The sequence below is a fragment of the Chiloscyllium plagiosum genome, unplaced genomic scaffold (assembly GCF_037043375.1).
Source record: "Chiloscyllium plagiosum isolate Xiang-an unplaced genomic scaffold, Cpla_swu_hap1 HiC_scaffold_39, whole genome shotgun sequence".
Classification (NCBI taxonomy): Eukaryota; Metazoa; Chordata; class Chondrichthyes; order Orectolobiformes; family Hemiscylliidae; genus Chiloscyllium; species Chiloscyllium plagiosum.
The window spans coordinates 99,462,790-99,606,968 of NW_028270177.1; positions in this window are offsets into that span (position 1 = coordinate 99,462,790).

Sequence of the window (144,179 nt, forward strand, 5' to 3'; positions counted from 1 at the left end):
GCAACCACAACTGTAGGCAGCATTTTATACTCAATGCCCCGTCCGGTGAAAGCAAGCTTGCCAAATGACTTCTTGTCCACTCGATCCACCTGTGCAGCACCATCAGGGTACAAAGGACCTGAATTCCCGGATCTCTCTGCTCATCAACTTTGCCCAAGGATCTTCCGTTTCCTTGGCTCGAGAATTAGACTTCCCAAAATGCATCACCGCACATTTACCTGGACCCAACTCCACCTGCCACTTCTCCACTCAACTTTCCTGTCTATCTACATTCTCCTTCATTCTTTGATGGTCCGCTATGCTTTCTGCAACTCCAACAATCTTCGTGTCATCTGCAAATGCAATAGCGATATTTGGGCCAGCAACCCTTGGAGAATGGAGCATGGCAGCTGCAGGTAATTAGATTTGATGAATAAAATCTGGAATATAAACCCGCTCAGAGGAAGAGTGACTAAACGTTCTAATTTGCTGGAAACCCATTAATTCATGTCCCTTCAAAAGGGAAATCTGCCCTCCTCAACGAGACGTGCCAACATATAACTCCAGACCCACAATAGTACGGTTCACCCATAAATTCCCTCTGACTCAGTTCAAGGAAAGTTAAGGATGAACAACAAATGCTGTTCAGACTATGACAGCCACACTCCTTGGGAGAATAAGGAAGGATAAAAAAGATACATGGATGACGGGGAAAAATCGGAGTCGTCTCAGCGTGGAGTCAAATTCAACTGATTATCCAAACTAAATAGACAAAAGGATACCCTCGCTGCCATGCATTAAGGTCAATGGGGGCGGGGTCTGTATGAAGGGATTAAATTACCCGCTGAAATGTAAACTCACTTCTCAGTCACAATGTGGACAGGTCATTCACCACTCCCACATTTGAGAAGGAATCAGTAAGGAGACCAACCTGCAGAGTTGCCATCAGGTTTACAAATGATAGCAAGGGTCCGATTCTGTTGTTATTGCAGGTGTTCAACCCATTCAGCAATGAACCATGTTTGGATGCCTTTTTCCAGTGGAGTACCACTGTTTCCTGATGTAGATCAATAATTCAATCTTAGTTGTCGTAGAAGTTTACAGACGATGCAACAATTGTTCGTGTAGTTGACTGTGATGAATAATATCAGGGATCGCAGGGATGTATCAATGAGGTGGAAGGGAAAAACAGCGAATGGAATTGAATCCAGACCAATAAGTGGTAATGCATTTGGGGAGTTTAAACAATAACAGTGAGGATTCTGAGTGGTATACGGGAACAAAGAGATCTTGGAGTGGACATTCAGAGATCTCTGAAGATTGTTGGACAAGGAGATCAGTTGTTCGAGAGGGTTTTTGGATATTTTCTCTTGTTGACCACAGGCTGAGGATGATATTCGATCTTTAGCAACCGCCAGTTTAGGAAGCAACTAAAGAAATGATCAGAAGTCTGGTAAATGCAATAATCAACATTTTTAAAAATTGTACGATAAAAGATGGAGGGCTGAAGTATAGCTCTTTGCCCAACAACACCGCTTCACCAATCAATGAATTTACCACTGGTTCCTCTCCAAGTCATGCTGCTATGTGCCTTGGAGGGTAATTTGTAAATGGTGACGTTTCAGGCATCTTCACTCTTGTCCTTATTATCAGTATAGTTTTTGAGCTTTGAATGTTCTGTCAACAAAGCCTGGATGACTTACTGCAGTGAATCTTCCAGGTGGTGCACTCTGCTGCAATTGTGCCTTAGCAGCTAAGGGGATACATATTCCGGTGTTGAACAATGTACGTTATGTGAATGCATTGTCGAGGAGGGTGCCCAGTTCCTTCAGTGGTATCGAACCTGCACCCACCTAGGCAAATGGAGAGTTCTGTTAAACATCTAGCTTGTGCGTTGTGGACGGTGAAGGCTTCACTGAGTCAAGAGTTGAGTTAATAATCAAACAAAGTCGACTGACGGATATGTTTTTATCGTCAACTTCTTTATACGGGCGGTCAGATTGCATTTCTCCTAAATACTAGCTCCCAGGACGATTACACAGAGGAATGAAGCCATTGAATGTCAATCGATATGATTAGACTCTCATTTGTCAGCGTAATCATTTCTGCATTTGGTCCTTCTGTGGATCAATCTGATTCCAATCGCTTTCAGATTTTAAGTTCCAATTCCCGTCTGCTCCTGAAATTTCAACCCGTTTCCTCGCCAAAATTTCTCCACCTGTCTTAAAAATATGTAAGGACGCTGTGAAGGGCAGCAGAGATTTACAAACGTGTTGCTAACTCTGTATAAAATGGAGCTTCGTTGCACGATTGGTTAGGCTTGAATTATTCTGCTTCAGACAGGGGAGGTGGAGGGGAGCTCTATAATCACACAATAACCATTATAAACGTTCAATATTCATGGGTCTTGACAGGGGAGATACAGGCAGGTGGCTTGCCTATGCTGTGAGGAGAGCACCAGATGACATAATCTCAGAATTAGATATTGCTTATTTAATTCAGAAATGAGGAGTAATTTCTTTTCTCAGGAGCCAGAGAGTCTGTGGCATTTTTGCCGCAACTACTGTTGAGTTTGAGGTGTTGTGTACTTTCAGGCTGTGTCAGATAGTTAATCAGAAAGATGATGAAACTTTATCGAGGTAAGTGAGCAGAAAGGAGTTGAAAACTATCAGATCAACCATGAGTTCGTTGAATGTTCGGGCGGACTCACATCTTAGACGGTGGGAGGAAACCGGAGCAAACCCACAGGAGGAATGTGCAAACCCCACCTGAGGCTCAAATCGAACCTGGGACGGTGGTGCTGTTAGGCAACAGGGCTAACCACTGAGCCACTGGGACATTTATAATGCTTTTGGTGGAATATTATGACAAATCTTTCAAAATCCAGAGTTTTGGAACCGAATAGAATTCAGGTGCACACGTTCACGAAATGTCTTTACATTTAAAGTCAACCAGCTTGGACATTATTTCCCCGCGGCTTCCAACCAACTAAACCCCACCCATGCTACACACTGTCACTCCTTGTGAAATTTATTCCTTGTGTGTCACCAAATGTGCTTTTCGAAATGCTTTGAAAAACAGATTCTGGGAGTGACAGCGATTCTGCTCTCATCATTTCTTTGTCCTTCAAAGTTTTATCAAAGGTTTTGAATGCCTGATGTTAAGATTTTTACTTACTTGAAAGATTAAATTTTCCACCTATTTACTCTGTCCAAACATTTCATAACGTGAAAAACCCCAATACGTTTTCCTTGGTTCAGGGATAACTGTTCTAAATTTTCCAAGAAAACAAGTGAATAAAATCTCATCCTCAGTAAACCCCGTCAGCATCGTCTGTCATGGCTTTACATCCCAGTAAACACCGTCATTATCCTCTCCGATAGAATCATAGAATCTTACAGTGCAGAAAGAGCTTTTCAGTCAATCGATCCAGTTTCCATTTTCTGAAGAGCATCTCACCCAGACCTATCTCCCCGCCCTATTCCCTTATATTTCACCTGAAGAAGGGGCATCCCTCCCCTATATGATGTCAAATAAACCTGTTGGACGATAAACTGGCGTCCTCTGAATTCTGAACTTGTCCCCGAGTTACCCATGGCTAATTCACTTAACGTACTTATTTCTCTCCCTGGACACGAGAGGGCAATTTAACTTGGCCAATCAACCTAACCCTCAGACCGAACAGCAGTTCGTGCTGCGGGAATTGTTTCTGCAATCATATTTGGATACTTTTACCCTGTTTCTTAGTCAGCTTCCTGTTTCCAGTAGACATTTCAATCCGGAAAAAGACTCTGTCAAATGGTTTTCATTCCAACACAAGATGCAGTTTGCAGAAGTCACGTATTTGCACTTTCACTGAAACTCTGCCTCCCTGAGAGCTGCAACCCTTCCCCACCTTGGTACAGGCAGCACTGTCCTTCCTGTGACATGCCCCATCGAGAATGGAAGGGCAAGTATCAATACTCGCACTTGGGAACGGGGCGACAGTTTTGAAATATTTACACTGTCCCCAGCGTATAATTGAGCCTTGTGACAGGCGGGGACACTACCGAAGACAAGTGTGTCAAAGGAGGCTCTTCAGCCAATTGTGGCCACACTTGTCAAAAGCAACTGCTTAATGAACTGAATCCCATTTCACAATGTTTATCCCACAGCCTAATATATCTTGGCATCACAAGTTCACATCTGAATATTTATTCAGGTCGTAAGGGTTTCTCCCGCTCTGAACAATGCAGATAGTGTATTCCAAATTCCAATCCCCAGCTGGCTGATAAAGCTTTTCCGCACATCTTCTCAAACCGTTCTGCCTTTCTCCTTAAATCGGTGGCCCCTGCTGATCGATCTCTCCATCAGTGGGAAACTCGTTCAGTCATCCCTGTCCATACCCTAACTCAATCATATCTTCTCTCCATCTCCTTTGCACTGCGACAAACAGTCCACTCTGTCCTGTCTTTCTTCACAACTGAAACTCTTCAGCCCAAACAATATCCCGGTAAATATCTCCTGCAATTTTCTCAGTGTGATCACATGCCTGCGATAATGTGACTGGCAAAACTGCACACAACACTTTTGCTTGAACCTAATGAGCATTTGTTTTAAAATTTCTGTATTAGTATGAGGGCGATTCTGGCTAGGCAGAATTTATTACCATTCCGAATTGCCCAGAGGGCAGTTGAGACTCAACCATATTGCTATGAGTCTGAAATCACATGCAGGTCAGATCAAGAAAGGATAGCCGATTCCATCACAAAACGCCATTTTTGAAACAGATTTGTTTTTCACCAATTGTCAATGGATCTATAGAAGTCAATAGATTCTTCATTGCAGATGTTTAATGAATCAAATTTTAAAATCTTAGCACGATGGGATTCAAACCCGAGTACCCAGACTATTACCTCGGTCTCGGGATTATCAGTACTATGAAATTGACACGAGACCATCGCAGAAACCACAAAAGATGATCTTTATGAATAAAATATCTTTTCCCCAAAACTGCCCTGCGTCCTTTTCATGAGCCTGAGCCTCCAATTGTCTCTGGCCTATGTCAGCATAAGCTGCTACATAGGGATTGATTTCACAACCGCGGTATCCAAATGGATCGACTTGTTTGGGCGTCCCGCTGGTGGGATTGGGGCACCTTCACGCAACAACAGTGACCGCAGCAGCAGGACAGACAGAACAGTATGAACGTGAAAGAGAGTGATAGATTGTGCATTGCCTCAGAGAAATGGCGGGAGGGACGGAAAGGAGGTTTAATGATCGTGGGAGGGAGAGGATTCTCTGACAACCGGTCTGTTTGAATCCTGATATATGAAACGCAGAGATGTAAGAGAGCGGAATTTGAAGGTAAAACAATTAATTTCTAATCATGTGTCACAGAAAGGACAACGGAGAGAACACTTAGTGCCATGATTTGGTTTCAAATCGAGGTTGCTGTGGTCACAATGCAAAATACCGACAACCACGATCACAGTAACCACAGAACAGGATGCTTGCAAGCAGCAATAAGTATAGTAGCAGAGACAATGTTGGAAAAACAGCAAATGTACAATATCAGTACTTAGCAAACAGTGACAGACATGTGGGAGCTGAGAATGAGCTGAATCTTTCAGTTCGATGTCCTCAGAGGCTGTGGAGATCCCTTGAATGAGAATGTTGAAAACTGAGATTGATCGATTTCGACAAAACATCAAAGTCTCGGGAGACAGTACAGGATATTGTTGAAATGTATGCTTCAATAGCATTTTAGCTTAACATCGGCACAGCCGCCCAGATCCGACCGGAAATGGGGATGGGAATGAGTGCGCAGAGTTACTCTCTGGCTCCAGTGATGCAACAGGTGAGCGTGCTGTCCTTCTATGATGGTACAGAGGCGCAAGAAATTCCGAGATTGAGTGTACTCCTGCTGAAGGGAATGGTATCCCCCGTTTATACTATCATAGCGATTTCCAGTGCATCTTTCTAAGACAGCTGAGTGGCACAACTGGAGCGTGTTGAGCCCTTAACTTTGCAGTGCTGGGTTTAAAAGATGATTTTTCTATTTGGATCTGTGTTTCCGACACTGGCGGTGGCAGCTACATTTGCTCTCATCAGCTCAGTATCAGTTTCTTCCACACAGTCAAAATTCAACCTGGAGAATGTGGTGTTGGGGTGATATTTTAAACTTGTCATCCTTGGCGACTGGAAAACGGAAAGGGTGATGTTTAAGTTCGACGAATAAAACCTGAAATGCAAGCCTGACCTCAGGAACAGAGATCATGACCATAATTTCCTGCAATCCCATTCATTCATGTCTCTTATGCAGGGGATTCTCCCGTCTTAACCCAGTCCGGCCGACGAGAGACTCCAGGACCAGAAAGAAACATGAGCTGACCCTTAATCCAAGAATCCCCACTGTGTGGGAAGAAGTCTAGTCGGCCCTTCCAGTCCAGACAGATATCCGAAGCGCATCTCACCAGACCCCACGGAATTCCCTATCCCATAAGCCTGCATTTTCCATTTTTGATCCCTGTAACTGGCAAATCCTAGGTCAGAGGGAGAAATAAAAACACAAACACACAGAGAATGTGCAGAGTGCCCACAGACAGACACCCGAGGCTGGGATCACACCCCGGTTTATGGTGTAGCCAGACAGCAACGAACGAGGGGCGAAGAACAAATGTTGTCCTGACCAGTCATGCTCACACCCTGTGGGTGAATGAGAAACAATGAAAACACATTCACAACATGGAAAACGGGATTTGTATCTGTGTGGACACAATTTGAAAGGATCGTTCACCCTGTGTAGAAAAAAAGGGCACTGATACCACAGAGAAAGCAGGGCAATGTGGGAACTGCTGGAAGGGATTCAATTAACCACAGAAATGGAAACTCATTTAATCAGTAACACTGGGGAGAGACCGTTCACCAGTCCCGTGTGTGGGAAGGGGTCACTGAGCAAAACAACCTCCGGACACTCCAGCAGAATGACATATCCCATCAGGTGTTCGGTTATGCTGTCAATGCTGCTGTTAATCCCAACCAGCTATTTATTCCATAGCGTCAATTATAGAGTCATACAGCATGAAAACAGGCCCATCAGTCCAATCAATCCATGCTGAACATACTGCCAAATTAATCTAGTCCCATCTGCCTCCTCCTGTACCCGTTGAGTAGTTATAATGCCCTTGTAGTTTTCTTACTGTGATGTTAATCCAAAAAAACCTGGTAATATTTTGGGGACAAAGGGTTCAGGTCCTGGTATGACAGATAGTGGAGCTTGAATTCAATGCGCACCTGGAATTGAAGAGTCTTGTGATGACCTGAATCAGTTGTGTGGAAAATCCCATCTGATTCACTCATGCCAGAACGGGAAGCAAACTGTCATATTCATCTGCTCTGTCCCACAGGACACTCCACATGGATAATATCGTGGCTGGCTCTTAAATGTCCTCTGGGAAGTAACTGATGTACTAGGCATGAATAAATTTATTTTAAAAATCCCACTTTCCCATTCATGTTTGGAATCAATTGTCCTTTAAATGTTGCAAACGTACCCTCATCCATCACTTCCTCAGCAAGTTAAACGTAAAACACCTTCCCTAAAAAAAGCCTCACATGTCTTTTTTAAAAAAAAATCTCTCTCTTTTCATCTTAAACATATGCCCTCTCGCCTTGAAATCCCCATCCTGGGAAAAGGCAGCTATCGTTAACTCTGACTTGCCTCTCAATAATTCATAAACTTCTGTCAGGTCGCCTCTCAAACCCCTAACCTGGAGTGAAAACACTCTCAACTAGGAGAAAGTGAGAACTGCAAATGAGAGATCAGAGTCGAGAGTGTTGTGCTGGGAAAGCACAGCAGGTCAGGCAGTATCTGAGGAGCAGGAGAATCGACGTTTCGGGGAAGAGCCTGATGAACGACACTTGCACGAAAAAAAATGATTATCCTGCTCCTCGGATTCTGTGTTACCTGATGTGGTTTTCCAGCACCTCAATCTCGAATCTGAAAATAGTCTCAGCCTATCCAGCCTTTCATTATAACTCAAACCTGCAACACACAGCAACATGTGTGTATACCTTTTCGGAACCTGCTCCAGCTGAATAATAACATTCCTACAACTGGGCGACCGGAACTGGACATAATATTCCAGAAGAGGCCTCATCAATGTCCTGGAAAATTTCAACATAACGTCCCAACTAGTATACACAAAGGACTGAGCAATGAAGGGAAGTGTGCCAAATACCTTTGAACCACCTTGTTGCAGGTAATGCAAACTACAAGGAATTATGTACCTGCACACCGAGCTTCCGTGTTCTCCAACATATGCAAAGCCATATTCTTTTTGTTGTACCAAAATGCAATACCTGCCATTTATTCAGATTGAACTCCATGTTAGATTTTTAAGTCCAACGACTCATTGGATTAAGATCCTTTTGAAACTTAGATAATTTTCCTCACTGTCTACAATTCTGGCGTCGCCTGCAAACCTACGAAACATGCCTGCTGTGAGTCCCACTGTTTTCTCATATAGATCAATGATTCATATTTACTTGTAGTGGCCGTGATTTAGCAGTGTGCAGATCATACAACAGTTAATCATGCAATTAACCATGAGGAAGAAAGCCGCAGACTGCAGGGAGATATCAAACAATTGGAAATAAAAATGGTGAAAGCAATTCATCCCAGGGAACTGGGTAATAGTGAGGCAAAATTAAACTTCAAACCAGCTGCCCACGCTCCAGTTGTGGCACTCAGCTGTCTCAGCAAGATGCACTGTAGATTGCTGTTATTATAAACGGGAACACATATTCCCTTCTGCCCCACCTTTGACCAGGAGCACTCCAAACCTCGGAATTGCTTGCGCCTCTAAACCATCGTAGAAATACCGTGCATTCTCCGGTTGTGTCACTTGAGCCCTCGAGTATCTCTGCGACCTCATTCCCATCTCGATTTCAAGTTGGATCTTCGCGACTGCGCCACTCAGTTCCTCTGATTCTGGGGCAAGGAACTGGGACAATGTGGCAGCAGTGGTTACTACCTTGTGTGGGGTAACTCGTGAAGTAGCCGATGTTAAACTGCATTGCTATTGAAGCATACATTTCAACAAAAGCTTGGTAAAAACAATGGCTGCAGATGCTGGAAACCAGATTCTGGATCAGTGGTGTTGGAAGAGCACAGCAGTTCAGACAGCATCCGAGTCGCAGTAAAATCGACTTTTCGGGCAAAAGTTCTTCATCAGGAATAAATGCAGAGAGCCTGAATGGTGGAGAGATAAGTGAGAGGAGGGTGGGGGTGGGGAGAATGTAGCATAGAGTACAATAGTTGAGTGGGGGAGGGGATGAAGGTGATAGGTCGGGGGAGAGGCTGAAGTGGATAAGTGGAAAAGAAGATAAGCAGATCGGACAAGTCAGGGCAAGTCATGGGGGCAGTGCTGAGCTGGAAGTTTGGAACTGGGGTGGGGTGGGGGAAGGGGGGATGAGGAAACTGTTGGAGTCCACATTGATGCCCTGGGGTTGAAGTGTTCCGAGGCGGAAGATGAATCGTTCTTCCTCCAGGCGTCTGGTGGTGAGGGAGCGACGGTGAAGGAGGCCCAGGACCTCCATGTCTTTGGCAGAGTGGGAGGGGGAGTTGAAATGTTGGGCCACAGTGCGGTGTGGTTGATTGGTGCAGGTGTCCCAGAGATGTTCCCTAAAGCGCTCTGCTCGGAGGTGTCCAGTCTCCCCAATGTTGAGGAGACCGCACCGGGAGCAACGGCAACCATAAACGATATTGGTGGTAACAAAAGCTGCACTGTCCCCGGAGTCTTTAATGTTTTGGAGAAATCTATTAATCTCAGCCTTCAGCACATTAACTATGGATTCACCACAGCCTCTGTGGGCAGCGATGTTAAACGGTCAGCCCATTCTGAGTTCCCATATATCTGCCACTGTTCGCTAAGCACTGATATTTTGCATTTGGTGCTCTGCCTAGCATTTCTAATGATACTTTAATTATTGCTAGTGGTTAGTGTGTCCGTCGGTGGGGTGCCGTGATCGTATAGTGGTTAGTACTCTGTGTTGTGGCCCGCAGCAACCTCGGTTTGAATCCGAGTCACGACAGTAATTGCTCTGTGTCCCAGTCTTTCATGAAACACAAAGGAATCAGTTGTTTTAACATGGTGATTTTCTCCAAGGTGATTTTTTTCCTTCAAGCTCTGCTCGGTCACATCTCTGTGCTTCATTTGTCAGAATTCAAATCCACCCGTTCTCAAGATTTCTTTCCTCCTCCGACCACTAACCGAAATTTCCGTCCCATACCCCCATTTCATTAATTTGGAGATACCAACATTGGACTATGGAGTACAAAGTTAAATATCACCCAACACCAGGTTATGGTCTTACAGGTTTAATTGAAGCACTAGCTTTCGGAGCCCTGCTCTTTCATCATGTGTTTGTGGAGTCATTTCCTATTTCTTTAAGGCATTGTAGAATCTAATACAGACTTTCACATTGATCCCGTTAAATTTGTGTGGCTGCGGTCATTGTTGCTGGGTGAACGTGCCCCAGCTCCACCATCGGGACCTGCTGACCATTTGATCCATTTGGTTACCACTGTTGTGAGATCAATACTCATGTAGCAGCTTTTACCGACATGGACCAGAGATTATTGGTGGGGAGTGGGGGGGGGGTGGGGGGGGGTGGGGGGGGGGGGGGGTCAAGCTGAGGAAAATGGCACAGGACAGTATCGGGGAAAAGCGACTTCATTGGATAAGATCAGTTCCACTGCTTTTCTGCAATGGCCAAGCGCTATTACCACTAACCACTGAACTGTTAATTCAGACACCAGGGACTCGGGTTTGACTCCGACCACGCTAGGCGGTAGAATTGGGATTCAATAAATATCTGGAATTACGAATCTAATAACTCCTATATATTCATGTTCAATTGTTGAAAAAAATAAAACCATTTGACGTCCTTTAAGGAATAGAACTGCCATTTGTACATGTTCGGGCCTCCATGTGACTTCAGCCTCACTACAATATGGTTGAGTCTCAACTACCCGCTGTGCAATTAGGGATAACAATAAATACTGCCGAACCAGCGACGCCCTCATACTGTAACAGAATAGAAAAAATGTTAATTCGGCTCTTGCTGGATTACTGTGTGCAGTTCTGCAATTCACAGTACAGCATGGATGTGGTCGCACTGGGAACGTTGCAGTAGAGATTCACTGGGATATTGTCTGGGCTGAAGAGTTTCACTTATGAGGGGAGATTGGACAGACTGGGGTAGTTTGTCACCGAGCCGAGGAGGTTGGAGAAGACATGACTGAGATGTACAAAATAATGAGGGATACGGATAGGACAGACTGAAAGAAGCGTTTCTTATTGATGGAGAGATCGAACACTGGGGCCAAGAGATTTCGGAAAAAGGCAGAAACGTTTGAGTAGATGTGCGGAAAGGGTCAGAGAGGCGGGAATCTTTCTAACTTTAAAGAAATTGAGATGTTAATTTGTGATGCCAAAACATATACGACTATGGGCTAAACGATGGAAAACTTGATTCAGGTCGTTAAGCAGTTGCGTTGGACAAGTGCGGCCACAACAGGCTGAAGGGTCTTCTTCGAGGTTGTTGTCCTCCACAGTATCGTGGTTAGTGTCCCCTCCTGTCACAGGGCTCAATTCTCCGCTGGGGGCATCGTAATGGTTTTAAACCTGTCGCTCTGTTCCCCACAGAGGTTATTCATGCTTGGCCTTCCATTCTCGATGGGACATGTCACAGGAAGGACAGTGCTGTCTGAATCAGCTGGGCAGGGCTGCAGCTCCTGGACAGAGAGTGTCAGTGAAAGTGAAAACACGTAACTTCCACAAACTGCACATTGTGCTTGTGTTGGAATGAAAACCATTGTATAGAGTTTTTCCTGAATGATGTGTGTATTTAAAGCAGGAATCCGAGGAAGGAAACAGAGTAAACCCATTCAGATCTGAGTGCAGAAACATTTCTAGCAGCACTAATGAGGTTGCACAGCGTCGAACCGCGTTTGGATGCATTGAATTCGGGTTGGTGAGCGCAGCTTGCTTTCACTCGGCGGAGTTACCAGTGTGTAAAGCCATTACACATGATACAGATAGTGTTCAATGTGATGGTACACTACAGAGGTTCGCACTGCTCTTAAGTCTGTTGGTTCGGTGGATTGGCCATGTTAAATTGCGCTGATGTGTCCAGGGAGTGACTTCAGTAAGTTAAGTGAATTAGCCATGGGCAACGCAATGATAAGGTCAGCAGTCACACGATGCCAGGTTTTATTGCAGCAGGTTTATTTGAAATTACAAGCCAGAAGCCTGCGGTGATAGAGAGGGGAGCTAGGTCTGGGTTGAGATGCTGTTCAGAGTGTCCCTACAGACTCGATTGGCTGAATTGTACTTTCTGCATTGTAAGGAATCTGTGATTCTATCAGAGAGGACACTGCCAGCGTTGACTGGGGTGCTAAGACATTAGAGATGATGCTGACGGCATTTTAGTTATTTGTGTTTTGGAAAATTTGAAACTGAACCAAGGAAAACCGAATGCAAGTTTTCCAGGGTATGTGAGATTTGGATAGAGTAAATAGGTGATAAATGCACTCTTTCAAGTTCGCAAATTTCTGAACGTCATGCTTTCAAAACCATTGATGAAGGACAAAGAAATAATGGGAGCAGAATTTCTGACACTCAGAGAATCCGTTTCCAAAATATTTGGCAAGGCACATTTAGAGACACACAAGCAGTGGGTTTCACCAGGAGAGAGACAACCTGTGGCTGGGTAAAAGCGTAAAAGTGGGGTGTGGGGTGTGAAAGGTGCGAGGAAACAATGTCTATTTTGGACGACTTCAGATGTAAAGAATTATCGCAAACGTATGCAGCTGAATAGGATTCAGCAAAAGAATAACTGAGAGTTTAGAAAGATTTATATTAATATTCCACATGAATCATATAAATGGAACTGAGCAGATTTTGTATATTGTCAAGGAAAGCTATTCCATAATGAACAGGAAGTGACCCGTCTCTTAGAGATCGATTTCCTGCTTTAATCGCATGGCTTAAAGATGGGAGGACAATCGCCATGATGTTGGGTTCATTTGTTACCCATTGAAATTGCCAAAGTAACTGAGCATCAAAACTGGCATCTTGTTTTGTAGTTTAACCTTCTGTTTTTCTCATCAGTATTTTCTTTAAGCTGAAATAAATTCGGAGCAAAATTGAATACAACATTAAACGTTCCAATCATATAAATCCAATTCACTTCCGATCATTGCAATGAACAGAGTGAAGTTGCAGCAAAATTAATAAAATGAAACGAACATAACTGCATTTCCGGGAATTTTACCCAGTTCAGGTTCAGCCATATGGGAAAGACTATCAAGCTAAAACATCACCTTCACTTCACTCTCCATATATACTTCTTCCCGTGAGAGAGAAACTGTCTGAAGAAATTATGCGTCAAGACTAAATGTGCGTGTGAATGTGACGGGAATTTCATGTTTGCTGGTTCATTCTGAGACAGTTCCGACTCGGAATAAATCAAGGACAAGGTATCCCTTCCAAGGACGAGGTCAATTCCTTGGATTTTGCTGATATCATTATTCCGCTGAAAGCAGAAATATAATGGCGTGGATTCGATTCCGCTCAGGGAATTTCTTATCCCCTAGGTGCACCATATGTAATCTTGATGTGGTCATATGTCCCTTTTCCATGGGACTTAAGTGGCCCAGAGATTAACGCGACTGGTTGCTCTTTCATGGTGCATGTGTGGATTTGAATGCTATTCTGGCTGTTACTTCTATCAAACGCAGCTGTGGTTTCCCTTTGTATATCGCATCTTTAGTATACTTTAGATGGAGAATCTTGCTCTTGTCCTTCATTGCATCGGAGATTGGTGATAAATCGATACCTCATCAAAGTCGAAATAAAGCAATTTGATTCTGTTGTAAGTTAAATTGGGATAATGAAAAGGAGTGCAAACGTTTCTTTCCTCCTTTCATTCCATCTTGACTTTCCATGAATTTACATCGAATGAAAGTGAAACAAATAAGGAGAGATTGGGTGCAATAGTTTATCCAGAAGGATTGTGAATTTTAATGTAATATTCGACACAAATTTCTGATCAGTATTTCAAACAGTCAATTGGACTTGGAACCACAGGAAACCTTTCCAATGAAACGAACCTTTCATTCTTTCACAACCTTTTGCTGTATGAATCATACCGCGATCCATCATCCAGCATGACGCCAAGTTGGCAAAAATATAAGATCCACCAATTTTCTTTAGCAATCACAGCGTCTGCACATACCCATCTGTTGGGTGCCCAGTGCCATTTGTTGTCTCCAGGCCACAGCACATTTCTTGATCATGAGCTTATGAGCCTAGTTCCTGATCTGTCTGATCAGTTTGGAAACATTTTCTATCACTTCATCCCATCCCCTCAGAATTCTAGATTTATCAATAAAGTAAGGCTTGAGATCAAATGATGGAAGATTGGAAGTCGGCCATTCAGCCCATAGAATCTGCTCCACCATTCAATGAACTCATGGCTGATCTGATAATCCTCAACTCCATTCTCCAGCATTGCCTCGACAAAGCTTCATCGTCTTTCTGGTTAAATACCTGTCTGTCACAGTTTGAAAATACACAGCAACTCAGCCTCAACAACAGTTTTGGTAAGGAGTTCCGCCGATTCACTGGCCCCGAGCAAAGAAACTACTCCCCATTTCTGAATTAAATTGGCAATATCTAATTCTGAGTTCATGTCCTCTGGTGCTCTCCTCATACCAGAGGGTTAATCACCTGGCAGTAACTACCCTGTCAAGATCCCATGAATATTGAACGTGCATAAATGTTATTACGTGATTATAGAGCTGCACTCCGTCTCCCTTGTTTCAAGCAGAATAATCCAAGCCGAACCAATCATCCCAAGAAGCTCCATTTTCTCCAGTGTTGACAACATGTTCATTAATCTCTGCTGTCCCCTGCAGAATCCTTACATATTATTACGGCAGGTGGAGACATTTATGTGAAGAAACGGTTGAAATTTCAAGCACAGACGGGAATTGGAACTTGAAATCAGACAACGACTGGAATCAGATTGGTCCACACAAGGACGAAATAGAGTAATGATAACTCTGACAAATGAGGATCTAATCATATCCCACTGACATTCAATAGCTTTACTGTAACCAAATTATCCCGTGTAATTGTCCACTGAGCTAGTATTTAGAAAAATAAACAGATAGAAACTGGCTATATAAACAATTTGACAACAAAAACATGTCCTTTGGTAAACATTTTTTGATAATAAACTCAACTTGTGACTCCGTGTATCCTACATCGTTTGCAAGGCAAAAATGAGACTCTCTCCATTTGCCTCAATGGGTGTAACTTCAGTAAGACTTCAGGACACGGTCCACGACAATGCAGTCACTTGATTGTACCCTCTTCAATACCTGCAATATTCATTCTCTTCACCGCTTAGGCACAATTGCAACAGAGTGCACCAACTACAGGATGCACTGGAGTAAGGCATGTGGGCATATTTGACAGAACCTTCAAAGCTCAACAGCTGCACTGACTATAAGGATAAGGTTGGAAGATGCAACGAAACGCCACCATTTGCAAGTTCCCCTCCAAGGCCCATAGCACTCTGACTTGGAAAGGAATCAGTGATAAACTCATTGGTGAAACAGTTTTGATGGGCAAAGTTGCAGACTTCAGCCTTCCATGTTTTATCTTGCAATTTAAAAAAAATGTTTATGTGGTGACCTGACTTGTGCTCAGCCCTTTAGCTGTTCCCTAAACTGGTAGTTGCTAAAGTGGTCAACACTAGAAAATATCCGAAAACCCTCTCAATCAACTGATTCCCTTCAAGATTAGAGTAGTGTTGGAGAAGCACAGCAGGTCCGGCAGCATCTGAGGAGCACGAAAAATGAACATTTCAGGCAAAAGCCCTTCATCAGGAATGAGACTGGGAGCATATTGGATAGAGAGATAAATGGGAGCGGGGCGGGGCTGGGGAGAAGGTAACTGAGAGTGCAGTCAGTGGATGGAGGTGGGGGGTGAACATGATATTTCAGAGAAGAAGGTGTAGTGGATAGGTGGGAATAAAGATGCACAGGTGTGACAGGTTAGGATGACGGTGATGAGCTGGAAGGTGGGAACTGGGGTAAGGTAGGAGCAGGGGAAATGAGGAAACTGGTGAAGTCCCAATTGATGCCATGGGGTTGAAGGGTCCCGAGGCGGCAGATGAGGCTTTCTTCCTCCTAGCATTGGGTCGTGAGGCAGTGGCGATGGAGGAGGCCCGAGACCTGCATGTCCTCGGGAGAGTGGGAGGGTGAGATGAAATGTTTGACCATGAGGGCACTGGGATTGATTCTTGTGGGTGCCCTGCAGACATTTCTGAAGTGCTCTGTGAGAAGACGTCCGGTCTCCCCAATTTAGAGTAGACCGCATCGCGAGCAACAGACACAAGAAATGACATGTGTGCAAGTGCAGGTGAAACTTTGATGGATGTGTAAGCCTCCATTGGAGCCTTGGACAGAGATGAGAGGGTAGATTTGGGAGCAGGTTTTTCAATTCCTGCGGTGTCAGAGGAAGGTGCTGGGAGGGAAGGGTGGGCCATTGGAGGGCGTGGACTTGACTAGGTAGTCACAGAGCCAATAGTCTTGGCGGAAAGTGGATAGGGCTGGGGAGGAGAACCTAACTCTAGTGTTGGGATCCGTTTCGAGATGGCGAAACTGTCAACAGATGACTTGATTTATGCAGAGGTTGGTGGGATAGAACATGAGGACCTGGGACGTTCTGACCTTGTGGTTGGAGATTTGGGGTTCGTGGGTAGAGGTACGGAACATGGATGAGATGTGTTGGAGGGCATCTTCAACCACATAGATTGGGAAGTTCCGGCCTTTAAAGAAGGAGGCCATCTGGTATGTTATGTGGTGGAACTTGTCCTTTGGGAGCAGAGAGTAAAAACAATGACTGCAGATGCTGGAAACCAGAGTTTAGATTAGAGCGGTGCTGGAGAAACACAACAGTTCAGGCAGAATCCGAGGTGCAGAAAAATCGAAGTTTCGGGCAAAAACCCTTCATCAGGAATACAAGCAGATTGCCTGATGGGTGGAAAGATAAATGAGAGTAGGGTGGGGTGGGGAGAAAGTAGCATAGAGTATGAAACATACCAGATGGCTTCCTTCTTTCGAGACCGCAATTTCCCTTCCCACATGGTTAAAGATGCCCTCCAATGCATCTCGTCCACATACTGAACCTCCACCCTCAGACCCAACCCCTCCAACCGTAACAAGGACAGAACCCCCATGGTGCTCACTTTTCACCCTACCAACCTTCGCATAAACCAAATCATCCGCTGACATTTCCACCACCTCCAAACGGACCCCACCACCAGGGATATATTTCCCTCCCTATCCCATTCCACCTTCCACAAAGACCGTTCCCTCCGTGACTATCTGGTCATTTCCACGCCCCCCAACAACCCATCCTCCCGTCCTGGCACCTTCCCCTGCCACCGCAATAATTGCAAAATCAGCGTCCACACCTCCTCCCTCGCCTCCATCTATAGCCCGAAAGGAGCCTTCCACCGGCATCAAAGTTTTACCTGCACATCCACCAATATAATTTATTGTATCCGTTGCTCCCGATGCGGTCTAGTCTACAGTGGGGAGACAGGACGCCTCCGAACAGAGCGCTTTATGGAACATCTCTGGGCAACACACACCAATCAACCACACTGCCCAGTGGCCCAACATTTCAACTCCCCCTCCAACTGAGCCGAGGGCATGGAGGTCCTGGGCCTCTTATACCGCCACTCCCTCGCAACCGACGCCTGGAGGAAGAACACCTCATCTTCAGCCTCAGATCACTGCAACCCCAGGGCATCAATGTAGACTTCACCAGTTTCCTCATTTACCCTTCCCCCACTTCACGCCAGATCCAAACTTCCAGCTCAGCAATGTCCCCATGACTTGTCTTACCTGCCTATCTTCCTTTCCACCGATCCGCTCCACCTTCCTCCCTGACCCATCACCTTCATCTCCTCTCCCACTCACCTATTGTACTCTATGCGACTTTCTCCCTACCCCAAACCTCCTCTCATTTATCTATCCAACCGTCAGGCCCTCTGACTGTATTCCTGACGAAGGGCTTTAGCCCAAAACGTCGATTTTACTCCTCCTCGGATGCTGCCTGAAACGCTGTGCTTCTCCATTGGGAAAAGATGCGAGAGAGGCGGAGGGATTGGGAATATAGGATCACATTTGTGCAAGTGATGGGGTGGGAGGAGGTATAATCCAGACAGCTGTGGGAGTCAGTGGGTTTGTAAAAAGTGTCAGTAACACTGAACTTGAGGGATATATTTCCCTCGCCACCCCTATCCACTTTTCACATAGACTGTTTCCTGCACGACTACCTAGTCAAGTCCAAGCCCTCCAATGACCCCACCCCCACCCCCTCACCCCGGCACCTTCCCTTGCCACCACCGGAATTGCAAAACCTGCACCCACATCTTCCCCATCACATCCTTTCAAGGCTCCAATAGATCCTTCCACATCCATCAAATGTGCATCTGCATGACACACATGTCATTTATTGCATCTGTGGTCTCCTCTACATTGGGGCCAACAGACACCTTCTCGCAGAGCACTTCAGCGAACATTTCCAGTACACCTACAACATTCAACCCCAACTCCACATGACCAAACACATCAACTCCCTCCCCCGCCGACTCTCCCATTGACATGCAGTTCCTGGGCCTCCTCCACTGACATTCCCTCAACACCCGACGCCTCATCTTCCACCTTGGGACCTTTCAAGCCCAGGTCATCAATGTGGTTTTCACCAGCTTCCTTTTCCCTCCACTACCACCTTATCCAAGTTCCAGGCTTCTAGATTGGCACCATCATATTGACCTGTCCCACCTGTCTATCTTACTTCCCACCTATCCGCTCCACCATATTCTCCGACCTATCACCTTTAACCCCACCTCTATCCACCTATTGCACTCTCAGCTAAATTCTTCGCAGACCCAGTCCTCCCGTTTATCTCTGCACCCTCGAGGCTCGCAGCTTTATTCCTAATGAAGGACTTTTGACCGAAACGTCAGTTTTTCTGCAACTCGGATGCTGCCTGTCCTGTTGTGCTTCTTCAGATCCACTCTAACATTGATTCTGATTACTAAAATCTGCAGTATGTACTTCTGTCCAAATGATTCCCCTGTCCATTGAACTTTAGCGATCGTGAATTCCCACTCCATGATCTCTTTGTCCGTATACACCACACAGAATACTCACTGTTATTGTTTCTTCTCCCCAATTCATTAACTTTCATTGAACTGGATTCAATTCCATTCAGCATTTTACCTTTCCACCTGATTGATACATCCCTGCAGTCCCTAGCATTCTTCACCATAGTCAATTGTTGCATCATCAGCAAAGTTCTAATCCATGGCTCCTACAATTAAGTTTAAATCACTGATATACATCAGAAAATAGTGGAACTACACTGGAAACACGCATGCGAACAGGTGTCATTGCTGGTTGGGATTAACGGCTGCAATAACAGCAGAATCGAACTCCTGCTATAATTTGGAAACTTGCTGGTGGCTCTGCCAGTTGGTCTCCTGAGGGATCACTTCTCACATATGGGAGTGGTGAATGACCTATGCGCACTGTGACTGAGTAAGTGAGTTTACACTTCAGCGCGAAATTGAATCCCTTCCTGCCGTCACCCTATGGCCCTGACTTCTTGGCGCTGTGGGTATCCTTGTGTCTATTTAGTTTGATAATCAGTTGAATTCGTGTCCACACTGACACGATTCCTACTTCGTCTGTTGTCCATGCATTTTTATTCTTCCTTAATCTTCCACGGAATGTGGCTATCATTGGTCTGAAGAGCATTTATTGTTCATTCTAATTCACCTCGAACTAATTCATGGCTGAACCACATTGTTGTGGGTCTAGAGTCACATGTTGACAGGACTCATTACAGTCGGCAGATTTCTCTTTCGAAGGGACATGAATAAATGAGTTTTCAGCAATATAAAGTTACTGTCTCTGTTCCTGAGATTGGGTTTATTTTCCAGATTCTATTCATCGAATTTAACTAACAGCAGCTGCCACGTTCCAGTCTCCAAAGATTACTCGCCCAATAGATCACCGCTGCACTAACAACTCCCTGCTGTATTTCTCCATTCAAAAAATGACATTGTCAATTCAGATTATCCCAGATGAAGCGAGAATAGGACGCGTTTCTGTGTTGGAATAAAAGCAATGCACGCTGGATTGGAGTGTTTCCTGGAGCAAGAGACTGATATGGGGACGATGTGAGCAAAAGCAGTTCTTATTGTCAAAGTAACAAAATACTACTTTGTTAAGGAAAATCTCTTAGAACGCTTTTAACACATCGACCTCTCACTTGAAGCTCCAGCACGCTTCCTCTGAGCCAATTGACCAGAAGCACTCCCAGCCTCAGTATTTCACGCTCTTGGATAAGTAGACAAAGTCTTTTCTCTGGGGTCTGGAGTCCAGGACGCGAGGGCACAGATTTAGATTGAGATGGAAAAGATATAAAAGAGACCTCAGGGGTAACTGTTTCATACACAGGGTGGTGCGTGTATGGACTAAGCTGCCAGAGGAAGTGGTGGAGGCTGGCACAATTGCAACATTTCAATGGCATTTGGATGGGTATATGAATAGGAAGGGCTTGAAGGGAAATGGGCCGGGTGACAGGTGGGACTAGATTGGGTTGGGATATGTGGTCGGCATGCACCAAATAGTCTGCTTCCATACTGTATATCTCTATGACTCTATGACTCCATGAAGGCACCTTTACCAAACATGTCACTGGTGCCACAGAATAGCTTCACATGCTCATTTCCACCCCACTTCCGGTTTGGTATTCGCGGCTGCACCACGAAGTTTGTCTGATTCCGGTTCAAGGGACTAGGGTTATGTGACTGACTGCAGCAATGGCTGCTTCCTTGGTGAAGAAACTGTTATTAACACAATGTTAATAACATATTGTTATTGAAACATACATTACACCAATTTCCCGCCCTATTCCCTGAACCTTTTGTTTTCTAGAAATCTATCAAACTCAGTCTTCAACATGCAGTCCTCGATAGAACCAACACAGCGTCTGGGAATATCGAATTTAAAGATTCAGCTAATTCTGAATTCCCACATACCTGCTATCGCGCGCCTAATATTCCTGTTGTGCATCTGCTACTCTTCCTAACATCTCCTCTGTCACTAATTATTGCTGTTTTTAAACGCGTGTTTCTGCATGACTCAGTGATGGTTTGAATGTTAATATATTCTGCATTGTGGCCTCAGTAAGCTCGTTCGAATCCGAATCACTGCATTTCACTCCTTGTGACTCATGCTGAAGAAACACAGAAAGGAATTAGTTGATTTTACATGAAAGCATTCTCAGAGATTATCATTTTTTTCTCATCAAACCCCTCTCTCTCACATCTCTGCGAGTCATATATCAGCATTGAGACTCACCCCTTCTCGGAGAATTCCCTCCCTCCCGCAATCACTTAACTCCTTTAAGTTCCCCCTCCCATTTCCCTTACAATCACTTTCACATTGATCTCGTTCAGCCTGTGCTGCTGCGCTCACTGTTGCTGGGTGACCATGCCCAAGTCTCACCATCGGGACCTTCAAACCAGTTGATCCATTTTGATGCCGCGGTTGTCAGATCAATCCTCATGTCGCAGCTATTACTGACATGGTTCAGCGATTATTGAAACATCAGGCTCAGGAAAAGTGCACAGGACACCATTGAGGAAAAGAAACTTTATTCTAAAAAACATCAGTTTCTGTGAACTTTTGCATCATTTATTTTACTTGTTCATTCAGCTCTAGCGAGACTGTTGTATGTAGTTATGCAATTCACATTATAGCAGGGATGTGACAGCGCTGGAAACGATGCAGGGGAGATTCGCCAGGAGATTGTCTGGGCTGAAGAAGAGAGAGTGGACAAGTTGGAGTTTTTTTACTTAGAGCAGAGGAGATTGGGTGGGGGGGGGCGTGGCGGCATGATTATGATGTACAAAGTACTGAGGGATATGTATAGCGTAGACTGAAATAAATGTTTTACTTTGATAGAGCTTTCGATCACGGGGTGGGGGGGGGGCACCGATTTAAGGTCAGAGGCGGAAAGATTATAGTGAATGCGTGGAAAAACGTTTTCAAACAGTGGGTGGTTGAAATCTCGAACACAGTGTTTGCAAGACTCGGAGAGGCAGAAATCCACATAACTTTCTGAAGTATTCAGATGTGAATTTGTGATGCCAAGACATACAAGGCTATGGGTCAAGTGACTTTAAAAAGGAGTTAGAATAGTTACGCGATTCTTATTGAGCAATACAGATACTCCGTTCGAAGTACAGGTTATTAATAGCTGTCCTTCCATTCTCGAAGGGATACATCACAGGAAGAACTGTGTTGTCTTAATCAGCGTGGGGGAGTACGACTGCTCCCAGGGAGACAGACTGACAGTGACAGTGTAAGCACGTGACTTCTGTCAGCTGTACCCAGTGTCGGTGTTGGCATGAAAATCATTAAGTAGTTTTGCTCCGTAACTAGGTATTTGCTTATAGCAGGAAGCTCAGGAAGATATGCATTCTACTGCCCTTTCCCCACTAGCCCATACAACTGAATACCAGCACAATGCAGGACAACTTCTCTCTGTACATCCTCGTCCAATCCTCCTTGACCCCCAACACTTTCCTATATGGCACCATTCCACGAAATCTCAGAAGGTGTAATGCTGCACGGTTATGATGTCCCTCCTCATTGTGTAAGGTTCCATTGATTTGTCTGCCCATCACTCAATTTAGCAAACAGCATTTTCTGCTCATAATGTAATCTCGTCTGGACTGGGGAAACACATAGCGGGGGGCAAACGTGTGTACACCTACGTTCTGTCTGCAAGCAAAAAATGACCCTGAGCTTCCAGGTTCCTGTCACTGCAACAGCCCAATGTCTTCCCATGCCTCCATTTCAGTTTGTTCTGCTGTACAGCTCCCGCACAGCACAGCGCGAGTTGGAAGAGCGGCAGGTCATTTCCTGCTGACAGACCGTACAATCTTCAATACCCAACATCGAGTTCAATCATTTTAGACCCTGTCCACCTTCTTTCACATTCCTGCCCCACCTACACATACCATTCATTCCAAAGGCGGATCGTTTGGCTCGAAAATCTCTCCTAGATGCACTAAACCTGCTGATTTTGTTCAGATATTTCTGCTTTTCTTCGGATAATTTTGTTCTGTTCTGATTGGCAGCCTTAAGGAATTCGTGAGTTTACATGGGAGCGTGGTCAGAGTAGATTTACCAAGGTGGTGCCTGAGCTAGACCATTCCCTCTGCGAAGATAAGCGAAAGTGAGGGCTGCAGGTGCTGGAGCTGAGAGTCGAGAGTGTAGTGCTGGAAAAGCACAGCACATCAGACAACATCTGAGGAGAAGAGAATCGATGTTTCGGGCACGAGCCACCGCCATTGCATTACGAGCCGATGCCTGGAGGAAGAACGTCTCATATTCCAACTTAGAATCCTGAAAACACTCGGGATAAATGTGTCTTTCAACAGCTTCCTCATTTCGCCTCCCCCCAAATTATCCCAGTCCCAAATAGGCTCTGCTGTCCGTATCCGTCCATCAATCCTCCTTCTGAACTATCACATTCTCCCTCACCTTCATTCACTTTCCCATCACCTGACCACGAACCCCATTCCTCTCCCTCAACCCCGACTCAAAATCCTCATTCCTGATGAAGGGCTTATGACCGAAACATCGATTCTCCTGCTCCTCGGATGTTGCCTGACCGGCTGTGCTTTTAAAGCACTACACTCACGCCACTGCAAAGATGGCTGAGCTCGTCTGGGCCTCTTTATCTGAGAGCGGAGAAAGCTGAGAGAGAAATTGATTAATGTGCACAGAAAGGGATTAGGTATGTGTGACAGTAATACACTTCTTATGGAAAGGGTTAATAACCAGGGATATAGATGAAAAGCTAGAGAGAGAATGTTCAGAGAAGATTTAGGAAGAATGTTTACATCCTGAGAGTGTTGTTTTTCTGGAACTCACTATTTGAACATGTGGTAAAGCTAAGAGTCATCAAAACACTTCAGGAGTATTTAGCCGAACACTTGAGGAGCTAGAGCATGCACGGACAAGGCCTAGGTACTGGGAAGTGGTGCGAGGATAAACCGAAGTTTGATGAAAGACTTGAACACCGTAACTTTGGGTGCAGTAAAATGGAGGTTAGCGCAGCTCTGTAGCCCAATGAAAGACGTGTTGGACCTCTACTGCATTGTTAAGATTGCGATTCAAAGTTTGTGGGTTTGAGTCCCACCAAAATCGGAGTGTAGTTCAGATTTCAGCTGAATCAATGATTGTTCTGCTGACTCATCATCAGTTCCGATCGCCTGGAGTTCTCGTCCCTGCTACTGACCAGAGAAGACTCCTCACCTTCTTGGTGGTGAGTTTTGATGGAATCGTATCATTTGAAACATGATCAACCAAGAATCCCATTGCATAAGCTCACTGTCTCTAAACACATTTTGCTCCCACAGTTGCGCAGAGTTTTTCGGTTTATTCAGTGTCTTTTTCCCATTGGGCGACAGCTTGATGTGGATGGGCTGGGAAAAGACATTGACGTGTTCGGTCAGCCATAATAATAATAAATGGCGGGGTAGTGTTGGCGGGTGAAATGCCCCCCTCCTATTCCTCTCTGTCTGTGCTGTTTCTGACAGAGGGTATTAAACAATAACATGATGAGGACACTGTGAATCTCCACCGCGGAATACCAAGGTCCTCCACTTTAACCCACTGCTCTCACAGCTGGAATACACAGCTCCTGTTGTAGCTTTAGATCAGACAGTGGAGGATTCTCCCAGGCGCTCTGTCAGACTGCATGCTCCTTCACACAGGTTTCCCACTGGACACATGGAGCAAGCAAGAGTGTGGATATTGGGGATTCAGCGACAGATTTTCCCTTTTCCTGGCTAGGGTTCTGGCCACGGTAATAAACATGAATTTCGGGTATTATCTATCTCACTTTGGATTCTTATTCCTTTATAATTTAAAGTGAAAATCAATTTACTCTTGCATGACATTCTTCTATCTTCAGTATTCATGAAAAGTGTGCAATAAGTCCTTGGATGGAGCCATGGTGAAGATTGATGATGAGTGCAGTATGTTTCATGTTGTCTGTAAGAACTTGCGGAAGGAGGTGAGTGAAGTGTCGTTGAATCACATTCTGTGCCAAATTGAAGCCGACCGAATGAGAAGCCCTGTGACAGCGATAATATAACATTGTCTGTAAACAACGCAGTGACCCACAGAAAGCCAGTTTTCAATCAAGTCTATTTTGCACAATGTTTTTTCTATGTCCCATTTCCTGAACCTGATGCTCGAATAGTCACAGGTCCATATCAGATCCTCCTCCTCTGCCTTAGCTTTAATTTCAAAACCACAGCAAACGTAGAACAGGCGGGTCGAAGGTCCCAGAGGTACGAGTAGGGCACTTTATAGGCTTGCTGCCGGCGGCTCCAGTGGAGCAACTGATCAGCTCTTGGCACTGAACAGTGTGTTAAAATGCCTCAGTTGTAATTTCAATCCTTATCTAAAGCTGGTTTTACTGACGTTGATCAGGAATCATTGGAGCATCAGACTGAAGCATAGTTGAAGAATAATGTCGAGTAAAGCAGCATCTTTTCTAAAACTCCAGTTTCTGATTTGTGGGATTGTTCTGTCTTTGGGAAAGGTATCAATTATTTACCGTAAAACTGCACATATTCCCCTGGTAATTAACCATCTGTGGAGCGAGAAACAGAGGTGATATTTTAGCTTGATGACCTTTTTCAAATCTCTGACACTGCACTGGATTACATTCTTGAAAAGATGGTTAAACTCGTTTCAGACAATCCTGTTCGCTGCAAACTCACAAGATCATAAAATGGTTCGAAAGGAATTAGATTTATCTCTTTCGGTAGACTGAATGTTGTCAGTGAATCTGGTAAAGTCATGACAAATAGTTTTGCTGCCATGCAGAACAGAGAGTTCCAACAGGAATAAGGACGAGTCTTGTCCCTGGATTTTTTCGGGAGGAGATCAGTGAGTATTAAATGGACTCAGTCCCGTTCCTGGTCATTGTGACCAAATGTCCAAGGCAACAGATGGCAAAGATAATTGTGCGTGACATTGACAGGTCCATTCCTACTCACTAGAGTCACAATTGCATTACGGATTGCATGAGCGGTGGAGATGATGATCCTTACGGCAACCTGAGAGAGTGCGGCAATTAGTCCCACGCTGTTCGTCTCACTCTATAGCATAAACCAGTTAGCCAGCAGACTGAGATAACCAGCTTCCATTTAATTTAAAGCTAAAACAAACAGCTCAGTATATTAACAATTTGTAGTAGTTCACTTCGAATCAGCTGCTACACATTTCAACACCACCAGCTATTCTTACACTTAACATGTTCAGTTGCAGATATTATGCAATTCCTTTCCGATGAACGCTAAACAATTCGTGAGTGTGTCACTTTTGCCTCCCCATTCAGGCAGCCCAGAGTCACTGCCCCTGTGAGATTCGCTCCTTGTGTGTCTGCCACTGGCCTTTCAAATATGCTGGAATCATCTTCTAATTTTATTTTTCTGTCTGGAAAGTAATCTCCGATTTCAAAAACTCAGAATAAAAATTACCTGCTGCAAACTTCGTTGTGGTTCCTCCCTGGTTTTGAAGCTCTAACCTTTAGTTATACACTCACCTGAACCAGGTAATTTCCCTCTTATTTACCCTTACCAACCTCACATCCGCTGGAAAACCTCCATTAGGACATAACTTTGTCATTCCTGATTTATGTCGCGTGAATCTTCATCTATTCCACCGTCCCATTAAATCCCTTATTTTCTTTTCTCGTGCCTATTCCTCCCAGTAAATCTCATTTCCATAGTCTCTAACGATTTGGTATCAAGGGAACTCTGACCATATCCTTCGTAACCAAATTGAACCCCCCAACCCCCGTGTATTTCATCAGTAAATTTCGCCCCGTGAAATGATGCTGGGTCTAATTCAACTCATGAAAACTTAACACAATGCTGTACAATCTCATTACTGGTACAGGAAAGATGAAGGCTATTTCACTTCTCGCTGAATCTGTTGGCTCCAGCAACATTGGGTCAAATCGCTGTCACATAGGTGACTGTTGTTCGCATTTTTATTTCTTCTCAACGTGTGCTGAAGTAACAAAGTGCAAAATAAATTAATATTGTTAGACATAAGTAAGGGGGCATGTTAAATCTGAGGTTATGAGAATAGAGAAGTTTTGATTAACATTGACCAGAGATTGTTCAAATCTCAGACACATGAGATTGATAGAGAGCGATGTTGAGAGAAATAACCTGTCTTGGCAAATGCAGGTGTTATGAAGTTGTGGGTGTAACGTACTTTTAATTGTGCTGAAATGCCTGGCGAGCACAAGGAGTCAAGAACAACATAACATTTGATGAAAACAACTAAGGACTGTGTTACATGGATACAAATCAGTTTAAATTATGCCCCAATCAAGTTTGAATTTGATATTTTTAAAATGTTAAAACCAATGAAACGGTCTGAAGCGTTGTGGGATAAATATCGGACATTTTGAAGAGTTACTCGGAGCGGCAAAGTACAGCAAAGAGAGCAGCTAAAAGACCAACAGATGGAGGATGTTAGTAAAATCTCCAAGAGGTGCCTATCTGGAGAAATAGATTGCATAGAAAAAAAGCATCAACACTGACCTGGAGAAAAAAAAAAACATCTACAGAGGAAGATACAAAGAGAACATTCGATAACGATCTAGTTATTAAATTTGAACTTTTTGGTAAAAGTTATTGGGATCGGAGTGAGGGAAGAGATTGCAGAGCAGTAGGTTGAGAGAAAGGAGTTGTAGGTTGATTATTCTCTGTCAATAAAAAGCAATAACGTTGTTATTTTTAACTTTAGGTAGTGATTTTTGGGTTGTTTCTTTGTCTCTGACATTTTAACAGAATACAGCAAGGGGTGAATCTTTTCTGCTTTGCTGGTTCCATTAGCAGAGGGGGTTTACCCCCTCACGTAATACCAGTTTCTGTGGTTGCTTTGTTGTGCATTGCTCATTTGTGCATTTTGCCTCATTAACGATTTTGAAGTTGTCCTGTCTACAGAAAACTTCCGTGCTTTTGTGCCATTGTACAAAAGGTGCAGTGTGTCTAAGCGACAGGGCTCCCGACAATAACATGGCAACAGCACTGCGCACTCTCCTCGAGTCTGGAAAACGATCCCTATACAGGTCATGTTACATCCGCTCTCAAGGGGCTTTTTATTCCATCGCTTTCAATTCCTCACAGAGTTCCATTTCAACAGATTTTGTCACTGAGTCATTTATTTGTTTGTGTTCAAATCCGGTGAGCAGAGGGTCCCAGTTGGAGCGTGCTGAGCCCATAACCCAGAGGTTAGACCATACTCTGTGAACTGTACTCTGCTTTTCACCATTTCACTAACTGCATGTAGATGTATCTATGCTCTGCAAATGTTCACGCCTGTTTTAAGAAGCAAGATAAACAGTTCCTGGTTCCTGCTTTTGTTGTCACACAGACCAAGTTTGTAAATGCTGGAACATGCACTGGTCGTGACTGTTTGCTCTCCCACATCCGTTTTCTCCCCAGCAGGGGGTAAGATGATGGTCTGAATCGCTCTCTTCTGTTCCCTGTCACTCCGGGATGATGTGAGCTGTGAAATCTGTTCTCTGAGCTGGCGGTAACGTGATAAAACTTATGCACATTAGGTGCAACGTGCATGAGCGACGGGACTCGCTGCAGTAACATCCCATGTTGATTCAGACAGCAGAACCCTCGCTATGACTTCGAGAAGGACAAAGACACAGATGACTGGAAGAGATTCTCTCTTTCCCTGCAGTTCTTCACATTTCTATCTGTCTCAGATGGCGTTATTTGCACAAGGTTCCCTAAAGATTATTAAGTCCTGTGCATGCGCGATCTCTCTTTTGTGCAGCTTTCCAGAATTTCCATAACTCCCACTACCTCTAACCCCCTCCCGCGCTCCACAACCCCGTGTTTCATAGTGGGCTGAAAAGCGTGTTCATGTTTCTCTTCCACAACGCTAATAGCCAATTGAAGATGAGTTCGTCCAGCTGCCAATGATGGGAGCCCGCTTGCAAAGGAAGTGGCTAGCACAGCCTCCGGGGAACCGGAAGTCAGAATGGCAGGTAGCTGCTATTAAAACTCAGTGCGGCTTTCCATCCGAAACAACAGAAAAACCCTATTTTTTAAACAAGGAAACTCACCTGATTTATGGATCATGCTTCTGTTGCGGTTCTGGCTTGTTGGTCTTGGGTGTGATATCGCCTCGGGTGGGTGATATTCATGTGAGAAGTCACACTTGAGCAGTGGAGTTTTGCATATGGTTCTATTTTTGACGCAGAATGTACAATTTTGATGAGCTCGAGTTCAGAACAAGGTACCGAAACTTAAAGACACACAACAGCAACTTCTTGGAGGTCGTTCCAAGACTGAGAAATGGATTCCCTAACTTCAAATGATGCTGATCCTGTTAATGTGGATTTTGCCGAGTGCACGTCCTGTGCGGAGTAACCTGAAGGCCTTAATCTGTCCAAATTTTTGTTTTACTTTACTGTGATATGCATGTCCTTGATTAGTATGATCTGCCTTTACCAATCGCAGACAAATGTTTTCACTGTACTGAGGTTCATGTGATAATCAATCAGTCAAATAAAGTCAATCAATCGACCGCCATAGACATGTCCTTATTGTTTGGGGGCTGCATAGCCTCACTTTGCACTGTGACATATTTTGTGATTCTGAGTGAAATAACAGTTAAACCAACAGAATATGGCAAATTAGTCACCGGTTATATTGACACAGCCGGGACACATCTGCGCCACAGTGTGTCACACAATAATAGTGAAGACCTTTTGAAATCATCCTCTGAGGTACAAGCCACACGCCAGACGAAAAGCTGAAGACTGTGTGTGACTGCTGTGGTCAGCGCTAACAGAGCGGCCCAGTGGGGCGTATTGGGCTCATAACCATGAAATTAATGGATTGAAAACATCCTCTACTCGTTGACAATTCCATGTTTCAGTGTGTGTACTGCCCCCTCCAGTGTTTCTCCATAATAGATCTCCATTCTACGCATTGTGTGTTGTTTCACTTTCCGCTTCCTTTCATACAATGTATCAGAAATGAATATTTCATACTGAGACACACGGGAAATTTACACAAATGAGGAAACACACTTGTGAAGTTCTGGAAGCTCTTTACCTGTTCTCTGTCGGTGTGCTCTGATCTGATTCGCAAAATCTCTTGCCAGAGCTGGGAATAAACTGGTGAAGGTAAGATACATCAGTTGTAGAGTGCTCTATGCGCATGACGCCCTGCAGTTATTCCCTACGCCGTTTCACACAGCAATGTTTTTCCTGTGAAATGAAAAGCTGTGAATTACAATTGGATCAATTTGCTGGAGAATTGCGATACAGGGACATCTCCGCATTATTAGGACATACATCACCAACTATGAATAACCACAGGGATATATAAGCGTCAGAGAGTCGCGATGGGCTCGATGGGCTGAATAGCTTCTATCGGCGCGTGAGTGACGCCACGGATTGATGCTGTCCCTCTTCCTGTCTGTGGGACAGAGTGGCTGATGGTGAAACAAAGTCTCATTGTTAACCCTATCTTCTGCGTGAAACTGTCTGCAGGCCCGCAGCTCAGGGACGTGGGGATGGCTCTCAGTGAGTGAGACTTTCAATCGGATTGTCTTTATCTAGGAAAGTTAGGGTTCAGATGTTCACTGCTGCCCGATTGCAGCAAAGAAGCCGATGTTAGTGTTACAAAAGCCTTTCTGCAGGATTGCTGTGTGAAGATGGATTTTGAACAGCAATCAGGCTGCACAAAAATGCCCTCACATGACTTTACCTGAGGGTGGAGAGTCCGGAGTACATTTGTGTCTTACCCACCAGCTCAACATCTTTATCGTTGGCTCAGATAAATGATATTTGCAGGAAGCTCCCAATCAAACTTGCTGATTCTCAGCACTTGGTGGAACTGGCCGTGCCGATGACAGCGAGCTTTAGAGTGTAACCACACTTGCCTCTCCTCACACTGCTTGCCGGTGGAGGGAAATAGCTGAATACTCTGCCGATGGAGACAACTTAGTCCAAGCAGAAGGGATAAACAGTACTTTTCTGTGAACAAGGAGACAAAATGACAAGGCAATATTCTGAAAACACTTTGATGCTTAAAAATCTGAGAACAAATTGGGATGTAGTTGGACCTGACCGAATCTCAGCTGGTTTGGTGTTGGCAATGTAAGAGTGTCCAGGGCATGATCTTCGCTCAGCAGCTTGTGTTAATACTGGCATGGGAGAATGTCTTACTTCAAGTTGCCATCGAGCCTTGGTTGTTTGACTTCACTTTTGCTCGGTCGTCCTATCAACTGTCTGATAAAAAGATGTAAATCATTAAGTTGTACCCTTTGAAATAACTTTGAGTTTTGGGGTCAGAAGTGTCATTGTAGTGGGCATGGCACAGTACCACATGTGGTGAAAGTGAAACATGTGTTAGAGGATGTTCACCCACAGAATCCCACTCTGAATAAATCCACCATCTGGATATTCGCACAGATCTGGGTGTGAAACTTTAGGAAGTGGGGACGTGAAATGATTGAAAACAGCACTGAACAGGTTGATGAGAATGGTGTGGTATATGAGGAATATCAACAATAAAGGTCATTTGGAAAGTTGGGGCAGGACTCCTTGGAGAGCAGAAGGCCAAAAGCTGGTCTTGTTCAACCTTTCCAAGACATGAGTAGGTTAGACAGAGGGAATAAGGAAGGGGGAATGCTCCCTACGCCTGAAAGGATCGAGAACGATTCGGCAGAGTTTTAAAGATATTAGTAAAAGAAGAAAAATGTACATGAGGAGAAATGTTTTCACATAGGGAATGGTTAGGGTCTGACATTGACAAAGACGCAGTTTCAATCGAGTTGTTGAAAAACTAATTCAATGTTCATGTTGAAAGCAAAAATGTGTAGAGTTACAGGGAGAAGGCAAGAGAATGATACGAAAAGAGAAGCACTTTATCTCTGTAGAGAGCCAGCACAGCTAAGGTGTTTTGTTACACATTTGTGATTCGGACTGGAATCACAGTTCGACCAACAGGATGTAGGGAGTTAAACAACGGTGATAGTGGCAAAGCCGGGACACATGACACAATAGAAGGTTATCCAGCACGTACATGTCACAGGGAGGATGGCGCTGTCTGAAAATCCTGCAGGATGTTCTGCGGATCAGACACAGGAAATTTCACTATTCAAACAGAATAAGCCCGATGAAGGGGTGCCAAGGAGCCGGAGGCGCCTGCTTCAGAACTCAATTACGAAAGAATCTTAGGCTCGAGTCCCCACTCTGCAATTTCTATGGCTGCGGCGTGTTGAAATAATAAGCAGGATCGGGAGTTTGCTTTATGGATACGGGGGTCAGTGTCCATCTTATCATGATCGTGTTCGCCTCTCACATGGTAAATCGCGAGCTCAAGCTGCATTACGTTCCTGGCAAGTTGAGCTTGTACTGGAACCGAATGCAGACTGGTATTTCATCGCTGTTGTGAAACAAAGTCCTGAGGTGACTCGACTCGCCCTAATTTGGTTTTCTGGCGAATGGAAAAATCGTTCCGATGAATTTCGGTGTCATATGTTATTGAATTTCCCCCATTTCCTTCATTTCCGTCCTGGAAGGGACAGTCAAGACTGTGATCTAATCGAGACTGTGAGTGGTGAAAATCACTTTTTATGGCCCATTCTTATGAGGTTCTTTCTTTCTCTCTTTTCAGCATTGACTGGAAAATGGTGGTGGATGCCACCGAGCCTCCGCAGTGGCAACTGCGGCTTGTTTCTGTAGTGTAGTAGTCATCACATTCGCCTTACGCACGAAAGGTCCCCAGTTCGAAACTGGGCAGAAACTGCTTTGTTCTTCAACTGCAGCATTTAACATGGACAAGAACGGAGCTTTCTTGCTTGCTCTCCCATCTGCAAACTGCCTTCGAATTTGCTTGAACAAATCTGCTCTCGTAGTGAAATGTAATGTAACTCCATTTAATTACTGTGCAAAGTATTGTAATTTTTTCTCCAAATTAGTTATGATCATATGCCATTCTGTTTGAGAGTGTAGTTACCGCCTTCTGATCCTTCCACGAAAAGCAGGACCGCATTTGAATTCCTTGCGCAGGCGGCCCGTTTCCAAGACAGGGAAGAAGCTGATGCGCTGGTGTCACAGCGCACCACGGATTCCTGAACTAGTCGGTCTGTCAAATGTACCCCCAAAGTCGTCTATGAAAGACATCATTTGGAAGCTGTCTGTCGTTATTCAACGTGCGAGAGTTGTCACCAGAAGTCCTGAATCATGTTTTGGAGCAGTTCGCACGTTAGTGGCTCATTCAATCAGCAACAGCAATGAAAGAAATTGCACTCTCAGGGGAACCTCTGCACCTGTGCTGTCATAGCGTCGCTAGTATTAAGGTGCGCCACGTGATCTAAGCCATGTTGGAACTGAAACGGAGGAATCGACAGCGAGGCTACAGAATGACATCGCATCCATTTGGTTTTCTTTAAATCACTGACGAGCAGGAAAATGTAAACAGGGAGGGCGAGTGGGGAAGTGAGGCAGTTGCAGCTCTGGTGAAATTCCTTCTTTGTGATTCACTCAGCAACCAGAGACGTGTGAAGATGACTCAGACGTGAGAGCTCTTCACATCGAGAACAAAAAGCACTCAAGGGCAGTTAGCACCTCTTCCGGAGAGGGGGGTGGGTGAGCTAATTACCTTTTAACTTCTGTTACTACGTTCAGAAACTGTCTTTTAGATTGATGTGAACAGAAACTGCATTTCTAATAAGCACCGTGGAATTTAGCAAAATTTATTGAGTCGCTTCTCGTCGACTCAGTTGGTATCCATGTGGCTCATATCCAGGTGTGAACATCTCTGCAGCGAATTGCACGGTTAAGGCAAAAAGGCAAGGAAAGTGGCATCTCGAACCGGCTCCGAGTTCAGAGCATCCTCACAATGTGATCTGTCGTTCTCGGATTGTAATGCTACCTCCGGTTTTAGGGTGGAGAACATTCTTTGGGACTCTTATTCTGCAAAACAGACACAGTGACTGAAACGATGCTGCGCGGTATGATGTGGAACACGGCCTGCTCAGCTTTGTGCATTTTCCCTGTATTCCGGTGTGTTTCATGTTCCGTCTAAACTTGAAAGTCGTCCAGTTTCGAGCAATGGGTGAAATCATTTAGCAAAGCAAGAATCGAAATTGCAGTAATGTCAAGCAGCTCATGGTTATTTGACCAAATCATAAGTGAACCTATATTCTCACGCACTCACAGATACATTTATAGTTGAAAATGGTCTGAGAAGATAGACTCAGCTTCCCATTGATTTTTGTCTGGATTGATGGGCTATCAATATCTGCTGCGAAATTGACATTGTAGCCGGGCACATCCCAGCAGCTGTGCGAGTCGGAGAGGGATCATGGAACCCTTTTCATGTGACCTTGCATCTGTTGTTATGCAGGAGCACAATTGGAAATGCAAGAAAGTGGGGCTCGGGATCGATTCGTAGTGTGGCCGAGCGGTCTAAGTCGCTGTATCCAGATTCCAGGCTCGAAGGGGGCGTGGGTTCGAATCCCGGTACTGCCGTTCTAGCTTATCAACTCCAACGCTGCAGCATTGTTCAAATGCTGTCTCCATCCCCACTGTACGTTAATGCTAAAAACAAAAGTTGAATGGGTTTGCTTCCCAGGGAATTAACTGTGTTGTGGGTAACTGCCAAATATTTCAAAGTGTCTCGGTTGTCGTGATTGTGTTCGCCTCCCCCGCAGAAAATCGCCATCAGTTCTGCCGTTCCAGGCAAATAGAGCTTTTACTGGAACCGAATGGAGACTGTTATTTCATCGCTGTTGTGAAACAAAGTCCTACGGTGACTCTACTCGTTGTTATTTGGCTTTCTGGCTAATGGGAAAATCGTTCCAATGAAGTTCGATGTCATACGTTATTGAATTTCTCCCATTTCCTTCATTTCCGTTGTGGAGACATCGGAAGGGAAAGGTAATCTAATCGAGAATGTGATTGATGAAATTCACTTTTTATGGCCAATTCTTATCAGCATTGTCTGGAATATGGTGGTGCACTAAGGCTGCAGTATGTTTGAAAGAGTAGTTTGGAATTGCCCTGTTTTTTGTTGTGAGATTACTTTATGACTCATGCCCTCGGACTGTCTCACAATTAGCATTCATGCATCTCTGTGTCTGAAAATGCATGAGGCATGCCAGTTTTGTTTGTGTTCCGTGCTAAATGCTTTCTGTTTTGCGATTCGCTCAATACATTTCGAGTTAACAGCGTTTCTGTGGTCACTTCCAGCAGCAAAAATCCTCAACTGATGATCTGGAAAAATTTCACAGAGTATGGTCAGTCGGAGCTAAAATAAGGAAGTCGTTCGTTTCTGCAGTGTTTCACAATACTACCTTTCCCATGAGCAGTCGAACAGACTAAATGATTGTGCCACAGACTGCGACGGCAAACTCCGCTAAAAAGTAATCCTTTGAAGCCGGAAAAAGCAACACGACGTTATTGGGGTACACCGCGTGGAAACAGATACTGCGGGGTATCTCGTCCTTGCTCACCACATAGCCAAAATTAAACAAGTCCCGTTCCCTAGCATTTGGCCCCCATCCCTCTAAACGCATCCTATCCAGAAACTCACCCGATTACCTTTGCAATTTTCTGAGTTTAATAGCCTCCTCCACTTCCTCTGGTAGCTCATTCCAAACACGCACAACTTTCTGAGTGGGAAATGTGCCTCAGGTCCTTTGTCAATTTCAGCCCACTCACCTTAAACCTATGCTCTCGAGTTTTCAACTCACCCCAACTTGGGTAAAACACGTAAATACTGAGTTTACAACCCTTCCATAAGGTCATGTCGCAGCCGTTACGGCAGCAGTGATAACCAGTGAGCCAATTTACGGCCCTGTACAATATTGCAAGGCACATGCGGACGCGTTTGAAATGCGATTCGTGTCAAAGATGCTTTACTTTTGTTGTTGACCTTATTAGGAACAATAAATCCTGATTCCCTGACCAAGAAATGAACCCAAACCACAGCGGTGAAAGCGCTGCATCGTAACCATTAGCCGACCAGGAAGGACAGCATGTGCAGTTGTATCTTCTCTCAGCAGCACAGCTTTCTTTTCCAGCGATGAGAATTTTCTATCAAAAAAGAATGTTCGTGACACCGTTCTTTTACAGCCCAGAATAATAAATTATGTCAGTGCCAGTCATTAAACATCCATCCATTCTCCTTTCCAGTTACCACTACTTGGCCCACAGCCTGGCGTCTGAAGTGTTCATTTCAATGAGACTTTCCATGCAAAGTTTTAATCTCAACTGAACCAGCGATAGAGACTGAAGTCAGATACCGTCACATTTGTTCCTGACCTGCGGGAGACTGAACCTCATTTTGACCCATAGAGGGAACTATACAGACACATCTTTTGATAGCGACGAAGGACTCAGGAGAGCCCAATTTCGACAAAATGAAGAATTGAACAGTCTGGCCTCTTCTTTGTTGACTATTAGCTTTAAAACCCGTTTCTGTTTACATAGGTAAACTGGCAGGAGGCTGTCCTTCTAAGACTGCCCCAATCGTGAATATTTGGAACCTGCTAAACGTTGATTTCTCCACCTCTGGGGCAGCCTGGCTAACTATGCTCTTCCAGCCTCCTATCTGTTTAATTCGGATTCCAGCACATTCCTCCAGAAGGAACGGAAGCACACAGCCGCATCCCTGTACGTTTTCGTCCTGCACTGTTTCACCATTACTTTACTGCTTCCATTGAGTCACGTTGTTCTTCCTACCAAACAAAGGCATTCTTCGCAACAGAAGCTTGTCATCCTCATATTCCTCGAAAGAAAAACACGGATGTGGACTTCCAAACTGAAACAGATGAGGCCAGGTCTGCGTTAAAAAATGACTTCCAGCTGTTCCTTCAAAAATATTTCCTCACAACATATAGAACACACCTTCGGATGCTTGCTGCAATAGTTGTAAGAAAATTCAGCAAGACTGCCGTGAGAATGGAGGCTACAACTCCTGGTTTACAAAACCAGGGCTCGAACCACTGAGTTAAGGAAGCACTAACGTCTTGAGACTGACAAAAGATGATGACCTCGAGCAGAACAAATTTTGTCAAATCGGTTTTGTGATACAAGCTTCGTTTTTTGTGACAAAATACGACTTGAAACCCACTTCTTTGATCGCTAGTTTGTTATAACACTTTGTCAGCTTCCAAATATCTCATAATGTGACAGGGGTCAACATTTGTTTAAACTCACACAGAGGAAAAGTTTTGAAGTTTCTATTATGAAAAAGGCACGTTGTCGTGTTAATACCAATTAATTGTCCTTGATTTCAGCATGTATTACAGTTTTTCTTCATCACTTGGTGAGTAATTCCTTTCCTATAGCCCTGTGCGATTTACATAGCGATGGGATTTCATAATTTATGGCTTTGGCAGATGACGTTTAGGCACCAAACGTGAAACAGTTCAAATCGAACATGCTCTGAAGGTTGAAATTCGAGGGAATGCAGAATATCTGAGGGAGCACTTTAAAACATAATCCCGGGTGTCGTGTCCGCTGGTTGGGTTGACATACTATTGACCAGCTCTGCTTGCTCTTGAGTGGGCTGGACGACATGACAGTGATACATAGAGGGAAGACAGTCAAGAGATTTGTAGAAAATGATGAAACCTTTGAAATTTAGCTGCCCAGTGATGGCTGAGCAACCCTTGTTGTGAGTACACCCACATGCAGAGGAGGTATTGGAAGACATCCGGATTACATCATTGGGTGAATAACCTGCAACTCTTTCCCTTCCACCATGAGGGAGCCCGTGTGGAAAGATAAAGCTGCGAAGGCCGCATTGCACGAGTGGGAAAATGGGCGTTGGTAAAAATGTCATTCAGATAATGAACAATGAAACAGTGAACAGAACGCAAGTGCACCCTTGAACAGAAGCTGAGGGAGCTGAGGGAGCATAGAACATAGAATATTACAGCGCAGTACCGTCCATTTGGCCCTCGATGTTGCGCCGACCTGTGTACCGATCTGAAGACCACCTTACCTATATTATTTCATGTACGTCCATATGCTTGTCCAATGACGACTTAAATGTACTTAAAGTTAGGGAATCTACTACCGCTGCAGGCAAAGCGTTCCATACCCTTACTACTCTCGAAGTAAATAAACTACCTCTGACACCTGTCATTTATCTATCATTCCTCAATTTAAAGCTATGCCCCCTCGTGCTGGTTGTCGCCATTCTTGAAAGAAGGCTCTCCCTATCCACCCTGCCTCACCATGTGAATGTAATATATGTCTCTGTTAAGTCATTTCTCAACCTTTTTCTCTCTATCGAGAAAATTACAAGTCCCGCAGCCTTTCCTCGTAAGACTTTCCCTCCATATCAGGCTACATCCGAGTAAATCTCCTCTGCACCCTTTCCAAAGCTTCCATATCCTTCTTATAATGCGGTGACCAGAACTGTACACAATACACAAAGTGTGGCCGCACTAGAATTTTGTGCATCTGTAGCATAACCTCATGGTTCCAGAACGCGATCCCTCTATTAATAAAAGCTAAAACACTGTATGCCTTCTTAACAACTCTGTCAATCTGGCTGGCAACTTTCAAGGATCTGTGTTCCTGGACACCGAGATCTTTCTGCTCATCGACACTACCAGGAATCTTACCATTAATCTAATACTTTGCATTTCTCTTACTCTGACCAAAGTGAATCACCTCACACTTGTCCGCAATAAATTCCATTTGCCACCTCTCAGCCCAGCTCTGCAGCTTATCTATATCTCGCTGCAACCTTCTACGTAATTCGTCACTATCCACAACTCCACCAACCTCAGTGTCATCTGCAAACGTACTAACACACCCTTCTACGCCCTCATCCACGTCGTTTATAAAACGAACAGCAGTGGACCCAACAGCGATCCTTGCGGCTCAGCACTGTTAAATGGACTCCAGGAGCAATATTTCCCAACAACTAACACGCTGTGTCTTCTTTCAGCAAGCCAATTACTGACGCAAACTGCTTTATCTCCAACAATCCCATTCCTCCGGATTTTTTACAATAGCCTACTGCGGGGAACCTTATCGAACGCCTTGCTGAAATCCATATACACAACATCATCTCATCTACCTGCTTGGTCACCTTCTCAAAGAACTCCATAAGGTTTTTGTGGCACGACGTAACCTTCACAAAACTATGCTGACTATCCCTAATCAAATTATTCTTTTCTAGATGATTATGCATCCTATCTCCTATAACCTTTTCCAACACTTTACCAACAACTGAAGTGAAGCTCAATAAACAGGATTGTCTCTACTCCCATTCTTGAACATGGGAACCACATTTGCTATCTTCCAGTCTTCTGGCACTATTCGTGTAGACAATGACAATTTAAAGATCAATGCCAAAGGCTCGGCAATCACCCCAATGGCTTCCCAAAGGATCTTAGGATAAATCCCATTCGGCCCAGGGGACATATCTAATTTCACACTCTTCAGGGTTTCTAATACCTCCTCCTTGTGAACCTCAATCACACCTCGTCCAGTTGCCTGTATCTAAGTATTCTACTCGACAACATTGCCGTTTTCTAGACTGAATACTGTTGAAAAGTATTCAGTTGGTTCTTCCCCTATCTCCACTGACTCTGCACACAACTTCCCACTAATGCCCCTGATTGGCCCTAATCTTACTCTCGTCATTCTATTATTCCTCAAATACATATCTAAAGCCTTCGGTTTAACCCTAATCCTATCGGCCAACAACTTCTCACGTCGTCTCCTGGCTCATCTGAGCTCTCTCTTTAGGTCTTTCCTGGCTACCTTGCAACCATTAAGCGCCCTAAATGAGCCTTCACATCTTATCCTAACATAAGCCTTCTTCTTCCTCTTGACCAGAGAATCTACTTCCTTCATAATCACGGCTCCCGCGCTCTACAGATTTCTCCCTGCCTGACAGATTCATACTTATCAAGGACACACAGTAGAATTTCCTTGAATTAGCTCCACATTTCTAATGTGCCTACACTGCAGTTTCCTTCTCCATCCTATGCTTCCTAAATCCTGCCTAATCGCATCATAAATGACATTCCCCTAGCTGTAACTCTTGCCCAGTGGTATACGCCTATCTATATCTATCACAATAGTAAACTCAACAGAACGATGATCTCTATCACCAAAGTGCTCACCTACTTCCCAGTCTAACACTTGGCCGGGCTCATTACCCATTACCGAATCTAATGTGACCACGCCCCTTGTTGGCCTGTCTACATACTGTGTCAGGAACCCCTCCTGCACACAGTGGACAAAAACTGACCCATCTATAGTAATCGTACTATAGTGTTTTCTGCCAATATTTGGAAAGTTGTAGTCCCCCATGACAACTACCCTCTCTCCCTCACTCCTATCGAAAATCATATTTGCTATCCTTTCGTCTACATCTCTGGAACTATTCGGAGGCCTGTAGAAAACTCCCAATAGCGTGACCTCTCCTTTCCTGTTTCTAACTCCAGCCCATATTACGTCAGTTGACGAGACCCAAATATCCTTTCTGCAACTGTAATACTGTCCTTGACCAACACAGCCACACGTCTCCCTCTTTTACCTTCTTCTCTGTTCTTATTGTAATCCTGGAATCTGCAACAACCATTCCTGTCCCTGCTCTGTTCATGTCTACGAAATGGCCACAACATCGAATTCCCAGGTACCAATGCAAGCTGCAAGTTCGTCCACCTTATTCTGGATGCTCCTGGCATTGAAGCAGACACACTCCAAACCAAATTCTTGCTTGCTGGTGCCATCTTGCGCCCCTGAAGCTTGATTCTGGACCTCCATACTCTCAAAAATGTCTATACTTGAACTGCAATTTTGGTTCACATCCCCCTGCTGGATTAGTTTAAACCCACCCCAATAGCCTAAGCGAATTTCCCGCCCCCACCCAAAGATATTGGTACCCCTCTGGTTCAGATGAATATCATCCTGCTTGTACAGGTCCCACCGACCCAAGAAAGAGCCCCAATTATCCAAGAATCCAAAACCCTCTCTCCTGCACCATCAGTGTAGCCACGTGCTCAACTCCTCTCTCTTTCTATCCATTGCTCCACTAGCACCAGAGCAGGGAGGGAATTTGAAAGAACGGATCGAAGTGTATTCTGACCGTGTCGTCCAAACGAATGGTTTAGCGTTTGAGCTGCAGAAGGGCAGAGACGTGGAAGAGTTAATGATGTTAATGAGGTGCAAGTCGGCTGACATGGTGATGATGGGGATATGTGGTTAAAAACACATCACGAGTTGAAGGATGTCACCATGGTAATGACATGTCTGTTCAGACTCAAACCAATGCCAGGGAGAAATTTACATCAGTGGCGACGCATTTTCTCCTGTCACGTCGTCGATGATGCCTTCCAGCTCATCTCATCCACTTTCCTCAACCCCACTCCCAAAGCCCATCCCTCCAAATATGACGAGGACATAACTTCCTTCTTCAACACTTTAAAATCTTCCAGCCTCTGTAGACATCATGTCATCCTCCGGTATTTCCGTCAGCTGCAAATGAACCCCAACAATTAAGATGTGCTTCCCTCCACACCCCTATCCATTTTCTATAAAGATCATTCCCTCTTCCACTCCCTTACAAAGTGCACGCTACCACAAAACCACACTCCTCTCCCAGCACCTTCTCATTCCTACACGGGATTTGCAAAACATCCACCCACACATCCGTCCTTAACTCTGTCAAAGGCCCAAAAGACCCTTGCATGTCTATCAGAAGATTATCTGCATTTCCACGCATGTCATTTACTGTAACAATTGCTCCCTCTGCTGTCTCCTCGACATTGTGGAAATTGGATGCCTCATTCCAGACCGCTTTGGAAAACATCTCCGGGACACCCGCACCAAACAACACCACTGGCCTCTGGCTGAACAGTCAACTCTCCCTCCCACACAGCCAAATTCATTCAGGTCCAGGGCCTCCGCCGCTCTCATGAACTGTCCTATCTGTACATCTTCCATCCCACCTATCTGCTCCAGCCTGCGCTGCGATCTTTCATCATTATCCCCACCTCCGTCAATCTAGCACACTCTCCGCTACCTTGTCCCACCCCACCCGCTTCCATTTGTGTCTGTACCCCCTCGGTTCACAAGCCTCTTTCCTGATGAAGTCTCGTGTCCAAAATATCGATTGTCGTGCTCATTCGTTGCTGCCTGCCCTGCTGCGCTTTTCCAGCATCACACTTTCGACTCAGTGGAGAGGTAGTGGATTTTGAGCTGGGGACTGAAGTCAGAGGCCTCAGTTTTGCAATGATTGACTTGTAAGAAATGTCTGCTCCATCAGGACTGTATGTCAGAAATGCCAGGACAATGTTTGACCTGGAGGGAACACGGAGGCGATCGTGTTCATATCCACCTGCTGACCTGCTCGTTCCCTGTGGTGGAAGTTGTGTGCATGAAAGATTCTGACAAAATTCTTGTCAAATTCTTCGTGTCGAAAATCCCTTACCTTCAAGCCATATCTTCAGACAGATTCTAGAGTCTTTTGAAAGACGGTTTCACACTCTCATTTTGGGATCACATCAATTTCGCAGGATATTAGAAGGGGTAGATTTAGAGATCAACCACTCCACCATAATCTGATGAAGCCACGAATTCTATCCCAAATACAACTTGATCAGATTTCGAACGTGAAAGGAAAAAGCTCTGGTAATAGTGTGAGATAAGTCGTTCACTTATTGTGCGTGTGGACCAGGTTTTTACCTGTCATCAGACTTACACATCTCAATTGCAGTCATAGTGAGGAATGACTGGAAATGTAGGGATTCATTTCCCTGTCTGAGCTGAAATCCCATGGACGCAATGATACCAGGAACAAGCCATTCACCTGCTCAGAGTGTGGGAAGGGATTCACTCTGTCACTGACCTGCTGCGACACCAGCTCGTTCAAAATGATGAGAAACGATTTCAGTGTCTGAACTGCGGAAAATGCTTTAAAAAGTCCTGCGTTTGGAGAACCGAACACGACGCTCATACTAATGAGAAACCTTTTCTCTCTCCGGACTTTGGAAAATGTTATCAAACCTCTATGTGTTTCATCTCTGAGAAATATGCCCACATAAATAAGAGTCCATGAAGATATATAGAGACCTGACGTCTGACCCACGTGCTCACCCGGAATAGAGACCTTTCCAATTCCAAATCTGTGGGACCGTGCTGCAAAGACCGAGCGACCGGATGACTCATCACCTTTCTCGCCATATGAACAGGACTTTCTAAATGGCATGACTGAGGGAAGTGCTGCAGAAGGTGCTGAATACTTGCGTGTGTTCAACGTGTTCACACTGAATAAAGACATTAATCATTATAAACGTTCCTGGGGACAGATCATCATGAACGTCATCACATTGTGGAGAGACCTATCAAATATGTAGCCTGTGGGATGTGCTCTCTAGTCTCTGTAGAACTGATTTCCCATCGATATTTTCGAATTGTGAGAGAAGTTTCAAGGAACCTATTCCAGGAATAGGTTTAAGCGATCATCTCAACTCTCAGTACACCATCTGGTTTGCATTTGGCCGCAAGCATTTACCTGCTCCATGTGAGCAAAACAGTTAGGTCACTCATCGACCCTGTTGAGAGAATAGAGGATCCCACTGAGGGAAGGAATTCACTCACTCATCGACCCTACTAAGGCAGCGTAGTGTTTACATATCGCAACAGCAATTGAACATTGTTGTTCTTCACATTCAGGCCTGGAGTCAAAGTTGGAATATTCTAGAAAACAATCAAATAAATCAGCTTTGTGTTAAATGCTTTGAGTAGGTAATGAGCAAGCTAGACGAAGTCAAGCTGGTGGAGGTGACCAGCTTGAATTTCCCCAGGCATATGTCAAGGTGCAGTACGGCAAATTGCTAAGGAAGAGGACATGGATTGAGGCTTGGCTGATAGGCAGAAGGCAGACAGTTGGGTAAAGGGGTCTTCTCCAGGATGGCAGCCCGTGACTAGTGGAGTTCAGCAGGAGTCAGTGTTGGCAACACATCTATTCACATTATGTATGAAGGATCCATTCAAAGGAATTGAGGGTGTTGTTGCTCCATTTGAATAAGACACAATGATAGGCGTAAGGGCAGATCTTATTGTTGAAGCGGGCATGCAGCAGAATTACTTGAACAAACTGAGTGCTTTGAAAAAATATTTGCAGTTGCGGTACTTTGTGGAAAAGTGTGCGGTCGTATGATTGGTGGTAAGAGTAGAGGCACAAACAATTTTATGAAAGCAGAAAGAATTCCAAGTTCAATTTTCTCTTATGTTTCACATGCAGTTTCAGTTGGTGTTTTGGAACGCAAATACAATGCAGGTGTTCAGTTCAAGCGAATAGGAAAGCACGGGCAGAGGTTTATACCTAAGTCAATAGGAGGCTCTGGACAGATACATTTGGAACATTAGGAGCAGGTCTAGACCCCATATCGAAGTGATGATATGTTTTGAGTGGTGGATCGGACGTTTATAATGGCTGACTCAGTGGCGAGTACCCATGTCTTGCGGGCTCAACGATGTTGGTTCGATATCTACTTTGGATGACTGTGTATTTGGAGTTTGCACATTCCTACCCAGACGAAAGATGTGCGGCTGACGTTCTTTGTTCAAGGGAAATGCAGAGTTGCAGGAATTGAGTAGAGGTGTGAGTTTGGGTGTGATTCCCTTCGCAGGATTAGTGGGGGCTTCTTGGTCCGAATGGCCGGGTTCCACATTGTAGGTATTCCGTTAGAACAATGTTGATTGCTGAGATTTACGCCTTGTCATAAGACTTTTTTTTAAAAAAAGGGGACAGCTTCCATATAAACACATGGTTTCAAGTGAATCTCTTGAACGATATAAGGAGTGGAGGGGCATTCTGAAGGAGGATATTATAAAGGTCAATCGAGGATATGAGATGTCATCAGAACATAAAGCTAAGTATAGTCTAAAGAGAATCTACAATAATTAAGAACTTGAGACCAAATAGGACTTTAAGATGAAAGAGCTCACCTTTGTCTTGAATCTCAGCAGATGAAGAGACATATAATGTTCACCTCGCGTCAGTTTACACCATGGAGAACGACATAACGGGTACAATTAAATAATGATGTTTTGAAAGTCATTCACATTGAAAAGGGGATGGGCTGGAGGAGCTGGAAAATATAAAGTTGGATATTTCTCTGGGATCTGATCTCCTGTATCCCGAAAACTTGTGGGAATTCGGGAAAGAAACCTTTGGAACTTTTGTAGAAATATTTTTATCATCTATAATTACGAGTGGGGCGCCGAATGACCAGGGGATGGCTATTGTGCCTTTGTTTAGAAAGGAATTCACGGAGAAGCCTGGGAGCGGTAGATGATTGTGTCTGGTGACAGTCGTGGGTATGTTGGTTGGTGCAATTCTAAATGATCGGATTTATATTAATGTTGATATACAAGGAATGAATCGGGATAATCAGCATGGTTTTGCACAGAATTGATTGAGTTTTTTGAGTGCGTAACCAAGAAGATCAATGAGGACAAAGTAACAGACTTTGCTAACTTGGACTTTAATAAAATATTTTACACGGTTCCACATGGTTGACTAATTCATAAAGTTAGATCGCATGGAGTTAAATGGAAGTTTTCCACTTAGATATAAAATTAGTTTAACAGCAGTATGCTGAGAATGGTGGTGCAGGGTAGTTTTCAGACTGAAGGACTGTTACCAAAGGTGTCCCATTGGCTGAGCGCACATTCATTTCTTTTACATTTAAATAAATGATTTAGGTGGCAAGATAGAAGTAAATTTGCAAAATTGGTAGTAGAAGGTTGTGAAGCGATTTTCTCGTCAGGTCAGTTTCTCTCTGGCCTCGAGTTTAAAAAGCGTGTGGGAAAGGAGTGGAGAAGGGTCATTCGTCCATCTTGAAGCACACGATATCAGGCATACATCGATTCTCGTCCCGGTTTGCAGCAGTTACATTCTCCCTGTGATCTTAAATGACATAACAATGGTACTGAAGGTTGACCTGGTCACACTCTTGTAACCCCTTTGAGGAGCGTATTCTCATGTTCACATACAGAGGCAGTCACACAGGCACATTCCCCGACAGTGACGGTGTCCTCAGGATTCTCCCGACTCCATGTGCTTTACGTCTATAAGTTTCTTCAGAGAAAGGCGGCTTGAAGTGGAATACAAGGCACTTCGCCAGAAAATGTGCACCGTTGTGGTGAGACGCGATATGAAATGGATACTGAGCTGAAATAATCGAACACGCTTCTCATGTGTAACTTTCAATAACACAAATCCCAGCAAAACAAGTTGTCTGGCTCCTGGGGCCTGACAGGATAGCGCCCAGCAGACATTCCTCACAAAAAACAACGGACCCACGACAAAATCTAAACACTTTCACGTCTCATCTTGTTTTATTTCTGCCTCTGTCACACCTCCACTTTCCCCTGAACGTCCAGTCCCGATGCCAATGAGCTGTTTGATATAAACACAGGCACATCGAGAAAGTAATCTTTATCTCAAAAGCAGAGCCAGGGAATGTAAGCTGCAAGGGCTTGCTCTAGGCTGGTTAATGAGACATCACGGTCTCATCGTCCTGATTATCAGATAGACTGATTCCACAAATATGCACCGTAATAGTTATTACCAATTGAAATGTGCCAATGAATACCGTGACTGTCAGAACTATCGGGGAGAGTAGCTTCGATCTCTTCCTCGCCGAAGGACATTTTGCAAAGGATGTCCTGTTATTTCACAAACTGACAACCTCGCAGCTGGCCATGGAAGTGTCTAGCACAAAAATGCCCTTTGGCCTACTAAGTCTGCACCAGTCCAACACAATCCCCTGAATGGTTCTTATCTCATTTGGCATCACTTTTGTCAGAGGGGCAAACGTATTCAGTAATGGAAGTGTACAACTAAATGGATCTTACCTGTTTTGGAGTTTTCTGCCTTTTCCATCCTGACAGGCGGTTGGTTGCAGATTACTAACGTTCCTTGCCTGAGTGATACGCATTTCACCTTATCCTCCTATTTGAATTTGAAACAAGAAAGCAGAGAACAAGCACTCTCCAAGTTCACTCTCGGTTCTCAATTACAGTCAGAAAATACTTAACTGCAATGAGGAATCCAAAGTGGAATTAACGCCCATCGCGTCAACCACTTGGCCACAATTGCAGAAGCGCGCTACTAAACTTGTTTCAAGTTCATTTTTTTGAATTAAATCACCACAGTTTCGACAGAGTTAAATGTCAGGACATGTTTGGACTGTGTAAACAATCTCAATGGTTGAAATGGTCATTAATTTAAAAAGAAAGGGAGAGACTGCAGGAAAAACTAAACAGATCTGGCAGCATCTGGGGAGAGATAAACAGAGACAACGATTCGGAGCTTCTCCAGGAGTTTTTCAGAACTCCATTTTCTCTCACAGGTAATGTCATACTTGCCGAGTTCCTTGAGCAGTTTCGGTTTTTGTTTGAGAGTCCGAGTGTCCACAACCCTTCACGAGCCATTCAACAATACAGAAACGCATTTGTGTTTCCTCACTGATTTGGTTTCCGTTTGGCTACATATTACAGACCCTATTAAAAACCAGAAAGTGCACAGCAAAGGAGTCGGATGGATAAGAACAGCGACCGCTCCATGCGTGGGGACATCCTCTCAGTTAACAGCCAAACGAGAGGACTAATTGTTTCACAGAGGCTGGGGAGTCCCTTGTAGCAGGCCCCTTGCAGGATCTCCGAAAGCAGACTGTCAGTGAATTCAAGCTTTTTCATGTCCTTCGCAAAACGAAAATTGTCTTCAATTGGTCTGACGTTTCCAAAATGAATCCTGGAGCATTCATTGTGGACAATGGGAACAGTTTGATCTCACATTTTGCAGACACATACATGTCACCAGGAACCAGCTCTCCTAAAAGCGGAACCTTCTCCCTTCGAGCCTTTTGAGGAATATTTTTCTGAACTCGGTACAATCCCGGAACTGTGCGGACAAAAATAAAACAGATTGTGTGAGAACAGCTGTCGCTCTGTTCCAGGGTCGTGGGAGAACAGCAACCTGTCAGTGAAGAGCCGAACGCACTGACTAACATCGCCACAGAGACTGTTGAGCCAATGGCTTCAATGATCCCCGAATGCAAGCTGCAGCCTGCTCCTCCCATATTAACAAACATCTTTAATTAGTATGTAGTTTCCGAAATAAATCCTGGGCAATAGACGGTGAAGACATGGGAATAGGCTGATCCCACCCTTTACAGTCACATGCATGACACCGGAAATCAGTTATCCTCCAACAGAGATCGCCTCATTTCCAGCCTTTCAGTGTCCTATCTGTTCCCGCATTTTCTAATTGCCCCGGAGCTGAGATGAGATTTGACTTCCTGACGTGCAGGAACAGAATCCTTCAATGTCACAGATCAATTCAAGTCCGGAGTACATCAGAGTCAAAATACCGGCCTCCGAAAGAACAGAAAGATTTCTAAACTGTCTCTGCCCAGCCGGCCAGTTCACCCTTCATTTTCCACTGAATCCGCGCCCCAAGGAATATCTAAAGATTCACAAAGCTCGACGCTGGGATTTCTGTTTTGCTTGCTGAAAGTTTTCCCACTTGACAATTGGCACCATTTTCCCAGAATCTTTTCACAATCCTCTGCTTTGCACCATGTAGAGAGATAAATAAAACTCCTTTTGTGGAGAGATTCACGACTCTGGAAATGTTTTCTTTGGAGCAAGTTTCCTGTATGTCAAGAAATGAGCAGACCTGAGAACATATCGAGTTGTTGAGACGGTTTTTCTGGAGTTGCAGAGATAACTCATCCAACAAGAAATCATTTAAAATCAACTGTGAGTGAAACATGCTCGGTATTGATGAGAGATTGAATGCATATAACGGATCCATTTTCATGAGCAGAGAGGTTAATAATATGGAAATGGTCGAGTGAAAAAAGATGCAGTTTTATCGCGCCTTTCAGCTCCACTCCAATCACAGGCACTGAATCACCTCTGAAGCAGATGTGTCATTGTCAGTAATAATGTGCTCATCAGGGCAGTTTGTTCAAACAGAGGTTAAAAAGAAAACTCAGCACTGGCACTGGAGACAGCAGTGAGATTGTGTTTTAGTTTAAAAGTTTGTTCTGTTCTACTTTATATCCAGACTCGTGAAGGACCGGAGATCCCAATCTCAGGGGAAGGGGTTACCCACATAAGAAATAAATGAGGAGGATGTTCTCACATTCAGAGGGTAGCAAGTATGTGGAAACATTTACAGCAGAGGCCTTTCAAGACTGGGTATATTCAAGGCTTCAATTATCTCTCTGTTAATAGCATGGAGTGTGAAATGTGTCCAAATCTGCTGACAATACACACGCGTGGGAGAGCATGTTATGATGAGATCGTGGCAATATGAATAGGCATATAGATAGATTGGGTGAGTGGTAAAAACTTGTCAGATGCAGTTACATGTCCGGATTATGAGGTCATGCACGTTGGTCGGAAGATTCAAAAGACAGAGTACCATTAAAATCGAGAGAAAGTAAAACAAACGTGTGACACAGTGGAGTCTTATACGCGCCACAAACAAAATTTAGTATCATATTATTTCCATGACAAAAAGGATGTCTCCCTTTGCGATTGCTAACAATGAAAGAGATGATTTCCCAGGAAAGAAAAAAATAACTGAAACTAATAGCCGAATCGAAAATTTAGAAAAGACTTGGATCGTTCCAATGGACGATGTTAATGTTTATGGTTGTCTAACATTTGATTCCAATGGGGCTGGGTGTGGGAATTAGGGGAGCTGCGGAGTGGAAGTCAGATTACCCATGATTACTCTCATCCTTCATCTGTCTTCGTCATTTTCTACGTTTTATTTCGCATTTTGCTTCCTATGAGTGCCCTTGTAAACTGTACCCTCTGGTGACTTATTTCCCTGGTTGTTCTTCATCACGACCCGAAAGAAATCAACATTCGTTTCTCCTGAATCTCGGTAATCTCTGATCAAATGTCACCAGCACCTCGACATTTTCCACGTCGGTCTGCCTTCTTGAAATATTAATTGATCCGTCACTGTGTTACTGTTGCACAAATCAAGAACAAATCAAACCGCACCAATAGCATCTAAGATGTAAACGCAGATAACTGCAGCCGCTCCCCAGAGCACTGCCAACTGTGCGATCACGGAAGCACACATTGTACAGCCAGGAAACTCAAAACAATAAAAACACTCTTTTGGGCTGCGGACCTGGTTGTATTTCTCAATCAGAAATCGAATTTTACGTTGGTGATCTCAACAGTTCCCTTACACAAGGAACTAACTAATGCTGCAGACGGAGGATAAAGTGTGGACTGTAGATACTGGAGATCAGAGTCAAGAGTGTGGTGCTGGAAAACATAGCAGATCAGGGAGCATCCGAGGACTAGCAGAATCGACGTTTTGGCCGAATGCCTGATGAAGTATTCATGTCAGAACCATCCATTCTCCTGCTTCTTGAATGCTGCCCAATCTGCTGTACTTTTTCAGCAACGCACTCTCCATTGCTGCAGACTGTCACACAGTCCAAGCTTCACGCCACGGAATCAGCGACACTCAGTGTCATGAGTCAACCTACTGTAGACACCTGGCAGTGGTGTTTCGTGTCAAGTTGATCTTCAAGAATGCGTATCGTGAGCTGCCTGTCCTTTATAATGTTTCCTGCAGTCACTACAGGCAACATTGTTTGTCCAAAGTTGTCCTGCCTTTGATGGGCATTTGGTCAATTTTTTGGTGAGTTGTTGTCAAATGTGTCTTTCGGTTTATGCAGTCTCATACATCCGAGTGGCTAGAGGAGTCTGGCTGTACGTGCCAAGACATGCTTTTACCTATAATGTGGAGAGCTTGGTTTGTTGGGTAATGGCATGTCCTCCTGGCGTTAGTTTTGACAATGAATGTGCGGGAATATCTATTGTTGCAAAATATTTCTGGAGGATCCACTAAACAACACAACCAGCTGTTCCGAGTAGCAATGCACAGCGATGACGAGGACAACAGATTCGACTGGGACAACACAAAAATATTAGGGCCAGCTAAACAGAGTGCAGCCAGATAATTTCTAGAATGACGAGACTCATCCAATGACTCCATCAAAAAACATGTTGATCTGGACCCAACATACTGGGACATGCAAAGAACGACAAGAACCAGCAACTGAAAGCAGTCGGAAATAAATCAAACCAATTCGAAACGCTTCAGGACAGCAGTGTTTCACACGAGTTTCATCTGCCTTGAGGATATCACCGAGAAACGGGAGGAAACGGCCGCCAACCAACTTCCCGAAACCACCGAACATCCCCACACCATCTGCACCCTTCACCGGAACTGCAGATCTTTACACAAACCTTGAAACCCTGAAACAGTCAGAGTCGCCCCAGCGGGAAAATGAACCCTGGCCTCTCACGTGACAACTGAGGTTACCAAACGCCACACGGTGGATGTCAGAGCTAACTGAGCCTGCAAGCTACTTGTGCATGCTCTTGTCAATAACACCTGCTTGATTATCCTCATCTCATTTTCCATCATTTAACGTTGTATGCCTTAAGCATTACAAATTCACAGTTAAATATCTCTGGAGATTATCAGAATTTCTGCCGCTCTGACATATACAGACAGTGATGTCCAGATTCCAACCACTCCCTAGCTGATAAAGTTTTTATAATGTAGAGCTACTCGAACATTTATGACTCTTATCTTAAATTTATGCTTGATTGATCCATCCATCATCGAGAAAAGTTTCGTTCAGTGTACCCAATTCATGCCCCTCATTATTTCCTACATCTCAATACTGTCTCCTCTCAATCTCTCCTGCTCTCACAAAAGCAAGGCCAGTCTGTCTAAACTCTTTCATAGCTGAAGTTCTTCAATCCAGACAATATATTGGCAAATCACTTCCGCACCGTTTCCACAGCTGTCATATCGCTTCTTTTATGTGAATTGCAGCATTGTACATAACACTCTAGCGAGAGACGAATAAAGACTTGAAATAAATGTGGGGAATTCACAAACATTGGTCTTTTCCAATAAAGTCTCTTTTCTTCGATACTGTTCTGTGTATTTTTCATGAACCCAGTGCTCAAATGAACTCTGGTCCATGCAAATCAAACACTTTACATGAGGATTGATAACCCAACCACACTATCTGATTGCATTAAGTGGCTTAAAGTTCCTCATGGTGGTATTCGGGCATGTTCACCTAACAAGAGTGACAGCTTCAGCACTAACTTAACGGTGTCAATGTGAAAGTGAATGTTAGTTTATGCAATGCCCCAGTGGCATGTGAGGAAGGATAGAATGAAAGAATAGTGATTGGGAAAGGGAGAAACTTCTCCGATATTGGGTGCAGATAAAGTTTGAAGCAAAAAAATCATCACCTTCGAGAGCATATTAACCTTAAAAATTGATTGTTTCCTTTCTGCGTTTGTTTTGCAAGGGTTATGTGGAGTAACATGGAACAAATGCGCATTACTGATACTCGGATTTGAATGAAGGTTCCTGCGGCCACAATGCAGTGGACGAGCCACTATACAATCACATGATTAAATAACCAACAGTAAAAGCAATAAATGCAATGTCCGAGGTTGACGAGGAATGGCACCACATGCATAAGAGGATAACCTAATGAGATTGGGTTGTATCGTCATCTTCGATGTCCTCAGTGGCTGTGGAGATTCCATCATTGAGAATGTTGAAGACTGAGTTCGATAGATTTCAAGAAAAGATTAAATGTACAGACGAAGCACACAAATTGTTGAAATGTAGGTTTCAATAACAACGAAGTTTCACATCGTTACTTTACCAGTGCCTCGAGACAAGGTAGCAACTAAGGTTGCACACTTCAATCACACCGGTTTCCAGGTCTGGAATCAGAGAAATATAATGACGCAATGGCGAAGATCCGATCGGAAATTGAGAGTGGAATGAACGCGTGAATTTCTCCTCTTTCTGCCAGTGACCAAGTCCGTGAGCATGCAGTCCTTCTATGAAGGCAGAGAGGCGCGTGAAACGCCCAGGCTGGGAGCTCCAAACTAGGCCGGCGCAACTTCTGTTGACATGGAATAGGGAGCTGTGGGAGACGAGGCTGGGAGATCTAACCTCTTCTGGATACACTTTAATTGACATGGCGCAGGAAACTTTGGGTTGATGGAACGTATCCTGAGCGATTTTAATCTGAACTGAAATAGTTTTTGGTAGCATACATTTTTGTGGATTGAGGGAGGATTTGTCCCAGGGAATTGTCACAATTATAAATAAACATTTTGCAAAGACTGAACTCGTCTAGGAGTATCTGTGCATTGTGAAATGGGCGAAATATCAGTCCAGTCTGACATTTTTCATATTCTGACTCTGCAGTCGGTTAATTTTCTGGAAGGAATTTTTTCTAAATCTTTTATGTGTTATTCAACTCCCTGCTAGCTTGTTCTGGTCTGGTCATTGATGTAACATAAACAACCGAAAATTAATATGATTTTGGGATTCGGTTCGAGGTTCCCTCGAATTACGGAAGAACAATGGGAGAGCAAAGGTGAAATTTTTCAGAACAGCAGTGATCAAATTGAATGAATGGGCAGGCAGAGGGTGAAACGAAGCTTCATGGGGATAAATGTCTTTTCTTTGCCAATGAAACTACCTGCGTCACAAAGTGTCTCACCTGGACTGACAGGAATGGAGTTTATAAGTCCTTCTCCATAGAGTGAGGCAGGGAGAATGTAAACACAGCAAGCTCCAAAAAAAAACAGAAATATTTGTTCTTTTCTGAACCTCAGTCCCGGACTGACTAAGATGACCTTTGGAAAATTATTTTGCACCATGTCAGAAGAGGACTTACAGATTCGACCACGGAAACCAAATTACATATCAAGATAAATCATACCACTTTATTCGCTACATCCCCCAATTTGACACATGGTGCTCACTGTGTGTTAATTGGCATGGAATGGGAATAATGATCGCGTTGACAGGGTTTACCAATGGGGCCACACCACACCCATTCCCTCATTCTGCACCCTGCCATTGTCTATTCACGCTTGTCCTTCGGCGTGGCCTGCGACTCGACCTCCCATAAGTCTGCTTTGGATTACAAATATTTGACATACACATGTCAACTGATCACGTGGCGGCTGCTGGGCTGCCGTCCTTCCCTCTGAGTTTGCATTCGCATTGCCTTGAGAAAGGGAATCGTACTTTTTCGTGTGGGCTTCACATGTACAGACAGCGAATGATTTAGGCGGTAGGGCCGCTTCCAGGAGGTCAGACGTCAGGCCACGGTGTATTTTGGTCTTTCCAGAGTATGTCAAGAAACCCCTGGGTTTCCACAGAGTTCCACAATTATGTACAATCCCGTATGCATATCTGCTGTCGGTGTAAATATTCACTATCCTTCACTCAGCCAATTTACATGACTCAGTCAAGGCAATCAGCACCACTGCTTGAGCTGACAGATGACAAGGGAGTGATTCCGTTTTGACTACCTCATGAGTAGTTACGACAGCATACCAAACACAATTCTGGCCTATCCGTGTGCTCCTGAATGCTGACACTTTCACAAAAAAAAAACCATATCCTGATTCTGAGTTTGTGAATCCTGCACGTCTGGTCTTGGGCTGCAAATTTTATTAGTTACAGCGACACAGTTATGTGAGTCTCCGTCTCCTTCTGTGGGGAGAAGGCTAGCAGCATTACGGACGTTACATCTCGTTATTGTAATGTTAGGCATTTCCAATAGCACAGTATTGTTTCTGAGCCAATGTGCTGCCGACATGTGTGCTGTGTTTTGCTCGGATACGAGTAAGGATGCATGTGGGACCAGGAGGGTTAATTATCCAAAGCCGACTGTGTCCCTGGACGCTACAACAAACTTTTTCAACTGCAGCCATGGCTCGCAGGCATACAGGCAATCCTGCCGCTACGGGGTCTAAGTTTAGCCAAAATGTAAGCTACATGCCTCAATTTTCCCACATTATCCTGCATCAGCACAGATGTCATGCATCGACTGTTTGTACCAAAGGCTTGTTTGGATTCGGAATCCCCAGTGTAGGTATGGTTTGGAGCGCGATTTTCAATTCAACTGCTCCGGTCTCTGGTTCTGCAACTCCGAGCCATTGGAAATTTCATTTAGGGGGGCCTCAAGGGTTGTATAATGTGGGATAAAAATTCTACAGTAGGAGTGCATGACCAAAAAGAATAGCAATTGTTTCTTCGCGTGAGGCTTTGGAATTTGCTGGATTGCTTGAACTTTGTCTTGACCAATGGTCTTCTCTTGTTCAGACAAGAAGTGACATAAGAACTTCACCTGTTGTTGCACAATTTGTAATTTTGCGAAACTAGCTTTGTGCCCATTCCTGGCTATATGGCAGAGCAACGCAAGCGTATCTTTCTCACATTGTTTCTCTGTTGGTGCTGCTGTTAAGCATTCGTCTACATACTGCAGATGCGCTGACCCCGGGGTTAAAACAAGAATCTCCAGACTCCAGCATCAAGCCCCATTAATTATGGCGGGGGACTCACAGTCATCTTGACAAAGTTGCTTGAATGTATATGATTTGCCTTTGAGTGGAAAAGTGAACCAGAAGTGACTTTCTGGGTGTACCGGTACACTAAAGAAGACATTTGCTAAATCAATAACAGAGAACCATTTACTGTCCGGTGGAATTTGAGCTAATATAGTACAAGGGTTAGGAACATTTGGGGCGGGCAGAACAACAGCATCGTTGACTACCTGCAGGTCTTGAATAAAGCTCCGTTTCCCTGATTCACCTGGAATGTTTGCCTTTTTGACCGGAACAATGGGGGCTCTCACCGGTGATTATCCACAGGGAATTATCACTCAAGCCTTCAGAAGGGATGCAAAGTAGTATCCTTTGAGAGCCTCGGGTTTTAACGAGTCTTGTGTTCTGCAAGGACGATACTCAGATTTCGGAGCTATTCTTATGGGGTTCACAGCTTCGTATGAACCCCACATCACGTTTGCCTTTTGCCCTGCACTCAGTAGGGACCCTTCTTAATCTTGGGTCCGAGACATCTACGATAGCTAATCGCCAGGCTACCCTCTTGGCGGGGTTTACCTGGACTGCTCTATCTGCCTGAGTTAGCCAATCTAGTTTCTTCATATCTGTCCTTATATCTGCATTGAATCAGATACGAACATCGTCGCTGAAGACACAATCTTTCGTTTTTTTGTGCCTGCCGTACCCATCGTCTCAAATCCTGCCACCTCTCGCTGGATGCCTTCGCCAATGGTACGTGAGGAAAGGTGCCTTCCACATCAAAAGGATAGGGTCTACTTGCCGTCACAGATACTTTGGATACGTTTACACTGACTGCACATCTGTGATCATTCCAATAAACTTCGCACAATACTAACTGATCTGGTTAACCAATCTCCTCAAACAATCCTTCTCATATGATTTGTAAGGGCCATCACGGTGTATGTGTGCTGTGCAGTGCTGCATAACCCCAGCAAGGAAATCTGTGTTAATGAAATTAACATGGTTACTTGATTGCTGGGCGAGTGAATCGCTTACTGAACGTTTGGTTCTCTGGCTTAATCGCCACTCATAGACATGCATCTTGGTCGTGAGTCATAATTTACAGCTTGCGCTGGTAAATCTTCTTTTCGTATTACCTGCAAGCCTGTCAGGGTACTGCACAACCCGACCCCAATCTCACAATTTGATCGCCAGCCATCTGATTTAAAGGACAGATTTCCGACAACAGGAATGAGAATTGGAATGTTTCACCATTACTGGTTCCGCACAATAGTGGTGCGGTTAAGCTCTCTCCTGATGCATCCACTGCATCGACTTTCTCAACTGTGTTGATTTAAGGACAGAGTATGTTGCTCCTGTACCTACCAAAAAGGCAACTAGCTCACCTTCCACAAATAATACATTTTCCCTTGATGCTAGAATTCGCTTCTTCTTATCAACAACTCAAGTTCAGGGGCCTGAAACATTCGAGTTACTTTCCAGATACGGAGTTTTTTTCTCATTCCTTGACTGTTGATATGGTAGTTTACTGGCCTTGTAAGTCTGCGATTATTTCGGCTTAACTTCACATTTGTTTTCAGTCTGTCTGCAACACTTGCCTCTGCAAAGTTAGGTACTTACTTATTTGTTTCCCTGTGCTTTTATTGGTTTCAAAATAAATGTTGATTTTCCATTACAATGGACATCACATTATTTTACAGGTCGCGGCAACAGCCAGGGCCGAAGTACCTGTCCTGCATTGTAACATTCTATGTTGTATTTTACATTTCCTGCTGGTTTCAGATATCTCTCCTTACTGTGGAAGCTTCTCGTCACATCTTCCAGAGATTTGTCTGCACTTCATTTAATCGAGGCAACTGTATTTCCTGCTCAGAATGTGACCTTTCTCCAACAGAGAGAGGAAAATAATGTCGGTGACAAAGCTGAGATCACTTACGTTCTGTCCAGAATCAACAAAAACTATCCCGATCTTCCAGTCTCCTGTACTTCAACATTACAATGTGTTCCCACCCTTCTGGGTCTCTGCCTGTATTCCTGATGAAGGGCTGTTGCCCGAAACGTCGATTTTACTGCTCCTCGGATGCTGCCTGAACTGCTGTGCTTTTCCAGCCCCACTCTAATCGAGACACTGTGTTCCCAGGCAATCATTTCAGTTTCTGGTCTGCTGCTTTGCTCTTCAAGACACAACACAAGCTGGAAGACCGGCATCTAATTTTCTACCAACAGACCATGCAAACATTAGGACCCAACATCGAGTTCAATCATTGTAGAAACCGTCCGCCCTCTTCCACATTCTTCGTCCACCCGCCCTTCCCATCAGTTCCGAAGACGGTTCATTGGACTCGAAACGTTAACTTTCCTTTCTCATCAGAGATGGACAAGAGCTGCTGATTTTGTTCAGGCCATTTGGCTTTCCTTCTGAGAACTTTGCTTTTTCGTTGTAATCGCCAGACTGCTGGAAGCGTCTGATTGCAGGAGGAGAATTTCACTGGAGATGAAAAGAATAGCAAGGGCTGGACCTCTCCCATTATGAAGGTACACGAGCTAGGCTGGGGATGTTTATCTAACCGCAGAGAATGCTGAATGAGAAACCGATTAACGTGCTCATTTTATGAAGAGGATAGATATGTGTGACAGGGATAAGCCTGTATTGGGAAGGAACAGAGTAACATAAATGAAAGACAGGAGACAAGGATTAGATTTAGGAAAAATGCTTTCACCTATAGAGTATTGATTATCTGGAAATTATTATCTGAACATGTGGTAAAGCTAAGTATCATGAGAACGTTTCAGCAGTCTGAAACCGAACACTTGATGAGCCAGAGCACACGTGGCAAAGGACCAGGTACTGGAAAGTGTGACGAGGACAGACAGGCGCGAGATGGGTGTCCTGAACGCAATGCGTCAAAGACAAACTTGTGTGCTTAAAGTTGACTGTGTGCGTGGCTCTGTGGCCCAATGGAAAGCGCGTTGGACTTCTACATCTCTGTACAAGTTGCTATTCAAAGGTTGTAGGTTCGAATCCCATCAGAGTCGAGTTTTAATTTATGTATTGCAAAGTCGTCAGACCAGACACGGCTGTCATCTGAAAACCCAACAATATTCGTGCAGAAACCCACTGTCTCAAAACGGAACATTTTCCTCTCACAGATTTACATTTTCGAAATCTATTTATGATAGAGATCGATAAATATCTGCTAGCCACTAGGCAACACGATGACGTGGATGGGCTGGAAAAAGACTTAACATTGTTGTGTCAGCCATGATGATATCGAAGGATGTGGCGGGGCAGGATCGGTTTTAAGAATGACCTCCTTCTGCTCCTTTGTGTCTGTGACATTTCTGGCCCGGGTTTTTAAACAATCACAATGAGGACAATATGAAATAAACGCCAAGTAATATTTTGGTCTCACCTCCACCTCGCTTCCCTCCCAGCTCGAATAGACAGCTCTTGTTTCAGCTTTAGATCAAGCAGTGGAGGATTCTCACAAGTTCTCCTTCAGTTTGAATGTTCCTTCACATAGGTTTCCAAGTGGACACATGGATCAAGCAATTGCATGGATTCAGGGGATTCAGGGGCAGATTTTCCCTTTGCTGGGCTGGGATTCTGCCCAAGGTAATAAACGTGAATTTCTGACATTTTGTATCTTACTCTGGATTCTTGCGACTTTACTAATTAAACTGAATTTCAATTTGCCTTTGCATAACATTATCCGAACTTCACTGTTTATGAAAACCATTCCACATGCTCGTGGATGTAGTATGCTGAACATTGTTGATGTTGTGTGCAGTGTGAGTGGATGTGTCATATGAACATGCCAATGGAAGTTGGTGAAATGTCAGTGAATCGAATTCTCTGACGAATTGACGCCGATAGAAGGAAAATCCCAGTACAGTGGCGACATAACATTTCCTGTGATCAACGCAGGAAGCCACGGAAAATGTGTGCAGTATTCAATAAAATCGATTTTCACCACATTTTCTGTGCCATTTTCCTGAAGTTGATGCTTCATAATCGGTGATTCATTATCAGTATAACCTGCTCTGCACTATGTTTCATTTCAGGTCCACAGAAAAAAAATGAGTAATTGGGTTGAGAGTCCCAGTGGTAAGATCAGGAGACGTTTGTCATCATTAGACGGCAGATCCAGCGGTGTAATGAGTTAGCTTGCTGTAGTTGCATTACAGAATGGCAGTAGATGCACTGCCAAAATTGCGCATTGGATTTTCGCCAGGTGTTTGTTTTACTGATAGTAAACAGAGATGATTGCACCTTCAAGCTGAAGAACAGTTCAAACACAGAATATTACACCACAATAAAGAGCTTTTGGCACTAACGTTGCACAGACCTGTGATACCAATGTGAAGTCCATCTGACCAGCATTTTGAAATTATAAGCCGTAAATGTATCCAATGATCATTTAATTGCCCTGAATGTTGGTGAGTCTATGACTGTTGAAGACAAGGCGTTCTGCACCCTTACTATTCTCTGAGAAAGGAATCGTCCTCGGCATCAATCACACTCACATTACATCGATGTGCCATTGTGCCAACCATCACCATTTGAAGAAAAAGGCCTTCACTGTCCACGTGAAAGCAACCTCTGATCATCTTTTATGTCTCTATTAATTCACGTCTCAAAATTCTAATCTCAATCAAAAACAGCCTCAAGTCCCTCAGCCTTTCCTCGTAAGACCTTCCCTTCACAGAAGGCAACATCCGAGGAAATCTCGTCTGCAACCTTTCCAATGCTTTCACATCCGTTCTATAATGTGGCGACCAGAACGCACGCAACTCGACAAGTTTGGCCATACCAGACAAATTTCTGGAGCTGCAAAGGGATCGTTTGGCCTTGAACCTAAATCCCTCTCCCAATAAAAACTAACACACTGTGCTCATTGCAAACAAATCCATCAACGTGTGTGTTAACCTTCAGAGTTTTATATACATGGACGCCGAGATCGCTCTGCTCATCTAAACTTCCAAGAATATTACAATTAGCCCAGAACTTTTTATTCTTGTTGTTCATTCCAAAGTAAATCACCTCACACTTTTCCACAATAACCTCCATATGCCACCTCTGAGCCCCGATCTGCAGATTATTCATATCCCTCTGTAACCTGCAGCAGACTTCGGCACTGTTGACAACTCCATCGACTTAGTGTGTTCTGCGAATTTACTCATCCATCATCCCAAGCCCGAACCCAGGTCATTTATAAAGGTGACAAACAGCAGTGGACCCAAAAAGGAACCTTGTGGTATACCATGTGTAACTGAACTCCAGGATGAATATTTTCCATTAACTACCACACTCTGTGTTCTTTCAGCGAGCCACTTACTGATCTAAACCGCGAAATCACCCTCAATCCCATGTCTCTGTATTTTATCCAACAGCCGACCGTGCATTCGTGAAAATCATATCCACCATGTTAACCACTTTACTCTCATCCACTTGTTTGTTGACCTTTTCAAAGAGCTCAATAAAGTTTGTGAGGCACAACCTGCTATTCGCAAAATCGTGTTGACTGTAGTGAATCAACTTCTTCCTGCTTAGGTGATCATAAATCATAGCTCTCATAACCTTTCCCAAAACTTCACCTTCAAGGAAATACGTTCCACTGTTCTATAATTTCCAGGGTTCTCCCTACTCCTCTTCGTGAAGAAGGGGTCAATATTTGCTGAATTCGAGTCTTCTCCCACTAATCACATAGACACTGACGAACTAAAGTTGGTAGTCAAAAGTTCTGCAATCTCCTCCCACGATTCCCAGAGAATCCTATGATACATCCCATCAAGCCCAGGGGACAATCTATTTTCAGGCTTTCAAGAATTGCTAACAACTCGTCTTTATGAATATCAATTTCGTTTATTCTAACATATTGCATCTCAAAATTCTCTTCGACAGCATTGTCTTTTTCATTTGAGATATGATGAAAAATATACATTCAGCGCCTCTCCTATCCTCGGACTCCGTTGACGACGTCCTCCTACTGTTCTTGACAGGCCCTAATCATATCCTAGATATTCTTTTCTTCTTGAAATGACAAGAAAAAGCTTCAGGGTTTTAAATGACCCTGCCAGCTAAAGACCTTTAATGTCCACTGTTGCTCTGAGTAGCTCTCTCTTTTGGCCCTTCCTTGCTTGCTTTTAACTTTCAAGTGACCTAACTCAGCTTTCATATTACATGTTACATGCACCGCCTTCTCCATCTTGACAAGAAATTCAACTTTTTGAGTAAAAATGGCTCCCTGTCTCAACCTCATATTCCCTGCATGACACACACACACGTAGGAAGGACATGCATGAGTGCCTCCCTGAACAAGCTCCATATTTCAGGTGTGCAAGACCCCTGCGTTTACTTTTCCATCTGGTGCATCCTAACCCTTGCCTGATCGCATCATACTGGCCTTTCTCCCAGCGGTACCTCATGTTCTGCGATATATATATATATATATATATATATATATATATATATATAATATCCCTATCCATCACTAAATAAACTTACCAAATTGTGGTCACTATCACCAAAGTGCTCAATTATCTCCAAATCGAACAGTTGACTTGCTTCGTTACGCAGTACCAAATCCAATATATTTTTGATTCTTCTTGGCCTATCTACATGCTGCGTCACGAAACCCTCCTGCACACATTGGACAAAGACTGACCAATCAGAGCTCCTCAAACAATAACATTTCCAATCAATATTTGGAAAGTTAAACTTCCACACTACAACTACCTTGTTACTTCCGTTCCTCTCCAGAATCATCTTTGCAATCTTTTCCTCCATATCTCTAGAACGTTTTGGTGGTGACCTCCACTTGCCTGATTTTAATCTCAGCCCATTCTAGTTCAACAGATTGAGTCGGGTCCTCACCAAATATCCTTTCTGCTACCATAGCACTGTCTTTGACTAAAAATGCCACATCTCCCCCTCTTTAACGACTTCCCTGTTCTTACTGAAAAATCGAAACTGAGGTGCAAGGAACAACCATTCATTTCAGTGCTCCATTCATGTCTCTGAAATGGCCACAATATTGAAGTCCCAGTTAACAACCCATGACACCTGCTTTATCCCAGATGCTCCGATCGGTGAAGTAGACAGACTTCAAACCACCTTCACCCTTGCCAGCATTCACTCGCAAACCCAAAAACCTATTTATGTCCTAACCACTCAAAACTTCCAGCAAACCGCAGCTAAAATTCGGGTTTGCAATCCGCTGCTGAATTCGATTAAACCCTCCTGAAGAGCTTTAGAAAATTATCCACTCAGGATATTGGTAACCTTCCGAGTCAGGTGAAGACCATCTTGCTTGTAGAGGTCCAACCGACTCCAGAATGAGCCCCAACTATCCAGATATCCAAATCCCTATCACCTGCACTATCCTTACAACCACGTGTTCATCTGCTCTCTCGCTATTCTTTCCCTCACTATAACCTGGTATGTGTAACCAATCAGAGAGAACAACTCTGTTTGATCTAGATCTAAAATGTCACCCTGGATCTCTGAATTTCTGCCATACATCCACATCAATTTTATTACATAAGTTGTTAGTGCATATGTGCAACATGATCTCGGGCTGCTCCCCCTCCCCTTAAGGATCCTGAAAACACGCTGCGAGACATCACAAACCTTGGTAACGTGGAGGTATCACTTCAATCATGAGCCTGCCCTGTACCCACAGAAACTGCAATCTGTCCCCCTCACCATGTAGTCCCCAATAACTATTGCTCTCCTTCCCTCTCCCCTACCCTTCTGATCACAGGGACAAACACTGTGCCAGAGATCTGTACCCCATGGCTTACCCCTCGTAGGACATACCCCCAAAAAGTAACAAATACGGTATGCTTGTTACAGATGGGCACAGCCAAAGTGGATGCCTGCACTGGCTGCCTGTTCCCTTTTCGTCTCCCGACTGTATACCATCGAACTTTTTCTTGTACCTGAAGTGTAACTGCCTCCATATAACTCCTCTCAATTCACCTCAGACTACCCAAAGATTCAATGTTCAGCTCCAGATCCCTAAAGCTGTTGCCAAGGAGTTGGAGTTGGGTGCAATTCCCGTAGATTCAAATGTCAGGGACATTACAGTAAATTCTAAGCTCTCACATTCTACAGGAAGAACATTCAAATGGCCGACCATCCATTTCTAATGTTCTGAATTCACACACACACACACACACACACACACACACGTGTGTATATGTGTGTGAATTCAGAATATTTGGAATTGGTTGGTCGGCCATTTGAATGTGCTAGGAGAAAGTGAGGACTGGAGATGCTGGAGGTCAGAGCTGAAAATGTGTTGCTGGAAAAGCGCAGCAGGTCAGGCAGCATCCAAGGAACAGGAGAATCGACGTTTCGGGCATAGGTCCTTCTTCAGGAATGAGGAAGGTGTGTCCAGCAGGCTAAGATAAAAGGTAGGGAGGAGGGACTTGGGAGAGGGGCGTTGGAAATGCGATAGGTGGAGGGAGGCCAAGGTGAGGGTGATCGGCAGGAGTGTGGTGGGGGCGGAGAGGTCAGGAAGAATATTGCAGGTTAGGAAGGCGGTGCTGAGTTCTAGGAATTTGACTGAGACAAGGTGGGGGGGAGGGGAAATGAGGAAACTGGAGAAATCTGAGTTCATCCCTTGTGGTTGGAGCGTTCCCAGGCAGAAGATGAGGCGCTCTTCCTCCAACCGTCGTGTTGCCATGGTCTGGCGATGGAGGAGTTCAAGGACCTGCATGTCCTTGGTGGAGTGGGAGGGGGAGTTAAAGTGTTGGGCTACGGGTGGTTGGGTTGGTTGGTCCGGGTGTCCCAGAGGTGTTCTCTGAAACGTTCCGCAAGTAGGCGGCCTGTCTCCCCAATATAGAGGAGGCCACATCGGGTGTAGCGGATGCAATAGATGATGTGTGTGGAGGTGCAGGTGAATTTGGGGTGGATATGGAAGTGTCCCTTGGGGCCTTGGAGAGAAGTAAGGGGGGAGGTGTGGGCGCAAGTTTTGCATTTCTTGCGGTTGCAGGGGAAGGTGCTGGGAGTGGAGGTTGGGTTGGTGTGGGGTGTGGACCTGACGAGGGAGTCACGGAGGGAGTGGTCTTTTCGGATCGTTGATAGGGGAGGGGAGGGAAATATATCCCTGGTGGTGGGGTCCGTTTGGAGGTGGCGGAAATGACGACGGATGAAACGTTGTACATGGAGGTAGGTGAGGACCAGTGGGGTTCTGTCCTGGTGGCGGTTGGAGGGGCGGGGCTCAAGGGCGGAGGAGCGGGAAATGGAAGAGATGCGGTGGAGGGCATCGTCGACTACGTCTGGCTGGAAATTGCGGTCCTTGAAGAAGGAGGCCATTTGGATTGTATGGTTTTGGAACTGGTCCTCCTGGGAACAGATGCGGCGGAGACGATTGAATTGGGAATATGGGATGGCGTTTTTACAGGGGGCAGGGTGGGAGTCGGTCGGTTTATATTAAATGTCCGTGTCGATTCGGTCACCCGAGATAGAAATGGAAAGGTCTAGGAAGGGGAGGGAGGAGTCTGAGACGGTCCAGGTGAATTTGAAATCGGGGTGGAAGGTGTTGGTAAAGTGGAAGAACTGTTCAACCTCCTCGTGGGAGCACCAGGCAGCGCCGATATAAAGTGGATGAACTGTTTAACCTCCTCATGGGAGCATGAGGCAGCTCGGATATAAAGTGGTTGAACTGTTCAACCTCCTTGTAAAGTGGATGAACTGTTCAACCTCCTCGTCGAATGTTCTTCCCGTCGAATGTGCAAGCTATATGTATATACATATGTGTATGTACACATATGTATAAATGTGTGTGGGCGTGCATGTATGTGTTTGTATGCATATATATTTAAAAGTTGCAAAAGGACATTCAGTAAAACAGCATTTATTCAAAAAAATATCTGATTGTGTGGAATGTTCTGTCCTTGGGAAATACCTCAGTTACTTAAGACCAGCCATAAAGACTCCCTGAGTGAATATCCATCACTCACTAGAGATACAAAGGTGATTTTTGAAGTCGATGACGTTTGTCATGTCGCTGATCCTGCGCTGTGTTAAATTCTGGAAAGGACGTTTAGCTCGTATCATATTACTAATTTTGCTGCAAACTCGCACAGTCAATTAAAACAATCCAAAAGTTATTAGGTTTATCTGATTGGACATTTTGCCTGTTACCAGAAAAACTGGAATAGAAATGACAAAGCTGTTTTTAAGTACTGCTATGAAGATTACAGAATTCAAGCAGGAATTATTTTCGTGTCTTGTCACTAGATATGGTTGGGGGAGATGAGTGAGCATCAAATGAACTCACTCCCTTCTTTGTGATTGCAGCCAAATTTTCTACTGCAACAGATGAAAGAACAAAGATGCATCACATCGGCAGGTCAGTTCCAACTCACGATAGTGTAGTTTCTTTTTGATTCTCGCCATCTCCTAAATTATTAGCTGAATGGGGAGATCAGGATCCTGAAGGTATGCTGAGACATTGCGCAAATTATTCCCACACTGTTGGCATCACTTTATATCATAAACCAGTTATGCAGCAGACTGTGCTAACCGGCTTCCCTTTAATGCTGAGCTAACACAAACAGCTCAATTCTTTTACAATTTATAGAAGTTCACGTAGAACAAGCTGCTAAAGCTTTCCTCACAATCAGCTCATTCGACACTTCGTCGTGCTCAGTTGCAGGTGTTATGAGGCTTCTTTCCAATTAACGTTAACAAATTAGAGAGTGTCCACGTAACGTGTACCCATTCTGACCGCCCAGACTCCCTGTCCCGGTGAAATTCACTCCTTGTGTGTCTGCACGCATCTTTACAAAATATCTTTACAAATATTTTAGAATCAGCTTCTGAATAATTTTTCCTGAGAAAAAGTAATCATTTTCGAATTCAATAGCAGGAGAAAGAAAAAGAATGCGAGCTCCAAACTTCTCTTTATCATTCATCGCTGGTTTTCAAGTTCTATACTCTAGATATAGATCCATCCGAATGAGGGAATTTCCCTCCTGTTTACTCTCACCAAATTCACATCGCCTAGAAACCTTCTATACGGACACAACTCAGTTTTACCTGGTGTCACGCCACATGATCTATTCGTCTTTTCCACCATCCCATGAAACCCCGCTTTGTCTTTTCAAATGTCATTATCCCCCACTACATCGTTGGCTTCCTTTCCATTTTTCTGTTTCCAAGTAAACGCTGTTCATTCTTCCTGACGTCTTTTCATTCCAGTCATCGCCATCCATGTCTTTTATCATCTCTTTATGTCCAAGTATAGGCCATGTTGAGAAAGGATGCTGGGGCCAAAACAACACATGAAAACCCGCTCTAATGCTGTATACTACCATTACCAATGTAGGGAAAATGGGAGCTAGTTCAGTCAAAAGTAAATCCGTTGGTTGTTGCACAATGGATCAATCACTGATTGGGTCGTAACTGTTTCTCCTCACTTTTCTCGTTGTGTCTGAACATGTGCTAAAGCAACACAATAAGGGAACATGGAATGCCTACAGTTCAGAAATTACCTATACGATACAACAAATGCACACCAATCCTCCTGGGATTAATCCTCACAGAACAATTCCTTACCCTTTTTCTCTTCATTTGCTCCTGAATAAGGCAACTTACTGACAGTCGACCCAGTTGTCGGCAAATCATATCTCTGGCGCTGTGAGGCAGCAGTGATAACCAGTGAGCCAACTTGCGGCCCTGCACAATTATGCAAGGCACATTCGGACGCGTTTGCGGCCCTGCACAATTATGCAAGGCACATTCGGACACGTCAAAGACGTTCGACTTGTGTTGTTTCCCTTATCAGTAACAATAAATCCAGATTCCCTGACCAAGAAATTAACCCAAACCACAGCGGTGAAAACGCTCCATTGTAACCACTAGTCGACCAGGAAGGACGGCATGTGCAATTGCGTCTTCTCTTAACAGCATCGGTTTCTTTTCCTGCGATGAGAAATTCCTTCCAAAAAAGAGTGTTTGTGACACCGTGCTTTTAGAGCACAGAATAATACATTATGTCAGTGCCAGTCATCAAACATCCAAATATTCTCGTTTCCAATTTCCACTAATTGGCCCACAGCCTGGCGTCTGAAGTGTTCCTCTGAATGAGACTTTCCCTGCAAAGTTTTAATCTCAAATGAACCAGTGAATGAGACTGAAGTCAGATACCGTCAACTTTGATCATGAACTGCGGGAGAACTGAACCTCATTTTGACCCATAGAGGGAACTATACAGAGACATCTTTTGAAAGTGACAAAGGCCTCAGGAGAGCCCAACTTCCATAAAATGAGGAATTGACCCGTTTGGCCTCTTCTTTCTTCATGACTCGCTTTAAAACCGATTCTGTTTACATAAACAGAGGGGTAAACAGGCGGGAGGCTGTACCTCAAGGACTGTCCCAATCGGCAATAATTGGTACCTGCTCAACGTTGACTTCTCCAACTCTGAGGCAGCCTGGCTAGCTGTGTTCTTCCAACTTCCTGCCTGTTTAATTTGATTCCAGCAGATTCCTGTCTCTACATAAGGAACAGAAGCATTCAACCGCAACCCTGTACGTTTTCGTCCCCGATTGTTTCACCGTTTCTTTTCTGCTTTTCATGAATCACGTTGTTCTTCCTGCCAAATGAAGGCATTATTCGCATCAGAAGCTTGTCATCCTCATGTTCCTCGAAGGAAAATCACGTATGTGGACTTCCAAACAGAAACAAATGGGGCCTGGGGCGGGGGGGGGGGGGGGGGGGGGGTGGGGGGGTGGGGGGGGGGGTGGGGTCTGCCTATAAAATGACTTCCAGCTATTCCATCAAAAATAATTCCGAACAACATGGAGAACGCACCTTCGGATGCTTGCTGCAATAGTTGCAAGAAAATTCAGCAAGGTTGTAGTGTGAATCGAGGTTACAACTCCGGGCTCGAACCACTGAGCTATGGGAGCACTAACATATGAAGCGTTTTGAGACTGACAAAAGATTATGACCTCTAGCAGAAAAACTTCGGTCATCTCAGTTTTGTGATACAACCTTCGTTTTGTGTGACAAAATACGACTTGAAACCCACTTCTTTGATCACGTGTTTGATATAACACTTTGTCAGCTTCCCAATATCTCATAATGTGACCTGCTGTTTAAACATTTGTTTAAACTCACACAAAGTAAAAGCTTTGAAGCTTCTTTTATATAAAAGGTACGTTGTAGTATTGATACCAGCTCATTACCCTTGATTTCAACATGTATTGCAGGTTTTCTTAATTACTTGGTGAGTAATTCCTTTCCTTTTGCCTGGTGCGATTTACGTTGCCGCAGGAATTCATAATTTATGGCCTTGGCAGGTGACTTTTAGGCACCAAACGTGAAACAGTTCAAATCGAACATGCTCCGGAGCTTGGAATTCGAGGAAATGCAGAATATCTGAGAGTGCACTTTAAAACATAATCTTGGGTGTCGTGTCTGCTGGCTGGGTTGCATACTATTGACCAGCTCTATTTGCTCTTGAGTGGGCTGGAGGACATGCCAGTGATAAATAGAGGGAAGACAGTCTAGAGATTTGTAGAAAATGATGAAAAATTTGAAATTTAGCTGCCCGGTGATGGGTGAGCAACCCCTGTTTTGAGTACTCCGACATGCAGGAGAGGTATTGGAAGACCTCAGGATTACATCATTGGGTGAATAACCTGCAACTCCTTACCTTCCACCCTGTGGGAGCCCTTGTGGAAAGATAAAGCTGCGAAGGCCGCAGTGCACGTTTGCGAAAATGGGCGTTCGTAAAAATGCCATTCAGATAATGCACAACGAAACAGTGAACAGAACGCAGGTGCACCCTTGAATAGAAGCAGTGGGAGTTAGACCATAGAACATAGAACATAGAACATTACAACGCAGTACAGGCTCTTCGGCCCTCGATGTTGCGCCAACCTGTCATACCAATCTGAAGTCCATCTAACCTACACTATTCCATGTACGTCCATATGCTTGTCCAATGACGACTTAAATGTACTTACAGTTGGCGAATCTACTACCGTTCCAGGAAAAGCATTCCATACCCTTACTACACTCTGAGTAAATAAACTACCTCTGACATCTGTCCTATATCTATCACCCTTCAATTTAATTCTATGCCCCCTCGTGCTCGCCGTCACCATTCTTGGAAGAAGGCTCTTCCCGTCCACCCTATCTAAACCCTCTGATTATATGATATGTCTCTATTAAGTCACCTCTCAACCTTCTTCTCTCTGCCGAAAACAACCACAAGTCCCTTACCCTTTCCTCGTAAGACCTTCCCTTCATGCCATGCAACATACGAGTAAATCTCCTCTGCACCTTTTCCAAAGCTTCATCATCCTTCTTAAAATGTTGTGACCAGAACTGTATACAATAGTCCAAGTGGGGCCGCATTAGCGTTTTGTCCAGCTGTAGCATAACCTCATGGTTCCAGAACTCGATCCCTCAATTAATAAAAGCTAAAACACTGTATGCCTTCTTCATAAACTTGAGCTGAAAATGTGTTGCTGGAAAAGCGCAGCAGGTCAGGCAGCATCCAGGGAACAGGAGAATCGACGTTTCGGGCATAAGCCCTTCTTCAGGAATGAAGGGCTTATGCCCGAAACGTCGATTCTCCTGTTCCCTGGATGCTGCCTGACCTCCTGCGCTTTTCCAGCAAACATTTTCAGCTCTGATCTCCAGCATCTGCAGACCTCACTTTCTCCTCCTTCTTAACAAACTTGTCAACCTGGGTGGCAAATTTCAAGGATCTCTCTACCTGAACACCGAGATCTCTCTGATCACCTACACTACTAAGAAATTTACCATTAGCACAATACTTTGCATTCCGGTTGTTCCGATCAAAAGGAATCACCTCTCACTTGTCCGCATTAAACTCCATTTGCCACCTCTCAGCCTAGCTCGGTAGCTTACCTATGTCTCTCTGTAAACTACAACATCCTTCATCACTATCCACAACTCCACCGACCTTAGTGCCGTCTGAAAATTTAGTAACCCACCCTTCTACGCCCTCATCCAGGTCGTTTATAAAGAATAACGAACAGCAGTGGACCCAATACCGACCCTGGCAGTATATCACTGGTAACTGGACTTCAGGATGAACATTTCCCCTCAACAACCACCCTCTGTCTTCTTTCAGCAAGCCAATAACTGATACAAACTGCTACATCTCCCAAAATCCCATTCCTCCGCATTTTGTGCAATAGCCTCCTGTGGGGTACCTTATCGAACGTCTTGCTGAAATCCATATACACAACATCATTCGGTTTACTCTAATCTACCTGCTTGGTCACCTTCTCAAACAAATCAGTCAGGTTTGTGAGGCACGACCTACCCTTCATAAAACCATGCTGACTATCCCTGATCAAATTATTCCTTTCCAGATGGTTATAAATCCTATCTCATAACCTTTTCCAACAATTTACCAACAACTGAAGTGAGGCTCACTGATCTAAAATTAACAGGATTGTCCCTACTCCCCTTCTTGAACATGGGAACCATATTTGCTATCCTCAGGTCGCATGGCACTATTCCTGTAGACAATGACGATTTAAAGTTCAATGCCAAACGCTCGGCAATCTCCCCCCGGCTTCCAAGAAGATCCTAGGATAAAGCTCATCCGGCCCAGGGGGCTTATCTATTTTCATACTCTGCAGGATTTCTAATACCTCCTCCTTGTGAACCTCAATCCCACCGAGTGTAGTACTCTGTATCTCAGTATTCTCCTCCACAACATTGTCGTTTTCTAGACTGAATACTGTTGAAAAGTATTCATTTAGTGCTTCCCCCATCTCCTCTGACTCCACACACAACTTTCCAGTGCTATTGCTGATTGGCCAGAATCTTACTCTCGTCATTCATGTATTCCTTAAATACCTATAGTGTTTACCCTGATCCTATCCGCCAAAGACTTCTCATGTCGCCTCCTGGCTCATCTGAGCTCTCTTTTACGGTCTTTCCTGGCTACCTTGTAACCCTCAAGCGCCCTAACTGAGCCTTCGCCTCTCATCCGAACATAAGCCTTCTTCTTCCTCTTGACCAGACAGTCTACTTCCTTCGGAAACCATGGCTCCCGCTCTCGACAGCTTTCACTCTGCCTGACAGGTACATACTTATCTCGGAAACACGTAGCGTTTCCTTGAATAAGCTCCACATTTCTAATGTGCCTATCCACTGCAGTTTCCTTCTCCATCCTATGCTTCCTAAATCTGGCCTAATCGCATCATAACTGCCTTTCCCCCAGCTGTAACTCTTGCCCATCCATTTCTATGTCAAAAGTAAACATAACAGAATTGTGATCGCTATCACTAAAGTGCTCACATACTTCCAAGTCTAACAACTGGCCGAGCTCATTACCCAGTACCAAATCTAATGTAGCCTCCCCCCTTGTGGGCCTGTCTACATCCTGTGTGAGAAAGCCCTCCTGCCCACATTGGACAAAAATTGACCCATCTATAGTACTCGCACTATGTTTGTTCCCAGTCAATATTTGGAAAGTTGAAATCCCCCATAACAACTACCCTGTCATTCTCACTGCTATCGAGAATCATCTTTGCTATCCTTTCCTCTACATCTCTGGAACTATTCGGACGCCTATAGAAAACTACCAACAGGGTGACATCTCATTTCCGGTTTCTAACTTCAGCCCATATTACCCCAGTTGACGAGTCCCCAAACATCTTTTCTGCAACTGTCATACTGTCCTTGACCAACACTGCCACAGGTCCCCCCTCTTTTACCTTCTTCTCTGTTCTTACTGAAACATCTAAATCCTGGAATCAGCAGCAACTATTCATGTCCCTGTTCTATTCATGTCTACAAAATGGCCACAACACCGAATTCCCATGTACCAACCAATCCTGTAAGGTCATCGACCTTATTCCAGATGCTCCTGGCGTTGAAGTAGACATACTCCAAACCAACGTCTTGCAATCTTGCGACCCTGAAACTTGTTCTGGACCTCCCTACTCTCAAACTTTTCGATACGTGAACTACAATTTTGGTTCCCATCCCTCTGCTGGATTAGTTTAAACACACCCCAATAGTCTTAGCGAATTTACCCTCAGGATATTGGTACCCCTCTGGTTCAGATGAAGACCGTCCTGCTTGTACAGGTGCCACCTACCCCAGAAAGATCCCCAATTATCCAGGAATCCAAAACCCTCCCTCCTGCACCATCCCTGTAGCCATGTGTTCAACTCCACTCTCTCCCTATTCCTTGCATCACGAGCACAACAGCAGGGAGGGAATTTGAATGGACGGATGGAAGTGTATTATGACCGTGACTTCCAAACGAATGGATTAGAGTTTGAGCTGCAGAAGAGCAGAGACGTGGAAGAGTTAATGATGTTAATGAAATGCAAGTCGGCTGACATGGTGATGTTGGGGATATGTGGTTAAAAACACATCAGGAAGTGAAGTATGTCACCATGGTTATGCCGTGCCTGTTCAGACCCAGACAATTACCAGGGAGGAGATTGAATCAGTGGCGAGGCATTTTCTCCCAGGACTTGGTCGATAATGCCTTCCAGTTCATGTCATCCACTTCCCTCAACTTCGCTCCCACAACTCATCCCTCCAACTGAGACGAGGACGGAACTCCCTTCTACATCACTTTAAAATCCAACACCCTCTGTAGACATCATGTCATCCTCCGGTATTTCCGTCAGCTGCAAATGAAACCCACCAACTAAGATGTTTCCCTCCCCACCCCTACCCACTTTCTGTAAATATCATTCCCTCTTCGACTTCCTGATGGTGCACGCCCCCACCAAACCACCCTCCCATCCGCTCCCAGCAAACTTCTGATTCCAACAGGGGATTTGCAAAACATCCATCCACACCTCCGCCCTCAACTCTGTCCAAGGCCCCAAAGGACCCTTCCATGTCCATCAGAGTTTCACCTGCATTTCCACGCATGTCATTTACTGTATCCATTGTTCCCTTTGCAGTCTCCTCGACACTGAGGAGATCGGATGCCTAATTACAGACCACTTCGGAAAACCTCTCTGGAACACCCGCACCAAACAACATCACTGGCCCCTGGCCGAACATGTCAACTCTCCCTCCCACACAGCCAAGTTCATTCAGGTCCAGGGCGTCTGCCGCTCTCATGAACTGTCCTGTCTGTCCATCTTCCTTCCCAACTACCTGCTCCACCCTGCGCTGCGACCTATAATCATTACCCACACCTCCATCCTCCTATCACACTCTCAGTTCCTTTGTCCCAGCCACACACGCTCCCATTTGTCTCTCTACCACCTCGTTTCACAAGCCTCTTTCCTGATGGTGCCCGAAACATCGATTGTCTTGCTCATTGGATGCTGCCTGCCCTGCTGTGTTCTTCCAATATCACACTTCTAACTCAGTGGCGAGGCAGTGGATTTTGAGTTCGGGACTGAAGTCAGATGCCTCAGTTTTGCAATGATTCAATTGTAAGAAATGTCTGCTCCATCAGGGCTGGATGGCAGACAAGTCAATACAGTGTTTGACCTGGAGGGAACAGGGAGGTGATCGTGTTCATATCCACCTGCTGACCCGCTGGTCTCTGTGGTGGAGGCTGTGTGCATAAAAGATTCTGACAAAATTCTCTTCAAATTCTTCGTGTCGAAAATCCCTTACCTTCAGACCTTATCTTCAGACAGAATCTAGAGTCTTGTGAAAGACGGTTTCACACTCTCATTTTTGGATAACATCAGTTTCGCAGGATTTTAGAAGGGTAAGATTTACAAACCAACCTCTCCACCATAATCTGATGAAGCCGCACACTTTATCCCGAATACAACTTGATCAGATTTCGAACATGAAATGAAAAAGCTCTGGTTACAGTGTGAGATAAATCGTTCACATATTGTGTGTGTGGACGAGGCTTCCACCTGTCATCAGACCTTACAAAGCTCAATTGCAATCATACTGAGGAAAGACTGGGGAAACGTGGGGATCCACTCCCTGTCTGAGCTGAATTCCCGTGGACGCAATGATACCAGGAACAAGCCATTCACCTGCTCAGAGTGTGGAAAGGGATTCACTCTGTCTCTGACCTGCTGCGACACCTACTCGTTCAAAATGATGAGAAACTATTTCAATGCCTGAACTGCGGAAAATGCTTTAAAACATCCAGCGATTGGAGAGCCGAACACCTCGCTCATACTAATGAGGAACCCTTTATCTCTCCGGACTTTGGAAAATGTTAACAACTCTCTATGTGCTTCATCTTTGAGAAATATGCTCACATAAATAAAAGTCCATTAAGAATCAAAGAGACCTGACGTGTGATCCACGTGCTCACCCGGAGGAGAGACATCTCCAGTTCCAAATCTGTGGGACGTGCTGTTACGTCCGAGCGACCTGATGGCTCATCACCTTTCACACAGTATTAACAGGTCTTTCTAAATGCCCTGACTGCGGGAAGTGCTGCACTCTTTCCTGAATAGAAACGTGTCATCAACGTGTTGACACTGAATATAGACATTAATCACTATAAACGTTCCTGGGGACAGTATATCATGAACGTCTTCACATTGAGGGGAGACCTTTCAAACATGTAGTCTGTGGGATGTGCTCTCTAGTCTCTGTAGAACTGATGTCCCATCGATATTTTCGAATTGTGGGAGACGTTTCAAGTGAATGTATTCCAGGAATAGGTTCAAACAATCATCTCAACTCTCAGCACACCATCTGTTTTGCAGTTGTCAGCAAGCTTTTACCTGCTCCATGTGAGAAAAACAGTTAGGTCACTCATCGACCCTGCTGAGAGAGTACAGGGATCCCACTGAGGGATGGAATTCACTCACTCATCGACCCTACTGAGACAGCGGAGAGTTTACATATCTCAACACCGATTGAACTTTGTTCTTCACATTCAGATCTGAAAGCTAAGTTTTAATATTCTAGATAACAACCAAAAAAATCTGCTTTGTGTTAAACACAATATCGAAGGTCATTGAAAGGATGGGATTACAGAGTACGTGAAGCATTAGCACAGGTTGTCAAGGAGAAATCACATTTGAGAAATATATTAGAATGCTTTGAGGAGATAATGAGCAAATGAGACGAAGACAAGCCTGTGGAGGTGACCGGCTTGAATTTCCATAGACATATGTCAAGGTGCAGTATGGCAAACTGCTAAATAAGAGGCCATGGATTGAGGCTTGGCTGACTGGCAGAAGGCAGTCAGTTGGGTAAAGACGTCTCTTCCAGGATTGCAGCCCGTGACTAGTGGAGTTCAAAGGAGTCAGGGTTGGCACCACAGCTATTCACATTATGTATGAATGATCCATTCAAAGGAACTGAGGGTGTTGTTGCTCCATTTGAAGAAGACACAATGATAGGTGGAAGGCCAGATCTTATTGATGAAGCGGGCATGCTGCAGAATGACTTGAACGGAATGAGTTCTTCCAAAAACGTTGTAGTTGCCATACTTTATGGAAAATATGAGGTCATGTGTTTGGTGGAAAGAGTAGAGGCATAGACAATTTTCTGAAAGCAGAAAGAATTCCAAGTTCAATTTTCTCTTATGTTTAACATGCAGTTTCAGTTGGTGTTTAGGAAGGCAAATACAATGTCGGCGTTCTGTTCAAGCAAATTGAAAAGCACGGGCAGAGGTTTAGGCCTCAGTCAATAGGAGGCTCTGGACCATTGCATTTGGAACATTGGGAGTAGGTTTTGGCCCCATATATAAGTGATGGCATGTTTTGCGTGGTGGATAGGAGGTTTATAATGGCTGACTCAGTGGTGAGTAGTAATGTCTTGCAGCCTCCACGATGTTTGTTCAATATCTACATTGGACGAATGTGAATTTGGAGTTGGCACATCCTGTCCGTTTCAGCCTGCGTTTCCTCCCCAGACTAAAGATGTGCAGCTGACGTTCTTTCGTCATGGGAAATTCAGAGTTACAGGAATTGGGTAGAGGTGTGAGTTGGGTACGATTCCCTTCGCATGATTAGTGGGGGTTTCTTGGTCCAAATCTCCGTTTTGCACATTTTAGGTAGAACAACGTTGATCGCAGGGATTTAGGCCTTGTTATAAGAATTTTTTAACCGAGGTGACACCTTCCATATAAACGCATGGTTTCAAGTGAACGTCTTGAACGGTATAAGGAGTGGAGGGACATTCTTGAGGAGGACATCATAAAGGTCAATGGAGAATATTAAATAGCCTCAGACCATAAAGTTAAGCATAATCTGAAGAGATTCTGCAAGTACATTAAGAAATTGAAACGAAATAGGACCACTTTAAGATGAAAAAGCTCACCTATGTCTTGATCCTCAGCAGATGGAGAAACATATAATGTTCATTTCTCGTCGGTTTACACTGTGGAGAACGAAGTGGCGGGTACACCTAAATACTAATGTTTTGAAAGCAGTTCACATTGAAAAAGGGGAGTGCTGGAGGACCTGGAAACTATACAGTTGGATATTTCTCTGGGATCTGATCTCCTGTATCCCGGACACTTGTGGGAAGTTAGGGAATGAAACTGTTGTGCCCTTCGTAGAAATATTTTTATCTTCTATTATTACGAGTGAGGCGCCGAATGACTGGGGGATGGCTAATGTTGTGCCTTTGTTTAGAAATGAATTCATGGAGAAGTCTGGGATCGATAAACCTGTGTGTGTGGTTATGGTCGTGGGTAAGTTGTTGGATGCAATTCTTACCGATAGGATTTATTTGAATTTTTAGATACAAGGAATGAATCGGGATAATCAGCATGGTTTTGCACAAAATTGATTGAGTTTTTTGAAGGCGTAATCAAGAAGATCAATGAGGACATAGTGGTAGAGTTTGCTCACTTGGGCTTTAATAAAAGCTTTTACACTGTTCCACACGGTTGACTAATTCATAAAGTTAAATCGCATAAGTTAAATATAAGGTTTCCAATTAGATATAAAATTAGTTAGATAGCAGGATGCTGAGAATGGTGGTGGAAGGTAGTTTTCGGACTGGAGGACTTTTACCAATGGTATCCCATTAGCTGAGCGCACATTCATTTTATTTTTCATTTAAATAAATGATGTAGGTGGGAAGATAGAAAGCATGGTAAGTAAGTTTGAAAAGTTGGTAGTAGAATGGACAATAATAAGGTTCTGGAAGGTTGTGAAGCGATTTTCTCGTCAGGTCAGTTTCTCTCTGGCCTCGAGTTTAAGAAGCGTGTGGGGGAGGAGTTGTGAACGGCCATTCGTTCATCGTGAAGCGTACGTTATCAGGCATCCATCTACTCTCGTCCCACTTTGCAGCAATGAAATTGTCTATGTGATCTGAAATGACAGAACAATGGTACTGAAGGTTGACCTGGTCACACTGTTGTAACCCCTTTGAGGAACGTATTCTCATGTTCAAATACAGAGGTAGTCACGCAGGCACATTCCCCGATAGTGACAGAGTCCTCAGGATTATACCCATTCCATGTGCTTTGTGTCTACAAGTATCTCCAGAGAAAGGAGGCTTTACGTGGAATACAAGGCACTTCGCCAGAAAATATGCACCGTTGCTGTGAGCCGCGATATGAAATGGATACTGAGCTGAAATGGTCCCAAACGCTTCTCATGTGAAACTTTCAATAACACAAATCCCACCAAAACAAGCCCTCAGGCTCCTGGGACCTGACAGGTTAGCGCCCAGCCGACATTCCTCCCTAAAAACAACGGACACACGGCAAAATCTAAACACTTTGATGTCTCGTCTTGTTCTGTTTCTATCGCTGTCACACCTCCCGCTTCCTCTGAACGTCTAGTCCCAATGTCAATGAGCTGTTTGTTATAAACACAGGCACATCGAGAAAGTAATCTTTATTTCAAAAGCAGAGCCAGGGATTGTAAGCTGCAAGGGCTTGCTCTCTGCTGGGTAATGAAACATCACGGTTTCGTTGTCCTCATTATCATATAGACTGATTCCACAAATATGCACTGCAACAGTTATTACCAATTGAAATGTCCCAATGAATACCATGACTGACAGAAAGATCAGGGGAGAGTAGCTTCGACCCCTTCATCGCCGAGGGACATTTTGCAAAGAATGTCCTGTTACTTGACAAAATGACCTCCTCGAAGCTGGCCATGTAAGTGTCTAGCACAATAATATCCTTTGGCCCATATGTCTGCACCAGTCCAACACAATCCCCTGAACTGTTCTTATCTCATTTGGCGTCAATTGGTTCAGAGGGGCAAATGTATTCAGTCATGGAAGTGGACAACTAAATGGGTCTTACCTGCTCTGGGGTTATCTGTCTTTTGCATCCTGACAGGCAGTTGGTTGCAGATTCTTAACGTTCCTTATTTGAGTTTACGCAATTCACCTAATCCAGCGATTGAATTTCAAACAAGAAAGCAGAGAACAAGCACTCTTCAAGTTCACTCTCGGCTTTCAATCACAGTCAGTAAGATGCTTAACTGAATGAGGAATCCACATTGCATTTAACGCCCATCGCCTAAACTACATGGCCACATCTGCAGAAGCGTGCTACTAAACTGGTTTCAAGTACTCCCTCCCTGTGGAGCTGAGGGACAGGCAATCATTGTCCGGTTTGTTTGAATTCAATCACCACAGTTTCGACAGGGTTAAATGTCAGGACATGTTTGGTCTGTGTAATCAATCTCGGTGGTTGAAATGGTCATTCAGTTAAAAAGAAAGGTAGAGATTGCAGGAGAATCTAAACAGATCTGGCAGCAACTGGGGAGAGACAAATAGAGACAACGATTCAGAGCTTCTCCAGGAGTTTCTCTGAACTCTGTTTTCTCCGACAGGTACTGGCAAACCTGCCGAGTTCCTTCATCAGTTTCTGTTTTTGTTTTAGATTCCGAGTGTCCACAACCCTTCACTTGCTTTCCGTTTGGATACATATCCTTAACCGTATTAAAAACCTGAAAGTGCACAGCAAATGAGTCGGATGGATAAGAACACCTGCCGCTCCATGCGTGTGTACACTTTCTCGGTTAACAGCGAAACGAGAGGACTAATTGCTCCACAGAGACTAGGCAGTCCCTTGTAGCAGGCCCCTTGCAGGATCTCCTAAAGCAGACTGTCAGTGAATTCAAGCTTTCGCCTGCCCTTCGCAGAATGAAAATTGTCCTCAATTGGTTAAAGTTTCCAAAATGAATCCTGGGGCATTCATTGTGGACAATAGGAACAGTCTGATCTCATGCTTTGCAAACACAAACATGTTACCGGGAAACAGCTCTCCTAAAACGGGGAACTTCTCCCTTTGAGCCTTCGGAGAAACATTTTCCTGACCTTGGTAAAAACCCAAAACTGTGCGCACAAAAAAAAAGATGGTGTGAGAACAGCTGTCGCTCTGTTCCTGGGTCGTAGGAGAACAGCAACCTGTCAGTGAAGAGCCGAACGCACTGACTAACATCGTCACAAAGACTAATGAGCCAACGGCTTCAATGACCCCCGAATGCAAGCTGCAGCCTGCCCCTCCCATATTGACAATCATCCTTAATTAGCATTTTTCCTAAATAAATCCAAGGAAATTCACGGTGAAGACATGGGAATAGTCTGATCCCACCCTCTATAGACGCACCCATGACACCGGAACCAGTTATCCGCCAACCGAGATTGTCTCACTTCCAGCCTTTCAGTGTCCTATCTCTTCCCGTGTTTTCGAATTGCCCTGGAACTGAGATGAGATTTGACATCCTGACGCGCAGGAACGAGAATCCTTCACTATCATACATCATTTCATGTCCGGAGAATATCAGAGTCAAAGTACCGTCCTCCGAAAGAATGGAAAGATTTCTAAACTGTCTCTGCCCAGTCGGCCATTTCACCCTTCATTTTCCACTGAATCCGCGGCCCAAGGAATATCTAAAGATTCTGAACGCTCGAGTCTGGGATTTCTGTTTTGCTTGTTGACAGTTTTCCCACTTGACAATTGGCAACATTTTCCCAGAATCTTTTCACAATTCTGCTTTTCACCATGTACAAAGATTCACGACCCTGGGAATGTTTTGATTGGACCAAAGAAGATTAATGGGAAATTTCTTGGGGACGTTTATAATGATGTGGGAGAAAGAGCTGTGGATGGGCGGATTAATCGTCAGGAGGAACTGCTGCCTCTGACCAAGGTAATTGACCAGAGAACGAGGAGTGAAGACGTTTAATGGAAAAAGACAACTTGTGTCAAATAAAGTCAGTGAAACCTACATATATCCCAAGCGTTTTTTTTATCATCTGTGGATAGAGAAACAGGTCCGTCTTGAGTCAGGTCCGTTTCTTGTTCAGAACGCAAGTTTCCTGCATGTCAAGAAATGAGTAGACCTGAGAACATATCGAGTTGTTTCGGCGGGTTTTCTGGAGTTGCAGCGATAACTCTTCCAACAAGAAAACATTTAAAATCAACTGTGAGGGAAACATGCTCGGTATTGATGAGAGATAGAATGAATATGAAGGATCCCTTTTCATGAGCAGAGAGATTAATAACACGGCAATGTTCGAGGAATAAAGATGCACTTCTATCGCGCTTTTCAGCTCCACTTTAATCACAGGCACTGAAGCACCTGTGAAGCAGATGTGTCATTGTCAATAATAATGTGATAATCAGGACAGTTTGTTTAAACAGAGGTCAAAAAAGAAAACTCAGAACTTGCACTGGAAACGCCAGTGAGATTATGTTTTACTTTCAAAGTTTGTCCTGCTCTTGTTTATATCCAGAATTGTGCAGGACCAGTGATCCCAATCTCAGGGGAAGGCGTTACCCTCTTAAGAAACAAATGAGGAGGATGTTCTCACATTCAGTGTGTAGCAAGTATGTAGAAGTATTTACAGCCGACGCTTGTCAAGACTGGGTATGTTCAAGGGTTCAATTATCTCTCTGTTAATAGCATGCAGCAAGTGGCAGTGTGAAAAGTGTCCAAATGTGCTGACAATACACACTCGTGGGAGCGCATGTTATGATAAGATCATGGCAATATGCATAGGCATATAGATAGATTGCAGGAGTGGGGACAAACTATTCAGGTGCAGTTTCATGTCCGGATTATTAGGTCATGCACTTTTGTCAGAAGAGTCAAAAGACAGATTACTATTAAAATCGAGAGAAAGTAGAAGAAACATGTGACACAGAAGAATATTATACACGGCACAAAGTTTAGTATCATATTCTTTCCCTGACAAAAAGGATGGCTTCCTTCCCGAATGCTGACAATGAAAAAGATTGTTTCCCAGGAAAGAAAAATAACTGAAACTAATAGCCCAATCGAAAATTTAGAAAAGACTTGGATCGTTCCAATGGACGACGTTGATGTTTATGGCTCGCTAACATTTGTTTACAATGGGGCTGGCAGTGGGAGTTAGGGAACCTGGGGAGTGGAAATCAGGTTACCCATGATTACTGTCATCCTTCATCTGTCGACGTCATTTTGTACGTTTTATTTCGCATTTTGGTTCCTGTCAGTGCCCTTGTAAACTGTACCCGCCGGTGACTTATTTCCCTGGTTGTTCTTCATCACGACTCGAAAGAATTCAAAATTCTTTTCTCCTTGATTTCGGTGATCTCTAATCAAATGTCACCAGTACCTCGATACTTTCCACGCCTGTTAGCCTTCTTGCAATATCAGTTGATCCGTCACTGTGTTTCTGTTTCACAAATCAAGAACAAATCACACAGCACCAATAGCATCTAGGTTCCGAACGCAGAGAACTGCAGCCGCTCCCCAGAGCACTGCCAACTGTGCGATCTCAGAAGCACACATTGAGCAGCCAGGGAACTCAAAACAACATAAACACTCTTTTGGGTTGTACCTGGTTGTATGTCTCAATCAGCAAACGAATTTTACATTGGTGATCTCAACAGTTCCCTCACACAAGGAACTAACTATTGCTGCAGACGGAGGAGAAAGTGAGGGCTGTAGATACTGGAGGTCAGAATCGAGAGTGTTGTGCTGGAAAACACAGAAGGTCAGGCAGCATCCGAGGAGCATGATAATCGACGTTTTGGCCGAATGCCTGATGAAGTACTCATGTCAGAAACGTCCATTCTCCTGCTTCTTGGATGCTGCCGAACCTGCTGTACTTTTTCAGCAACGCACTCTCCATTGCTCAGACTGTCACACAACCGAACTTCGAGCCACGGAATCAGCGACACTCAGTCTCATGAGTCAACCTACTGAGGACACCTGTCAGTGGTGTTTTGTGTCAAGTTCATCTTCATGAATGCGTATCGTGAGTTGTCTGTCCTTTATAATGTTTCCAGCAGTGACTACGTACAACATTGTTTGTCCAAATGTGTCCTGCAGATGATGGGTTTTGGGCCATTTTTTTGGTGAAATGTTGTCAAACGTGGCTTTCGGTTTATGTTTTCTCCTAAATCCGAGTGGTCAGAGGTGTATGCCTGTACGTGCCGAGACATTTTAACCTATAATGTAGAGTGATTGATGTGTTGGGTCATGGCATGTCCTCCTCGCGTTGATTTTGACATGGGATCTGCGGCAATATCTACTGTTGCAAAGTATTTCTGGAGGATCCAGTAAACAACACAACCAGCTGTTCCGAGTAGCAATGAACAGCGATGACGAGGACAACAAATTCGACTGGATCAACACAAAAATAATAGGACAAGCTAAACAAAGTGCAGCCAGAGAATTTCTAGAATGACGAGACTCATCCAATGACTCTATCAAAAAACAGTTGATCTGGACCCAACATACTGGGACATGCAAAGGACGACAAGAACCAGCAACTGAAGCTGTGGGAAGGAAATCAAACCAATTCGAAACGCTTCAGGACAGCAGCGCTTCACACGAGTTTCATCTGCCTTGAGGATATCACCGAGAAACTGGAGGTAACGGCCGCCAACCAACTTCCCAAAACCACCAAACATCCCCACACCATCTGCACCCTTCACTGGAACTGCAGATCTTAACACAAACCTTGAAACCCTGAAACAGTCAGAGCCGCCCCAGCGGGAAAATGAACCCTGGCCTCCCACGTGACAACTGAGGTTACCAAACGCCACACGGTGGATGTCAGAGCTAACTGAGCCTGCAAGCTACTTGCGCATGTTCTTGTCAATAACACCTGCTTGATTATCCTCATCCCATTTTCCATCATTTAACGTTGTATGCCTTAAGCATTACAAATTCACAGTTAAATATCTCTAAAAATTGTGAGAATGTCTGCCGCTCTGACACATACAAACAGTGATGTCCAGATTTCAACCACTCCCCAGCTGATAAAGTTTGCTGTGTACAGTTACTCGAACATTTATGACTCTTATCTTAAATCTATGGCTACCGTTTGATTGATCCCTCCATCATAGGGAAAGTTTTCGTTAAGTGTATCCAACCCATTCCAATCATTATTTCCGACATCTCAATACTGTCTCCTCTCAACCTCTACAGCTCACAGAAAAACAAGGCCAGTCTAAATGAACTCTATCATAGCTGAAGTTCTTCAATCCAGACAATATATTGGCAAATCACTTCTGCACCGTTTCCACAGCTGTCATATCGCATCGTTTATGTGAATTGCAGCATTGTACATAACACTCTAGTGAGAGACGAATGAAGACTTGAAATAAATGTGGGGAATTCACAAACATTGGTCTTTTCCAATAAAGTCTATTTCCCTCGAAACTGTTCTGTGTCCTTTCATGAACCCAGTGCTCCAATGAACTCTGGTCCATGCAAATCAAACACTGTACACGACAACTCACTGTACATTGATAACCAACCACATTATCTGATTGCATAAAGTGGCTTAAAGGTCCTCATGGTGGTATTCGGGCATGTTCACCTAACAATAGTGACAGCTGCAACACTAACCTACCGGTGTCAATGTGAAAGTGAATGTTAATTTGTGCAATGCCCCAGAGACATGGGCGGAGGGATGGAAAGGAAGAATAGTGATTGTGAAAGAGAGAAAATTCTCCGAGATTCGATGCAGATAAAGTTTGAAGCAAATAAATCATCACCTTAGAGAGTACTTTCACATTAAAATTGATTGTTTCCTTTCTGCGTTTGTTTTGCAAGGGTTTTGTGGAGTAACATGGAACAAATGCGCATTACTGATACTCGGATTTGAATGGAGGTTGCTTCGGCCACAATGCAGAGGATGAGCCACTATACGATCACATGAAATAATAACCAACAGTGAACGCAATAAATACAATGGCTGAGATTGGCGAGGAACAGCACCACATGCACAAGAGGACAACGAACTGAGATTGGAATGAATCGTTATCTTAGATGTCCTCAGTGGCTGTGGAGATTCCATCATTGAGAATGTTGAAGACTGAGTTCAATAGATTTCTAGCAAAGATTAAATGTACAGGCGATAGTACACAAATTGTTGAAATGTAAGTCTCAAAAACAACGAAGTTTCACATCGTTACTTTATCAGTACAGAGGGACCACATAGTAATAACTGTTGAACACTCACATCACACCGGTTCCCAGATCTGGAATCAGAGAAATTTAGTGGTGCAGTGGCGAAGATCCGATCGGAAATTGGGAGTGGAATGAAGGCGTGGATCTCTTCTCCACCTGCCATTGACAAAGTCCTTGAGCATGCATTCCTTCTATGAACGCAGAGAGGCGCGTGAAACGCCCAGGCTGGGAGCTCCAAACTCGGCTGGAGCAACTTCTGTTGACATGGAATAGGGAGCATTGGGAGAAGAGGCTGGGAGTTCTAACGTCATCTGGATACAGTTCAATTGACATGGCGCAGGAAACATTGGGTTGATGGAAAGTACCCTGAGCCATTTCAATCTGAACTGAAATAGTTTTCGGCAGCATACATTTTTGTGGATTGAGGGAGGATCTTCCCCAGGGAATTGTCACAATTTTAAATAAACATTTTGCAAAGACTCAGGTCGTGTGGCAGTATCTGTACATTATGAAATGGACTAAATATCATTTCACTCTGACATTTCTCATATTCTGACACTGCAGTCGGTTAATTTTCTGGAAGGATATTTTTAAATTTTGTTTGTGTGTTATTCAATTTCCTGCAAGTTTGTTCTGGTCTGGTCATTGATGTAAAATAAACAACCAGAAAATAGCATGAAGTTAGGATTCGGTTCGAGGTTCCGTCGAATTACGGAAGAACAACAGGAGAGTAGAGGTGAAATTTATCAGAACAGCAGTGATCAAATTGAGTGGACGGGCAGACAAAGGGTCAAAGGAAGCTTCATGGGGATAAATGTGCTTTCTTTGCAAAGGAAACGTACCGTGTCACAAAGTGGTGACAATTGAAGTCAAGCATTGTGGGTGAGAATATTTGCTGGTTTTGTGAATGTCACACCTGCGCTGACAGGAATGGAGCTTTTAAGTCCTTCTGCACAGAGTGAGGCAGGGAGAATGTAAACACAGCAAACTCCAAAAAAACCCATAAATATTTCTTCTTTTCTGAACTTCAGTCCAGGACTAAGATGACATTTGCAAAATTATTTTACACCATGTCAGAGGAGGACTTACAGATTCTGACACGGAAACCAAATTATGTATCAAGATGAAATCATGCCACTTTATTCGCTAAGACAAAAGCAACATGGAAGTTTTACCTTCTGACTCGCAGTAATTCTTGCAAAATATCATAAATTTGTTTCCCATGAAACGGGAATAGCTGCTCTTCCTCTAACTTCCTAAACGTATTAAAACCTTGGTATGTTGAACAAATTACACCTGAATCGTTTTTGATCACTGTAGAACAACTTCAACTTCTCCACCTGATCTTAGATGTGATATTCCGCATTCCTTTGACTGTTCTGATAAATTTCCTTTTCGATTTCTCCACAGACATTCTCATTCTTTGTCGAGATCACCTGTTTGCGCAAACCCAAATGCTGTGTATTCATGTGGGTGATATTATCACACACAGGTAATTGCTCAGTAAGATCACCCTGATTCCCGGATATTTCCTCAAGTGTGAACGTTTGCTTTGACCACAGTGCGTCTGATTTCGTTCGAGCTGCCGGGTCCAACATTTGATTAGCAAGAGGAAATCAAATAAATCACTTCAGTAGTTTTTACTAATAATCTACTGTTACAATCTGACACAATCTTTTGTACTGTCCACTCTACTACCAATCTTGATATCATCTGCAAACTCACTGACCATGTTTTATACATTTTTATCTAAATCATTTGTATGAATGAAAAACGAAAGTGGGCTCAGTATTGAACCCTGTGGAACACAGCTGGTAACAGTCCTCCAGTCAGAACACTACCTTTCACCACCGTTCATGCATTCTACCATTAAATTAATTTTATATCTAATTGTAAAGCTTGCGTTGAATTCTATGTTAAAAATTAATCAACCTTGTGGAACCATTTAAAAGTATTTATTAAATTCCAACTGAACAGTGCTTACCACTTAGTCATCATCAATATTCTTGGTTACGTCCTCAAAAAACCCAACCACGTTTGTGGGACAGACATTCCCTCGCACAAAACCAAACTGATTAGCCCTATTCATTACTCGTCTCTCAAAATACATAGAAATCCGATTGCTCAGAATTGCTTCCAACAACTTACCCACGACCTTAGATGGCGTCACAGGTATATCATTTTCAGTTTTCTCCATTCATCCCTTCCTCAACAAAACTACACTCTATTTATTGGGCACATCACTCGCAGTGATGCAAATATTTCTACCAAGGGCCCAACAGTTCATTTCCCTGTTTTCCCACAAAGCCCTTGCTGTACGAGATCAGATCCCAGAGAAATATCCAACTTTATATTTTCCAAGTCTCCGGAACTTCCTCTTTTCAATGTGAACTACTTTCAAAACATAAATGTTTGTAGCCTCCATTTCGTTCACTAATGTGAAATGAACATTTAGTGTCTCTCCCATCTGCTGAGGTACAAGACAAATGTTAGCTCTTGCATCTTCCTGGGATCCGATTTGGTCTCGAGCACTGAATGTACTTATAAAGTATCTTTACTTTATCCTTAAATTTATGTGCTAAGGCTATCTAATATGCTCGCTTTGCCTTCATGATTTCCTTTGAAGAATGCCCCTCCACTCCTCATATTGTTCAAGAGATTGACTTGAGATTGCATGTTTACATGGAAACTGTGATTTTTTAAAATAATAAATTCTTCGACGACAAGTCCTTCATCCCTGCGATCAACGTTGTTCTAATAGAATCCTGACAATGTGCGAAAAGGCAAATCAGCCCAAGAAGAACCCATGAAACATTCGAAGATCATTGCACATAAGCTCACACCTCTACTCGATTCCTCTAACTCTGCATTTCCCATGGCCAAATGACATCAACAACGTATTTTCCTTCTGTGGAGAAAACTCACGTAGACACGGAAAGAACGTGCAAACTGCAGACAGTCACCTGATGAAGAAATTGAACCAGCGTTGCTGAGGCTGCCAGACAGCAGTGCCACCACTGTGTCAGCCATTGTAAACCTCCTATTCACCACTCATAATATATCTCCCCTTAGAAATGATGGCAAAAGCTATTCCAGATAATCCAAATGCGTCTGACGAGAGCCTCTTCTCGCGTCAGTTGCAAACCTCTGCAGTTGGTTCTTAACTCGCTTGAATGAATGCCAACATTGCATTTACTCTCCTAACGGCCAACAGAACCTGCAAGTTAAACATAAGAGAAACCTCAACTAGGTCTCTCAAGTGCCTTTAACCGAGGGATCTCTGAAGCCTTTCCCCGTCACAAAATGGTCTATGCCTCTAATCATGCCATTACTTTATGACCTATCTCTTTTCCACACAGTGTTCTAACTGCAACAATTTTTTATGCATGCATTAATCAAGTCCATGTCATTCTGCAGCCTGCCCACTTCCTCAAAACCATCTGTCCTTCCACCTGTTGCTGTGTATTCTGCAAAATATCAACAAAACTCTCAGGTCCTTTGACCCGATCGTTCACGCATAACGGGAATAGTTGTGGTGCCAAAAATGACTCTTGCTGAACCAGACACTGCCATCCTGGAAATGACCCTTTCACCCAACTGTTTTCAGCCAGTCAGCCAAAACTCAAGCCTTGCCAGTACTTTGCCCCTGACACCATAGACCCTTATTTCGCAGCTTCCGATACTGCACCTTGACAAATGCCAGCTGCGAATTCAAGCTGATCACATTCACAGAATCTCCTGTTTCTCACTTGCTTATTACCTCCTCATAGAATTCTATTACATTTGTCCTTAAGAACCTGTGTTGATGCTTCAAGTACTACGGAACCCCATCCTTATATTGACCTCTCGTACGCTATTGAATAAAAAATTGATTTGTTTGACATTTATCTAAAATATTAAAACTTTGATTTCAGTCCTGAATGTCACGAACAACAAAGTCCAATCGTATTTGAGAGATGTAAAATCTTCGCTCTCTCAGCAGGCTCGATGAGTGAGTGAATTCCTTCCCCCAGTGGATCTCTCTGCGGTCTCAGCAGGGTCGATGAGTGGGCTAACTGTTTTTCTCAAATGAAGCATGAAAATACGTTCTGCCCACTGCAAACTCGCTGGTGTACTGAGAGTTGAGATGATCGCCCGAACCGAGTCCCACAGTGAAAACAATTGAAGTGTCTCTCAACTTGTGAAAATGTCGATGGAACATCAGTCCTGCAGGGACTGGAGAGCACATCCCGCACACCGGATATTTGATAGTCTCTCCACAATGTGAAGACGTTCATGATTAAACGATCCGAAGGAACTTGTGTAGTGATTACCACAATCTCAGCATTTGAAGGGTATCTTCTTTGTGAATACGTCGATGCCATGTCAGTCCCCAGGAGCATTTGCAACACTAGTCACGGTCTGGGCGTTGAAAACAGCAGTTAGCAATGTTGATGGGACTTCACGTCGATCGGACATTTGCAGCATGTCCCACAGTTGTGGAATTGAAGATATCTGTCCTCTGAATGAGCACGTGGATCAGAGGCCAGGCCCCCAGAAGTTCTAAAGGACTTTCATGCGTGTGAGCACATTTCCCATGCATCAACTACACAGAGGTATGATAACATTTTCGGAACTCTGGACAGATGAAAGGTTTTTCATGGGTATGAGCATGGTATTGGATAATCCAATCACAGGACGTGTTATCGCATTTTCTGCAATCCAGACATTGAAATGATTTCTCGTCATTGTGATCGAGGAGGTGTCGCAGTGGGTCAGAGAAGGAGTGTATCCCTTCCCACACATTGAGCTTGTTCCTGGTATCATTGCTTTCATGGGGTTTCAGCTCAGATGGAGAAATGAATCATCACTTGTCTACAGTCTCACTTAAATATGACTACAATTGTAGTTTGTGAGCTCTGGTGGGTGCAGAAGCCTTGTCCACACACACAAGTGAACGATTCTCTCCCACTGTAACCGGAGCCTTTTACTTCCATATTCAAACTCTGATCAAATTCTATTTCGGATAAATTGCGCGACTTCATCTTATCATAGTGGACTGATTGTTTATTAAAACTACCCCTTCTAATTTGCTGTGAAATTGATATTATAATTATTTTTTTAAATCAAGAGAATGAGAAAGACTCTCTCACAGACTGTGGATTGTGTCTGAAGCTAGGATTGAAGTTAAAGGATTTAGGCACCAACAATTTGACAGGAAATCTGCAAGCCTCCACCTCTGCGAAGGAGCAGGTCAACAGATGGATGTGATCACCATCAAATCCCTGTTCGCTCAAGGTCAAACACTGTCCGGACTTCTCTGATATCATGTCCTGTTGGAGCAGACATTACCTACAATTGAATTGTGCAAAAGTGAGGCCTCTATCTTCAGCCCCCAACACAAATCAACTGCCTCGCCACTGAGTGGAGATTGTGGACTTAGAAAGGCACAGCAGGGCAGGCAGCACCCGAGAAGCAGGAGAATCGACGTTTCAGGCAAGAGCTCTTCATTTGGAATGAGGCTTTTGAGCCGAGGCGGTACAGAGACAAATAGGAGGAGTCAAGTTATCTGAGAGTGTGATAGGTGGGTTAAGGTGTGGGTAATGGAAGATTGGTAAGATAACGAGGTTTTTTTTTAATCTTTGTTTTTTTCAACAGTCTCTTTGGGAATTTAGAATCGTGGGAATGGAGGTGAGGGCATTTGAATGTTCCTCCTGCCGAATGTGAGAGGTAAGGGTCATGACTATTGTCCTTGCTGACTACATCTGCGGGAAGTGCACCCAACTCCAGCTCCACGAAAACCGCGTTAGGGAACTGGAGCTAGAGCTGTATGAACTTTGGATCATTCGGGAGGCAGAGAGGGTTATTGAGGGGAGTTACAGGGTGGTAGTCACTCCTCAGGTACAAGTAAAAGGCAAAATAGTTACAGTCAAGGGACGGAAGTGCAACTGGCAGGCACTGCAGAGCTCCCCTGTGGCTATTCCCCTCAACAATAAGTATACCGTTTTGAATACTGTTGTGGGGGACGACTTACCAGGGGAAATCAGTGGGGCACCGGGCTATGGCACAGTGTTTATCCTTGCTGGTTAGAAGGGAAGGGGGGAGAGGAGCAGAGCAGTAGTCATTGGGGACTCCATAGATAGGGGACAGATAGAAAGTTCTGTGGGGTCGGAAGAGACTCACCGTTGGTGTGTTGCCTCCCAGGTGCCAGGGTACATAATAGCTCTGATCGTGTTTTTGGGATTCTTAAGTGGGAACGGGAGCAGCCACAGGTCATGGTCCATCGAGCATCAACGATATAGGTCGGAAGAGAGATGGGGATTTAAGGCAGAAATTCAGGGAGCTAGGATGGAAGCTTAGAGCTAGGACGAACAGAGTTGTTGTCTCTGTTTCGTTGCCCGTGACACGTGCTAGTGAGGTGAGGAATAGGAAGAGATTGGAGTTCAACACGTGGCTACAGGGATGGTGCAGGCTGGTGGGTTTTGGATTCTTGGATAATTGGGGCTCTTTCTGGGGTAGGTGGGACCTGCACAAGCAGGATGTTCTTCGTCTGAACCAGAAGGGTACCAATATCCTGGGGATGGGATATTCGCTAAGGCTATTGGGGGTGGGTTTAAACTAATCCAGCAAGGGAATGGGAACCAAAATTGTAGTTCGAGTACACAAAAGGTTGAGAGTATGGAGATCCGAAATCAAGTATCAGGGATGCAAGATGGCACCAGCAAGCAAGGTGTTGGTTTGAAGTGTGTCTACTTCAACGCCAGGGGCATCCAAAATAAGGTGTATGAACTTGCAGCATGGGTGGGTACCTGGGACGTCAATGTCGTGGCCATTTCGGATACATGGATAGAGCAGGCACAGAAATGATTGTTGCAGGTCCCAGGGTTTACATGTTTCAATAAGAACAGTAGGTGACACAGTGGTTAGCACTGCTGCCTCACAGCGCCAGACGCCCCAGGTTCAATTCCCACCTTGGGCGACTGTCTGTGTGAAGTTTGCACATTCTCCCCGTGTCTGCGTGGGTTTCCTCCAGGTGCTCCGGTTTCCTCCCACAGTCCAAAGGATGTGCAGGTTAGGTGAATTGGCCATGCTAAATTGCCCCGAGTGTAAGGTGTAGGGGAATGGGTCTGGGTGGGTTGCTCTTCGGAGGGTCGGTGTGGACTTGTTGGGCCTAACGACCTGTTTCCACACTGTAAGTAATCTAATTTAATCTAAACAGAGAAGATGGTAAAAGTGGCATTCTTGGTCAAGGGACAGCATTGCAGTTGCAGAGAGGATGTTTGGAGAGTCATCAACTGGGGTAGTATGGGCTGAGGTTATAAACAGGAAAGGAGAGGTCACGCTGTTGGGAGTTTTCTATCGGCCTCCGAATACTACCAGAGATATTGGGGAAAGGATAGCAAAGATGATTCTCGATAGCAATGAGACAGAGAAGGTAGTTGTCATGGGGGACTTCAACTTTCCAAAGATTGACTGGAAACACTATAGTACGAGTACTATAGTTGGATCCGTTTTTGTCCAATGTGTGCAGGAGGGCATCCTGACACATTATGTGGACAGGCCAATAAGGGGTGAAACCACATTAGATTTGGTACTGTGTAATGAGCGCGGCCAGGAGTTAGACTTGGAAATAGGTGAGCACTTTGGTAATAGCGATCACAATTCTGTTATGTTTACTTTAGTGATAGAAACGGACAGATGCATACTACTGCGCAATATCTACAGCTGGGGAAAAGGCAATTACGATGCGATTAGGCAAGATTTAGGCATATGAGGAAGGAAACTGCAGGTTTTGGGCACATTAGAAATGTGGAGCTTAATCAAGGAAAAGCTCCTGAGTGTCCAACGTAAGTATGCACCTGTCAGGCATGGAGGAAGCTGTAGAGCGCTGGAGCTGTAATTTATGAAGGAAGTTGAATCTCTGGTCACGATGAAGAAAGAGGTTTATGTTCGGATGAGATGTGAAGGCTCAGTTAGGCCGCTTGAGGATTACAAGACAGCCAGGAAAGACCTAAAGAGTAAACTCAGAAGAACCAGGAGGAGACATGAGACGTTGTTGGTGGGTAGGGTCAGCATAAACCCTGAGGCTTTCTACAGGTATTTAAAGAATAAAAGAATGACAAGAGTAAGATTAGCGCCAATCAATGATAGTAATGGGAAGATGTGTGTGGAGAATAGGGCACTGGGGAAGCACTAAATGAATATCTTTCGACATTAATCTCCTAGAAAACGGCCATGTTGTCGAGGCGAATATTGAGATACAGACTACTAGACTAGGTGGGATTGAGGTTCACAAGGAAGAGGTATTAGAAATCCTGCAGAGTGTGAATGTAGATAAGTCCCCTGGGCCGGACGGGATTTATCCTAGGATCCTCTGGGGAGTCAGAGAGGAGATTGCCGAGCCTTTGACATTGATCTTTAAATCGTCATTGTCCACAGGAAGAGTGCCAGAAACTGGAGGATAGCAAATGTGGTTCACCTGTTCAAGAAGGGGAGTAGAGACAACCCTGGTAATTACAGATCAGTGAGCCTTACTTCAGTTGTTCGTAAAATGTTGGAAATGGTTATAAGAGACATGAGTTATAATCATCTGGAAAAGAATAATTTGATTAGGGATAGTCAGCACAGTTTTGTGAAGGGTAGGTCGTGCCTCACAACTTTTATTGAGTTCTTTGAGAAGATGACCAAACAGGTAGATGAGAGTAAACCGGTTCACTTAGTGTATCTGGTTTTCAGCAAGGCATTCGATAAGATTCCCCAGAGTCGGCTGTTGTACAAAATGCGGGGGAATGGGATGAAGGGAGATATAGCAGTTTGGATCAGTAATTGGCTTGCCGAAAGAAGACAGAAGGCGTTAGTTGATGGGAAATGTTCATCCTAGGCACCAGTTCCCAGTGGTGTAAAGCAAGGATCGGTGTTGGGTCCACTGCTGCTCTTCATTTTAATAAACGACCTAGATGAGGGCGTAGAAGGGTGGGTTAGTAAATTTGTAGACGACACTAAGGTCGCTGGAGTTGTGGATAGTGACGACGGATGTTGTAGTTTACAGAGAGACAGAGATAAGCTCCAGAGCTGGGCTGAGAGGTGGCAAATGGAGTTTAATGCGGAAAAGTGTGAAGTGATTCTTGTTGGTCAGAGTAACCGGAATGCAAAGTATTGTGCTAATGGTAAGTTTCTTGGAAGTGGAGATGTTCAGGACCAGAGATCCTTGAAATTTGCTACCCAGGTTGACAGGGTTGTTAAAAAGGCATACAGTGTTTTAGCTTTCATTAATAGAGGGATCGAGTTTCGGAACCATGAGGTTATGCGACAGCTGTACAAAACTCTGGTGCGGCCGCACTTGGAGTATCGTGTACAGTTCTGTTCACCACATTATAAGAAGGATGTGGAAACTTTGGAAAGCGTGCCGATTTCCTTGGATGTTGCCTAGTATGAAGGGAAGATCTTACGAGGAAAGGCTGAGGGACTTGACGCTGTTTACATGGGCGAGAAGAAGGTTGAGAGGTGACTTAATAGAGACATATAAGATAATCATAGGGTTGAGAGGGTGGCAATTATTTCTGATGAAAAAGCGTGAAGTAGTTTTCTCCAGGGCTAAGCTGATTGAGTTTGAAATTCCAATTCTGTGTGTCTCCTTCGAGGAAAATGTGGATAACAAGCAGCTGACGCGAAGAATGCTACAGTTTGGCAGGAAGAGCATCATGAGAGAGTAGAAGCCGTAGAGTAACGGGGAAACAGTTGGGGAAGAGACGTATGGGAAGCGGCTTAATGCTTCCCTTCCTATGTAACGACAACACAACTAGAGGAATCCAAAGTAAACAGGCAGGATGATGGGAGCTTACAGGAAGCCAGGCTGCCTCAGGAGGTATACATTCAGCGTGTATCAATTCTAAACGGCTTGGCCTGTCCTCGAATGGCAGCCTGCTGCCTGTTTACATCTTTGCTTACGTAAACAGGCTCTGGTTTTCAAGTCTAAAGTGAAGGAAGAAGTAGCCAAATGGTTAAATCCCTAATTTTCTGAAAGTCGGTCTCTACTGAGGCATTTGTCAATCTCACAAGATGTGTCTGTGGTAATAGAAAGAACTAAAATTCCACCGAATCGTTCAAAAGAATTGACGTCTTCATTGGAAGCATCTTGCAAAGCAAGTTGTTTATCTTCTTAAACTCGGTTTTCCTAAATATCTCTCAAAAATGAGCTGCTTCTGAATACTTTGTAGCCAGAACATTTGAAAGAATTTCATTCTGTTTGAATTATTTGTGGCACTTTTTAATATACCGATTAATGTCTCCGATCGATGAATGCAACCGAGAATATCAGAGTCAACCTCACAGCGCTGTCAGAGGAGGGGAAGAGAGGAGCGTCTCGCACGCTGCTATTGTGCACGTTATCAATTTCAAACCAATCCAATACCTGCAACCCGTGGGAGTTTTAAGAAAACAATTAAAAAGATCCCCGTTTCAACTCTGTGAATCTTTAGGGGAATGAAGGATGAACTGACCGAATGAGCAGAGACTTTGAAGGAGCAGGGACATGAACTCTGATGTTCTCGAGGCATGAACTGATCTGAGATATTGAAGCATTCCCATCAGAGCTGCTCCACTGTCGTTGTTGTCACTCTCAGCAACAATATAACCTGATTCCCTGACCAGGCACCCAACCCTGGCCGCAGTGAACAAAACACCAACTCTTAATCAATACACCACCAGTGCTTCCTCGCAAGCTGTTGAACTGCTTTTTAATGCCAAAGCATATGGTGTTTAATTTATCAGTACATAAGTTTGAGCAAGTCATCGACTGGTTACAGAATGGAAAGAGGCCCATCATCCAAGTTTTCAGCTCTTGGCCTCTCCCGTTGTGTTATCAAAAGTTTCAAGACTTGTCGTAATGCTACCATCCAGGCACGTTTTGCAATGTATCCGACTGAAGTTTAAGATGGATAACCTTTGTTTACACCCCCTCGGTGATCTAAACCCCATTTCACTTATAGAGGCAAACACACAGACACCTTCTGGCGAAATGGCTGTGGCCTTTGGAGAGATCAGCCAGAAAATAGGATTGCACTCAATTGGCTTATTTTGTCCCATTTCAAATTTCAACACCAGAGTTTGATTGCAGCAAAGAAAGGAAGCATTCAGCCATTCCCCTGTCCGTGTTCCTCCCCTATCTAAGCATTGAACTACGGAGGCAGTGTGCTCTGAGAGAAGGATCCTCACTCTTTAGAAAAAGCAACATAATAGATGATTGGATAGCCCATGCATTAGAAACCAATCGGAACAAAACCAAGACAGAACTGAAAGCATCATGAGCAGAAGGATGGGAGACTGTAATGCCGAATCAGACAGGGTCCATGTTGATAGAAACAGCGACTGTCCCTGGAAGTCCAGTCATTTGGATTCCGTGCTCTCACAGCCATGGCCTGCGAATCGTTAGCATTTACTGTTACCAATATGAAATGCTGCCTTCCCCTTAAAAGTAGAATTATGACCTGGACATGCACACATAAATTGTGAAATTGATATAAATTGATGGTTTTTACTTCCATGTTTGGGCTGAAAGTATAACAGGATGATCATTAATATCCAATATTCAAGCCAGTTAGTGTTGTCACAAAACTACAAAACCAGAGGAAGAGCTGGGAGTTGCATGACTGAAGGAGGTGACTGCTCCTGCTTCCGACCCACTTTTCATCCCTTTTGTCCCAAGTTCATGTGCAGAATCCAAATACTGGCAATCTGATATATATTTTAAAAAAAAAACAGAAAATGCTGGAAGTATTCAGCTTGTCTGGCAGCTTCTGAAAGTGTGGTAGATGTTAACACCATCACAACCTGATTGCCATTACTTTGTATTCACGATAACTAATATCCAAGTCACAACTCATTCAGACACATTTCCTCATCTTTAAAATGTATGCACGCTTTCAGTTTACCATGAGAAACGTGTTGTCAATTAATTCAGTACTGACAGGATAACCGATTTAAGCTGTATGAAACATGTTGCAAACGGTCATACCAGACAAAATGAGGTGCCACGTGAAGAAATATGTGTTTCATTCAGGAAAGTTAAAATAGAATTGTTCATAGAAAATTGTGGTGAACTTCCTGCCGATTTTTTTGATGAGGTAAGAACAAGTCTTGATTATGCTAATCCAAAGCGATCAGATAAATGTAGATTGGCAAAACAAAAGACAAAAGTTCTGTGAGACTGCTGTGCATGAAACCTGGGGATGATGTGCATGAAACCTGGGCGGCACGGTGGCACAGTGGTTAGCACTGCTACCTCACAGCGCCAGAGACCCGGGTTCAATTCCCGACTCAGGCGACTGACTGTGTGGAGTTTGCACATTCTCCCTGTGTCTGCGTGGGTTTCCTCCGGGTGCTCCGGTTTCCTCCTACAGCCACAAAAGATGTGCAGGTCAGGTGAATTGGCCATGCTAAATTGCCCGTAGTGTTAAGTAAGAAGGGGTAAATGTAGGGGTATGGGTGGGTTGCGCTTCGGCGGGTCAGTGTGGAGTTGTTGGGCCGAAGGGCCTGTTTCCAAACTGCAAGTAATCTAATGAAGGAATAGAAGGGATAGTAGCAATATTGATCATAAATTGGCTGCGTGAAAGGTGACTGATGAAGGGTGCCTGCCTGAAACTTCGATTTTTATGATCCTCGGATGCTGCGTGACCTGCTGTGCTTTCTGAGCACGACTCTAATGCTGACTCTGATCTCTAGCATTTGAAGTCCTCACTTTCGTCTGCGGGAAAGGGAACAGAGTCATCATAAACAATTGTGTTTTGAACTGGAAGAATTTTTCAAGCAAACTTTGATTGAGCATTGGTGTGTGGAAGTTCTGGTTAGATTATTTTAGACAAGCAGCATTCTCTGATTTATCAGACCGCCCATCGAGCCCATGAGATTCTCTGATTGGTTGGAGGACCAGCGCCTCCAGCTTGGTCCTGTAGGACCGCCTCTTCTTCGCTGTTGAACATTATACGTCATCACTTGGGATGGATCCTGCAGGATGCATAGGGTTAACATGAACTGTGAGCATGCTCGCGGCGAGTGCACAATGGAACGAAATGTTGTTGTCTCCAATCGACAATCGTTGAGTGAGGGCTAAAGGGGAGGGAAGCGCCAGATGCTATAGCCCAGTTAGAGGTTACAGGTTTGGTCATGAAATGATTCTGGAACCAACCATAGTTTATCTGGGATCGCCAACTAAGCCACAGAGAGCATGAGTCTTCTTCTCAGAAACAGACCCCCGTCAGCGACCGCTATTCCTGTTTCAGTTTTATTTTTTAATTTATCAGGTTACGGTGGGTTGATCTATCTTTAGTGTCAATAGAGTTGAAAATAAGTGATATTGTTTGAACTGATTGCGGTGGTCCATGAGGATGTAACGTTGTTGGGAGACGCTTGGTGACTGGAATTGGTGGGAAAGTGTACCCCATGAACACCTCTATCACTGACCTTGCTGTAAATTTGTCAGAGACGGAAAGAATGGAGCAGGAAGTGGAGGGACAGGACTCCTGAGCAGGATAGCGGGTCGCGGGAGTTTTGGAATTTGGGGTCATTCGTGGCCAATCCCTCAACAAAAACCCGACCCATTGTTTTTCTCACTGCTCCCCTTCCCCAAACTTTACTACCACTCCCTCCACCCAGTATTAGCAACATTTTAAAGACGCTTACTTATTTCATACATACTATCTCGCTTTTGTCAGAATATTCAGCAATTTGAGAGCTGAATTGAAATTGAGATATAGAACAGCCAGTGTAAGAATCTCAAAAGTTACTTTGCACCTCCTCGAATTGCTGAAGATCGTATGCTAAAATTGCTCCCCGATTACTGTTTAATAAGTACTTACAGAATTATTCTTTTTAAATCTAGACAATATGTTACTGATATCTGTGTCAGTTCAAACAATTGGTTTTCATATCCCACCTTTAACAGAATGGAAATATGAAATATTAGAACTGGCCTGGCTTGTTGTGATGTTTGATCCTTCTCTATAATTCAGTATGATCTTATATGATCATTCCGCACAGTAACCTGCTACTTCTTTAGGCCTACACCTTATGATTCCTCTTGCCTCAAACTTTAGATATCTTCATCTTGTCAACATTCCACATTCTGGCTTCAATTACGTTCCATGGCATCAAATTTCACTTAGCAACCAGTCTTTGATTAATAAATAAAATCGTCATCTCAGTCTTAAATGGACTACCCATATTCTTAGAAATGACGCCACCTCCCAACCCTCTATGGTTTGGACGCCCTGGTCATTGAAAGCATCCTTCCTGCATTTACCTTGTTCGTACCTTTTAGCATTTTACTCGTTTCGGTGACATCCTACTTCATCATTCCAAACTTGAGTGATTTTCATCCAAACGAATCCTCATACGTCAGTCCTGTCATCCCATGAATTAGTCTGGTAAACTTTTATTGTGCCATCTCCGAATGGAGAACATCCTTTATTAGATAAGGATCACTAAACTGCACTCTCGGTTGTGCTGTCAACAAGACCCTGCACAATTTCAGCAAGTCTTCCCTGCTTTTGTGTTCAAATCCTCTCAGTCCACAGGCAAACACACCGTTTGGCTTCCTCACCTGCTGCTGCTCCTGCATACTTACGTTCAGCGATTTGTGTACAAGAAGACGAGATCTCCTTTCCTATTTTAGTTTCGTAAATTCATGCTGGCTCTGTCCAATCCAGTTACTGTTTTCCAGTGTTAGGCTAACTTTTCTGTCATTCCATGTTTTCTCGCTACTTCGTTTTATATATCGTGGCGTCATATTAACTGACCTCCAAGCCCTAGATATTGTTTCAGAGTCGATAGAATATTGAAATATGACAATTAATTTACTCCATTTAGACTCCACACTCTAGTTACAGAACGCATTCACTGCAATTAGGGTGGCTTGAAGTACACTGCTGTTTGATTCGCAGTTGGTGGAATTTACTGTTTTTAATCTCATCAATTTCCACAACACTATCTCCCTGATAATACTGATTTCTTCCAGTTTCTCTCTCACTTTTTCTTCCAAGTACTTTAGGAATATTACTTTTATCATCTGTGATGACAGAACCAATATACATATTTATTTGGTGTGCTATATATTTATCCCACGTTATAACATCCTCTGTTTCTCATTGTAAGGGATTTGTTTTCAATAATTGTTTTTTTATCTCAATTCATGTACCTTCAGGAGCTTTAACAATTCATTATATGCTAACTGTTAAACGAAGTTTTCGTTCTGTATTAATTCTTTCTTCATCTTCTGCTGATATATGATGTTTGCTGCTATTTTCAGCCAATTTATAAGTCTCCTTGAGTGCAATACTACGCCGAATATCGCTTGTTATGCATGACATGGCCACGTTTCTCCTGTCAGACAGGAGTGATAAGCAGTTGCAGTTCCTGCAAATGTTTTTGGAATGCTTGTCATCCCTTTAGGTTCTGTTCCACAATTCATTGTACTGTGCTCACGCTTTATATCAGTATCATTTCTTCTATTTAGATTTCGGCTCATAATCTGAGTCAGCTCTATCACTCTCGACCTTAATGACGAGTTCTCTCACTGACTTCTTCAATCTTCCTGGGGTATACCTTCGAGATAGATTGTCAATTATTCCTTGACATATATACAAATAAAGCTTTCAAATCAAAGTTGACATATTCCCAGGCCTGCTGACTCATTAGAGAGAGAGAGAGAGAGGGAGAGAGAGAGAGAGAGAGTGAGAGAGATCGCGCGATTTGACCGATGGTGCTTTAATCTGAGAGTCGTTGCGCCTCAGGCACAAGGTGAAAATGTGGGGAAATCATGAGACCAGTACGAGAACTGTGCACATGCTGCTGCTGTCATTCTTCATCGAAATTTCGTCGACCAGCCGACTAAGCGATCTCTCCAATAGCCATTAAACAGTACGTAATCAAGGATGCTCTGTCCTCCATTTGTGTCCTTAATGTAGCGACTCAGAAAACCATCTCATACATACACCACGTAAGTCTCCTCCATAGTATTGTTACTGATCTGACTTGCTCAGTCTATGGGCAGATTAAAGACACACGCAATAGCGAGAAGGCCACATGATAAAGGAGCAGAATTAGGCCATTCAACCCATCGAGACCTCTCCAATATTTGGTCATGGTTGTTATGTTTCTCAACCTCATTCTTCGGCTTTCTGCCATCTCCTGTAACTGTTGATCCTCTCATCAATCAGGGACCTATCTAAGGTCAATCAGGGACCTTAGTTGTCAAGTCATTCCAAAAATTGGAATGACTTGACAACTAAGCCCTCTACGGCAAAGGGTTCTAAAGAATGACTAGCCTCTTGCTGAAGAAATTGCTCCGCATATCACTTCAAAATGGTCACCCTTTCTCTCTATACTGTGCAGTCGGCTCCTGGTCTCTCGTGCTAGTTGAAAAACTTCTCCACAGCCACTTTAATTGCCCCTCTCTGTAAGTTTCAATCAGATCCTCCTCAAACTTCTAAACTGCATCAAGTACAGCCCCCGAGTTTTCAACATTTTATGACAAGCATTTCTTCCCCCCAGGATCATTCTTTTAAACCTTCTTCGGACCCTATCCAATGTCATCATATCTTCTGGAGTATTGTGTACAGTTCTTGTTTCCTCGTTACGAGAAGGATTTTATTATATTGGAGAGGGTTCAGAAAGTATTTACCAGGATGATGTCATGAATGGAAGTCTTCTGTTATAAAAATAGGCTGCGGTTTCTTTTTCACTGGAGCAGAGGACTTCGACGTTTGGCCTTATAGAGATTTGTAAGATCACGAGGAGCATAGATAAGGTTACTATCAAAGCTGAGGGACTTCGAATCCAGGGGCATATGTTTAAAGTACGAGCAGGAAGATTTATAAAGGACATGAATGGCAGATTTTGTTATACACCCTTTGGTCACTGTGTGCAATAAACCGCTAGAGGAAGTGATGCATGCAACTACAGTTAAATTATTTAAAAGTCATTTGGATAAGTAACTGATTAGGAATGTATTGGAAGTTTTTGGGCCAACGGCAGGCAGGCGGGTCTATTTTAATTTGGCAATGAGTTCTGCATGGTATATATGGAGTGAATGGTCTGCTAGACTGCTGTATGACTCTGAAATACCCTTAGATATCGGGGCTAACTTCCTGGAATATTCCAAATGCAGTCTGACCATGACTATGTAAATGCTCAACTGGACATCTCTGCTCTTGTATTCGAGGCCCGTTGATATGAATTATAAAATTGAATTTTCCTTCCTTAATTCCAACTGAACCTGCCTGATCTAGGGCTCCCAAGTCACTTTGTGCTTCGGATTTCCGAAGGCTTTCCATGAACAGAAATTAGTCGAAGCCTGCCTTCTTCCTCTCATACCGCATAAATTGACACATCCCATTTTGTATTGCATTTGCCACTTATTTGCCCACTCTCTGTGCCTGCCTAGCATGTTATGAAGTTTCCCAGCTTTCTTGACACGAAATGTCTCTCCAACTACGTGTAACGTGAATAATTATGCTCCCAACACCGATGGCTGTGCAAATCTTAAAAAATCAGTAGCTGCCATCCTGTAAAAGACCCCTCTGTTCTCACTCAGCCAGTCAGCCACTCCCCTCCTTGTCACTAATAGCATGCTTTTACCTTATTTAGCAGTCTGCTGTATGGCACCTTATTACATGACTTATGAGTTTTGAATTAGATCACGCCCACTGGCTCTGCTTTCCCGAACTGACTTGGTACTTCCGCAAAGAGATCTCGCATAGCTGTCAGACATGACGTCGACTTGATGAAGACATGCAGACTTTGCTGTATTTTACCATCCATTTCCAAATACTGTGCAACACTGTCGTTAGCATGGCCGACAGTAGTCTGTGTCTGCCTCTCCTCATTCTTTCAGAAGGGGTGTTACATTTAAAAATTTGCACTCATCTTGGACCCACCCTGACGCCGATGACTTCTGACTGATCACGACCAATGCTTCCACAATCTCCTCAGCAATCTCCTTCAGAAATCAGGAATGCAGTCCATCTGGTCTCAGTGACTTAATCCGTTCAGACCTTGCAGCTTCCCTAGCATCTTCTGGTTATTGTTGGCATTTCATTCATTTCTTCCCTACGTGTCTATTAATTCACATATTTTGTTGTTGTCTTCCACTGTGAAAACTGATGCAAAGTACTTGTTAAACTGCACCATTTCGTTTTTCCCCATTACGTCTTCTCCAGTGCACCAATTTGCACTCTTCTCTCTGTTGTCTCTCCACCATTCAGGCGCTCTGACTGAATTGCTGATGAAGGGCTTTTGCCCGAAGCGTCAGATTTTCCTGCTCCTCGGAAGATGCCTGAACTGCTGTGCTTTTCCAGCACCACTCTACTCCAGAATCTGGTTTCCAGCATCTGCAGTTATTGTTTTTACCGAGTTGACTTTAACCTTACTGCGAATCCTCTTGCAAGGATGCCTGCCTTGAAGAAATTTTCCACCTCTCTGTACAAGAATCTCAGGGAGTCCTCTTCCACTGCAACTCCCAGGTCATTTCCTCTGCCCTGAAGCTACCTTCCCCCATTCTTCTCACTGCCCTGTCACCTTCATCCCAACCCACACTCACCTATTGTATTCTATTCTACTTTCTCCCCACCCCCACCCTCCTCACATTTATCTCTCCACCCTTCAGGCTCTCTGCCTGTACTCCTGATGAAGGGCTTTTGCCGGAAACGTCGGAATTTCCTGCTACTCGGATGCAGCCTGAACTGCTGTGCTTTTCCAGCACCAGTCGACTCAAGAATCTGGTTTCCAGCATCTGCAGTTATTGTTTTACCTTACTATTCTCTCTGTAACCTTTTAAATATGTGAACAAACTCTTGCACCATTCTTTATATTTCAAGTTCACACACTTACGTCCTAAATCTTAATAGCTCATCTTGCCATTTCGGTTGTTCTCTGATCGTTATTGAACCCTACCAAATGCTCTAGGTTTCACTAATCTATACCAGATGGTGTGTTTTTCTTTTGTTTCTGCGCTCTCCCTGACTTCTCTTGTCAGTCATGTTTGCTTTATCCTCTCTTAAGCATGTTCAGTTGGCGTGAGCAATGGATCCGGTGTTACTGGAGCTGACGGAGTGCCATTTGGACTTGGGATAACGCCTGCCAACTTTACAGTACAGCAGAGTACATGGAACAAGACTGTGACCAGGACACAATGGTTGTGAATTTCTCTCCTGGACTGGTAGAGAAGGGTTTATGAAACTGCATTTTAGTGAGTTCAGAGGAGAGTATTTACACACACCAAACCCAACCCAAGGTATATTTTGTCTTCTGAATTTCTTACCTGGATTGACAGTGATGAATTTTAGATACCCCTTTTTGTCATTTTACCATAACTCTTGTCGACTGTGTCTTTTTGAGTTTTCCACCAATTACCATCCCCAAAGCCTGTGACTGTCACAAATCAATTCCATTTTCCTTCTGCTTCCCAGATCATAAGGGTGTAGAAAATCTGCTTCATTTTTATTTCCTGATGTCTGTCTGCGCACGCTAAAACATTCATCTACCTTCTTTCCATGCACATAAAACCCGACCAGCTAAGCTATTCCAGCATAGCCTGTTTTATTTAAAAAAAAATTCAGCTACTGCAGTATTTTGCTCTTATTTTCTTGCAGGTGTTTCTCACAGCACTGAGTCTAAAAGTACAGATGTTCCAACGATTAGCTGCTTTCTTACTGAGTGGTGGATACAGAAACAGATCCATGGCCTCCTGTGTGAGTCTTTTTTTCTTTAATTTTAGTCACAATTACCGAATGATTGCAACACAAGGTAATTCGGCGCATCGTGGCCATGCTGGTTTCCTGAGCAGATTAGTTCACCCCATTCTCCAGCCCTTTCATGAGCAAGACTGGCTGATATTGTCAATCTCCAACTGGTTATGTAGAAGTCGATGGTTTATCTTATTGAACTGTTGCAGTTCACGTAGTTCACGTGGTCCCAGATTACTGGCAGGTGAGGAGTTACAGGTAAAACACCTGGAAATGATGAAGTAATATCAATGGATATCCAAATCAACAACATAAGATTATAATTATACCCCGTCTTCCATCTGTCAAAATGTCTAAAATGATTCACAGGAATGTGAAAAGGCAACACTTGACACTGAGCCACATAAATAGTTGTTTAGGCACTTGACCGAGCATGTTTGAATGGGTTCTCTCACAATTATATGCTTCAAATCAATTTTACACGGTGTTAGAAGGATTGATTTGCACTCAGCAAATTTGGATCAAAGATCACAGCAGAGTCTGACGGAGCCACATCATTTATCCGAACCTGAATAGTATGGTGTTCTGAACAGGAAAGGTACAAACTTCGTTGAAAGTGGGGAGAAGCAGAGCACGTGTGTGTGGGCGAGGCTTCAGCTGATCATCTGGCCTGGCAAGACGCAAAGCGAATCAGCACAGTGAGAAACTTTGCAAATGTCAGGATTGTGGAAAAGGAGAAAGTGAGGATCGCAAATGCTTGCAATTAGTGTCGAATAATGTGGTACTGGAAAAACAAAGGCGGTCAGTCAACATCCAATCAGAAGCCCTTCATCAGGAGATTAAATGTCCCAAACATATGAAACAAGGGGCAAAACAAATAAGAACAGGAAAGAGGTCGTACTTCAAAAGTTAAGTCGACTAAAGTTTGAGTCAATTAGACCAGACAGGCTTCATCCCAAAATGTTGAAGAAAAAGGATGACAATGAGAGAATGTGGATGCGCTGGGAGTCATCTTTCAAGCTATGCGATCTCTGCAACGTCTCCTGTGGAGTGGAATTCACGTTGGTACCTCACTGTTTTGCTTGTTCAGGAGGCTTTTCACCCGGTCCCACACAACTTCACGAAATACAATGTGGTTGTTGTGAACGTACCAGCATTCATTAAGGATTGTTTACCAGCTGGAAAGCATAGAGTAGGAATAAGCGCACTTTTCTCAGGTTGGTGTTCTGTTACTGGTGGAGGAGCACAAGGATCAGTGACAGCACTGCTGCCTCACAGTGCTAGAGACCGGGGTTCAATTCCACCGTCACGCGATTGCCAACATGAAGTGTACACATTCTCAGTGTCTGCGTGGGATTCCTGCGGATGCTGCTATTTCTGCACACAGTACAAACATTCACGGTTCAGGTGAATTGCCCATTATATCCAGGAATGCACAGGCTAGGTGGATTGGCCATGTGACATGCAGCATTATAGGGAGAGTGGAGCGCCTCATTGCAGCGACTGCATTGCAGGGATTCTATGATTCAATGTTTGAACCAAATTGTTCCCAACTATTATACATGATTTGGACATTTTGACCTGTTGTAATTTTTCCAAACTTGTTGATGACACCAACTGGATCGGAATGTATATTGTGAGTAGGATGGTGGGAGCCTTCAAGTGAGGTTTGACAGCCTCACGAATGGGTCAGTAAATGGCAATTTACCAATAGCACACGATAGCTCCACAAAGAACTTCAATAATCTGGTTAAATCTGACTACCTTTTCGCAAGGTATCTTGAATTTTCGTCATACCCTTGATTTTCTTTCTCCAAGTGTCTTGCTCAACAACTTTATTAAAAAAAAACATTGAGAAGCTTTCATTTGACAGATGTTAAACTAACTGCTTGTCATTTCCTCCTTGACTTCCCTTCTGTTCTGACTAAATAAAACTCACTGATCTGCATTGGTTCCCAGGATGACTCTCCACTGATTTTATAATTCTCAGATTTGTTTTCAAATCCATCCATGATCTTACACCCCATTAATCCACCACTGCTTCCAGCCCAACATTCCTCTGTGCTCTTCCCACTCCTCTACTTCTTTTCTCTGTATTCGAACGCTCCTTACTCCCCCACTGACAAATATGGATTTTACAGTGAATGAGAGAGTCTGAAGCAGTGTTGCATTTCACTAAACACTACGGGCTACTGCTCTTGGCGTTAATATGGAGTTCTACTACATCACCATGTTATCTAAAAAAATTAGATCAAATCATTCTCATGACTATGATGTAGATTCTTCCAAAATACTTGACTATTTTCTATGCGCTGGCAAGTCCAGTATCTTTCTCTATCCCCTGTTTCACTTTGATTGTGACATGGCACATTTTACTACTCCTTTATTCACTTATAACTGTCCTTTGTTTGAGGTCTGCATTTCTGGTTTTGCGTGTGGTGGGGCAGTTACAGCCTGATGTGGAATTGCAGAGGGTTATGAAGGTGAAAGTGTGTGGTGTACCTTGGAGAGAGGTAGAATGTTGTTCTACACTGACAGCTTACGAGAGCAGTGTCAGAGTTTACTGGAAAATTGAAAATATATAACATTTGGCTGTGAAATAGGTACCTGAGTTGGTTGCCATTTTGACGAAAATTCAACTTTAACCATCGAGATTCAATTACGTCTCTGTAAACTAAAAGCCAATCGATTTCGAATTTATTATTCTCCCAACATCGAACCAATGAGATAATCTGATTTTGGGGTATAAGAATGGTAGGCATTTTGAACGTCAGACAGAGTTACTGCCATCAAATGAGAACTACAGGAGGAAAAGAAAAGCCAAAAACAAAAAGACAGATTGCGAAATTAAGGGAAATGACTCTGGCAATTTGTGCAGCTAACACCAAACAAATGTTAGCATGAAAGCTGCTGGGTTGCGCTATTGGATCTTATCATCACCATGATCACATGTGCCCCACACGCTGACATTGATAACTCGTCCGAATCTCATTTCGTCTGCTGCTGAAACTCTCATTTTCCCCCCTTTGATATCATTAGAGGGGACTTTAAATGAAAAGGCTGGCGAGTTTGCTCCATTGAAAAATTGCAGTTCTGAGGAACGATGTCTTAAATGAATATCAAACGCGACTGTAAAAATTAAGCGAAGGAACAAAAAATGCAGTGACAGTGCGGGAAGAATGCCACAGAGACCAGAACAACTTAGCGGTATAGTTGAACTAATGGCAGTTCATCTATCAATAATGATCAAATAAAAGGGTAGAAATAACAGTGGATTTACACAACTCCAATGTCGTGTGTCATTGTAATGCGAAATGATTTTTGAAGTGATTTCAAGAGCACTGTTTTGATCAGTCATGGCAAGACCAACAAGAGGAGCACAATAGGAGGAATGGCGTCGGGAGAGCATCATGGTAGTAGAGATCACAAAGCAGTCAGCTTAACATCAGATTGAAAGCCACCTAACACAAGAATTAGACTAGTATGGTTGACCTGGTGTGTGTTTATTTTACCATGGCAAACTGGTTAAAAGCTGAAAATGTGTTGCTGGTAAAGGGCAGCAGGTCAGGCAGCATCCAAGGAGCAGGGAAATCGACGTTTCTGGCATGCTGAAACGTCGATTCTCCTGCTCCTTGGATGCTGCCTGACTTGCTGCGCTTTTCCAGCAACACATTTTCAGCTCTGATCTCCAGCATCTGCAGTCCTCACTTTCTCCTCGAAAACTGGTTGAAAGATCACCGGTTGAAAGACTGACTGCGTATTTATTTAAATTGCAGCAAGCTCGTGTAATGATATTACATTTCCTGAAAACGCACGCACATCATTCCAGCAAACTAAACTTCCAATAATTAACGGTATATAACTAGCTCAAAGGGGAGGACCGAGGATGGTGCTGGAGGATGGTTTTTCAGTCTGGAGTCCCGTGACCAATGGAGTGGTACAAGGATCGGTGCTGGGTCCTCTACTTTTTGTCATTTATTTGGAGGTGTAGTGAACAGCGAAGAGAGTTACCACAGATTAGAACAGGACCTTGACCAGTTCGGCCAATCAGCTGAGAAGTGGCAGATGGAGATTAATTCAGATAAATGTGACGTGCTGCATTTTGGGAAAGCAAATCATAACGGGACTTCAACACTTAATGGTAATGTCCGAGGGAGTGTTACTGAACAAAGAGACCTTGGAGTGCAGGTTCATAGAATTCTGATATTTGAAATTTAATTTGAAAGTGGAGTCGCAGGTAGATAGAATAGTGAAGAAGGCGTTTAGTACGCTTTTCTTTATTGGTCAGAGTATTGAATATATGAGTTGGGTGGTAATGTTGCGGCTGTACAAGACATTGGTTAGGCCACTGTTGGAATATTGCGTGCTTGTCTGGTCTCCTTCCCATCGGAAAGAAGTTACGAAATTTGAAAGGGTTCAGAAAACAAATATGAGGATTTTGCCAGGGTTGGAGCATTTGCAATATAGGGAGAGGTTTAACAGGCTGGGGCTGTTTTCCCTGGAGCGTCGGAGGCTGAGGGGTGACTTATTAGAGGTTTTCAAAACTATGAGGGTCAAAGATAGGATAAATAGAAAAAAGGCTTTTCCTTGGGGTCTGTGAGTCCAAAATTAGAGTGCATAGTTTTTGGGTGAAAGGGGAAAGATATAAATGACACCGACGGGGCAACGTTATCACACAGAGAGTGATAAGTGCATGGAATGTGCTGCCAAAGGAAGTGGTGGAGGCTGGTACAATTGCAATATTTAAGAGGCATTTGGATGGATATACGAATAGAAATGGTTTGGAGGGATATGGGCGGGGTGATGGCAGATGGGACTAGATCGGGTTGGGATATCTGGTCAAAATGGACGAGTAGGACCAAAGGGTCTGTTTTCATGCTGGACATCTCTCTGACTCTATGACTCTATTTGATGTTGCCATTATGCTCGAGTTTATCTTGATTTATAGAGGAAAAGCAGGAAACTAATGTTGAAATTTATAGGATCACCGATGATCCCATTCAATGGCTGAACAGACAAGAGGCTGAATGAAAGCTTCATCATGACAGATATGTTTTCATTATGAATCGCGCTGAAACACGAAGTGGGGAGGATTGGACTGAAGCAGTGGTGCTGATTTTCTTTCCTGGTTAAATTTTTGAATAGGTCGTCTATTTCTCCTGTCCATGTTAACATCACAACTCCGAAGCGAGAAAGCGTGAAGAACATGTGGGACAAGTGGCGCAAAGTCTAACGTGCCTGACTCCAGATCAGAACATTGCAGGTTTCATTCCTCTCTCGCTCGAGGTTAATGCAGGTATTTATTACACTTACAACCTAATCTTCCTCATTGTTATGAAGCCGAGATGAAGTTTGAGCTCCTGATATGCAGACACGAGAATCTCTTTCAGTACACGTCCAGGAGAACATCACAGTCAATGTCGCAGCGTCATCACAAGTGAGGAAGACGAAATAGTCCCACACACTGCGAATCGGCACTTTTCAATTTCACAGAGCCAAGGACCCAATCGCTGCGGTTCCTCGAATTGGCAAGGAAACAAAATAAATATCTCAGTCTCATGTTGGTTCGTGGAGTGCTGAGGCATTTCTCCTTCTTTAAGAGTCTGGAACATTGAATCTGATGTTCGTGGAGACATTGATTGATTAGAAGCATTGAAAGGAATCCTATCACAGATGCCCATGCTGTTGATGCTGAACAAAATTGCCCTTACTGGGAATTGAACCCGGGCTGCAGTGGTAAAAGTGCCAATTCAGAACCACGACATGACCAGGGACGAGTACAGCGGTCAGACGCACGTAGAGTGACAGCCCTCAAATGTGTTGGACGCGTTCTTTGCAGAAACAACCGCTTCACTATCCTCATTCCATTTTCCATCTCTTTGCCTTGTATGACTTTACATGACAAACACAGACTGAATACCTCAGAAGGTTGTGTTGATTTCATCACAATGAGTTGCAGATTTATCCACCACCACTGGTGGATAAAGTTTTTACTGCTTATCTCCTGAAAATTTCTGTATCTTAAATTTAGTCTCCGCCACATGCCGTTGGACCGAGAGATACCATTTCTTTCAGGCTAATATGCCTTCATCTCTCATTGTTTCGCACATTTCAATCATGTTTCCTCACAATCTCCTCTTCTCCATTGAAATTAGATCAGAGAAACTGATCGTTTCCAAAAAAAACACCCTTTCCCTTTGCTGAATACTGCATTGTGTCCTTTTTCAGAGCATGATGTTCTCGTGATCTCCGGTACATGTCAGTAAAAATTGCTACATGAGCACTGATCTCACAACAGCAGTATAGAAATGGATCGATTGGTTTGAAGGTCCTAATTGTGGGATTTGGTCGCGTTCACCCAACAACATTGACGGCAGCTGCACAGACTGAACAATGTCAATGCGAGTGCTTGATTGCCAAGTGCCTCAGGAAAATTGGAGGAGCGACCTAAAGCAGGGTTACTGATCGTGGGATGGGGAGAAATCTCCCAGAATGGGTGGGTATGAATCCTGAGACATAGACAGCAGAGATGTGAAAGGGCGAGGGTTTGAAGTAGCAAAATCATCACCTCGACGAATATTTCCATGTCAAAAAAGATTGATTCGCTCCTACTTTTGTTAAGCATGTCTTACTCTGCATAAAACGGTAACAAGTGACAATACTGGAAGTCAAATTGGAGATGATCTTTCTGCTGCCACTACGCAAAGTGCTAACTTTGCACGATACCGGCACCACATGGAATAGCATGATGCTAAAAGCAGCAAAGATAGTGGCAGAGGATATGTTAGGAACAGGACTACATGAACAGTAGTAATACTTGACAAACAGTAACTGAGACATGCAAACTCATGGTGGGCTGAATGGTTAACTTTGGTATCTCCAGAGCCGATGGATATTTCATCACTTAGTTTGTTGAAGGCGAAGATTGATATAGTTCTCTAGAAAATGAAAGCGTCAGGGAATAGTGCAGGGAATTGCTGGAATGTATTTCTGCAGAAGAAATGTAGTTTACCTTCGGTTTCTTAACCCCGATTTCGTCATACAAGCAAGTGACCACTGCTGTGGAATATTATATAGTGCCAGGTTTCAGGCCTGGAATGTGAGAAACTGTATGGTGCAACAACGAAGATCAAACTAGAAATGGGAATGGGGATGAGCCAGCAGATATGGGTTCAGTAATGAAATCAGTGAGTGTGAAGTATTTCGCTGAAAGTATAGTGAATTGAAATGCCGGGAACTGGGAGTTCCAGCATTGCGTGGAGCAGATTCTATTGACGTGGTATACATGGCATCAGGTGGGAGCTCCAACGTGAACTGCAGCAGCCTCCATTGACACGAAGCTGGGAGCATTGGGACATCAAACCGGTAGTTCCAACTTTACCTGGAGCAGCTTCTACTGACATCTGCACTGAGAGAAACGGAGGTAATGTTTTCGCTCTCTGACCTTTCTCAAATAGCTAACTCTGCTCTGGCAGGAAGGGTTTTTTTGCTCATTACATTTTATCGAATTTCTTGTAAACTTACACAGGTCGTTAAAGTACTTTCAAATTTCGAAAATTAGCTTGAATACGATGTTGTGATTAGGCATTGGTTTATCAAAAGTGATGGAGCAAAATCAGTGATGTGTATTTGAAATTCATCAGATGAGCGGAGATACCATTGAATGGCTGAGTAGACACAAAGTGAATGGAAGTTTCATGAGGATGAATGTCTTTTTGTTACAAAACCTCCCGCTGCACATGAGTGGATCATTGGAATGAAGCAGTAACAGTGGTTATCTTTCCTGGTTATTCAACTTGTGAACATGAGTACGATTGTCATGTCCATGTTTAGATCACAATTCTGCAGAATACCCACCTCAAGCACGCGCAAGCGCAGTGTCACAATGGATAATACGCTTGGTTGCGGTACAAAAATCGTAGTTAAGGTTTCGACTTGGTTTAAAAGCAAGACTGGCAGGCTTCAAATTCACATACAAGCTAATTTACCGCACAATGTAGCACATACAACGGGCTAGTGGCACAAATGGTTGACATGCCTAACTACAGATCTGCTGAGTGGAGTTTCGATTCCAACCTGGCTTGTGGGCAGCGCTGACTTTATTGCACTAATAACTGACTGTTCTGAAGCCGAAATGAGGTTTGCACCTTGAACTGCAGGGACAAGAGTCCCTTCATTAAATGCCCCTGTGAACTTCAGAGTCAATATCCCAGAGTCATCACTGGAGCGGAAGCTGAATTCGTCACTCACGCTGCCCTTTACACCTGTCAACCTTCCAAGGTTCACTGTGGCACCTGCGATTGTGAAGGAAACAAGACACAGAGCCAAGTCTCAGCTTTGACATTTTTGGGAAAATCGTTCGGAATCAGAATCTTAGGAGATTGAAAAGTGAACTGTTTGAATGAGCAGAGACTGCCGAGGCACCGCCCCTTTATTGAAGAGGCTGGGACGTAGTCTCTCATTTCTCGATGTCATTAATTGATCCGAGGTACTAAAAACATTCCACTTGCAGGTGGTCTGCTTTTGCTGATGTCGTTGTCAGAATCGAAACAAACCCCAATTCACGGACTGAGAATCAAAGCCGGGTCACAGCGAAGGAAGCAAAAAAAAAAAGGAACTGCTAGCCCCCGACGGACAGCTACACGAATACCACGTATGTGTAGAATGACAGCCCTCAAGGTCGTTATACATGCTTTCGTCAGATGCAATCGCTTGACTATCTTTATTCATTTTCATCACTTGCCCTTGTTTGCATTCACAACTCAAGTTCAGATCCGTGTATTTCTGAAGGTGATGTGAGTTCGCCTCTGTGCATCTCTTCATACAGTGAATCCAGATTCTACCATACGCTTGCTGATGAGATTTTTCTGCATATCTCCTCAACCCTTTCCACCTCTTAACTTCAGACTATGCCCCTGTTGATCGGTCAAGAGGAAACGTTTCTTTTAGTCTGCATTGTCCATGTCGCTCATTATTTAGTGCATATGAACCATGTATCCTCACAGTTTCCTCTGCCTTAAGAAAACAACCACAGTCAAAACAATCTTTCTTCATAACCTACACTTTTCAACTTGGTCAATTTCTGCACGGTTTCCAGTGCGATCACATGACTACTGTAATGTGAGTTGCAGAACTGCACGCAATATTTCGGGGGAACCGAATGAACAAATGAAATAAACGACTGGAGAAAGCCACAGAAACTTGCCGTTTCCAATAAAACATCTTTTGCTCAATCCTGCGCTGTGCACTTATACTGATCCCGATGCTCCAGTAATCTATTGTCCGTGTCAGTAAAAGCTGCTCCACGAGGATTAATTATAGAAAACCTGCATCTACATGGATTGAATTGCTTGAAGATGCCGAACATGGGATTGAGCACTTTCACCCAAAACAGTGACCGCAGCAGTACAGAATGAACAGTGTAAATGTGAGTATTATATTGTGCAATACCTCAGTGAAATGGGAGGGTGGACGTTTAGGTGAGTTAGTTATTGTGGGAGGGAGAGATTTCTCCGATAAAGGGTGGTTATGATATGTTAAACGCAAAGATGTGAGACAGCGGGTGTTTGAAGAAGGAAACTTATCACCACAAAGATTATTTTTATGTAAAAAAAAAGATTGATTTTCCCAGCGTTAGCTAAGCACATATTACATGGAGTAAAACGGGAAAAATGCCGATTGGTGTCACAGTGATTCGAGCAGGACTTGCTGTGTTGACAATGCCAAGGAAGAACCATTTTATGATCCTGGCGCCACATGCAAAAGCACGATGCAAAATGCAATAAGGATCGTGGCAGAGGTTATGCCAGGAAAAGAACCACTCGCACAAAGGAATACTTGTCAAACAGTGACTGAGATGTGGGAACTCAGATTCGGTTGAATCTTTAGCTTCTTTGTCCCAAGAGACTGTAGAGATTGCAACACTGAGGTTGTAGGAGATCACGTTTGCGAGATATCTATAAAACTTCAAAGGGTCATGGGATATTGCTGAAATTTATTTCTCAATAATACTGTATTTTAACATCGGTTACTTCACCAATTTCCTCATTCATTGATGTGATCATGTAATGGCATATCATATAATCCCAGTTCAAGGGCGTGTAATCAGAGAATTTGAGTCGCACTGCACCCAATACGAATTGGAAATGGTGATGGCATTGAGCGCGAGCATGTGGCTGCGAAAATGCAATTGGTCAGCGGAATGCCATTCTCTGATGATACAAAGACACGTGAAGTATCGAGGCTAAAGGCTCTCGCCTTAACGTCAGCGGCTTCAATTCCCACTTATCAAGAAGCTGTGGGACATCAGACTGGGAGCTCCAATTTCACCTGCAAGAACTTGTATTGACATGGAACAGGAAACATTGGGACAACAGCTGGGCGAAAAGATAGTCACCTATTTTAATCTTGAGTGAAGTAGTTTTCAGCAGGATACTTGTTTGTGGATTGAGGGAATATCTGCAACTGGGAAAGTCTAAAGTACAAAGAAGAATTCTTCAAAGAGTCAATTCTTGGAGAAACATCTGTGCAAAGAGAAGCAGAGGATTTTTTTACGTCATCCGCCCATCCTTATATTTTTGACTTTGCACTGGATTAATTTCCATGAAGAGATTTTTTTGCTCGGTTCACAGTATTCACTTTACTGCATACTCGCAAAGGTCGTTACTGTAATCGCAATCTCTGAAAGTTAACTGGTATATACAATGTGGTGATTAGGCTCACGTTCACGTCAGTTATGCTGAAGAAGTAGATTCGAAATTCATCAGATCAACAGTAAATGACTGAGCAGACAGAGTGTGAATGGAAGCTTCATGAGGACGTATGTGTTTTTTTTGGAAAATTCACTGCTTTGAAAGGTGAAGAAGATTGGACTGAAGCAGTGACAATGATTATCTTTATCGCTTGTTCAACTGGTGAACATGACTGCTATTAGCCGTGTCCGTGTTAACATCATGGCTCTTAAGGTCACCCCCATGCATTGGGCCAGTGGCGCAATGGATGACGCGACTGACTACAGGTCAGGAGATTATAGGTTCGAATCCTACCTGGCTTGGGAATAGCGCAGACTTATAATAAGCATGAAAACTGATTTTTCCGAAGCCAAAATAAGGTATTAGTTCCTTATCTGCAGGACCGAGAATGCCTTCCTTAAGTGTCCCCGAGAATATGAGAGTCAATATTCTAGCGTCATCACTGGAGGGAAGCCGAATAGTCACGCGTGTTACTCATGTGCACAATTCCATTTCATAAAGCCACCGATCAAATAACTGTTGCTCGCGGGAATGCTCGGCTTTGAGAACTTTTCGAAACTCTTTGGCCAGTGGAATCAGAGAAGAATGAAGGGTTAACTGTCCAAATGATCTTTATAGAGAGTCAGTTCCAGACTCTAACACCGCTGACTGATAAGGTTTTCCTACCAGTCTATTCAAAGCTTTCTGCATCCTATCTGAAATCTACAAACCCTGGTGATCGATCAAGAGCTAATGTGTCCTTCAATCTGTCATTCCATGCTCCTCATTATTTCGGACACGTCGATCATGTCTCCTCACAATCAGCTCTGCTCTGAGAAAAACAACCTCCGTTTTGCCTAAGCCACACCACTCAAAACATTCTTATGCAGGCAATCCAGAGCGTAACTTCGTTATTTGTTTTGGTGAATATATAGTAAAATTTACTCGGAATACTTTAGCTAGGTTGACTTCCAGTTTTTAAAACAGAGAGATAATTATTCACAATATTAAGCGATGAAACACAGTGAACAGAATATAGAATACCCACAGAACTCAGCTATCCAAAATAGATTTAATTATGCTTTTCCAAAAATACACAACAGTCCTGATAATTAAACCCCATAAACACAGAGGAAAAATGAAACAGGTTTACAGGTCGAAATTAAAGGGGCAGAAGAAGAGAGACACGCACATCACTGGCATCGATAAGCACCTGGAAAACCTTCGTGTAATTAGATGTTGCTGACACTTTGGCAATGATTTACAAAGTATTTAGGCTGTCAAATACATTTTGAAAGTCTTGTGTTCACTGAAATTTATTGTCTGTTTTTAACAATTCGGTGAGTGGAACAGTCCCATTGGTATCATTCAGCACAAACTTTCAGTAAAAGCCACTCTATCCGGGAACCGTAGTACTGCTCTTTTCGTCAACAATGTGTAAAAGTCCTCTGTAACTTACGATTTCGCATCCCGTGGGGCTATTTGCCCGTCTTCAATGACCTATCCCAGGAAGGTGACTTTGGCTTTGGCAGATTCACTTTCAGTTAGGTTTACATACCAGTTTGACTTCCGAATTCGATCAAACAAGCCCTATAAATGCTGTAAATATTCAATCCATGAGAGACTCTTAGTCACGAGGCACAATATACACCACACAGTTGCATATCCGCCAATTAACCTGTCAGTTAACCTCTGAAATATGACTGGTGGTTTCTGTACAAACGGCATTAGTTTACATTTCTGCAGGCCTTTTGGCGTTATAAAATTGCCTTTGATATTTCTGACAAAGTTCACTGCCAGTAACCTTTGAGGAAGTCCAACTTGGAAATGCAAGTTGCTCCTCCAATCTTTTCCACACAGTCTTCCAGCTGCAGATATGTATCTGCATCAGTCTTTCTAACAACATTGATTTTGTGGTAGTCCACACATAACTGTTGGGTCTTTTCTGCCTTTGGCACCATGATGATGGGTGAACTCTATTCATTGACACTCACGTCGGTTATGCCATTTTGGAGCATACGTGATATCTCCTTATGAACTTGTACAACTTTAAAGGGTTATGCCTGCAAGGATGTTACAAAGTCAGAACAGCATCTCCTATATTTACATCATCTACAATTAGATTATTAATACCCAGTATATTTCAACAGATCTCCCCATGCAAGAGTAATAACTTTCTATTTTCTTCTGGAAGATAACTGAATAACTTTACCAATATTAGACAACTTTTGCCTTGTCCAATTTTATTTCAGGAACGTCCAATGCAGAATTCCCTGACATTGGTTCTTCCCAGTGTGTCGTAGTCAATAACACATTCTCCTCTTGTGTTCGTTCTCTGCCAAAATACCGTCAGAGTATATTCCCATCGCACATTCTGTGAGATTCCTTCATGCCTGGAGTCCCTATCAAGTAGCTAACCTCACTCAAGTTCCTCTCAATTAAATAAGGTCTTCTAAACCTTACTTTAAAGTTTCACCGATTAATGAAATTTAAATAAATACATTATTCCGAGTGGCAAAATTGTGATTTTTTGATTTCTCATGCACTTCCTGCTTCACCATTTGCTGTGATACTTTTTAATACTGTCCTGACAACTCCCCATTATTTAGGCCAACTCTAAAATTTGTTACATCGTCCAAATGCGTGGTCTCTCTAATCTGACTTACTAATTTTGCCTTAATAAATTTTAATGGTCCTCTTACTTTATGCCCACAATTGGTTTCAGATGGACTTAGATTGGTGGATTCTTTTGGTACATCTCAGATCGCAAACAGCACTGATGCAACTCCCTTATGGAAATAATCTGCCTACTCCGAACCATAAAACCTCAATATAGTCTTTAATAATTGACTTCACCTTTCCAGTGCACCCTGTGATTCTGGATGGTACACAGTAGATTTGAATCGTTTTATTTCCAAGCTATCTATATACCCCTTGAAAAGTTTAGATGTGAAGTTTGACCCTTGAGCTCATTGTATCTCTGATGGTAGTCTTAATCTCGTTTGTAAAAAAAATCGTACCTCTTCCACAGTCCTTTTAAATGTCATATTGTACGATTGAACAACATTTGGAAATCTCGTCAATACATCCATTACTGTTAATTAATACTTATTCAATCGCTTATTGGATGTAGGGAACCTACACAATGAATGAAGTCACTTAAGAAAGATTCCTCGAACGCTGGAGTAGGTGTTAAAGGTGCAGGCTTTGTTATTTCCCATGGATTTCCTATTAGCCGAAATGTATGACACGTCTGGCAAAATTCAAATGCATTCCCCTGCAATCCAGGCCAGTAAAAATGTCTTTGTATTTTAGCCTCCGTTTTCCTCACGCCTAAGTAACCTCCAATTTGTGGCACATGCGGCACTCGCAGCTCCACTTTTCTGTACCCTACAGGAAAATAAATTCTGCCCATTTCTCACTTGCTTGAATATGTGTTGCTCTCCATTTCCTCCTTAACATATCATTTACTAAGTAATATCACACGGGGATGAATTCACTCTCCTTCCAGGTACAGGTCTTCTGATCCAACTGCTTTAATTTTTCATCTTTCTGCTGTAAGTCAGCAGCACAGCAGAGCTGGATATACTTGCATTTATAACGCTTGTCTCCTGCTGTGTCCCACTGATCTGATTTTAAAAATATTTTGTAATCATATTTCAGCTTCCTTATCCCTGCCTTTTGATTTATCCTGCTTCAGCTTGTGACTCTGTGATCGCGTTCAGACACAATCTGGGAAAATTCCTTGATAAACTTCCTGCATGCTGCACTTGCGGACATCTCGACTGGTTTTTCAACTGGATTAGGCAGCACGCTTACCGGCGATTGAGCTATATCATTTGCAAGCACAAATTGTATTATTGGAGCTGAGAGTTTTTCCAGAACTCCCACCACAAATTCTCCACTCTTTTTTGCCCACTCTAGCCTCACTCTACATAACTGAGCAATTTTTCGTCCCACCATGAATTCCCGTGCACATAGTGTTTCAGGACCACATATTTTCCGCTCCTTCAGCATCACAGACAGGCACGATCCTGTGTCCCTGAATATTGTTATCTCTCTATCTGCTACTCCTGGCCAAGGTAAATAAACTTTACCTTTGCAGGTATATTTTTAAAGCAGATCTGGCACTTTCCCCTTTCCAACCTCCGATCGGCTTGTGCACTCTCATGCAGCTTTCCACCCTCCACTGTGCTTTCTATTGCCAAGCCAAAAAAATCCAGGCTTGTTTCGTTTTCCTGCATCTGACTTTCCAGTGCTTCCCCTAGTCCTCCAAAATTGATTTCATGTGACCTACTTTATTGTAATAAAATCCTCAGATCTTGTTCCCTTCAAGAGTTCCCTATTTAACCTGTGATAAGTTATTCTAATGATCTTCACAGAGATTTAACTTTCCCTTTCCACGTGAGGATTTCTCTTCGCCCCAATTTCGATGCCTCAGACTTAAAATGATTCTGGAAGACCATCCTTGTTTTATTGACCACTTCATAACAATCAGCCATTTCAGCTGCTAGCCTTGCCGTTTGAACAATATGCTCTTCCAGATTAAGCTTATCTTCAGCCTTTATCACCTGCCTTTTAAGGTGAATTCCTTTAATAATTGCCAATTTCTGAAGTTCAAACCCTGTGTCCCTTTCTCTGTGCTCTGCTGCTTTCTCTTCTTCCCTCTCTCTCCTTCGAATCGTATCTCAAACTGCTTCAAATCTGGTGTCCTTTCCTTATCTCTCGCGTCTAACTCAAGCTGCTTCATTTTCAAATAAATGTTAACCATCTCTACAGATTCTTATGGATTTTCCAGCTTAGTTAAATTCTGAGCTATTGCGGGAATTATCTCTCCTTTCCTCACAGAAATCGGCAAATACAACCCCAGCATATCTGCTAATTCCAGACGCCAGGCCTGAATTATTTAATGTAAGATTACCAACTTTACATCGTCCATAGCCAGACAACTCTTTGTACCTAAATGAGACATTGCTTTCCTCGGCAATGTCTACCCCAATCCAAATCAACACCCGAAATAAAGACGCAAGCATCTATCAGTTACTCTTGTAATCCATCAACTACCTCCCAATTTATTATGGACGAGGCTAAACGATTCAAAATGTTATTAAGCAGACAACCCAGACCGTAACGTTATATTTTTTTCTTTAAGTGTATAGTGAAAATTACTCGAGGAAGCTAGTTACAAAAATTATTCACAAAATGACGGATTGAAAAACAAAAAACTGAATATAGAATACCCACAGAACTCAGTCTATCCAAAGTAGACTTACTTGTGCTGTTCTGAAAATACACAACAATCCTAAAAAAACAAGAACCTTAAACACAGTAAAAATGAAACAGAAGCTTATAGGTAAAAACTAGAAGGGCAGAAGGAGAGAGATTATTAGTTAGTGCACCACTGCTGCAGGATCTCAAAACCGGAATTCAGCTTTCCAGAATGACCACTCCTATTCTATTAGACAGTTCATTTCTAAAACATAAAATCTTTGGCCTTAAGCCTCAGCTGTTTACGGAGAAACGAAAGGCCTCTCAGCGAACACTTTTATCTCTGTAACACTTCATCCGATTCGGAGCCTGAACTGTTTTACAACGCCTTTGATAAAAAAAGATATCAAGTCACATTATCCTTGAGGAAAAGAACAGCTCCGTTTTTCTTAAAGAAGAGAACATCTTTGTGAGAGCCCAGTCCGTCCAAACTATCTTCATAAGTGAAACTCTTCGAACAGACAATATCCTGGTAAATCTGTTCTGCACCGTTACCAATGCAATCACATCCCTGCTGTAATGATAATTGCAGAAAGCCACACAATACTCCAGCTCGAGCCGATTGGGCAAATGTAATTAACAACTTAGAAAACCACAGAAACTGCACTTTTCCAATAATATGACTTTTACACAATACTGCCCCGTGGAGAAAGTGAGAACTGCAGATGTTAGAACTCAGTGTGGACAGTGTGGTGATAGAAAACACAGTAGGTCAGGCAGCATGCGTGGAGCGGGAGAGTTGATGATTCGGGCATAAACCCTTCATCAGGAATGATGTTCGTGGCCGTGGGGGCTGAGTGATAAATGGGCGGTTTCGGGGGTTTGGGCGCATGATAGCTGAGAATGCGATGAGAAGATAAAGGTGGCGAATAAGATACTGGTTCTGACACGAGGTGGAGCGGATAGGTTGGAAAGGTGATGTGCAGGTCATGAGGGCAATGCCGAGTTGGAATCATGAAAGTAGAATAATATGAGGGAAGGGCGAATGAGAAAACTGGTGATCCCATGTGTCATCAAGGTCCCAAGAGGAAGATGAGGCCTTCTTCTTTCAGTCATCAGGTGTTTAGGGAATGTCAATGAAGGAGGCGCAGGACCTGCATGTGCTTGGCAGATTGGGAGGGGGAGAATGAATTGCATCAATGATGAGCTCCCAACCACATATCAAACCTATAATTACGAACATGTTATTAGATCACAGGAACAATATCCAAAACTATCACACCTGAGGAGAAGGCGAGGATTGCAGATGCGAGAGATTACAGTCAGGAAGGATGGCGCTAGAAAGCACAGTGGTTAGGCAACATCTGAGGACCAGGAGTGTCAATGTTTCCAACATTCCTGACGAAGAACTTATGCTCGAAACATCGACTTTCCTACTCCATGGATGCTGCCTTACCAGATGCCCTTTTCCGGATCCACGCTTTTAACTCGACACCACCTCAGCTCAACTGCATAGGAAAATTAAGCTGCACCTGTCACCACTCAGTTGATTCTTCTGTCGCATGTGAGACAAACTGCAATATTCATTTCCCCATAAATATCAGGTTATTCAGATCACTAAAGAAATGAAAACTGCAGAGACTGAATGTCTGAGAGAAAAGAAATAATTTTTGCAGAATTCAGCTTTCTGTCAGTTCAACTGAACGTTTGAATATTAATCATGGTAAAGGAAAAGAGAAAGCTGCAGTTTAATAACTGCTACATTCTGATTCTGAAAAGAAAAACGAGTTTCATGAACTAGAATGTTTCGATCGGGCAATGCATGCTCACCTTGTTAATTGCTGATAGGAATGGAGGAATATATATTGGCTCCGCCACTGCTGAACAGATGAAACATATCATGATGCCTTCCGAATCAGTTGATGATCCTGCAGACAAGTCAATGTGACTCATATCCCAGCACAGCCAGTTCGGTGTTTATTTCAGAGTCCTGCAACATCACATTTAATTTAAATGATCGTTATTGATTGTTCCTTATAAATATGGCATTCTCCATTTCAAAGTGCATTGGACAATATTGTACACACTCACTTATTCATCGGTACATCACTCAATTTTAGTACCCCTAATGTTCAATTCACGACTTCACTACCAAATGACTTTCACGGAAAAGAATGTTTATTTTTAAAACCGAAGACTGACCTGAAGCAATGCCTGTTGGAAATCAACCATCATTCTGTCACGCTCTATAACTGATTTAGTGTGTCTCAGTGCCTGTCACCATAAACCTGTGCCCTTAGTTTTTAACTTCACCATTCTGCGCAAACGATTTAGGTCAGTTGTCTATCCATACCCGTCAAGATTTTATATACGGTGAGAACGTGACGCGCTGCCTGGAACATTCCAGCTAAAACGCTCCTGCCTACCCCATCTCCACGCTTAAATCCAGCCCTCAGGTCCCCGCAACATCCTTGTAAATCATTCGTGTACAGTTTCAATTTTCACAAAATCCTTCCTGTAGAAGTTGACCATAATTGCAAGCAGTATTCTAAGTGTGATCTCACCAATGCTCTATATCGTCACAACATGACATTCCAACTTGGATAATCGACTTTCTGACGAATGACAAAAAGCTTGCCAAGTACTTTCTTCACCATCTTGTAGACTTGTATAAATTTTGCCTTGACTGATAAAGTTGTGATTGTCACGATGTTCTCCTGCCTTGACGGACATGTGGCCCAACATGCAAAATCTCTCTGTTCCTCTGGGTTTCCACGTGTCCTGCCTTTCATTGAGTCATCCGTTGAAGTGTTACTTCCAACGTGCATCACCTCATGTTTTTCATGGTTAGTTTCAACATCCCCTATCTGAATTTGACATTTGACAAATCCATCTCTGAGCTCCTCCATCCTATGACCTTCTTCCTCACTATTAACCACTTTGCTAATATTCGTATCATGGACAACTCTGCTTCTCATTTCCCGATAACCTGTTCTATATTCTTTACACACATTCACAAACGACATGGGACCCAGCATTCATCCTTGTGTCACACCATTGATTACCAGTTCCAATCACACAAAAAGCCTTCATCACCATCCTGTGTCTCCTACCACCACCAAATGAAGTTTGGCTCCAACTTGCCAGGGGACCTTAAATCCCTTTTCACTTTTATCCTCTTACCAGTCTCCAGTGTGGTGTCGTGTTAAAGGCTATGTTGAAATCCACACAAACAACATCAACTTTACTGCCCTCGTTAAAAAACCCGATCACTTGCCAATCAAATAGACTTCATCCAATCTGTTAGGCATGACATTCTGTAACAAAACCGTGATGACGCTTCCTGATGAAACCTTGCCTGGACAAGTGGCAGTTAACGCTCTCCTTCAGGATTTGCTCCAAAAGGTTCCCTTTAACTGATGTGAGATTCACTGCTGTGTGAATCTCTGGTCTATCTCTCCCAATCTTGCTGAAAAGTGGAACTGCATTAGTCCAATCCAGTACAAACCGAAAGGGGAATGTAAAACATTGCTCAGAACACCTGTAATTTCCACCCTTGTCACAGAGAGGAACATAAGGTGCAAGTGCGTCATGAATTGGGAATATGCCCACGTCAAGTCGGTCAGAACCACGAACACTTCCTCAGTCCCTATGTCAAACTTCTTCAGAACCTTTCCATCCCTATTCCTGCATTTTGCCCCTATATCTTCCCACAAGAGGAATGTTCGCTAGCTGAAAAATTAAAGTGATTCACTCAGTTATCCCATTTGCTAACACAACTGTACTGTCACACTGGAAGGAGATCATTCAGATATTTTAACACGAAAACGCTGTATTCAGCCTTTGTGGTTATAAAACATTGTGCCTTGATAGCCACAGACTATTACAGTGAGAAATGGTTTGAATTTTCTCTAACTGAAAAACATTCTTTTTATTCGTCCTCTTGTGGAGATTCCTATCTGTTCACATCTGACATGACGGAGATTTTTCTCTCTGTTGTTTATCATATCCAGAACAGAACTCCGGCACAAATCCCAAGCACATGATTTCTATATTTATTGACCTACGAAGTCGATGCCAATGCCTCACATTGTAATGGGATTCATCAAAAAGAAAACTTTTCAGGATTAACACAGTTCTGTCTTATGTGCAGGGGGTCATTACACAAGCACAGTATCAAGCTTCCTCAGGGGCAAGACCAAAAGATGCTGGAAAGACAAATCGGAGTTAATATTTTAGGTCCAGTGACGCCGTCCTTAGCACTGATGGTTTCCAGTAAAAGTTTCGTATACATGCAGAAGATATGTGGGGGCGCAGTAATTAGGAGGAAACAAGATGTTGGGATAGAGCCGAAAGAGAGAAACTAACAGTTGGGCATAGGAATTGATAATGACTTGTTTGGAGCATTAATAACTGTTCACGGAGACTGTTTATGACTAACCATAGGTAGTTTATAATGGCTGCTTTGCTATAACTAGGCCTGGGGGTGTGTCGGGGGCCAGGACATGGGAGACTTCAGGCCTCTAAAATGACTGAAATTGATATGGAGGGTTGCGGGGTCCTCAAGCAGAATATCGTCTGTTGCTTTTACAGCATGCGCTGAGCTCTGGTGGAACACTGCAGTAAGCCTGAGATAGAGACGTTGTCTAGGAAACATGGTTCTGTGCGAAAGGAGCAGTCAACTTGAAGCTCAGGGACATATTTGGCGATAGAACTTTGTATTCTGCAAAACGGTCATTCAGTCCACACTTCATTTCCCAAGGTAGTGGCGACCACAATAAGAGCAGTGAATCTATTAGACTGGATTGTGCAAAGTGTAGGGAAAGTGTTGCTTCACCTGGAAGGTGTATTAGAGCACTTGTGTACTAAGCAAGGAGGTCAGAAATGGACAAGTGAGAAGAAGCAAGAAGCAATAAGAAAGGATAGCGTCGAAGATATTATCAGATATGTTGTTAATCAATGGGTAAGAAAGCGACCATAACGGCACTGTACCTGAATGCTCATACATTTTGGAAGAAGGTTGGGGATATAACGGCATAAATTATCACGAACAAATACGATTTAGTAGACATTGCAGAGGCATGGAGACAGCATAGTCAAGACTGGGAGGTAAATATTCACGGGCATGAGAAAATTTGGAAGGACAGAAAGGATGGTAAGGAAGGTGGTGAAGCTCAAACATTCAAGGACAACCTCATACCGATGCTGACAGATGATATACGTTCTATGGAGAATAAGTTTGAATCCATTTGAGAGGAAATTAGAAGTTCTAAGAAGAAAATGTCACTGATTGTCTGAGTCTATCCGCCTCCATATTTTAAGATCACATTGGGGAGGGCAGTAAACAAAGGCATAAATAACACCTGAAAAACTGGTATGGCAATTATCATGTGGATTTTAATCAACATGCCAATCGGTCGAAGCAGCTCAGTCAGGGTAGCCCTGACGAGGAGAGTATTGAGTATCTGCGATAGATTCCTCAAATACTGTGCAATGGAACAGGCCAACAAAGGGAGAGGCCAAATTAGATTTGATACTGGGTAATGAACACGGCAAGGTGTTAGATTTGGCGGTAGGTGAGCACTTTGGTAATAGTTACCAAAATTCAGTTATGTTTACTTGAGTTTTTCAATGGGATAGTAATACACCGGAGGACAAGCGTTTCTGCTGGGGGAAAGAAAATTGCAATGCGATTAGATAAGATTACGCATGCACTGGTTGGGCAAGGAAACGGCAGGGAATGGCCAGAATAGAAATGTGGAGCTGATTCAAGGAGCAGGTTCTGTGTGTCTTTAATAACTATATACCTGTCAGACAGGGAGGAAATTGTCAAGCGCAGGAGTCATGATTACTAAGGAAGCCGAATCTCTTGTTAAGATGAAGAAGGCTTGTGTTAGCAAGAGTTGTGAAGGCTCAGTTCGGGCCATTGAGAGTTACAAGTTAAACAGGAAAATCCTGAGGAGAGACTGAAGATGAGCCAGGAGGGGAGCTGAGAATTTGTTAGCAGATAGGATAAGGGGAAATCCTAAAGTTTTCCATAGGTCTGTAAGGATTAAAACAATGAATGGAATAAAATATGGCCAATGAAGGACAGTCTTGGAAAAGTAGTACCTGGAGTCAGAAGCGATGGGGGAAGCGCTAAAGCAATATCTTTCGTCAGAATTCGCACTGGAAAAACAAAATGTTGTCGAGGACAATACTGAGAAACAGGCTACTAGACGAGATCGGATTGAAGTTCCCAAGGGCGAGGTGTTACAAACTCTGAAAATGTGTAAATATATATATTCCCGTGGGCCAGATGGGATTTATCCTCAGATTCTCTGGGAAACCAAGAATCTGATTTCCGAGCCTTCGACTTTGATATTTATGTTGTCATTGTCCAAAGGTATAGTACCAGAACACTACAGGATAGTAAAAGTTATTCCCTCATTCAAGAAGGGAAGTAGAGAAAACCATGGAAATTATAGACCATTGACCCTCCCGTTGGTTGTGGGTAAAGTGTTGGAAAAGTTCTAAGAGATAAGATTTGTAATCATCTCGATTGGAATAAGTTTATGAGGGAAAGTCAAGCCGGTTTTGTGAATGTGAGGTCGAGACTCACAAACGTTATTAAGTTCTTTGAGTAGGTCATTAAACTAGATGTCGGTTTGGTCATTGAACTGGAAAGTTCATTACCAGACGTTTCATCACCCTACTAGCTAACAATTTCAGTGGGTCTCCAGGCGAAGCACTGTTCATGATTCCTGCTTTCTATTTATATGTTTGAGTTTCTTTGCCTTGATGATGTCATTTCCGTTGGTGATATCATTCCTGTTCTTTTTCCTCAGGGGGTGGTCGATGGCGTCGAGATCGAAGTGTTTGTTGGTAGAGTTCTTGTCGGAATGCCATGCTTTGACGAATTCTTCTGGATGTATCTGTTTGGCTTGTCCTAGGATGGACATGTTGTCTCAGTCCATTGTTGTGTTTGTCGAATGCAATGTTTGTTACAGTTCTTGCACAGTATCTTGTAAATGTCATCATGTTTTGCATGTGGACAAATAGGTAGAACACGAGACACCAGGATATATGAACATCAACTAACCACAAAACGACGTGACCCTTTCTCACTGGTATCCTTACATACAGATATGGAAAGGCACCACTTTGACTTGGACAACGCATCCATCCGAGCACAAGTGAAACAGAGACAGACACGAGAATTCCGAGAAGCATGGCATTGCAACAGGAAATCTATCAAAACGAGGTAGACCCCGTCTACAACCCCCTGAGAAAAAGAACAGGAAATGAAATCACTACAGGAAATTACACGACCAACCCAAAGAACCCCAAACATATAAATAGAAAGCAGAAATCAAGAACAGTACGTCGCCCGAAGGCACAATGAAGATGTTACCCAGCAGGGTAACGAAACGTCTGGAAATGAGAAGGAATTTCTTCAAACAGAGGGATGTTACTCTATGGAACTGCTTGCCCAACGAAGTAATTGATGCTACATCAATAAATGTTTTTTTTTAAGCTAGGGTTGATTTTTGTTTGAACAATAAAGGAAGTAATGATTATCTTCAGAGGTTGGTTAAGTGGATGTATGTCCATGGAAATATCAGGCATGATCTTATTGAACGGCGAAGCAGTCGCTAAGTCCCGCATGACATAGTCTTGCTCCTCGTTCTCATGTTCTATGAAAGGAAGAGTCACATATTCCGCGATTTTAGGGAAAGGTTCCATGGGGCTGTTGGGGGAGGTGTTGAGAGAGAAGGCACACTGCACCACAGTGCCACGGAGGGAATGGTTCCTGGGAAAGGCGGACAAGGGCGGGGAGGAGAATATATGTTTGGTAACAGTATTTCGTTGGAGGTGGTGAAATTAGGAAAATATTTCGTTGATCACTTGGAGTACCATAGCGCTTAAGGATCCAGACCAAGTTCTGAAAAACACGGGATGAGAATGGATCGTTGCTTCATGATGGACATTTGCAAGATGGGCCGAAAGTCCTTCTTTGGTGCAGTGAAAGTCACAATGTCTTTGAGAAGCTAACTTTAGCAGCCATATAGCATTGTGGCAAAAAAAGGGACATAATCAGGGATTTTCATGACACCCTCAAGCCTGTCTGACACATAGCCTGCGATTACACGCCACCTATGATTTGGCACCGGCAGTCTCCATTAACAGTTGTTCACTCTCCGAGCGACAGCGTTATTCTCCTAATTGACCAAATGTTCTTCTCTTTCTTTTGTTCTTTCCCGACCAACTGTTTACTCCTTTACAATACAGAACGAGACATGATGGGATAGTTCCTGTTCGTCTGGATGATTGCAGTGTTAAAGAAACAATGCACAGGAGAAGCACAGTAGATTAGTCCGCATCTGAGTTGCAAGAGACATTTAAACCACAACCTTCTTGACGATTCCTTACTTCAGTTGCAGCAATACTGAAAAGCTCAACACCGTCCAGAACAGAGAAACTGAATTGAGCAGCAACACACAACTAATAAAACGTCGACAAACATCCTTTCTCTCCACAACTAAACACTCAGACATGCAGTCTGCACCATCCATAAGATGCACTGCAGATATTCACCAAGGATCCTTAAACAATACATTACAAACTCACAACTACATCCATCTAAAAGGAAAGGGGTAGTAGACAGATAGGAAAGATCTCCAACCCACCTACCATCCTGCTCTGGAAATATATTGCCGTTCCTCCAGAATCACTGGGTCAAAACTGTGGATTTCACTTCCCTATAATTTGGGACTACCGACAGCACACGGAAACGATGGTTCAAGAAGGCAGCTCATCATCACCTTGTCCAGTCAAATCATAAATGAACAATAAATGCTGACCTGTTCTGGAATACCCACATCCGACGAAGAATGAAAAATCATACGCTTTGGTGTTCGAAGGAGTTCTCTCTTACTGAGATATTTCTGGATTTATTTGACGGGTATCAAAGATGAGGATTTGCATTTGGGAAACTGAAACGAAGCATCACATCAGAATTTGATGGAGTTGCTTTGTTCCATGTAGCCTGAACCTCACCGGCCTTTGAAAATGAAAGCAGAAAGTTACATTCACAGTGGAGTGGAAGCATTCACATTCTGAACTATCGAGACATAATTGGAGGGGCGCTGGAGAGAAACTGCGGGAATGAGGTGACGATTCAATTACTTGTCTGCCCTGAAAATTCATCAGTGCAACCACACCGGGGAAAAACCATTCAACTGTTTTGAGTGTGGAAAGGGAGTTACTCAGTTTTCTAACTTGCTGACTCACCAGTGGGTTCACACGGAGAAGAAACCATTTAATGATGCAGAGTATAATAAACGCTTTAAAAGTTTTGACGATCTGCTGTACCATCAATGTGTTCACGTTGATGAGAAGCCATTCAAGTGTTCTCACAGAGGGAGTGGGTTCAGGCCGTCATTTGATCTCACTTTACATCTGTGAACTCAGTGGACATAGACCGTTCGCCTGTTCGAAGAATGGGAAAGGATTCATTCAGTCATTCAGTCTGCTGAAACAACAGTGAGTTCATACAGCGTGGAGATCATTCGTCCGCTGTGATTTGAAGTCATTAATTGATTCAGGCAATCTGCTGGAATACAAGAGAGTTCACACTGGAAAGAGACTATTCACCTGCTCTTTCATTTCTCAAACTTACTGAAAGACGAGCGAATTCATATTGGCGAGAGGCCATTCATTTGTTCTGAATTGGGGAAAGGATGCACTTCAGCCATCCATCCTCCTGGTACACCAACGGGTTCACTGTGACAATAATTTGTTTTAATGACACAGTGTGGGAAATGCTTTATAAGGTTCCATTAATTGAGGTCCCATCAACATGTTCACGCTGATGAGAACACAATCTTGTGCTCTCACTGTAGGACTTTTGTTTCTCGGATATAAGTGAACACACTTCACACGGTCTTCATTTCGACGTGAAGAGCATTCAGAAATGCTGAATGCATCGAAATATATTTAAGTACAAATCCACACTTAACAATAAAGAAAAGTGTCAAGAACAGGGCAGTTACTGGATATCTACCAGGCTCCTCTAATTGTACTGAATCAGGGGAAAAAGTCTTTGAATTTGATGTGATTGAAAACTGAACAATTAAACACCAGATCAATTAAAGAGATTAAACACATCCAATGAAGTAAACCCCTACTGACAGAAAGAACACAGTTCAATTCTCGATGCAATAACACTATATCGCATTCACATGCGACCTCACTGGATTGTTTGCACTATTACCATCTTACCAGGCCGCAGAGGCTGCTGCCTTCATTTGAGAAAGAAGAGGCTGGTGGTGATTTAACCAGAGCACCACCAGCCCACCGGTCAGAGAATATTTAGTGAAGAACAACCTTTAAATTAACCTCAAAACAGTGATAGGAATTGGAAACACACTGCGAGCATCACACTGCTTTATAAGCCAACAATGCAGACAACTAAGCGAAACAGATTCCACCTGAATGGGCTGTCACACGTGCGAATGAGTAATTGAATCCCTTGCTACCCACAGTGCAAATTAACTGCCTCTCCACGCACGGTGGCTCAGTGTTTAGCAGTGCTGCCTCAGAGCACGAGGGGCTGGCGTCGATTCCAGCCTCGGAGGCCTCTCTGTGTGGAGTTTGCACGTTCTTCACGTGTCTGCGTGAGTTTCCTCCAGGTCCTCAAATTACATCCCACAAGACAAAACGGTACGCCTGTTAGGTGAACTGGACATGATATATTACCCATACCGTAGGTTAGTAGTTGGGGTAAATATAAGGGAGGGTAATGGGTTTGAGTGTTCTTTGGATGGATTGTGTGGACTTGTTGGGCCGAAGGGCCTGTTGTTTCACTGCAGGGATTCTCATGTGTTTTCTGGTGTTCCATCACATCATTGCTACTCCTTAAGCTCTTTTCAAAGTCAGACCATTAAAATTTTCTGTCATTTGTGGGAACAAGTCCATATCAGCTGAGATTGGAGACACGAGTGAATCACTTCCCAGGTAAGGAGCAAGTAAATGTTTCTCGCTCGTGTGAATGTGGTCGTGCTCACTGAATAGAGATGACCAGGTGAATCTCTTTCCACACTCAGTGCAGGCCTCTCTACAGTGTGCCCATTCTTCTTTATCTGAAGCTTTGCTGATTTAATGAATTCCTTTTCATACACAGAGCAGACGAATGGTGTCTTTCCAGTGTCTTGTCGATTGGGTGACATTAGGCGGGGTTGTGAAGATAATCACTTACCAAACAGAGCAGACATATTTTCTCTCCCTTTGTTGAAGTCGTTTGCTTGCCATTAGGATTGATCCCCGAGTGAATACCTTCCCGTCCATGGAACAGCTGAGTGGCTTGTCCCCATGTGAACAGGTTGATGTTGAATTAAGATTTTGAATTTAAAACCTTTGAAGATCTTAAAGTTTATTTTTCAACAGTATGGGAAATGACTTGCAAACCTGCCTACAGACAGCATGGCCAATAAGAACACAGAAAATCAAGCCTGTCCAAGCCATACAAGGAACACCGAAAATGCCTCAGCATTGACCAAACAGGCTGACCACAGTCATTCACAAACCACCGAATACACTTCCCAAGACAAACTACCAATAAGCTTCCTCGACCAGATAAATAAAGCTGTCCCCAAGGCTGAAGTGTAATCTAATACCCCAGTGATATCAAAGCGACATGAAGCTCAGGTCAGCCAGTGAAGCACCAGAATACCTTGCTCACCTCAGGAGAGCAACAATGGTATCACCTCACAGCCAACGAAAGGGACATTCTCAAATATCCACGAAGAGAGCTGGAACCCCCTGATTCCATTCTAGAACTGATTAATGCTGCCGGATGCTTGATTGAGTCCAGATTGTATTAAGCACGTCCAGAGCTTGTGCCGCGATCCGGATCAAGCCAGGGGAGAGCCGGACGGGCAAGGGAAGCCTGGCAAAATAGAATGAGAGACTGCTGATTAAATTTTTCCCATCAATCCTAAGAGATTCCTCAGCTCGAAGGAAATTGACCGGGGCTCCACCAGTCCACTTTTTTCTCTGTCTTGTGGTTTCTGATCATTTGCTTTGGATGTGTCTGTTTGTTTTGCGGTTGCTGACTGCATGTATTGTCAGTTTCAGGTGTCTCATCTAAGTGTGTTTATCCATCAGACAAGTGTTTGTTTACAGTGCAGTGAGCGATTGTGCGCTCAGTAATCCTTTGTTGCTTGACCTGTCAATCACTCACTGCTTGTGTGTTCTGTGAATACTCCCTCTGTCTTTCCTCGAAAGTTGAAGTGCAATGCGTAGCAGTCAACGCAGGACGTCCAGTACGCCATGGCGGCAGGGAATTCCACCCACTGCTGGGATGTGCTCGCTGGACAACCCCAACTATGTGGTGAAAACAGCCAAGGACCGTAATTGTCCAAGACGATATTGAGGAGGCATGGAAGTTTAGATTCCCTTCAATGTCGAAACAGGCCCGTCGACCCAACCAGTCCACACCGACCCTCAGAAGAGGAAGCCACGCAGACCCATTTCCCTCCCACGAATGCACCTGACACTATGGGCAATTTAGCACGGCCATTTCACCTGACGTGCACATCTTTGTGATTGTGTGACGAAACCGGAGCACGTAGAGGAGTCCCACGCAGACATGGCAAGAATGCGCAAACTGCAGACAGACAGTCGCCCAAGGCTGCAATCGAACCTGGGACCCTGGCGCTGTGAGGTAGCAGTGACAACCACGCCGCCCTGTAAATGCGTGAACTTCCAAATAAAGATATGAGATTCTCTTGTTATACCTGGTTCACTGGCAGACACTGTGCTGAAAGAGACAAGGGATGACTGTTACATTACCCACTTTACTTTACCCGCCTCCACCACTACCGCTGGCAGCTTTTTCCACATATACGTGAAAAGGTTACCCCTCAGGTTTTTTTTTCAAATGTTTCTCCTCTCACGTTAAACTGCTGTCCTCTAGTTTTGGACTCTCCCACTCGAGGACAAAGGCCTTGGCTATTCACCATATCAATGCCTGCATGATTTTATAAGTCTTGTTCAGGCCACTCCTGAGCCTCCTTTTCTCTCACTGCAGGGAAAAGAGAAGCCCCAGCCTATTCAGCTTCGGCTTATACCATAAACACTCCAGTTCCAGCATCATTCTGGGAAATCTTTTCTACACCCTCTCAAGTTTCACAAAATCCTTCATAGAAACGGTCAGCCAGATTTGTCTAAAATAATTCTAAATGTGGCCTCACAAATGTTCTGTACAGCTGAGACATGACATCTCGACTCCTACACTTAACATTATGACCAATGAACGAAAGCATGCCAAACACCTTTTTCCCCACCCTGTCTCCCTGCAACTTCACTTTCAAGGAATGATGCATCTGCACCCTTTGGTTTCTTTGCTGAGCAACACTCCCCAAGGGCCCAGCCATTAATTGTATAAGTCCTGGCCTGGTTTGCATTACAAAACCGCAACAGCTACATTTATTTAATGAAGCATGGGTTCATGAAAGGCAAGTCATCTTTAACGGATTTATTGAAATTCTTTGAGGTGATAATGAGCGTGGTAGACAATGGGGAACTGGTGAACGTGTTGTATCTGGATTTCCAAAAGGCATTCAGCAAGGTGCTGCACAAAAGGCTGCTGCATAAAATAAAGATGCACAGTGTTACGGGCAATGCATTAGCATGGACAGAAGAATGGTTAACTAACAGAACGCAAAAATTGGGGATAAATGGGTGTTTTTCTGGTTGAAAATCGGTGACTAGTGATGTGTCTCAGGGATCAGTGTTGAGAATGCAACTGTTTACAATTGTTGGGACTGCAATTATTTACAATTCAGGTAGATTGCTTCGAGGTAGAGACCAAGTGTCGTGTGTTGTAGTTCGCAGAAGCCACATAAATGAGTGATAGAGCAAAGTGTGCAGAAGGATATAGACAGGTTAAGGGAGTGGGCAAGGGTCTGGCAGATGAAGTACAATGTTAGTAAACATGAGGCCATCCATTTTGGTAGGAATAATAACAAAGTGGTGAAAACAATGACTGCAGATGCTAGAAACCAGATTCTGGATCAGTGGTGCTGGAAGAGCACAGCAATTGAGGCAGCATCCGACGAGCAGCAAAATCGACGTTTCGGGCAAAAGCCCTTCATTGCTGTGCTCGTCCAGCACCACTGATCCATAATAACAAAGTGGACTACTTTAAAATGGTGAAAAATTACAGAATGCTGCTGTGCAGGGGGCCCTAGGTGTTCTTGTGCATGAAACACAAAAGTCTGGTTTGCAAGTCCAGTAGCTAATTAGGAAGACAAATGGAATAACGTCCTTCATTGCCAGTAGATAGAGTTTAAAATTAGGACTTTCTGCTGCAGCTGTATAGGGCGCTGGTGTGGCCACGCCTGGAGTACTCTGTACACTTTTCATCGCCTTACATGAGATGACACTGAGGTGAGGTTTGCTAAGGAGTTTGACTACGTTGATTCTGGAAATGAGGGGGTTGGCTTATGAGCAGACTGGGATTATACTCATTGGAATTCAGAAGAATGGGGGAGGGGATTGTAAAATTATAAATGCGACAGATAAGACAGAAGCAGAGAGGCTCAAAGTTTGTGAGAAGATTTGTAGCTCGGGTGCTCGTTGTTGTGGTTCTGTTCGCCGAGCTGGGAATTTGTGTTGCAGACGTTTCGTCCCCTGTCTCGGTGGCATCCTCAGTGCTTGGGGGCCTCCTGTGAAGCGCTTCTATGACGTTTCCTCCCGCATTTATAGTGGTGTGTATCTGCCGCTTCTGGTTGTCAGTTCCAGTTGTCAGCTGCAGGGGCCGGTGTATTGGGTCCAGGTCGATGTGCTTATTGATTGAATCTGTGGGTGAGTGCCATGCCGCTAGGAATTCCCTGGCTGTTCTGTGTTAGGCTTCTCCCAATAGTAGTTTTGTCCCATTCGAACTCATATTGCTTGTCATCTGCGTGTGTGGCTCCTAAGGATAGCTGGTCAAGCCAACGTCTTCACCCAAAGGGTTGTGAATCTCTGGAATCCCCTGCCTCGTGAAGCAGCTGAGGCTAACCTGTTGAATGTTTTAAAGGTGCAGATAGATTTGTGAACAGTAAAGGAATGAAGGGTTATAGTGAGCGGTGGGTAAGTGGAGTCTCAGTCCATTGAAAGATGATCCACGATGTTATTGAAAGGCAGAGCTGACTCATGGAGTCAGATGGCCTACTCCTGATTGTATTTCTAATGTTCGGATGTTGTTATGTTCTAACAGGCCTCCAATTCAAAAAGTAATGCTCTCTAACTACTGAATAAAAACGGAAAGAACTGTGGATGCTGTGTATCAGAAACAAAAGCAGAAACTGCTGGAAATGCTCAGAAGGTCTGGCAGCATCTCTGGCGTGAAAGGCTCACCAGTTTATGGTTCCCTTGCTTTTCCATACAACTTTCTTCAATAATGCTGCCACATTCGCCACTCTCCAGTCTTCTGGCATCTAATCTATGATTATCAACGATACAAATAGCTCAGCGAGGGGTTCAGGAATCTCTTCCCTCTCTTCACACAAAGTTCTGGGAAATATCTAATCAGGTCTCCAGGATTTATTTAAATTCTTCTACTTCAAGACCTCCAACACCTCCTTTTCTGTAAACTGAACTCATTTTAAGATCACATTATTTATTTCCCAAGTTTCTTAGCTTCCCTGCTCCTGTCTACTTTAAGTATTGATGCAAAATATTTGCTTAGTGTCTCTGCCATCTCCTGTAGGAAAGCCATGTTGATCTTTAAGGGCTGTATTCTCTCCTTAGTTATTCTTTTCACCTTAAAATAATTTTAGAATCTTTTCGGATTCTCCTTAATTCTATTTGCCAAAGCAATTTTATGTCCCCTTTTTCCCCTCATGATTTCCTGTTTAAGTATACTCCTACTGCCCTTATATCCTTCTCAGGATCACTCAATCCCAGCTCTCTATATCTGATGAATGCCCCCTTCTTTTTCTGGACAGGAATTGCAATTTCCCTCATCATTGAGCTTTTCCCATGCCTTGCCCTTCACACAAACAGAAACATACCAACGCTGAACTCTCATTGTCTCATTCTTAAAGGCCTCCCACTTGTCAGCCATCCCTTTACCTGTGAATAACCTCCTCCAACCAACTTCTCAAAGTCTAATACCATCGAAACTGGCCGCACTCTAATTTGAAACTTTCATTTTTAAATCAATGTTATCCTTTCGTATCATTATTATTAAACCAATAGAATTATGATCACTTTCTCTGAAGCCTACCCCTATGAACACCTCAGACATTTGTCCTGCCTTGGTTCCCAACAGACGGTCAAGTATTGCACACTGTCGAGTAGGTGCATCCACATATTGAATAACAACGTTTTATTGTACACACTTAAATAATTTCTCCACATTCCAAGATCTTAACACTACCCCAAACTCTGGTTGGAAAGTTAACATTCCCTACCATTATCCTTTTTTCTTAAAGATAGCATAATCGCTTGTAAATTTCCCACTGACTATTAGGAGGCCCATTTTACAATCCCAGCAAGGTCATCACCTCTTTCTTATTTTTAAGTTTCATCCATATAACTTCACTGGGCAATCTACAAGAAATATCCTCTCTACATCCAGCTGTAATGTTCTGTCTATCCAAAAACACCACTCCACCTGCTCGCTTGCTCCTCTTGTCTATACATTCTATACCATCTATATCCTGGAACATTAAGCTGCCAGTCCTGTTCATTCCTGTGCCACATTTCTGTAATGGTAATGATATCCTTGTCCCACATTCCCATCTATGCCATTTGTTCATCTGTCTCACATGTCAGGCCTCTTACATCAAAGTAAATGCAATTTCGCAGTCTTACCTCGCTCTTGCCAAACTGTTGTCTGCCTTGACTCCTAGAATTGCTCACCGCATCTCACCTCAAAAATTTCTTATTCTCACTATCTTCTTGGTTCCCACCATCCCCTTACTAGTTTAAAACCTTCAGCATACAGCTAGCAAATTTCCCCACAAGAATATCGGTCCCCTTCCAATTCAGCTCCCTCTTATACAGGTCATTTCTATCCCTGAAGAGATCCCAGTGATTGAAAAGTAGTAATCCTAACCCCTGCAGCAGCTCCTCAGCCACACATTAGCTGCTCTATCTGACTGTTCCTAATCTCAATATTCCATTAGTTTTTAAACAAACCCCAACATGACATTTGCCATCCTTTTTGACAGTTGAAATTAAAAGCTAACTTTTTGTGGTTCGGAGATGCTGACTCCCTGTAGATTTCTGAATTCAATCTCTATCTTGCCTGTTAAAATGCATAACTTCACTGTTTATGTCTGTTCTCATTTATTTAATGCACATTACATTATTTTGCAAAGCTCCTTGTTCACTCTCTTGCCCTATCTGTATCCTTGTAAATCCTTTCTGAACCCTTTCCAGTTTCACAACATCCTTCCGATATGAAGGAGACCAGAATTGCACGCAATATTTCAGCAGTGGCCTAACCAATGTTCTGTACAGCCGCAACATGACCTCCCAACTCTTGTACTCAATATTCTGACCAATAAAAGAAAGCATACAAAATGCATTCTTCACTATCCTATCTACCTGCGACTCCACTTTCAAGGAGCTATGAACCTGCAGTCCAACGTCTCTTTGTTCAGCAACACTACCTAGGAACTTACCATTAAGTATATAAATCCTACTAAGATTTGCTATCCCAAAATGCAGCACCTCGCATTTATCTGAATTAAACTCCATTTACCACCTCTCAACCCATTGGCCCATCTGTTAAGGATCCTGTTGTAATCTGAGGTAACCCTCTTCACGATTCACTGCACCTCCAATTTTGGTGTCATCTGCAAACTTACTAACTGCACCTCTTATGCTCGCATCCAAACCATTTATGTAAATGACAAAAAATAGAGGGACCAGCACCGATCCTTGTGGCACTCCAATGGTCACAAGCCTCCAGTCTGAAAAAGAACCCTCCACCACCACCCTCTGTCTTCTACCTTTGATCCAGATCTGTATCCAAATAGTTCTCGCTGTATTCCATGACATCTAACCTTGCTAATCTGCCACCCATGGGGAACCATGTCGAACACCTTACTGAAGTCCATATAGATCACATCTACTGCTCTGCCCTCATCAATCTTCTTTGTAACTTCATCAAAAAACTCAATCGCGTTTGTGAGACATAATTTCCCACGCACAAAGCCATGTTGACTATCCCGAATCAGTCCTTGCCTTTCCAAATACATGTGCATCCTGTCCCTCAGAATTTCCTTCAACAACTTGCCCACTGCCGAGGTCAGGCTCACCGGTCTATAGTTCCCTGGCTTGTCCTCAACACCCTTCTTAAACATTGGCACCACGTTTGCCAACCTCCAGTCTTCCGGCACATCACCTGTGACTATCGATGATACAAATAACTCAGCAAGAGGCCCAGAAATCACTTCTCTAGCTTCCCACAGAGTTCTCGGTACACCGGATCAGTTCCTGGGGATTTATCCACTTTTAACCGTTTCAAGACATACAACACTACCTCCTCTGTAATCTGGACATTTTGCAAGATATCACCATCTATTTCCCGACAGTCTATATCTTCCATATCCTTTTCCACAGTAAATACTGATGCAAAATATTCAATTAGTATCTCCCCCATTTTCTGTGGGGAGATTGCATTTTTGGATTGGGATCCAAAAGGGAGGGTGTGTGTGAGGTGTTGTCTAGAGTTCAGTCAGGGAGGGGGTGATTGCAGTGTTGTGCAGGGATCAGTCAGGGAGGGTGTGTTTGCAGTGTTCAGTCGGGATCAGTCAGGGACGGGATGATTGCAGTGTTGGATAGAGATGAGTCAGGGAGTGGATGCGTCAGACGTTGTGTAGGGATCATTCAGGGAGAGCGAGAGTGCAGTGTTGGGTAGGGATCAGAGAGGGACGGAGAGATTACACTGCTGAGTAGAGATCAGTCAGTGATTGGGAGATTGCAGTGTTGGTTAGGGATCAGTCTGTGAGAGGGCGATTGCAGTTTGGATAGGGATCAGTCAGGCAGGGGGTGAATGCAATATTGGGCAGCGATCAGTCAGGGAGGTGGAGACTGCAATGTTGTGTAGGGATCAGTCAGGGAGGAGAGTCATTGAAGTATTCGGTAGGCATACGTCTGGGAGCGGATGATTACAGTGTTGGGTTAGGGATCACTCAGGGATTGGGAAATTGCAGTGTTGGGTAGGTATCAGTCAGGGAGGGGGTGAGTGCACTTTTTGGTAGCGATCAGTCAGGGAGGGGGAGATCACAATGTTGGGCAGGGCTCAGTCAGAGACGGGGTGATTACAGTGTTTGGTCAGGATCAGTCAGGGAGGGGGTGATTTCTGTGCTGTGTAGGGTTCAGTCCGGGTGGGGGAGATTGCAGTGTTTGGTCGGGATCACTCAAGGAGGGGGAATTTGCAGTGTTGAGTAGGAAACAGTCTGCAAGTGGGAGATTACAGTGTTGGGTAGTGATCAGTCAGGGAGGGAGAGATTGTGGTTTTGGGTAGGGATCAATCGGGGCGGGGGAGATTGCAGTGTAGGGTAGGGATCAGTCAGGGAGAGGGAGATTGCAGTGTTGGATATTGATCAGTCAGGGAGGGGGAGGTTAATTGGGTAGGGATCAGTCAGCGAGGAGAAAATTGCAGTGTTGTGTCGAGATGAGTCAGGGAGGGATTGTTGCAGTGTTGGGTAGGGGTCAGTGAGGGGGGAGATTGCAATGTTGGGTAGGGATCAGTCAGGGATGTGGGAGAATGCAGTTTTGGGTAGAGATCAGTTTGGAAGGGTGTTTATGAGTTGTTGTGTGAGGTGTACATTTAGAGAGGGGGAGGTTGTTGTGTTGGGTAGTGATCAGTCAGGGACTTGGAGATTGTAATTTTGCCTAGGGGTCAGTCAGGCAGTGGGAGAATCCAGTTTTGGTTAGGAATCAGTCAGAGATATTGGAGTGTTGAATAGCTTTTAGTCAGGAAGGGCGTGTCTGAGTTGTTGTGTACGGACCATTGAGGGTGACGGTGATTGCAGTGTTAGTAGGGGTCATTGAGGGAGGGGGAGAATGCAGGTTTGGGTAGGGATCAGACAGGGAAGGGATGATTGCTGTGTTGGATAGATCAGTCAGGGCGTGGATGAATGCAGTGTTGAGTCGGGATCAGTCAGCGAGGGGAAAATTACGGTGTTGGGTAGGAATCAGTCAGGGATGGTGAGATTTCAGTGTTGGGAAGGGTTCAGTCAGGGAGGTGGAGATTGCTGTGATGGGTAGGATCAGGCAGGGAGGGGGAGATTGCAGTGTTGGGTAGAGATCCGTCACGGTGGAGTAGATTGCAGTATTGGTTAGGGATCAGTCAGGGAGGGGGTGTTTGCACTGTTGGGTGGGGATCAGTCAGGGAGGGGGTGATTGCAGTGTTGGGTCAGGATCAGTGAGGGAGTGGGTGTGTAAGACGTTGTGTAGGGATCGGTTAGAGAGAGGGTGCGTGCAATGTTGTGTTGGGATCAGTCAGGGCAGGGATGATTGTTGTGTTGGGTAGTGATCAGTCAGGGAGGGGGATATTACAGCTTTGAGTAGGTATCAGTCATGGAGGCGGAAATTGGAGTGTTGTGTCGGGATCAGTTATGGAGAGGGAGGGGGAGAGTGCAGTGTTGGATAGGGATCAGTCAGGGAGGGTGTGAGTGCAATGTTGTGCAGCGATCTGTCAGGGAGGTGGAGATTGCAGTGTTGGGTAGGGATCGGTCAGGGAGGGGTGTTTGCACTGTTGGGTAGGGATCAGTCAGGGAGGGGGAGATTGCAGTATTGGGTAAGGTTCAGTCAGGGAACTTGAGATTGCAGAGTTGGGTCAGGTTCAGTCAGGGAGGGGGAGATTGCAGTATTGGGTAAGGTTCAGTCAGGGAGCTTGAGATTGCAATGTTGGGTCGGGTTCAGTCAGGGAGGGGGATTGCTGTGTTGGTTAGGGATCAGACAGGGAGGGGGAGATTGCAGTGTTGGGTACGGATCTGTCACGGAGGGAATGATTGCAGAGTTGGGCAGGGATCAGCCTGGGAGGGGGTGTGTGAGGTGTTGTGCAGGGATCTGTTAGGGAGAGTGAGAGTGCAGTGTTGTGCAGGGATCAGTCTGGGAGGGGAAAATTGCAGTGTTGGGTAGGGATTAATTCGGGAGAGGGAGAGTGCAGTGTTGGACAGGGATCAGTCTGAGAGGGGATAATTGCAGCTTTGGGTAGGTATCGGGGTGTGTGAGGTGTTGTGTAGGGATCGGTTAGGGAGGGGGAGAGTGCAGTGTTGGTTAGGGAACAGTCAGGGAGTGGGAGAATCCAGTTGAGGGTAGGGATCAGCCCCGGGGGTTGTGATTGCAGTGTTGGGTAGCGATCAGTCAGGAAGCGGGAGAATGGAGTTTTGGATAGGATTCAGTCAGAGAGTTTGCAGTGTTGAGTAGGTATCAGTCAGGAAGGATGCGTGTGCGGCGTTGTGCACGGATCAGTGAGGAAGACGGTGACTGCAGTGTTGGGTAAGGATCAGTCAGGGAGGGGGAGATTGCTGTGTTGGGTAGGGATCAGTCATGGAAGGGGTGATTGCTGTTTTGGATAAATCAATCAGCGAGTGGGTGATTGCAGAGTTTAGTAGGTTTCTGTCAGGGAGGGGGTGATTACATTATTGGGCAGGGATCAGTCTGGGAGGAGACAATTGTAGTGTTGGGTAGAGATCAGTCAGGGAGGGGGTGATTGCAGTGTTGGGTAGGGATCAGTCAGGGAGGGGGTGAGTACAGTGATGGGTATGGATCAGTCGGGGAGGGGTGATTGCAGTGTTGGATATGGATTAGACAGGGAGGGGGTGATCGCAGAGTTGGGTAGGGATCAGTCATGGAGATGGTGATTGCAGTGTTGGGTAGGGGTCAATCAGGGATCAGGAGATTGCAGAGTGGAGCAGGGATCAATCAGGGAGAGTGTGATTGCAGTGTTGGGTAGGCACCAGTCAGGATGGGGGTGTGTGAGGTGTTGTGTAGGGATCTGTTAGGGAGAGGGAGAGTGCAGTGTTGGACAGGGATCAGTCTGGGAGGGGATAATTGCAGCTTTGTGTAGGGATCAATCCGGGAGGAGGAGATTGCAGTGTTGGTTAGTGATCAGACAGGGAGGTGGTGATTGCAGTGTTGGGTAGGAATCATTCAGGGCGGGGGAGGGGTGTGAGGTGTCGTGTAGGGATCTGTTAGGGAGAGGGAGAGTGCAGAGTTGGGTAGGGATAAGTCAAGGATGGGGAGATTGCAGTGTTCGGCAGGGATGAGTCTGGGAGGGAGAGATTGCATTGTTTGCTAGGGATCAGTCAGGGAGGGGGAGATTGCAGTGTTGGGTCGCGTTCAGTCAGAGAGGGGGAGATTGCAGTGTTGGGTCATGGTCAGTCAGGGAGGGGTTGATTGCAGTGTTGGGTATGAGGTCAATCAGGGAGGGGGATATTGCAGTTTTGGTAGGGATCAGTCAGGGAGGGGGTAATTACAGTGTTGGGTAGGGATCATTCAGGGAGGAGAAAGTGAGGACTGCAGATGCTGGAGATCAGAGCTGAAAATGTGTTGCTGGAAAAGCGCAGCAGGTCAGGCAGCATCCAGGGAACATGAGAATCGACGTTTCGGGCATAAGCCCTTCTTCAGGAATGAGGCCTCATTCCTGACGAAGGGCTTATGCCCGAAACGTCGATTCTCCTCTTCCCTGGATGCTGCCTGACCTGCCGCGCTTTTCCAGCAACACATTTTCAGCATCATTCAGGGAGGGGTGCTTGCAGATTTGGGTAGGGATCAGTCAAGGAGGGTGTGTGTGAGTTGTTTTGTAGGGATCTCTTAGGGAGAGGGAGAGTGCAGTGTTGGGCAGGAATCAGACTGGGAAGAGGTGATTGCAGTTTTGGGTAGGCACGGGTCAGGGAGGGGGTGAGTGAGGTGTTGTGTATGGATATGTTAGGGAGTGGGAAAGTGCAGTGTTGGGCAGGGAACAGACTAGGAGAGGAGAATTGCAGTGATGGCTAGGGATCCGTTTTGGAGAGGGAGAGTGCAGTGTTAGGAGGGGATCAGTCTGGGAAGGGATAATTTCAGTTTTGGGGAGGTATCAGTTCGGGAGGTGGAGATTCCAGTGTTGGTTAGTGATCAGTCAGGGAGGTGGTTACGGCAGTGTTGCGTAGGTACCAGTCAGGGAGCGGGAGTGTGAGGTGTTGTGTCCGCATCAGTTCGGGATAGGGAGAGTGCAGTGTTGGGTAGGGATGGGTCAGGGAGGGGGAGAGTGCACTGTTGTGTAGGGATCATTCAGGGATGGGGAGATTGCTGCGTTGGGCAGGGATCAGTCTTGGAGCGAGAGATTGCAGTGTTGGCAAGGGATCCGTCAGGGAGGGGGAGATTGCAGTGTTGTGAAGGGATCAGTCAGGGAGGGGGAGATTGCAGTGTTGGGTAGGGATCAGTCAGGGAGGGACGACGTGCAGTGTTGTGTAGAGATCAGTCTCTGAGGGGTGTGTGAGGTGTTGTGTAGGGATCAGTTCGGGAGTGGGTGAGAGCCGTGTTTGGTA